Raw genomic sequence first — 144179 nt, forward strand, 5'->3', positions numbered from 1 at the left:
CATTTGTATATACCCCCCCTCCTGCCCCCTACTTGAAGGATTTGGAGGAAACACTTTTGGGGTTTTCACTGAAGGTCTTATTTCTTCTCTCTGGATCACGTATCTCCATGAGTTGAGTGCATGTGAGGGAGAGTTTGTGTGGGGCAAACAAGATCTGGGGGCTTGGGTGTGGTGCATCCTGGGATAGAGGGGTTGGCTCAGCCAATCAGAGACTTCGTGCTAGTGTATCGGCCAAGTCGGAGACGTTTCTCGGCTCCGAGCCCATCAGTTACGAATGTAGGCGAGATGGATCGCATACATCTATCGTTATGGTAAGTATATATTTAAAATTTATACTAATTACTGCTGAGAATTGCTTCATACTGCAAAGGAGATGGCTCGGAACCAAGAAATTCATGAGTTCCATGCTGAAACATAGGGTTGTAAGCATAGATGTCTCAGTGCTTGTAAGTAGAAGAACATCAATTACTTCTTGGCATGAGTTTATTAAGACAAACATGTTGCCACTCCTGCCTTAATATTCAAACATTTGATAGGTTGACTCCTCCCTCACTGAAGGATAGTATTAATATATCAAAATTAACATGGCATGGTATTTTATTTCAATGATAACAACTGATCATTGTCATTTTAGAGGGGTTTAAACATTCAAGGTTTAATCCTTCTAAAAAACAATGATCATTTCCCTTTGGAATGAGAAACCATATCAAAATTATCATGATATGGTTTCCTATTCCAAATATAAAAAGAGATGTCTATTTTTTTACAGGATTTAAACTTTCAGAGTTTAATCACACTGATAGCATACAGAGAAGATACAAAACTGAAGAGAGAACTTTAATTTTTAATAATATTAATTTTGTCTTGAATTAAAAGTCCAAGCTGATTTAATTTACAAGGTTAGCAATTAACCTGTCCTTTAGTCTGTTTATGTTTTCAGTTACCCAGGACCCAAGTGGCTCATCACAATTTCCATTTACTTGAACCAAATACAGCCCATTTTTCCCTCAAGTTTGTCACAGTTTACTTATCAGTTTGTATGGTAACTGCACAAAAAGTCATATTAGTAATTTTTACTTATATTTTGATAAGATACTATAGAGTTGAATAAATATGAAACTTGACTGACCAAGCTCTCAGAAAGACTAAGTAGTAATAGCACATCATCACAAATGCTGAAGCCCTAACTATAACTTGAACCTTCCCAACCCCTATGGACATTCTCATCTTTCTCATTACGTAGGTTCATAGGTAAGTACTAGGCTAGCTGCACTTGTAGGCTATTTTAAGCCTATCCAATTTCCCTTTTTTGCTCTTGGAATAACCTATCCCATTTAGTTATACAATGGCCTAATCCATTCCATGTTCAATAATTATATATTACCACTAATGAAAACAAATGCAGTCATACCATAGATAATTTCTGGGGACCCATGCATGAGATAAAGCATTTAGGAGATGCATCTGTCCATTTTCCGTACAGGGGGCAGTCTGAGATAAATGTTCTTTTTCCTATCCATGGATCTAAGTTGCCCTTGAAAGTGGGCATTGATGAGCTTTATTTTATATGGATGGATAGTCTGCTCCATAACTATCCTCTGTGAAGTATACCTGTCCCTTCAAACTGTTCTGTTGATGTTGCAGAAGAGGTTTAGATCCCTAGACCAAGTATTTCAGATAACATTTAACTTGCTGATGTGCAGTAAATCCATCACTAATGGGTCAGAGGATGCCTTGTATGCCAGACACAGGTCACCTTTTAGCAGTCTCTAGGTTACTGAGCATAGTGACAGGGCTTTGAATTGGTCCGTATAGATCATGTCATTTAGGCCTTGTATACTTTTAGTAAGGTATCTCTGTGGGAATTCCAGTTGTTGCATGTGTCCGACCAGATACATGCCAAAGGGGGCATTATATTCAAGGATTAGCAAATGAGGTTTGAGTAAAGGGGGAACAATATAATATCTAGATCTAGACACAATCTCTTTATTTATAAGCTGTGCAATATAGTCAGAAATGTATACAACAATATAAATATGTTGGTCAAAGGATAGGTCACTGTCCAAATAAGTTCCCAAATCATGAACAACTGGGTTAACTCTTAGGGGTATATTGTCAATATGTATATTCCACATTACAGTATTTTATAATATTAATATGACATTAATGTTAATATTAATAATATAAATAATACATAATAATAATATAAATGTGAATAATATTAATTTATATTATATTGTATTATTAATATTACAGTGTAGCCAAAGCTCTAAAATTAGGTTTCATGGTTTAAAGGCATGGTGACAATGGATAACCTTGCCAAGTTCCATTCAGTATTTCACAGGGAAGGGTCATTGGTTTGTTACATCGTACCCTCACTAAATAGTACTGAAATAAAACTTTCACACGATTAATAATTATAAGGAAAACCCCATAATCTAGAATTATAAGGAAAAAGAGTCACATCTTATTCTAGCAAATGTTTTTCCATTGTCTAAAGACAAGAGAACCCACTGGCCTATAACACTTTTCACAGAAGATAGGACATAGGTTCATAGGTTCATAGGTAGGTACTAGGCTATTGGCCCTGCGGCCTATATAAGTCTAGCCAAAAAGGTTCCCTGGCTTTTGCAACCCAAGAAAATTATTTTCCTGTGCCCCTGTCAAGCAGTGCCACAGAAGTGATCCCTGGGGTGAATTTTCTATTTCCCATCCAGTCGTCAAGATTTTTTTCTTAAAGAGGGCCAACGAGGAGCTTTGCTTGACATTAATGGGTAGTTTGTTCCAGAGTATGGGAAGTCTCTGGGACAGGAATCTATCCCTCCAGCATGTTCTGTTTATTGTGATGACAAGGTTTAGGTCCCTGGGGTGTGTGGTTGTGAGAGATTGGGATTTCTTTAAGTGTAGCATGTCCAACAGCTCTGGGTTTGACATAGCTTTGTATGTTAGGCAGAGATCGCCTCTGAGTAGGAGTAGAGCTGGAGTTTTTTGAGATGGTCTGTGTATGGCATCTGTTTGAGGCCAGTAATCCTCTTAGTGAAGTATTTCTGTGGCATTTCCAATTGTTGTAGGTGTCTTGTGAGACATGCCAAACAGGGCATTGTACTCTATAATGGGTCTGATGAGGGATGAGTAGAGAGGAACAATGACCTCCTTTTTTCTGGAGGAGAACCCTTTTGTGATGAGGTGTGTCACATAGAAGGATTTTCTGACTACTGTGGCAATCATCAAAGGAGATAATACTGTCCACCTGTGTCCCGAGGTCTCTTATCAGTGTTTAGTGAGCTACCACCTATGTGGTAGTTCAGGGGTACCGAGTTTTTCCCAAAGGGGATGACAATGTACTTCTTGGCATTGAGCTTGTGGCCATGACTTTGACACCAAGCATCTGTCTCTGTGAGGCCCTTTTGTAGAATGTCTGCATCATTAGAAGATTTTGTTATGGCTCCCAGTTTGCAGTCATCTGTGAACTTTGTTAGCCAATGACCTTCTGTGTTGGCCTGGACTTCAGAGAAGTAGATGCCAAACAGGAGAAGACCCAGGACCAAACCCTGTGGTACTCCACTCGTCACTGGTCTGAAGTCAGACTTGGAGTCGGCTACTTTTACTGTGTGGGTTCTGTCAATGAGCCAGTTGGCCACCCATCTTGTGACATATGGATTTATGCCCAGTTTAGTGAGTTTATCTATAATTCCAGAGTGAGGGATGGCATTGAAAGCTTTGGCGAGGTCAAGATAGCCTGTGTGCACTACCTTGCCCTCGTCTACAGTTCTAGTGACTGCTTCAAAGAAGTCAGTCAGGTTTAGTAGACATGATGTACCTTTTACAAACCCAAACTGAGTTGGGTCCAGGGTTTGGAGGTTACCTATGTCTTTGTTTTATAAGCTCCAAGATGATAAGTTCCGTGGCCTTGCAGACCAGGCTTGTCAGGCTAATGGGACAGTAGTTTCCGGGGTCCATGGTGGCACCCCCTTTGTGGAGTGAGATAGCCATTGCTGTGCACCATTCAGTAGGCACATAGCCTGAGATGAGGTTATGATTGAACATGGTTCTTAGGTGGGGTGCCAGTTCGTTCTGTAGTTTGTGCAGTACGCAGCCTGGGATGTTGTCTGGTCCCATGGATGCTGTGTTCTTGGCTTTGGAGAGTGCGGTATTTACTTGTACATCTGTTAATGTACTGTCTATCTAAAGAATGTTACAGCCACCAAGATTACTTAGCTATATAAAAACACTGTGGTAAAAATAAACATGCAGCACTTCAGTCAACACTGACCACACATAACTATCTGCCTCAGACAGCTAATGGCACCATCATGAAACAACAGTACCTATCCACTGGCTCTATGCAATCATCCACATGGTAGAAGCACTGGCACTCATGTCCTTGAAAGAAGTCAAAGAAATCATGCTCAAACCCAAGTGAAAAACTGAGAGCAGTGACCAAGCTGAATGTGTACCATAAATGCATGTGTAATGGCCATTTCTTCTAATTTGCTTCTGTCCTTACCTCACTATAGATGGGATGGCTCATTCTATTTGTTTGACTTTGACCACTAGGAAATAGTGAAAGATTTCCTTATTTGGCTTTTCAAAATAATCCATTTCCTTCCACTCTCCTAAAAATATGCTAGTTGATCAGTCATGTTAAAATTGCCCATACTGCACCTATAGGCTGGCTCGTGGCTTAAAGAAGAAAACGTATGCAAGGATCAGTTCAATTACTCAGTCAACAAATAAATTAAATAGATAAAAGAAATATGAGAAATAATTGCAAAATGAGAAATCTAGTATCTGGTAGCAGCAGAGCAAAGGACATCAGACTACATAAATACTTGAAAACCAAAATTTATTTTACAAATACATAGTCTAAGGCACAAATAAATTACAAAACATAGATGACTGGTAAAATTGTTATAAGGAAACTGAGAAATGATCTGTCAGTTGTCAAAATTATGCATCCCTACAGCAGCTCAATTGTAGTACACTGGACAATGAGGAAAAAAACATCCAGTCCTTACCAGAAGCTTACCTAAATATCGGAGACCTCCCAAACACAAACACAAGCACAATTCACATAATACATTCTCTGCAGAACATAGTACGCATAATATATCACACACCAGTGTCTCACCAGTCAAGCCCCTAAGGCATAATACAAAAATAAACATCTGAGTCATAGGTGACTCAGTTGTGAGACACACAGATGTCCCTCTTACCATGTTGAATAAGGAAAACGTCACTGTCAGCTGTCAGGATCCAGTACATCTCACATGTACTCAAGTCTTTCAGCAACAGGCACTGTTATGATTCCATCATAGTCCATGTTGGTGTGAATGACTTGAGACATACCTCAATGGACTATATGAAGAGACATGACTGAGCTCTCCGATTAAGTGTCTCAGGTAGGTATTTCCCTAGCCTTAAGCAACATTTTACCTTCGCATAGGATGATACCTCAATACAAACAAAAAATGATTGACTTCAACAATTGGCTTAGTTTTTGTTGTCATTGAAAGGAGATCCACTTATCTGTCAACCTGGGATGACATGGTCGACAGAACTCAATGCTTTGCCAGAGATGGTTTTCATCTGTCACTGCTGGGATTTCAGTTACTGACTAAGGCTCTTGCCACACCCCCCATAGTGCCTTTTTTTGGTAATGTCAGAAGAAGAAAATTCCCGATGCAAAAATACTCTTTAAAAACAATCTCAAGGTTATGCTGCTAAACGTTAGAAGTCTAGACCAGAAACTGCACTCACTGGAAGCAGTCTTCACCTTGGAAGATGCTGTCATTTGTGAAGTCACTGAGACCTGGTTTAGGGCTGCAGACAGCACCCCAGCTATACCAGGTTACATTTCCTTCCACACGTTCAGACCACAAACTGAAGGCGTGACAACTAAAGGATGTGGTGTATCAATTATCTTTAAAGATAAATACACCTTTAGACTAGTTAAATAGCATGATCCCTTTGAATTACTTCAGGTGCAACTGACTGTTGAAAAGACACCTCTTCAGGTCATTGCCAGATATAGGATCCCCTCCATGAATCTGGACATCCATGCAGCCTATTTGGATCTACCTGAGTCAGTCAAGATACAACCAAACACCCTGGTTTTGGATGAATTTAATTACCCATCCATTGACTGGGTAAATTGTACGTGTTCTAACTCACTTGCCCAAAGATTCCTGGACTTCATTAACTCCAGTGCCCTGGCCCAGTTCATTGACACACCGACAAGGCGCTCAAACATCTTGGATCTGGTACTCACCAACATGGGGCACTGCTGTACCACCCCCAGTGTGTGGCCATCCCTGGTGAGATCTGACCAGAAATCAGTCTTGCTAAAAGTAACTACAACATAAGACACCCCCCCCTTAGCAACAGCTAGACAAAAAATCCTCTCTAAGGCCAATTACAACCTCTATGTGACAGCATAAATAGCTTCATAGCCCCTCCCGCAACAATGGAACAGACATCTATGCTTTATATGAGCAACTATACAATTGTATTGATTCTGCCGTACCTGATAGAACCAAAGCAAGATCTTCAAGGAAAAAACAAACCTGCCTGATGGACAACTGCCAATAGTCTATACAACAGGGGAAAGAAATTGCTGTCTAAGACTAGGGAGGAATGGTCTCAAAACTGGAAACACTCCCTTCTCAACTTAAACAAGCAAATAAGCCTACTAGTGAAGTCCTCCAAAGCTAACTACAAATCCAAATTAGCTTCTCTAACTCTAAGGATAACAACAAGGTGTTCTTTAGTTATGTCTGTACCCTCAAAGGTAATAAGGCCCAGATGTGTGCTGAACCCGTAGTTAATGGTACTACATATACAGAACCTGTGGATATAGCAAACCTGCTGGCTGACAGGTTCAGTGAAAACTTCACTCCCCTGTCACCACCACGTATACCCCGAAGCATCCCTAACACCTGGCCCCACCTAGCATCTCCGAGGAGCAAGTCTTAAACACCCTCTCCAAGGCCAAAAACACAGTTTCTATGGGACCAGACAACATCTTGGGCTGTGTTCTGCATGGATTAAAACAGGAATTAGCATCACCACTGGGCATGCTTTTCAATCACAGCCTAAGAACTGGCTTCATCTCAGCAGAATAGAAAACAGCTACAGTCATCCGTTTGCACAAAAGGGGTGCACCCATGGACCCCGGAAACTATAGACCCACTAGCCTGACCAGCCTTATCTGCAATGCCATGGAATGAATCATCATGGACCTTATTAACAAAGATACAGGAAATCTCCAAACAATCAACCCCACCCAGTTTGGCTTTGTCAAGGGGAGATCAATCCTGTTAAACTTGGTGGACTTCTTTGAGATAGTCACTGAAGCCCTAGATGAGTGCAAATCTGTGCAACAGCCTATCTAGACTTAGCCAAGGCCTTTGAAACATTCCCCACTCAGGAACAATTGATAAAATCACCCATCCAGGTATTAACCCACATACTGTCAGGTAGGTTGCAAACTGGCTCACTCATGAGACACAGTGAGTTAAAAAATTGGGAACTACAGCTGAATGGAAAGCTCCACAAGCAAAAAAGAAAGGAAAGAAAAATACATAAAACAAAAGAGCATTCCAAATAATTTAAAGTAACTTGAAATATAACGGAGCATGAAATGTTTTCAAGTAAAATGCAAAGGTTTCCAGCTAAAGTTCTTTCTCCGTGTGAATTGTCTGCATTGAGAAAGAGATTCTGTGTGAAACCTTTGCATTTCATCTGAATATATTTTATGGTTTTATTGTATTTCAAGTGACTTGGAGTAGGTTGGAGTGTGGTGTATGTTGTTGTTGTTGTCTTTCGGCTTTTCCCGTTTAGGGGTTGCCACAGCAGAACTCCGGTCTGCTAATGATTGGCAGTAGATTTTCACGAACGCCGAGGTGCCAGCTCGATGTTCAACCTTCAACGAAGGCATGCCCATTTACGCATGTCTTCTGAACGCCCACCCAACCGCGGGGGTGTGGTGTATATGGGATGTAATGTTCAGATAAGATGAGAATTGCCTTCCTTCAACTAATCAAATTTGGTCCAAGCTGCGATGGGGTATCCAAACTTCATATAGCCTTATGGCCAGAGAGTTAGTCAAGAATTTTGTTTCACAGTTAATTAATATGATTGGTCTGTAAGAAGATATCTTGACAGGGTCTTTGCTAGGTTTCAAGCACAAATTAACAGTGGCAGTATGTCATTATATACAAATATGAATAACTTTTCAGGAAAATGAACATCTTTATCTACCCTGTCTCTGTGGCAAGATAGATAATCTGTAAAGGTTAAGTGTCTTCTTGAGTGCCGGACATTATTTGCTGCTTTGATTTCTTATATCACAATAGGAAATTCTAGGAATTGTTCTCTTGTATCAAGTTACTTCAAACCATCTAAGTGTAAATATGTCATTAAGGCCTCTGAGTTTATGTGGGTTTGAGGAAGAGAACATAGTTTTTGGAAACTATGTGAGAAACTTTGTGCTGCTTCCTGAGATGATTAATCAACACTCCTGGCATTGGTTCTTTAATAAAAGGTATGCCATGGGAGGAGCCAAAGGAGGTTAAGGGAGGAGTCAGTGTAAAAGTTAAAAACCTGCTTGTGATTTCTCCATATTCATCTACCTGCACTTCACATACTGCATTATCTGCACTGCAGATTCATCTAACGTGGCATGTCTTTGGATCAACAGAGCTACCAAAGCCTCCTGAGATGCTAAAGCCTCCTCATTACCAACCCATGTGTGAATGTGTTGAATTTCTTGCACTGTTTCTGTAACTTGCACTTAACATACTCTGTCATTTGCCTGACAGCCACTATGCTTCCCACACTAGTCTCCATTTAACTGAAATTCAGTCTAAATCTGGTGTGTAAGGATTAGACACTGTGACATGCACCAGTGAAATAACTGCATCTTGAACCTTTGCATCACCTCATTAATATAGAGTCCTCAGCATACCATGCACCCTCAGTATGAAAGTAGTGCAGAGCTATAACTGACTGAGTATTAAACCAGCTAAGGTACAGAAAAAGCTATGTAAAGACCTATGCAATAGACAACTTACAGAGTTACCACATCCCAACAAAAGGAAATGGAAAAATAATTAAAGAATATACAAAACATATAATGGAATAAGTATGCATATGTGGGAAGGCAATTTTATAAAAGTATGACAGAGTGAGAAACAAAATGCTTTGTTTTGTAAAATTTCTTGCACTGAAGGATTAAAGACCTCTATCACCCTCCTATAATATTCCAAAGCATACCTGACACCAGCCCTCTGCCTAGTATTTCTAGAGAACAGCTCACCTCTGCCCTCGCTAAGGCCAAAAACCCGGACTCAGTGGTACCAGATAATATCCTAGGTTGTTTACAAAACAATCTAAAGTAAGGCCTAGTAGACCCAGTTGGTGTTCTCTTTAGTCATACCTTGAGAAATTGCTATGTTCCTGAAGAATGGAGAGCAGCAACAGTAATCCCCCTGCACGAACAGGGGCCATTAACTGACCCTGGGAACTACAGATCCATAAGTCTAACCAGTCTCATCTGTAAAGCCATGGAAAGAATGATGATGGACCTTAACAACAAGGACATAGGCAACCTCCAACTGCTGGATCCAACCCAGGTTGGCTTTGTTATGGGTAGATCATGCTTATTAAACCTGGTAGACTTCTTTGAGAATATCATCAAAGCCATGGACAAAGTTAAGACAGTGCACACAGCCTATCTGCACCTTGACACAATCCCCCACTCTGGCATCATTAAGAAACTCTCCTAGATAGGGATTAACCTTTATGTTACTAGATAGGTAGCCAATTAGCTCACTGGCAGAACACACTCTGTCAAAATTGGTGACATCACCTCCACCAGGGATCTGTGCTGGACCCCTTACTGTTTGGAATCTATTTCTCAGAAGTCCAGACCAAAGTAGAAGGCCTTTGGCTCACCATGTTCACTGATGATTGCAAACTGAGAGCAACGAGAAAAAAACTATGGGCACTCATAAAATCGTCTAAGGCCAGCTTCGAGAGAAAAATTGCACAGGACACTAAGGATAATCACAAGGCTTTCTTTAGTTATGTTAGGAACCTGGGTGGGAATTCCCAGATATGCTCAGAATTAGTCCAAAATGACAAAAAATACACAGACCCCACAGACATTGCCAACATCCGAGCTGACAGGTTCAGCGCAAACTCCCCCCCCCCTCCCCACCAAAAGGGCAAATATCTATCCCAGCAGAGTGCTGCCCCCTGACATCTCAGATGCTCAGGTAAGAGCTGCCCTCTCCAAAGCAAAAAACACAGCATCAATGGGACCAGACGGTGTCCCGGGCTGTGTCCTACATGAACTCCAAGAAGAGCTAAACCCAAACATAAAACTACTGTTCAATCTCAACCTTACTACAGGATATGTACCCAAAGAGTGGCGTACAGCAACAGTGGTCCCTCTCCACAAAGGTGGTGCCTCAACTGATCCTGGAAACTATCGCCCCATAAGCCTGACTAGCTTGGTCTGCAAAGCTATGGAAAGGATCATCATGGACCTCATAAATAAAGATATTGGGGACCTACAGACACTGGATCCTACCCAGTTTGGCTTTGTTAAGGGCAGATCCTGCCTCTTAAACCTGGTCGATTTCTTTGAAACAGTCACCAAGGCCATTGACGAGGGGAAGGTGGTCCACACAGCCTACCTGGACCTCGCAAAAGCCTTCGATACAATACCCCACTCAGGAATTATAGATAAGCTCACCAGCTTAAATATAAACCCCTATGTCACTAGATGGGTTGCAAACTGGCTCAAGGACAGAACAGACATGGTTAGAATTGCTGGAGCCATGTCAGACTCCAAACCAGTTACAAGTGGCATCCCACAAGGCTCAGTCCTGGGACCTCTCTTGTTCGGTATATATTTCTCGGAGGTACAGGCCAACACGGAAGGACTGTGGCTGACCAAGTTCACAGATGACTGCAAACAAGGCACCATAATCGATTGTCCAGCTGATACAAGCATCCTACAAAAGGGCCTCATAGAAACAGACAACTGGTGCCAGAGCCATGGCCTCAAGCTAAACGCCAAAAAGTGTATAGTCATCCCTTTTGGCAAAAACAAAGTGCCCACATAGGTGGTAATCCATTAAGTACGGAAGAAGTAATTAGGGACCTGGGGACCAAAGTTGATAGCAATCTCTCATTTGAAAACCACATGGCCAAAGTGGTTAGAAAAACACTTTATATAGCCCACCTAATCATGAAGAGATTCACATCTAGATCAGGGGAGGTCATCGTGCCTCTTTACCCATCCCTCATCAGGCCCATAATTGAGTACAATGCCCCTTTTGGGATGTACCTTACCAGACACCTGCAGCAAATGGAAAGACCCCAAAAGTACTTCACCAAGAGGATCAAAGGGCTCAAACAGATGCCATATGCTGCCCGGTTAAAGAAACTCCTGCTCTACTCAGTGGCATATCGCCTGCTCAGAGGCGATCTGTGCCTGACGTATAAAGCCATGTCCAACCCGGAATTAATGGACATGCTGCACCTCAGAAAATCCAAATCCCATCGAGCAATGCGCTCGAGAGACTTGAACCTCAGCACTGAAATAAATAGGACATGCTGGAGGGACAGATTCATAACCCAGAGGCTCCCTTCACTCTGGAATAAAATCCCAGTTCAGGTTAGGCAGAGTCCCTCATTGACTCTCTTCAAGAGGAATCTTGATGAGTGGATGGGAGATCGTAGGTTTACCCCGGGTATCACTTCTGTGTCACTGTTAGACAGAGGCACAGTATACTAACCTCGAAAAAGGCATAGCAAAATTAATTTAAAATGGGTGGTGAAAGCCAAACACACTCTGGCTAGGCTTATAAATGCCCTAGGGCAGATAGCCTAGTATGAACCTATGAACCTATGACTGAGTCCCCCAATGATGTCAACATATTACAAGAAGGGCTAACACAAATAAATGATTAGTGCCAAAGCCATGGTCTAAAACTAAATGCAAAAAAAAGCATTATTATTCCCTTTGGCAAAACAGAATTCCCTGCAAATTACAATATTGACAGCACCCTCTTGAGTTCCAACCCAGTGGTTCAAGACTTGGAAACACAGGTTGATAGAAATCTGAACTTTGACCACCAAGTTTTCACAGTGGTAAGGAATGCCTTCTAGGTAGCTGACCTCATAAGCACGGGCATAGCATCCAGGTCAAGGGATGTTATAACTCCACTGTACTCGACCCTCATCAGACCACTAATAGAGTATAATGCACCCTTTTGCATGTACCTCACCAGACACCTGCAGCAGCTGGAGAGACCTCAGAGGTTTCTCACTATGGAAATACAGGGACTCCAAACCATGACCTATGTAGACAGGCTGAAAGCCCTGTCATTTTACTGTGTATCTTATAGGCTGCTGAGAGGTGAATTGTGCCTGGTTTATATGGCAATCTCCAACCCCACCCTAATGGAAATGCTGCACATCCGCAAGTCAAATGGCACAAGAGTCACTCATTCTATGGATGTCAACCTAGCTTATGATATTAACAGAACATGCTGGAGAGACAAATATGTCTCCCGAAGACTGACGGTTCTCTGGAATAGACTTCCTATTCATGTAAAACAGAGGTCCTCACTGAGCCTAATCAAACACAACCTAGATAACTGGATGAGAGACTGCAAATTCACCCCTGGGGTGGCACCCATGTCCCTCATGGACAGGAATAGACTGCACTGATCACAGACCTGCTCTGTTCATAAATTCATTCTGTGAACTACCCAAAAAGCACAAATGGGGATACTTGGGATTAACACGGCTAGGCTTGAAAAGGCTTGAGGGTTGGTAGCCTATGAACCGCCTATGAACCTATGAACCTATTACCTGTGGCTTTGTTACCCAAGCCTACAGTGCAAAATATTTAATTTATCTTATTTATTACATAGCACAATCCCCTCTCACATGCATGCATGCATGTATGCATTCACACACACAGACACACAGACACACACATCATATATCTATGTCTATATCTATCTACATATATATATATATAGATATATATATATATATATATATATATATATATATATATATATATATATATGTGTGTGTATATATATTTACATGGGAGCAAAACATTTCATCAATGTGTCTTTTTATCAATGACTGTTTTGCTGATCGAACATATTACTAGCTTTTTCACTATAACATTGTGGTATGAAGCAGATTAGAGAATATGCCCTTTCTCCATTCTAGCATGATCTTGGAGTTGGTATATTTAATTATTAGGGGTGTGGGGGGCATTGGGTGTTTGCATCACAACAAGAAAAGATATATTTTAGTTTTATATTTTTTGATGATTGGAGATTCAACCATGTGTGGTTGATGATTTTCAGTTTTATGCTGTGCATTTTTTAGGAACGATTATACTTTCAAATACTTGCATATGTATATATATATATATATATATATATATATATATATATATATATATATATATATATATATATATATATATATATATATATATATATATATATATGTGTGTGTGTGTGTGTGTGTATCAGTGTGTGTGTGTGTGTGTGTAGAAGCCATTAATGATGTCCATCTGGGAACACTGGACCAGTAATTTCTGGTGTCCTGCAGTCATCAAAGGCCACCTGAAAATGGTATAGCTGTTGTTAAGTCTTATCAAAGAGTAGTGGCATTTTATTTCAGTTAAACAGACTAGATTTAACATCACACTTATGTCAGTGTAAAATGTTATGAGTGCTACACTTAAGTTTCCCCTCAGAAGACTATGTGTAGTGCATTGTATTAGGGAATGCTCAAGGCAATTACATTAACATTTAGATCAGAGATTCATGATTCATTTGGTGAGATGTTTCTGAATATTTTTAAGCCTGTGACATATTTTTGTAAATAAGTACAAAGCTATGACTTGTAGTCAGTAAATAGATGCATAAACCATTTAAACTATTTAGTCAATAACAATGGACAAAATATCAGTCATATGGTCTCAGCAGCTGTACACATAATGGAATGAGTATTAATTCTAGAGCTGTTATTTAAAACAGCACCCCAATCTAAGTATTCCATTAATTGTACAAGAAGATGACAGACTGGAATTTCCAAAATGCACAAATGGGTACATTAATGTTTATATACAAATTTGTACTTGTAGTCCAAGAGAAGATAGTATCGTGAGCCATATCGAAATAGGCTGACAATTAAATAGTGTTTTATAGGTTGCTAATGATGCTGTTACTGTTTCTCCCTTGGTAGAAGAGGTAAACTTTTGTAATTCCAACTACCCCTACATTTGTGTGCAAGTAAGTATGTCCTGCAATGAACTGGCATCCCATCCTGAATGCACTTCTTGCCTTATGCTTGTTACTTGCTGTGATATGCTTCATCTCTGTATGACTCTGAACTGGATGGCAAGACTACTGGGAATGCATGGATATGTCAAAATAATTAGGCATCAGATTTTGCAGGCACTTAATGATCCATAATGGACAGTGAGCTACTTTGTGACAAAAGGTCATATCTGAAGCATCTAAATAAAACAATAAAGCAAGTCCAACAACTTGCAACATAAAACATGTAGCACACACTGCAAAAACATTATTTGCCTCTCAACAAAAGAGCTTTCCTCCATACCCATGATCTCTAAATATGCTATCACTGAGTTAAAAGGTAAACAAAAATATAACTACTTCATGTTTGTTCATGTTGCATGATCTCAGACAAGAATAATACTACGTACAATAAAAAAGAGTTCAAACTACTGAGAGATTGACAACATAACTAGACAAATACACTGAAATAATAATCTGTTAACAAACCATTGCAATATCTTCTTTCACCTTTAATTTCAGACAGTTAGAAAATATTAATGTTTGAATATCTTGTATGACATAATTGACATCTGGCAGTAAGTGCAAAGGTTAAGGTTGTATGCTATAGTTCTGGTAGTGCAAGGTTTGATTCCAACAGCCCTTGTTTGCTTACTGTGTAACCTTGTGTTAGTTACCTCCAGGCCACCTCTGAAAAGGGACTATGCATCCAGTTAATAAATAGGATTAATATTATAATTATATGTACACGGAGGGTGATATAAGACTAATATTAAGGGGTAGGGTTTTAGTCATAAGAATAACTGCAGCCATTAGATAAAATCTGGCCAAAAGTAATCAGGGCATTGTCAGTTAAACAGGTTTTAAATCATCAAAGCTGTTTTTATATTGTATTTTTTTCTGTCTTCACCCATGTCTGTTATGAGAGCCTTCAGGAAATCTTCTGGCTTCTGGCTGGGCTAATGTGTAAATCATAAATATGGAATTAGAAAGCACAGGGCATAGGCTGATGCTAATGCCTTCATGGAATATGTGACATCTGCTGAAAGTATTACATGGCTTCAAACATTCTGCAATATGAGCTATCATTACAGCCCTTGAGAGATTTCTCTATAGCGTGCTAGAGTGCTACATACATAAATAAATCATGGGCATGAATGCGTATGAGAGTTCTCAGTAGATATGCTAACATAACCTTGAGAGGGATCAGATGGCTTCTTGCTGGAACAGTATGTAATCTGTGAATGTGCATGTCACAGATTCTGATACAGCCTTAACTATGATTTGTGTGTGTCTTGTCAGTATTCCGCATGGCTTCCTAAAATCCATAGCAACGATTCAGCCTTGAATCTTGCTGACATCTTATGATTATAGAGTGCTCTAAATTTATTTGAGCTGCAGTCAGAACCACAAATGATTTGGCTGGTATCTTACTGGACTGCTTCTTGTATGCAGATGTCAGGAAGTGGAAGAGGAAAGCAATCTTCCTCACAGTGGGTAGCAAATGGCTTTTTTTTCTATGTGGCTTTCAAACATTTATAGAATGGTATGTATTTGAATCCATGACAACTTGATCAGTAGCATGCAGCACTGGTCAAATTAAATAACGTGTTGAAACAGAAGGGAACTGTGATGACAACTGAAATAAAATGGTTGCAGTGTTTGTATATGGTATGCATTTTTAACAAAGCTATTGCCTTTTAAGACTAATGTATAGTGTTGCCCTTTTAAGATTGTACATACTTCAAAATGCATTGCAATTTTTAAGTTGTAGGGAGTTAGTAAAAGATGCGTGAAGTGTAAACAGCATTTTTTTGTGTTTCAATGTTTTTCATAATAAAAGTTACCTGATTTTCGAAACTAATGTTGTATCCAGACATTTCTAACATGACCAGTGAATATTACTGAGTGACCACTGGTGCTTGCTCTGAAAGGAACAGTCATTAGAACCTGTCGTTTCTAACATGACCAGTGAATATTACTGAGTGACCACTGGTGCTTGCTCTGAAAGGAACAGTCATTAGAACCTGACATTTCTAACATGACCAGTGAATATTACTGAGTGACCACTGGTGCTTGTTCTGAAAGGAACAGTCATTAGAACCTGACATTTCTAACATGACCAGTGAATATTACTGAGTGACCACTGGTGCTTGCTCTGAAAGGAACAGTCATTAGAACCTGACATTTCTAACATGACCAGTGAATATTACTGAGTGACCACTGGTGCTTGCTCTGAAAGGAACAGTCATTAGAACCTGATATTTCTAACATGACCAGTGAATATTACTGAGTGACCACTGGTGCTTGCTCTGAAAGGAACAGTCATTAGAACCTGACATTTCTAACATGACCAGTGAATATTACTGAGTGACCACTGGTGCTTGCTCTGAAAGGAACAGTCATTAGAACCTGACATTTCTAACATGACCAGTGAATATTACTGAGTGACCACTGGTGCTTGCTCTGAAAGGAACAATCATTAGAACCTGACATTTCTAACATGACCAGTGAATATTACTGAGTGACCACTGGTGCTTGCTCTGAAAGGAACAGTCATTAGAACCTGACATTTCTAATATGACCAGTGAATATTACTGAGTGACCACTGGTGCGTACTCTGAAAGGAACAGTCATTAGAACCTGACATTTCTAACATGACCAGTGAATATTACTGAGTGACCACTGGTGCTTGCTCTGAAAGGAACAGTCATTAGAACCTGACATTTCTAACATGACCAGTGAATATTACTGAGTGACCACTGGTACTTGCTCTGAAAGGAACAGTCATTAGAACCTGACATTTCTAACATGACCAGTGAATATTACTGAGTGACCACTGGTGCTTGCTCTGAAAGGAACAGTCATTAGAACCTGACATTTCTAACATGACCAGTGAATATTACTGAGTGACCACTGGTGCTTGCTCTGAAAGGAACAGTCATTAGAACCTGACATTTCTAACATGACCAGTGAATATTACTGAGTGACCACTGGTGCTTGCTCTGAAAGGAACAGTCATTAAAGAATGTCATATATATGTAAGAGTAAATATATAAGAGTTTCAGTCTGCATTATTCCATGTATTCCTTCTGCACATCTAGATTATAAATGCATTAGGAAACTATTTTTGTGTAAAGGGATGAAGACAGTGCTACCATTTTTCCATAATATGTGATATATGGCAGAAGTACAGTACAGCAAATATGTGAATGAGCACATACATACTGAATTTCCTGTTTGCACTTATTTTTAAAATCGTTTTTTTCTCAAAACTTGCATTTGATCTGTCTCTGGCCTAGCACTCAAGTGTGGGGTCATTTACTGCACTGTTATAACTTGTTGATACTTGTGAACCTCTGCTATCTCTGAAAAAAACAAAAAATCTTGCTTTTTTCCCACTTTTCTGAGATTTAAAAAAGTTCAGTTACAGGCTTGCTGTTCTGAACTGTTTGTAAGTTTCTTGGAGGCCATTTTTTGCTTGGGCTAAAGGGAATTCTCTCTGTTCATCAGTGGCAGTGATAAACATTGAGCAGCCTGCCTGCCCCTGTGGGAGTGGTTACTGCCTTGAAACTGTAGTTTTATTGGCCATTTTGGGTCAATTCCTAACTCCTTGATCTTCCTCTCTTAAATCCCTCTTTTGCGCGGTTTTGCGTGTTTTTGTGCATAGCGCAACAACGGGCAGCGCCGCCTAATTGGGTTTAAACTATTCCTGGCTCCACAAAGTCTGCTCTTCACTTTTTCCCTTAGAACTGCTCTATCTCTCAATTTAAACACCATATTCTCATTCTAAGGCCCTTCACTGGTCCAAATAAGTAATCTTACAAGTTAGCACTATTAAACCATAAGCACTACTTACTCTTATACTCTCTACGATTACCTTGTCCCCTATTGGTCTGTCTTAATTCACTTTCCCTATATTACTCTAGCATGCCCAAAGGTCAGTCAATGGTTTCCTCTTCAGTCCAGCTGGTGAATCTGGGAATTTTGAGGCAATGTTACAACTGTCTCATGTACACAGATAACCCTCTCCTCCTCCAAACAGGTTCAAATATATGTGAGAGATGCAACCATATAGCCAAACTGGAGGCTGAGCTCTCTCATCTCAAAACTGGTGAAACCAGTCAGGAGGAGAAGGTAACCTCACACAACACAATTCCAGTATCACATAGTCCCACCACATCAGCGAACCAAACACATAAATACACAAAAACATACTCGGAGGCTCTAAATAAAAATCTACCTAAGCGACAGAGACCTCCAAAGCAGACATCCAAGCAAACGCTACCCCAAAACAAAACACGCACAACACATAGCCCACAAAGTCAGTGTGCCAAGCAGCCACAGCCCTTAAGGCTGAATAACACACCTGATACTCTTGTAATAGGTGACTCTATTGTCAGACACACTGACGTCCCGCTCACCAGGCTGAATAAAGAGAAGGTCACAGTGAGCTGCCTGTTGGGTGCTAGGATCTGCCACATAACGCAAGCACTCAGGTCACTCCAAAGCAAATACAAATATGACTCAGTCATTGTACATGCTGGTGTGAATGACCTGAGACGTACCTCCCTGGACTACATGAAAAGAGACATAGAGGAGCTCTCTGATCATGTAGCCCAGGCCGGTATGACCCTGACCTTGAGCAGCATCTTACCCTCACCTAGAATGATGCCACAGTACAAAGACAAAATGATCGATTTTAACAATTGGCTAAAATTTTGGTGTCATTCTAAGGGGATCCAGTGTCTGTCAGCCTGGGATGACATGCTCGACAAGCCATGTTGCTTCGCTAGGGACGGCTTGCACCTGTCACCACTGGGCTTTCGGATATTGGCAAAGGCTCTTGCCACCCCCATAGTGCCTTTTTTAGGCAAGGCTCAAAAGTCAAACCCACCTCCATAGACAGCACAAGAAACAAGAAACTAAGGGTGATGCTGCTAAACGCCAGAAGTCTTAACCTCAAGATGCTCGCACTCGAAGCTCTCCTCGGTATGGAGAACATCGATATCTGTGCAGTGACAGAAACCTGGTTCAAGGCTCCAGAGAGCATCCCAGCACTACCAGGTTATACCTAATATCATGCTTTTCGGCCCCAAAACCTGGACCGAACCACAAAAGGAGGGGGTGTGTCCATATTTATCAAGGATATCCACACCTCCAGGTTAGTGGCATTGCACGAAGTATCAGAGACCATCCATGTGCAACTAACAGTGGGCAAGACTGCTTTTCAGTTTATAGCATCCTACAGACCACCCTCTCAAAGTCAGGAATCCCACTCGGCTTTCCTGAAAACATTGGAGAACATGAAGATCTCTCCGAACACCATTATATTGGGCAACTTCAACTACCCAAACATAGACTGGGAGCACTACTCAAGCCCCAGCACCTTAGCCCAAAGGTTCCTGGAAATTATAAACTCAAATGCTATGGAACAACTAGTCACCACTCCCACAAGAGGGGATAACATACTAGACCTGATCATTACCAACATGGGGACTCTATGCTCCACACCTGAAGTATATCCCTCATTGGTAAGATCAGACCATAAATTAATTTCACTGGATGTCCACATCCCGACCCCACCCCCAGCCCAGAAAACCACAGTGAAAAACTTCCCAAAAGCAAACTTCTCACTTCTCAAAACCGAAGTGGAATCCTTCAAGGCCCCAGGGCCAGTGGATACTACGGCCCAAACTGCAGAATCCTATATAAACACATTCTACGGACATCTCCAGGAATGCATGGATCATGCAATCCCAAACAAAACCAAAACCCAAACATCCAAAGGCAGACATCCAGTCTGGTGGACCCCAGCCATAGATAAACTGTACAACAGAAGGAGGAAGATACTACATGATAGAGCAACATCCCTAATAGGGAAGGCATCCCAGATCAGTACTAGCAAAAATTACGATCCCTCATAAAATCCTCCAAGGCCAGCTTCGAGCGAAAAATTGCTCAGGACACTAAAGACAATCATAAGGCTTTTTTCAGTTATGTTAGGAACCTGGGATGCAACTCCCAGACTTGTTCTGAGTTGATTCTAAACGACAAAAAATACACTGAACCCATAGACTTCGCCAATATCCTGGCAGACAGGTTCAGTGCAAACTTCTCCACCCCTCCCCCCCAAAAAAAGAGCAAGTATCTATCCCGGCAGAGGGCTGCCTCCCAAACATCTCTGATGCTCAGGTGAAGGCTGCCCTCTCCAAAGCAAAAAACATTGCTTCCATGGGACCAGATGGCGTCCCGGGTTGTGTCCTACATGAACTCCAAGAAGAACTAATCCCTCAAATAAAACAGCTGTACAATCTCAGCCTCACTACAAGATATGTGCCCACAGAATGGCGTACAGCAACAGTGGTCCCACTCCACAAAGGTGGAGCCTCCACGGACCCTGGAAACTATCGCCCCATAAGCCTGACTAGCTTAGTCTGCAAGGCTATGGAGAGGATCATCATGGAGCTCATAAACAAAGACATTGGGGACCTACAGACACTAGATCCTACCCAGTTCGGCTTCGTCAAGGGCAGATCCTGACTTTTGAACCTGGTTGACTTCTTCGAAACAGTCACCAAAGCCATAGATGAAGGGAAGGTAGTCCACACAGCCTATCTGGACCTAACAAAGGCATTTGACACAATACCCCACTCGGGCATCATAGATAAGCTATCCAGCCTAAATATAAACCACTATGTCACAAGATGGGTCACAAACTGTCTCAAAGACAGAACCCACAGAGTGAGAGTTGCTGGAGCCATGTCAGACTCGAAACTGGTAACAAGTGGCATCCCACAAGGTTCTGTCCTGGGACCGCTCTTGTTCGGTATATACTTTTCAGAGGTACAGGCCAACGTGGGAGGACTATGGCTCACCAAGTTTGCAGATGACTGCAAACTAGGCACCATAATCAACTCTCCAGCTGACACAAACATCCTTTTTAAAAGAGGTCTCACAGGGACGGATAACTGGTGCCAGAGCCATGGTCTAAAGCTAAATGCCAAAAAGTGTATAGTCATACCCTTTGGCAAAAACGATGTGCCCACAAATTACCACATAGGCGGTAACCCATTAAGTGCAGAGAAAGTAATTAGGGATCTGGGGACCCAAGTTGAGAGCAATCTCTCCTTTGACAACCACATTGCCAAAGTGGTTAGAAAGACCTTTTACATAGCCCACCTCATCATGAAAGGATTCACATCTAGATGAAGAGAGGTAATCGTGCCCCTTTATTCATCCCTCATCAGGCCCATCATAGAATACAATGCCCCTTTTGGGATGTACCTTACCCGACACCTGCAGCAATTAGAAAGACCCCAAAAGTACCTCACCAAGAGGATCAAGGGACTCAAACAGATGCCATATGCTGCTCGATTAAAAAAACTCCAGCTCTACTCAGTTGCATACCGCCTACTTCGGGGCGATCTATGCCTGACATATAAAGCTATGTCCAATCCAGAATTAATGGACATGCTCTACCTCAGTAAATCTAAATCCCTTAGAGCCACACGCTTGAGGGACTTGAACCTCATCACTGAAATAAGTAGAACTTGCTGGAGGGACAGATTCATAACCCAGAGGCTCCCTTCACTCTGGAACAGAATTCCAATTCATGTTAGGCAGAGCACCTCACTGAATCTCTTCAAGAAGAATCTTGATGAGTGGATGGGGGATCGTAGGTTTGTCCCGGGGATTACTTCCGTGTCACTATTAGACAGAGGCACAGCAAACTAAACCTTAAAAAGGGCACGGTATACTCAAATCAATGGGTGGCGTAAGCCAAACAAAATCGGGCTAGGCTTATAATTGCCCCAGGGCAGATAGCCTAGTATGAACCTATGAACCTATGAACCTATGAACACACACACACACACACACACACACACACACACACACACACATGTGCGTGCACACACACATGCGTGCACCCACACACACTCACGCACACACACACACACACAAACATGCACACACACATGCACGTATGTGCACACACACACACACACACACACACACACACACACACAGACGCACGCGCGCACACACACGTACACACACTCTACTGAGAAGCACACTACAGAAAGGACTGTGTATGAGTATTAATGAGTGCAAAACTGCTCAGGGTAAGCATAAACACAGAAACAGTCCCACTGGATAATGTACGGAAAGGTCTGCTCCTATAGATGACTTTCTGAGCTAATCCAATGAACAAAGCAAATCACAACATTCAACTACAAAGGTAGGAATATTTTATGGAAATATGAATGCAGCCGTAACAAAATATATGTTAAAGGCATTAACAAAACAGAAAAAAATAGAGTGAAAAAATTAACACCGTTCAAAACAGCCACAAGAATTTAATAACATATAATAATGTTGTTTTACTATTAAATGCAAATGATTGTTCCAACATCCCCTTCCTTTTATTTGTTATATGGGAATTTGGTCTCCTACTCCTTAACCTCCAGATTTTGTTAATAGTTTATTTCCAACAATTTTTCATCCTCAGTTGTAATTCACTGTTAATGACTCTTAGACTGTACAGTTGCTAGGTTTTATTATTATTGTAGAATGTAGAATTTTTTTACTGTAGAATGCTGCATAAAGCTGTATGACTTCTTTGCTTTGTAAATGTATATGCTAATATGTTTGTCATTGTTACGGGAGCTTTTCTCCCCGGGCCTCCATTGAAAATGGGCTGTTTTTAGGCCCAGTGGACTTCCCTGGTCATCAAACTGAAATAAATAAATAAATAGTGTCTCTGGACATGAGGAACACTGTCTGATTAAGTGACTTGCTTAGTTATATATTTGGCAAACGGCAGCTTAGGGAATAAAACTCTGTATTGCAGGAAGCAACTTGTTAACAGCTCATAGCTTTAATTCTTTGCACCGACTGCCAGATATTACCACTATTGCAGATGTGAAGCATTGGGAAACCAGTGTGAGGATAAAACTGCAGCAGTGTTTCAATTCTCTGTTTAAAGTAATACCGTACAGCATTGTTACATCTTTGATGACTGTATCACTGACTTATTGTTGTACTAGAGAAACTCTCTGTATTGCAGTTGGATTCTTCCTTCTTTCTGTAGTCCTACAGACACCACCTGATGGCAGTGGATGCATGTAGCAAAGGAACAAACACGCCTCAACAAGCTGCTATTAAAATGCCAGTGAAACTCTATCCTCAGGTTGTACCAAACAGCTACAATCCTAGACAAGGCAGATCAGGCACAGCAAACACATCCAGCCAGTGGTTTCATGCATCTTACACACGTGAGAGCCATGTGTAATTGTACCTCACAAGAAGACAGTACGTGGTATGGAAGCAGGATATGTGCATTGGAGAGAGAAAGTTGATCAATGCTTACATTTAAGTGGAGCAAAGATTACAGTGCGTGTATTTTTCTAACCCTGATATAGCAGTACTACATATGCTTAGTTAAATTAAGTAGTTGCTGGAATTATTTTGCTGGAATATTTCCAGAAATACGTTAATAACATTTAATTTACAATCCATTTACCATGGCAGATTCTCAGTAAGTAATGAATGAGGCATTGAATGCCACCCTGGCTGTTTGGTGTTCAAATCTGCTTTTGATGTGGTAGGAGAAATATATTTACATATATATGTATGTATATATATATATATATATATATATATATATATATATATATATATACATATACAGTTTTTTATATATATATACATTTTGATTCGGTATTTTTTTAAATGAAATCATATGGCATCACTATATAAGTGATAAAACCATCAAGTAGACAAATAATAATTGTCTATCTTTCTTTCTTTCTCTTCATGTTAAACAGGATAGAGCACTGATCTCATTGGACCATCTCCAGGCTCAAATAACTTGGAAATAACAGTGAACATTTTATATAAAATTGTAGTTCTTGTGCATTAAAATGCAAAACAGAATTCCTGCATTTGTTATCTTTAAATTAGATTTCTTTTATTAACTAAAAAGTACTTTGGAAGCTAATAGCAAGGAGAACATTTCTCTGGACTAAAAAAATGTACACCAGTGAAATCTCATTAGTAGCATTTAGCCTGGCTAGCTTGTTTGCCTGCTACAGGGTTCATCAGGAGACAGATGTAACCATAAGGTCTTGGAAATGAGTACACAACAGGAACAGAGGGGGGCACTGATTCCAACACAATCATTAAGATGGTCCCAAACAGAATTAAGGAGGTAAGAAAAGAAATAGAAAACTTAATTTTAAAACAGACAACCATGAGTTATATACTGAATCTTAAATTGTACCATATTTAACGACGTAAGTATTAGTGACTAAAACATGACACAACTGATGACTTAATAAAGTTTATAAATAATTTGTGAGAGAAAGGAGTATGGAATAGTACGTGGGACTTCATTTTCTTTTCAACACAATTTTTTTATGGGTAAATAAATCACTTTTTAGACACGGCATATGTTTATTAGTGCATAATGGGGACATAAAACCTTTATAGTTAAAAATCTAGGCAGAACTTAGCTGGATAGTTTTGCAGTTTTTCAGCATAGACCATATGACAGCATTGTTCTCCAGTGCTTACCAGAAATTGTACATGTACTGGAAACACATTTGCAAGCTTCAGTCCAAGAATGTAGAAGAGCCATGAAGTAGTATAATTAATGTTCTAGGGATATGTTTGGTTAATAATTGGCAAATATAATTTCTTTTAAATTCTGAGGATTAAAATATATTTCCAAGAAATGAATTGGGGTGAGTTGTCTTCAGAACCTGTGCTGAGAAGTATATTACTTAACATAAATGAAAAATGTGTGAGTGTGTGTGTTTGCATGCTCATGTGCTCATCATTTAGACATATGCACCTGAGCACAATATAGAAGATACACATACACACACACACTCACACACACACACACACACACACACACACACACACACACACACACACACACACACACACACACACACACACACACACAATGCAACACAAACACACACAGGGAACTACAAGTCTTTATTAAAAGTCTTACCAGATATATGTTTTTTTCTGTTTATATCTTCTCTGTTTCAAATTTGCTTGATTTATTATTGATAGTTGCACTTTTATAAAAAAATGTATATTTTACCAGTTATTTGATGTAACGTGTTTAAGCAGTGCTCAACATTGGTCCATTTACCTTAAGTGGATCTGTTCGAGTTCACAATATGTATAGAACCTATGTGCTGGTGTGTATCTCTGTTTTGAACAATAGCTAATGCAGAAGATAGTATCTTCTCCAATAGAAGTACCCAGGAGAGTGCTAGCACATTAAACTGACCTCCATATAAAATAATTACTGGAGAATGTGCCTTTTCCTGACTAGGCCTGACATTGTACAACAGGCTCCCACCTGAATTAAGGGGCCTAGAATCTCTCACTCAGCTCAAAAAGGCCTTCTCTGAACACTTGCACAAGGAAATTGAGAGCAAGTGCTTTAGGAACAGTGATTAACCTCGCCATTTACTATACTACATCTAGCAAGAAAGTAAATGCAAAATGTTAAATTCTGACAGCATGCTTCCTCCAGCATGACCTACTTGTTATCATAAATGTCATATTTGTTTCTTAAAATGTTGAAATTCAAAATGGACTGAATGTATACACTGCAAATATTATAAGCAAACTTTGGTTTTACTGTTAACTCTATCTCTTCAATGTTTCCCTGTACTTAAGACTCTGTAGCAAGCATAAGGATGTACAACAAATATGTCTAAAAACATTTGATTTTGCATTTGCTCTTATGTATTGTATGCTTCTAGATTATTCATGTTGTTTTGCTTTTCCTTCTGTACTTTTGGGCTGTGGCTGAAAATGGTCTTTGGAGAAGCCCATCTACCCAACTACTAAATAGTAAATAAATAAATAATGTGCATCTTTATTTTAAAACATATTGACTCTTACTGTTATCCATGTAGGATCTGACATTTCATGTGGCAACATTTCCTATTTTTCATTATAACTGTTGTAATTCAGAGTTCACATTTTTGCATTTCATAATTCCTATGCATGATTCATGGGTTTTATGCAATATTTCTTCATGCAGCTAAGTAGGAATGATAACTCTGTCACCATTAAACATCAATCCTTGTAAACATGAAATCTCATCACAATTTAGGAAGTATAGTCTGATGATTAAATATACTAATTTACAATAATATGGTCACACATTCGTAAGTCCATCTAGTAATAATTGCATTTCTTTGTCTTCTGTCATACTAATTTTCAGCTATTCCTTCTCAGAGCATATAGGCAATTGTGAAGTACTCCACAAAGCTTCCAGAGCTTTCTTTAGTAAATCTTTAGACTTTTACAAGTATGCGCGACTCAGGTTATCATCTGAATGCATTAACTTATCTGATTTATAATGAACTTATGGATCATGCTCTTACAAATTGCATAACTTTTGCTGAAGTCTTGCTGGATCTTTGCAGAAAGATTTCTTAAATATGTCTTTAGTAGCTTATGAAATGATACCAGAGTGATAATTCTACCATAGGTAAAGTCATGAACCATTTGACAGCCAAGAACTATGCTAAGATGCCTTTCTCTGTTTGAGCATAGCATTTCTGAGCATCAGTAAAAGCCCTTGAGTCATGTGACATTAGTCTACCTTCTTGCAGTAGTATTGCTAGAAACCTTTGTTGGCTACCATCTACTTTAGGTGCAGTTGGCTGGAATAACACAACACAGAATTTCAAAGGAAGTGCCTCATTGACTAAACTTTTTTGGCATACTGAAACATCTTCTTTATTTTGTTGATCAAAACTAAGACAAACTAAGATCTAGTAACTTCCTAACTGATATTGTTATATCTGACAAATATTGAGAGATCATGCCCAGATATAATATTTCCATTTAATTTACAAGACTCTTTGTCTTAATCTGTATAACAGATTTATAAATTGTAATCCATGATCTTGTATAGTTGCCCCAAATTAGAATACCGTCATTTATATCAGTCATATCTTCCAACACTTCAGCAATTTAAGATAAAGATCTTTAAAGTATATCTAGGGAATTCCAAAAGATGATTGTTAAAATCTCTATCAACCCAGTCTTGAATATACAAACCTTTGGGCTAATTTTTACAACCTAATTTGCCAACAAAACCTTAATATTTCTTGAGGATTGGTATATACACGGTGCAGGGTTTAAATCTCACCTTTGAGGGAACTTAGCTAGGTGTAAAATGGTCACAAGGACAGCTAGCCTAGTACTTGCTTATGAACTTATAAGGAATACTTGTAACAACATCTTTGATTGTTTGAAATGGATTATGTTCCCTTTTGATCCATTTAAGTTTTGCAGCTCTATATGTATATTTTTTAAACATGTTTATTAAATCATCACATTTTACATAACAACATAAGTTTACTTAATGTACAGTGTCCATTACTATCATCATGCAATATGCATATCTTTTCATTTTAATAATTTTTATTCACCTTTAATATTACATAGATTGCTCATTTCCTGACCCCACCCCCATTAAACTTCACTTCTTCACCTCCTGAGTATTATTCTACATGTATTGCTTCCATAAATTCCATTTATTTTTATATGTATTTTGAGTTTGCCCTACTTCATACGTTTGCTATTCAGTTCATCCATTCACTTAGTTTAGCTTGCTTAGCAATGATTCCTGCAGATTCCATGTGCTTCAATCCCTGATCATTTCTGCTTTAGAGTGAAAGGGGGTATCTTCTTAGCCCATATGTAACTAGTACTGTATCAGGTGAAGTTTGAATACAATGCTCTGTTGTTAGACAGTCTAGACTTGTAAACAAATCAGAATAACTCTTCAACTTATTAATTACTTGAGCAACACAATCAGTACTTTCAGCAACACAACAAGTAATCTGGGCATTGTAGCTCTTACGTCTCAGTAAAGTAGTCATACAGTATTACTATATTATTATTATATTGTTATATTTGCTTACTCTTTAAACAATTTCTTTCACAACCACTCTGCTGGGTGAAACATGCATGCTGGCATTGCTTTTAGCTTAATTAAACTCCATGAAGCAATTACAGAGCATTAGAACAGACCAGGATCTATCATTCACTATTGCAAATAATAAACTAAAAATATTAGCAAAGACTAGCTACCTGGCAGTGTGAACCTAGGCTCTAGATTACTGTCACTGTTGAAGTGACACCCTGACTCCATGTGAAAAAAAATGGGGATGGGGGAAAAAGGGTTGTGGTTGTTTGGATGGATCAGCACAATTTAGAACAACTTAGAAGATATGCAGGTAAATATAAATGAAAAGAACAAAATAAGCAATTCATTTATGATCCAAAAAATGTTTTATAGAGAACTGGGAAACAAAGAAAAAGGAACAGAAGCACCACCAAAAAAAAAAAAAAAACTAAAAAAAAAAAAAAACAAAACAAAAAAAATGAGACATTGACACATTTTGGAGAAATATCTATGAAGACCATGTGGAACATAACAAAGATGCTGCATGAACAGAAGAAGTAAAAAAAAAAAAAAAAAACAATAAGAAGTTCACATATACAGGACATGAAATGGGATTAAGTAATACCCAGAGAAGTTGAAAACCTCAGGCCCAGATGCAGTACCTAACTTCTGGCTAAAGGTAGTAATTTTGTTACACTAAGATTTAGCCCTGAGTAAGAACTACTTGTATGCACACCCCAAATACACACCAACCTGGTTAACAAAAGGAAAAATTATAATCTTCCTAAAGAGTGAAACTCCAAACTATCCAGTAACTATAGACCAATAACTTGTCTTCAGACAATGTATAATAAAACATAAACTATACACTGGAATTGATGCTAACAGAGGTTCTAGTCATTTAGAAGAAAACTCAATCATGGCAATAGAACAAAAGGGTAATGAAAGAAAATCATATGGAACAAAGGACCATTTGTTGCTAAATAAAGTCATAATGGAGAATTGTAAAAAGGGGGAAGAATGCAAGCATGGCATGGATAGATTACAAAAAGGCATTGGACACCATCCCACATTCATTGACAAAGAAGTGCTTACAGATGTATAAGATACACCCTACATTGATTGATTACATTGCAGTCACCATAAAACAGTGGCAAAACACTTTGCAGCTAAGCCATGATAAAGGACAAATTACTATCCCAGGGATAAAAATCCAAAGAGGGATATTCCAGGGTGACTCTTTGTCACCACTGCTCTTTTGCCTTGTCCTTAACCCATTCAGTTGTCTATTAACAGATTAGGTTATGGCTGCAACTTGACTCCCAGACAACAGCAAAGTGTAAAGACGTATCTTCTTTTTGTGGATGATTTAAAATTGTATAGCTTATAAATTATATGAGGAACTAAAAGCCCAGCTGGAAGTGTTTAACACTTTTGCAGATGATATAAGAATGTTATCTGGTCTTGATAAATGTGCAAAAGCAACATTTAAAGCAGGAAAGCTACAGCACCAAGAAAATATCAGTTTGAGACAGAAATGTGATATAAAGGAACTTGAGCAGGAAGGACTTTATAAATATTTGGGAACCGATGAAGGATCGACAATAAAACATAAACAAATGTGAAGAAAACTCAGTAAAAAATATTTTAATAGATTAAAATTATACTGAAAATAGCCTTGGCATCTAGGAACAAAGTTCAGGCTATACTTTTTTGCTCTGATATATATATATTTGTTCTTCTTCTTCTAACTTCCAGTTTTAGGGGTGATAGACTGGACCCAAAATGTATTGGATCAGGTGGACAGGAAAACAAGAAAAATGCTTCATGCTTATCAAATGATATATAAAAATCTGTATAGCAAGATTATATATCCCTCATTCTGAAGGAGATATGGGCCTCCTCGAAAAGAATTACATGTATGAATCTGTAGTCATAGGACTGCACACATATCTCCTGACCTCATCAGATTCATAGTGAAAGTTTTGAAATATGAAGAGAACAAATCTATGATGACTTCCCTGTTTAGTTTAGCAGAAGCATATCGGTGACAGCAGGAATGGAAGCCAAACAAGTAAGTAGAGAAAAATCAGGCACAGAGTAAATGTGCCAAAAAACAAAATAAAGAATGTAAGGAGAAGGCTCAGACAAGAAGACAAGAAATGTGGAAAAGGCATAGATATGGTTGCAAGTACAGAAAAGATGTCAATCAAGATCTGATGCAGGAATGGTTAAGGAGAGGTGAATTTAAACCAAAAGATGAAAGGTTAATACTAGTTGCCTAGGACAGTGGACTACATATACGTTGGTTTGCAAAGTCCATTGAACATGTGGGAGAAACAGACAAATGCAGGTTCTGTGAAACAGAACTGAAAACATCACACATGTTGTTGCTGGGTGGGATACACTAATGGCAGAGGATCTGTATACTGAAAGGCATAATAATGTGCCAAGGCTGTTGCACTGGGGATCATGCAAACATTACAATATTAAAGCAGCTGAGAAGCATTGGAAAAATGAGCTACAAAGCATTATAGAGAATGATAAAGTTTATATCACGAGTTCAACTCTTACTAACAGTTCAAAAAACAGATGTGAGAAAACCCCATTTAGTGGTCCATAAAAATAACACAAAAGTAGCGTTGATTACTGAAATTGGTACGCCCAGTGACTACAGTGTCTTACGTAAAGAGAGACTCAGTCATAAAACACCAGGATCTGCAGGAAGAAATGAGGGCAATGTAGAAGAAAGGTACCCAGACAGTCCCAATAGTAGTAGGAGCCATGGGTCTCATAAAAATAATTTACAGCCTTATTTAGATATCCTACCAATACATGCGACTTTGGATGAAATGCAGAAAGAGTCAGTTCTGGGCACATTGTTGGTGCTCTGAAGATCACTTTTGGCTAACATCAAAGACTGAAACAATATTAATTTCATGAACATTAATCATACTTTGACTTAGGAATGGGGCCCATTACCATCATGGTATTAGAAACCCAAAAAACTTGGAGAAATTAAAAAAGGGGTCTTATATTATTATATTGTGATATTTGCTTAACCTTTAAAAAAAATCTTTTTCAACCATTCTGCTGGGTGGAACATGTATGCTGGCATTGTTTTTAACATAATTAAATTGTCTGGGGGTAAAAAGAAAACATTTTGTGATTATTTGTAAGACAATAAGATAACTTGCTGACCTCTATGAATATGTGTACTGCAAGGAAGACTGTAATAAACTAAAAAAAAAGTTAACTGCCTTTCAAAAGAAAATACATAAAAATAAACTAACAATATTGGGGCAGTATGAAATTAAAACTGTATATAAAAGTTGTTTAAGAGATACATATCTTTTCAGTGTGGGGTAAATGTGTCAATTAAAATGTGCAAATGCCATTCCCCTGCATTTGATACAGTGGAAGAACACTGTCTTGCTTCTTTCTTGATTGTACAAGTATGTGTTGCATTGCAGAGTCTTTGGCTTGGAATTTGCTACACTAGGACACATGATGATTTCCTTATTTGGACTTCGGCTCACTAAATCATACCATTCCCCCATGGAAATTTAACTGCTAAAGCAGGAAATGTATCTTCTGAATCCATACTAAAGCTACAGGAAATCCTGTCTGGTGAGTTATAAACAGAAAAACTGTCAATTCTTGTGTGTTAACAGTTGCAGCTGGAAAATTCATTGGGATAGAGCATCTTCCTGTAAGAACATTGAATATTTCTATTTTGGACTTCAAGGACAGAAACAGAGAGGACACAGTTTTTCTTTAGCCAGAAGCAGATAGATTTCAATATAAATGTTAGATAGCTTTTTTTCTGACCATTAACTATCCCTGCAAATGTGTTCTTTTTAATATCTGGTGCAAACCTTTCTCTGTTAGCATAACTGCTTGGAAAAGAACAAAATAAATGCTTTAACATTTCTTTTGAGTAAAACATTTACTATTTCACTTTAAATGCTTATTTATTAGTAAGGGAGTATGCATTCTACCCATAGATCAAACTGTATGGCATTTGCCCTGGGAATGGTGATTCTTTTGAGTTAATTGCATTTGCTCTGTAAGTTCTGACTAGCTGGCAGTAGTATACCTTAAATCTTGGAAAGGAAGGGGTCATTGTTATATAGTTGTCATTTTCCCCATGCTGAGCCATTGTGTCCGTATGCTTGTACATGTGTGTCTATGTTTGTGTGTGTGTGTGTGTGTGTGTGTGTGTGTGTGTGTGTGTGTGCTTGCATGCATGCATGCTTATATGCGTTTGTATGTGAAAAATAGCTCTGTTCAAATTACAATTATTGTTGGTAACATTTTACTGAAAGGCACTGGGCTGGATCTGAGTTGGGTGAAATTCTGGGGAACCAGTAATTATAATTTTGATCTGTGCCTGGGCAGGGTCAAGTTTATTTGGGTGTTTCAAGATTTGCCCATTACCAAAGGCAATAGTTTGTATTTTCCATATACTCCTTACACCAATCACCCTTTGTACCTTAACTGGAGGAAGTCAAACCCAGTAGTGCTGGTTCCTCTGAACATTTAAACATTGATAGCAACAGTGCAGGCATTATCACTCATAGGACCTGTCTGTTGCATACATTATCATAGGGTATTTTAAAATGTGCAAGCTCTCTTTGCGTCTGTTTCACAAACTTTGCCTAGTAGGTGCTTCTATTTTATCAGATTTACAGCTTTGGACATTCACTTTATTTCTCATGCTGAATGTACTGATTTGTAAATTATAATTGTATATTAATCATTTTACTCGTACCCAGTATTTCATAACCATTGCAACCCAGTATATTTGGTTGCCCAAGATATTTTTCCATGGATACCACCAGCAAAACGTCACTGTGTCATTTCAGCACTTACCCTCACAGTCAATCAAAATTTGACCCACAGTCTTCATTTTATGCCAGGATTTGTCAAAGGGATGCATAGAGGAATGCACATATTACTAAGCAGATTCTGTGATATAGATTTAATTTCAGACAATATAACTTAACTCAAGTTGTTATTACTCTGTGTTTCATTTTGTTTACAACAGCATCTACTGATTCATGAATCCCAGGATTTCTACTGAAAAATAAATACCTTATATATGGTAAATCTTTGTTTTTTCTTTACTGCAATAAAACTGAAACTTGCTGCTCTGAATAAATAATGCGATTATGTCCTTGTATTTAAGATTTAATGTTAAATACTTTCCTCATCTGCAACATGAAGGAGCATTGCACATCTTTTCTGTCTTTTTTACAATTCTAATGCAATGTTCAGATGCTTGAATCCAGAATTTCCACCTCTCTGATAAACTTCCAGGGAGCATCCAGGTTGTTGGTGGCTGTAGTGAAGACATTTTGAGAGAAAGAACAAATGCAGGCAACAGATTATTAGTTCTACAGAATGAGAGTGAAACTAGTAAAAGAAAAAAAACTTTTTTGTGAATTCAAAATATGTAAAGGAAATCATGACATTAGTCCTTTTAATGTTTATAATGGAAACATGTGGAAACATACCTGGAAGTATTATTTTTATATTAAAAAGCGAAAAAATGAGATTGTCCTGCTACTGTATGCAGATATATCAAGATCACATGGTGAGGGCATCCGTAAGAAGAATTTATAGCCTGCAGAAAATAGATTTGAAAGATGTAACAATCAGTACAGCATGAAAATGCAGCAGTTTGGTGCTAAAGCAACTTTAATTCTGATTTCATGTGCTCTTTATATCTGACAACACATAGTGTATGTACACTGCAAACCATATACATGGTTACGGTGAACAAGTGAAGAGGCATTAGACATGATGTATATTCAATATGAACCTTTACAGAACCATTCTGATGAAGGTATCACTTACCACTGAGACCCAGCTATTGGTGTCTTCTCTTAAAGCACAGCTATTGTTGTCAGCGTTTTGTGTTACCATGTGACTACTATATTCTGAAAGTGAATATTTTAATTACACCTTTCTGTCATTCCTCAGCCATTTATACTCTGTCAGAAAAAGCAGAATCAAATTAATTTCCTAAAACTGGATTACATCAGAGATAAGATATGTATGTTCAAGGGTTCATATGTGTGAGCTTACAGTCTGATGGCCATTCAGAAGCTTAAGTGTCATTATACTGTGTTTGAATAATTTCCTGTCATCCTTCTAATCATCTAAGGAAGTCTTTATGTGTAAACAGAGAGTGCTGTTTAAGCTGACTAGGACACCGTTCCAAAGTAATGCAAGTCTTTGTGAATTATAACTATTTATGGACTTTGTGTTACTTGTTACCGTTTAAAAAAACAAGGGCAGACACTCTCTTACTTCTGCTGTATGCCATACAATCTTCTTCTTCTTCTTCTTTCGGCTTTTCCCGGTTAGGGGTCGCCACAGCGGATCACCTGTCTGCTCATGATTGGCAGTGGAGTTTTACAGTGTCGAGTTGCCAGCCCGGCGCCCAACCTTCCACAGAAATCACACACACACACACACACACACACACACACACACACACACACACACACACACACACACACACACACACACACATACACACACACATGCACTCACACCTAGGGCCAATTTAGAGTGTCCAATTCACCTACAGCATGTCTTTGGGATGTGGGAGGAAACAGGAGCACGCCATACAGTATGAGCTATAAAAACAGATTCACAAGTAAGGAATCATTACTAACTCTATAGGCCAAACATAGCACCATCTTAAAAAATCTATTGAAAAGTCAACTAAGTCAACTCTATATCACTGCAAAGCTATACATTTTTTAATAATATTGCACCTGTTGAGTCTGCAAATTTGCTGAGTGTGATATGAACAAAGTACTACTACTGTACACTTTAGGTCTATCTAATGAATTAAACAGAAGTAACACAGCTACCTTAGACCTGTTACTAATTCATTTTAATGTCAAGCAAATAGTTTCCTAATATTTTTGAGTTATTGATGACAAATTATAGATTAAGGTGAATTTCAGGTCCAACTTTGTTAATTGCTGAAATTAAAGATTGCCCCGTAGTACTGGGAATTGGGTTTCTTCCTGCCAAAGTGGAAGATAGAACATTCACAGATTTTTAAAGGATAAGAGGTTCTATTGTTCCAGGATATAGGGCTGTTGAAACAGTTCTGACATCTTACAAATCAGATCATTTGTATCTTACTGCCACTGGCTAATATTATAGCAATAACCCACGCCTGGGTGTGGGTAATGCTAAATTTACCCACGGTTGGCGTGGTTTGGTCCCGATGGTGAAGCCCGAGGGACCAAACAAAGCTAACCGTGGGTAAATTTAGCATTACCCACACCCAGGCGTGGGTTATTGCTATTATACCATGACATTATTTAAGAAAAGAAACTATTACTTTTCTTAAATAATGGCATAGTATAATGCCTGTTTACTGCCCTTCCGCAGATGTCTGGCATCTGAGGCAGTTCTGATGTACTGCGCGCCTGCGCAGTACATCAGAGCTGTGGGCAAAAGCAACGGAGAAAGCAAGATCTCCGTTGTTTTTTTTTTAGTGTTTCGCTATGTTAAATGAGTTTAACATAGCGAGACAGTTTTAAAATAAGCAACGGACATCTCCGTTGCTTATTTTAAAACTGTCTCGCTATGTTAAACTCATTTAACATAGCGAAACACTAAAAAAAGCAACAGAGATCTTGCTTTCTCCATTGCTTTTTTTTAAAACACTGCCTCGCTATGTTAAGTGGGTTTAACATAGCGAGACAGCTTTAAAATAAGCAACGGAGATCTCCGTTGCTTATTTTAAAGCTGTCTCGCTATGTTAAACCCATTTAACATAGCGAGACAGTGTTTTAAAAAAACGAGTTTACTAATGGAAAAAAGTCCGGGCGACCGGACCTTTTTCCATTAGTATAACTCGATTTACAATGGACACGCTGGCCAATCAGCGTGCACGTTTTGGGGGGATCATGGTATAATATATAGTAAAGCACATACCAGTAGGAAGGGGACTTAACAATGATGACAGTTGTACTCCAGTTGTAATACATACTACATAAGAAGGGGGTCCATAATCCGTCACTCTCTGTGTTCCACCCCTTGTTCAGTCTTGAACCCATGGTATAATATGACAATACTTTGCTACCCATCAAATCAATATGAGAAACAGTCCAAAGCAATTCTGGTTAGAGATGCAGCACCTGTTATATCCTAATAGGTGAAAGCATGGAGTCCCTTTCTCCTCTTGAGTTCTTTAGAGATTGTTAAACATTTCAAGTCTCCATTTGAACAATGCAATACCTATAAATAACCTCACCACATCCACCACTGCCATTAACTTTTGCACTAAAACATGTGCCTGCTACACTCTTCAAACTGCACAAGTTAGCCTCATCAAAAAACTTCTGATGAAGCTTAATCCTTTTCCTTAATTTATTGCTGCATTCTTGAAAAATTAAAATCTCATTACATAAAGGTGGTCCGTCAGCTACAGTCAATAATTGTCATAACTATAGCCCTTCCATGTTCTCCTTCTAAAATACTGGTAAAATTTGTGCTTGCCTGGGTTAACATTGTGCCTCTAACACCTTACTGTCCAAATCGGAACATGGTTTTCATTCTAGAAATGAAATTAGCACAACTGTCCTTGATATAACAGAATAGATACATGATGTGTTTAACTGTTGCAATACTGTCAGGAATTTCTTCTTTGCATGCTAAGGTATTTGATATCATCACCAGCCAGATCCTTCTAAGTGGGCTGTCAACCACTGGACTGCCTACAGATACTACCCAGAAGATAGGCTTCAGGCAGTCAGATTGGCTAATGCCACCTCACTTCATCTACCAGTCTTGCGAGGTATTTTAAGGGGACCTCTTGCTTGATCCATCTCTAGTTTCCATCATTGTGAATAACATATGGAAAAGTTGTGGTGCTGCATGGTTAATTCAGTACATTGATGACATAGTACTTCTCTGTTCAGTCCCTACAATGTCAGTCTGATAGTCTCAGATGAAGCAGAGCTTTAATTCAGTTCAACCCTCATTCTTAAACTATGATCTCTGTTTAAACATCCTCAGATCAAATATTCATGCTATTTGGATATAACCTGGGCTCTTTTTCTCCAGTTGTGGACTTATTTACCATCTTTGTGGATTGCCCATCTGTTCATATTTTGAAATTTTCAAAGTTTCTCGGGGGTCATCTTGATGAATCGATGTCATGTCCTGTGCTGTATTTCTGGGCACTAGACCCTTGGGAGACAAGAACTGGAGTGTATTAGTTTGTTGTATTTATTTTTCCATACAGCTGTAAGCATGCATACACATATAGCACATAACATATGCATTTTGTCAGGGTCACAGTCAATTGAACAATGGCTATTACAGTCAACACTGGCCCATACATCATGCGTAAAACCTATTTATGGTTCAGACAGGAGCAATTAGTCTAACATCAATTGCATTGATCATCATGGCTGGATTAATGCTTCCAAAACTGATACTGCAGTGCAGCATAAGGGGGGGGGGGCTGCACTCCTGAACATGCCATCCTTTGAATTAGATGTTAAACCGATACCCCAACTGTCTGAGTTAGGGGTTGTTCAGGTGGATGTAAAAGATCCCATGGCCCTTATCAAAAAAGAGTAGGAGGAGTTCCCAGGTGCTCAGACCAAATTTACCCCAGTCAGTAGGAATACCTCCTCTGCTCTCTGGTCTCCCCTGAAATAGGGGTCTCTGGCCAACTGGGACTAACCTGGCCTACAAAGCATAAAATATCATGGTAATCTAATATCATCACGTCTCCTCTCCTTTGGGAAGACAATAACAATTCTCTTCTGAGGTAGTATATTTGATATACTTACACATTAACACATACTTTTAATTTTGAAACATGCAGTATTAAAAACACTTGACATTACTGCATAAAGATTTACATTTTAAAGCAAAAGAGAACATATTGAGACTATTACTGGTTCCCTATGTAAATGTCAGTCCCTGAAATAATGCTAAGTGGCAACATGCCAAAAACAAAATATAAAAAATGCATGCCTCCCCACAACCCTGAATTTATGTAAACTAACTCTGAGGTTGCCATACCTTGGAGAAAAGGGAATATTCTGAGAAATGGCCATCTTGGACATAGTAAAAAAGAAGTAGCCACAAAACAGATAAACCAAAGAATGGCAGGAGGAACCAAACTAGAAAATTCACCAGTTGGACTGGTGAATTTTCTAGTTTAGTTCCTACCTGCCATTCTTTGGTTTATCTTGGACATAGTATCTGTAAGACTATGTTTTTGGCCATTCAGTTTCAATGATTCAGGACTCACTCTAGCAGGTCCCAACATTTCAAATGGTTACCTTTCTACTACTTATTTTACTACTTTCCTGTTAGCAGTCATTTGTTACTTACTAGTTTTGGAACCATCACAGATCTTGGTAGTTGACTGGAATTATTAACTCTTGTCTTCTGGAAGTAACTCTGTAAAATGTGGATGTGAGGTGCTTGTCATTTGTGGCAAGTCACTGTTAGTTAAAATGTTTCTTTCAAGTAATGTTGTTTTGCGCAATATGTCACCTGAGGTTAATTAATCTCTTTTGAGTGGATTATGACTAGTCTAGTCATTGGGCCCTGAAGGTAATGGTTTAGAGTTTCTGACTTTTTTGGAGTTGCCTCATTATAGCATCTGCTACTCTGGTTGACATATGTACTCAGCTTAGATGTCTCAGAAATGGCATTGATGTGACTTCAGTTTCTCCTTGACACATATCCATCATAGGTATGGGTCACATAATGCCTTGGTTCTGCAGAATTGGCAGTACACATTCTAGCTGTACATCTATACCCCCCATCAAACTTAAGACAGACAGTCTTATCTTGATTCAAAACAAGCACAAACTGAATGCATTTTTTCATATTTATATGTGTATTTAGCCTTTGGACATTCTATTTGCTAGTCTTCTATGGCATAGACTTGGGCAACAATCTTGTCTCTGACTTTAAGAAGGTAGTTTATGTCTCCCTGCCCAACATTAGTTGTGCTGGACTTATCCTAGTTGCACTATGCGATATTACTCTGTAGGACATGAGAGCTTGGTGCAGATCAGGCTGATTAAGGATTTCCTAGCTGTTGCACTGATTTTGCTGTAACATAATTTGATTGCAGATAATGAGGACTTGTCAATGTATGGGCAAACTCATATTCCTTCACAAATTGTTGAAACTCCATTGGCATTAATTGAATTCACTTGTCAGTAATATGTTTGATAGGACTCCTCCAATCTAGAGAACACTGTCTGATTATGGTAGGGCAGTTGCTTCACCCATAACTTTGTGCTACCAGTAGCTATTTTTACCATTGTGTTCACAAAACTCTCTGTAGTTCTTTGTCATGTCTGTTTTGGCAACATAATCAGAATAAGGGAGTTTCTCCTTTGAGTAGGTGATATAGACATAGTATGCTTTGTTATATCAGCATCATTGTGTGACCACTACACAGATGTTTATGTCCTGTCTGGGTATTTTGTCAAACCTTGATGCCCTTCACGGATTTGTGTCAAAAAGTCTCCTTTTTACAAAGTTGGAACTACAATCTGATCCTGGTTCAACAAGAGACCGTCAGCAAGTGAGCTCTCACAACAAAACGTTTGCACAATAAAGCTGTTGCAGTACAATAACTGCTGACATCTATAGTGGTTTAGATGGTGTAGTGACATCACAATAAGAGCATGCTGCTGTAGACATTGCCTTGGACTTAACCTTTTTGAAAGCATTCTCCGTGGGCATCGCCCCATCCCATGCTGCATCTTTCTTTAGCAGTTCTCTTTGAGGACAAAGCATCACCGACACCATCACTATCATCATCATCATCATCAACCCTCCTTTTTCTTGTTTCTACATGGATTCAAGGTATCCTGCCAACTGTTTCAACATCTCTCAATTCAGTGCCTCTCTTTTATGTTCTTCAACAGTCATACCTAACAGTAACATGTCTTCTCTCACACAATCCATCCATTTCTTACCTGGATGTCCTTGTCTACTCTTGCGCTTTTCCTGTTTCTCCTAAATCTTCTTTACTAATTTGTCTTCTGCTTTCCTGCACATGCTGACTAAATCAATGTGATCTGTTCTCCTTGTCCTTCTATACAACTAAAGTGACTTCAGCGTGTGCGGTGGAATCCTTATTTCTTTCTCTGTTGTACAATGTGCATCCTACTATCTATCTCCTGATGTAGACTGAGATGTCTTGTTCTAATTCTGATGGGCATGGTAGGCAAGGCACAGTTCTCTCCTTAAGAGCCTATATGACAAGGAGTACAGGAATATGCATTTCAACCTATCATTATAGCTAAGATTTCTGAGGTTAGAGGTAATTCTAATTAGGAACCCCAGAGTTTTTTTTTACTTTGTTTTGATATGTCTAGTAGGTTACATGCCAAAGGGGGAATTATATTCTATAAAGAGTTTAACCAAAGCAATGTATAGGGGAACAATAACTTCCTTGGTTTCAGAAGAAATGCCTTTGGTGATTACTTGTGAAACACAGAAGGATTTTTCTAACTACAGTTACTACATGATGATCAAATGAAAAAGAGCAATTGACCCATGTGCCCAATTCCGTGATGTGTCACTAGATAATGGATTATCATTGACAAAATAGGCTGTAGGAATTTACAGTTAAATGAAGGAGATGACATTGCATTTTTTGAAATTTAGTTTGTGATCTTTTTCAATACATTAGGAATTTACTTGTGTTAATTCCTTTTGAAGGGTATTTGTGTCATCTGTTTATTTGTCAGCTACTCTCAGCTTACACTCATCAACAAACATTATTAACCAGAAATCTTTGTTGTTAGTTTTAAGGTCAGAGAAATAAATACCATACAGAAGGGACCCAACATAGAGTCTGGAAGATGCCACTGGTCACCTTTATTTGAATGAAGACATGAGTTCTGTCCTTGAGCCCATTTGCAATCCATCTTACCACAATAAGGAGTAATATTTAAGGCCTTTAGCTTATTTACAATTCTATGCAGGAGGGTCAGCTTGAAGGAGATTGGAGACTGTAAAGTGGTGACAGGGGAAATTGTAGTTAGGCAGCATAGGATGGTGATCTGTAGGATGACATTGATGATCAAGAAAAGGAGAGGAGTGTGAGGGCAGTGCCAAGGATCAAATAGTGGAAGTTGACAAAGGGTGATTGTGAGGTGGAGTTCAGGGAACAGATAAGACAGGCACTGGGTGGCAGTGAAGAGTTACCGAATAGCTGGGTAACTATAGCAGAGCTGGTAAGGGAGACAGCTAGAAGAGGAAGGAGGACAAAGAGACCTGGTGGTGGAACGAGGAAGTACAAGACAGTATACAGAGAAAGAGTTTGGCAAAGAAGAAGTGGGATTGTCAGAGAGATGAAGAAAGTTTTCAACAGTATAAGGAGATGAGGTGCATGGCAAAGAGAGAGGTAGCAAAGGCTAAGGATAAGGCATATGAAGGGTTGTATGAAAGGTTGGACACTAAGGAGGAAGAAAAGGACCCATACTGATTGGCTAGACAGAGGGACTGAGCTGGGAAAGATGTGCAGCAGGTAAGGGTGATAAAGGATAATGAGGGAAACATACTCACAAGTGAGGAGAGTGTGTTGAGCAGATGGAAAGAGTACTTTGAGGGGTTGATGAATGAGAGGGAGAGAAGGTTGGATGATGTGGGGATAGTGAATCAGGAAGTGCAGCGGATTACAAGGAGGAAGTAAGGACCACTATGAAGAGGATGAATGGTTCAGATGACATACTGTGGAAGCATGGAGGTGTTTAGGAGAGATGGCAGTGGATTTTTTAACCAGATTGTTTAATGAAATCTTGGAAAGTGACAGGGTGCCTAAGGAGTGGAGAAGAAGTGTTTTGGTATGGATTTTTAAGAATAAGGGTGATGTGCAGAGCTGTAGTAACTACAGAGGGGTAAAACTGATCAGTCACAGCATGAAGTTATGGGAAAGAGTAGTGGAAGCTAGATTAAAAGGGGAGGTGGTGATTAGTGAGCAGCAGTATGGTTTTATGCCAGGAAAGAGCACTACAGATGCAATGTTTTCTCTGAGGGTGTTGATGGAGAAGTATAGAGAAGGTCAGAAAGAGTTGCATTGTGTCTTTGTGGACTTAGAGAAAGCATATGACAGGGTGCCTAGAGAGGAGTTGTGGTATAGTATGCAGAAGTCGAGAGTGGTAGAGAAGTATGAAAGAGTGTTACAGGGTATGTATGAGGGTAGTGTGACAGTGGTGAGATTTGCAGTAGGAGTGATAGATGCATTTAAGGTGAAGGTGGGATTGCATCAAGGTCCTTTCTTATTTGCAATGGTGATGGACAGGTAGACAGACGGGATCAGACAGGAGTCCCTGTGGACTATGACGTCTGCCGATGACATTGTGATCTGTAGTAAGAGTAGGGAACAGGTTGAGGAGACCCTGGAGAGGTGGAGATATGCTCTAGAGAGGAGAGGAATGAAGGCCAGCAGGACCAAGACTGAATACATGTGTGTGAATGATAGGGAGGCTAGAGGAATGGAGAGAATGCAGAGAGTAGAGTTGACGAAGGTGAATGAGTTTAAATACTTGGGATCAACAGTTCAGAGTAATGGTGAGTGCAGAAGGGAGGTGAAGAAGAGAGTGCAGGCAGGGTAGAGTGGGTGGAGAAGATTGTCAGGAGTGATTTGTGACAGAGAGGTACCAGTAAGGGTGAAAGGGAAGGCCTACAAGAGGGTAGTGAGACCAGCTATGTTATATGGATTGGAGATGGTGGCATTGACAAAAAGGCAGGAGTCAGAGCTGGAGGTGGCAGAGTTAAAGATGTTAAGATTTGCACTGGGTGTGATGAGGATGGACAGGATTAGGAATTAGTATATTAGAGGGTCAGCTCAGTTTGGATGGGAGACAAAGCCAGAGAGGGGAGATTACATTGGTTTGGACATGTTCTGAGGAGGGATGCTGGGTATATTGGGAAAATGATGCTAAGAATGGAGCTGCCAGGTAAGAGGAAAAGAGGGAAGGCCTAAGATAAGGTGTATGGATGTGGTGAGAGAGGACATACAGAGCATGATGCAGAGGACAGGAAGAAATGGAAACAGATGATCCGCTGTGGTGATCCCTAATGGGAACAGCTGAAAGAAGAAGAAGAAAAAGCTTATTTACAATTCTGTCATTTTGGTATCAAATGCCTTGGTCAGATCCAAGTATGCGTCATAGATAACATGACCTTATCCACTGCTTGTATGACATTTTCAAATAAGCCAGCAAAATTAAGTAGTAATGACCTGCCCTTAACAAAACCAAACTGCTGTGGATCAAGCCTGATAAAATGTATAATATCATGATTACTGAGGTCAGTGATGATGCAGCCCATGGCTTTACAAAAAAGATTTGTAAGGCTAATGAGTCTGTAGTTTCCAGGTGCAATGGTGGGGCATCCCTTATAGAGGAGCATTACCACCACAGTTCACCAGGATTTAGGGACATGGCCTGTAGACAAGCTTATGTTGAGCAGCCTAAGGAGAGGATCAGCAAATGTTTGCGTGATATTTTTTATCAGACAACCAGGCATATTGTCAGGATCCATGCAAGAGGTGTCTTTGCTCTTGGAGAGTGCGTTAAGGAGATGATCCTTTGAGGTGGCATGGGGTAGTGACTCAGGAATGTTTGGAGTCGGGCTGATTTTTTCAGGGGAGAAGCTGTCAGTAAACATGCTTGCTAGTATGTTAGCAATATTTTTTTGGTGTAAGAGGCACAGTTGTGCAAAGGTTCGGTGCAGTGATCTGAACTATTCATTTTGTTTTTTAATGTATCTAAAGACGGGCTTACAATTATCCTTAACTTCAGAAGCTTAAGTCATTAGATGCTTTTCTTGTCCTAATAACTGTCTTCAGTTTCTCTGTAATTATTTTTTTTTTAATATTCTCTTCATATTGTTGGGTTCTGCCCTTGAAAGGTAATTTAAGCATTTTTTTCCTTATGTTGTACAGTTTGTTAATAACTACTTACCACCAGGGTTGTTTCCTATTTTAATTACCACTGTATTTAGTCCTGGTGAGAACTGTTCTGTTGATGCATTCATCTAAATGAGCATATATATCCTTGGCAAGTGTGGTTACATATTCTGGGTCCATTACTGGGCTTACCTTTTATTTATTTTTTTATTTTTATTTTACATTTGTTGACCGGGCTAGTCCAGCTGGATACATATCCATTTTCAGCAGAGGCCCGGGGAGAAAAGCTCCTTGAGAGTACAAAACAATGTATGACGTTAATCAAATAAAAACAGTAAATAAATTCACAGTTTAAGAAATAGAAGTACTATATACAATTTAGCTATTTTATGCAAAAAGAACATATTGAAATAAATAGTTGGGTAAAAAATAAGTAAATAAGTACAGTACAGGAACATGCTAGAAAGAGGTGTGTTAACATAAGATACTAGAGTGACAAAGAGAGATATTAAGATATAAGAGATAGTCCAAATTAGTTGAAAGACAAGTTAAGCTTCTGGAATCCAGTATGCAGGTAGATTATGCAGACATTAAGATTTAGAAATTTAGTGAGAAGACAAGAGTTGTTAGTCTGGGTTAAGACAGGTGCATAGCCAATGTGTTTTAAGGTAGGATTTAAGTCTGATTTTGAATTGTGTAAGTGATGGTAGTGAGGTTAGGTCGCTGGGAAGAGAGTTCCAGGTTTTACCAACGGTGTTAGAGAATAGAGAGTCCCCTGCCTTGTTGTTGGCTTTGTGTGTTAGTACTAGCATTTTAGTAGCTGAGCGCAGGGTATTAAGGTTACTATAGGGAGTGATAAGGTTGGTAAGAATCGGTGTGTTACTAGGCTGATACAGGATTTTATAGGCAATTATTAATTGATTAAGTAGAAGTAGGTTGGGTAACTCTGGCCAACCAAGATTTTTATAATTAATACAGTGGTGGGTCCTAAATGTAGAGCCAGTTGCAAATCTTGCAATATTGTTGTAGGAGACTACTAGTTTGTTCATATTGGTTTTTGAGAGGTTAGTATAAATAGTTAGGCATAGAGGAGGGTAGAGATTAAGTGGGTCTGGGCAATAGTAGATCTAGCTAGTGGGGTAAGAAAGGATTTGATTCTATATAGTGAGCCTAGTTTTTTGTTAACTGTTTTTATGGTATTGTTTATGTGGGCCTCAAAGTTAAGGTTATTGTCAATTAGTACCCCTAGGAGTTTTGTGTTAGAGTCAGGGGATATAATAGTTCCGTTGTTAGAAGTGACAGTAAAGTTTAGAGGTGTGTGTCTATGGGTGGGAGTAAAAAGTAGAAGTTTGTTTTTTTTAGGATTTAGGATAAGACATTGATGTTGTAGCCAATCCTCAACTGTGTTAAACACTTTTTACCTGGATGAATTTAGAGATTTCATCATAGAGTTGTAGAAGGTTATCCTTTTTGAAATTTCCCACTGAAACTCTCTCCCACTTGGACTACAGTCATGCAGCAGTCAAACTTACTGGTGCAGAGGGACCTAAGGGATCTTGATATGACAGCAATCCTAGATTCTGAGAGGCAAGTAACTATAAACTTGGCTTTGCTTAGACTAGCAAGCATGCAATGTCTGTGTGTCTAACAACGGAGTTGCCAGTGATTAGGATTTTCTAGTATCTGATTTATTCTTGTTAGATGTTTGAGTGCTTTGCTATTGGTGATATGTTCATAGGTTCATAGATTAGTACTAGGCAAACTGCCCTCATGGGTCATTTTAAGCCCAGTCAATTACCCCACGTGAGAATCAAACCCTGGACCTTGTGTCTGTAAGGCAAGCACCTTAACCATTATGCCAACCTCCCATGAAGGGGGTGTGCAGTAGGTGTGTTTGGGAGGGTTTCATTGGTGCCTACTTTTAGGAAGTCTAACAAGTTTTGGTAGTGATTTTTTGCAGCATTTGTGTAGGTCAGTTTAGTATTATCAGACTGAGGATGTTGCTTTTGTATGACTGGGAGCATGACAGTGTGAAATACACTGCATGCAACAGATTCAGAGAGGACTCCCTCCAAATTAAGTTTGTGTTTGCATCTCTTCCAGATAGAATCTGTTAGATTAAGGGAGACTTAATTTTCAATGAGCATGAGACTGTTCTTACACTGCCTTGGGATGCCAAGTGCTTGAAGGCTGGCAATAGAAGGGGAGGTAATCTGCTGTCTGTTTGTGCTATCCAGTGTTATTTATATGAACTTAGAAGTGGAGAAGGAGGGAGATTACACAGTCAAACTGGACACATAGAGAATATGTGCAGCTGGTAGCACATCAGGAGAGATTAGCAAAGTTAAGCATGAATAGGTGCACAGAAGTGAAACCTCAACCAGCCTCATGCCAGTCACTGGCAAGATGAAGGAAGAAGGGTTTTTAAGGTAATAACAAGGAAATTTCACCTGCACACAGAAACTAATATCCAATTACAATACAGTGACACTGTTTACAGCATAATTTAGCACAGCTGCTCATAGTAAATAGCAAACAGTAAAAGTACAAAATTCATGAAAAGTAGGTGTAAATTTGACCAATTACTGCTTGGCTTCACAAAAATAACAGAAATTAATGTACTCAAACTGCAAGAATCATTACTGCCTCAAGATGTCCTCCTCACAGGCCTGAAACAAGCTAAATAAAATCAGTCCAAACAGTGATTTAAAAGAAAAAAGGCAAACGGTTGAAACTTAGCAAAATTAGTAAAACTACTGCAGAGGATGAATGCAGAAAAGAACTTCCCTGATTAATTCATGGTATACAAAATGCTTAGATCCATGTAAATACCTCTCAGGAAGATACAAACATGCAGCTCACTGGAGTCCTTCTGAAAAGACAACAGGAAGGCACACCTGTTCTCAGTTAATAGCAAAACAACTATTTTGGTTCAGTGAACATCTTTTGTCAACATAGTTGTTTCCTTTGTTTATAACCTGTGAGTGAAATGTTTTTTCTATGTTGCATGGTTTCTTTGTATATGTAGTTATTTTAAACACCATTACTGCATATTGCACTAGGGACACCTATCGACTTGTTTCAGTAGCTCATCACGTTAATCCTCTAGATGTCAGAATGAAGATGATTATGGCTGCTGGTTCATATCTGCTCTCACTTGTATATACTAACAGCCATATTAAATTGAGAAATGTATTTTCTGCATAATTGTATCATACTCAACATGTTTATATCAGCTACAGTTTTTCATTGCATTTGTAACCCCCCATTGTCATCTTTCTCTTACATACATTTATTTTATTATTTTGTTTCTCTCCATTTATTTTACTACTATATGCAGCAGCATAACAATCTGCACCCATCGCAACACCAAGGTCTGATGACCCCCCCATAGGTGGCAGCAGTAGCACCACCGTCACCAGAAGCACTCAGTGCACCTGAGTCCACTTCTGGTTTATTCTCGGCTTCATTCTCCTTTTCATCTGTTCTCTATACTCTCCCTTCTAACCTTTAATCTGGTCAAAAATAGATAAGCACACCTCACAAATGCCCATGTAGGGCTTCCAAGTCACTTATCTTGTGATTGTACTGTGTGATATGGGTCATGGAGAGCACCATCAATGTCCATGTGTAACGGATGAGGACTGACACTACTCATTGCATATCAGCAATTAAGTACAATCACTATCCTATTCTAAGTATATTAACCTCAGCTGCCCTTGGGCATGCAAATATGCTGAGTCTTGTTGCATGACAGTCTAAATATAGGATAAAGCTTTCAACTTTACTGTGACTGTTTCATGGCACAACTTGTAAATGAAGTGCTTTGCACAGTGTAAATTGAGAGTGTTGATGGTTAAAGTCTCCCTCAGCATTGAATGCTTTTTGTGCTTTTATTCTGCCATTCTGCAAGGGTGAAACAATTACTTGCTATGTGCTTCACTGACACCAGTAGTGTGACTGGTTCAGAAGCTCAGCTTGTAAATGAAGTGCTTTATATCACGGAAGTGGAGAGGGGTAAGGCTTCAAAACCTCTCAGGGTTAAATGTTTTTTATGACCTTTATTCTGTCAGTCTGTAAGTATACAACAATCATCTGCTATATGCTTCCCTGACACCTTTAGTATGACTGCTTCCATAGCTCAACTAATAAATGAAGTGTTTTTTACAGGGTAAGAGGAGAGGGATGAGGGTTTAAGTCCTATTTTTATTATATACAGGCACAACACTGTTTCAGTAAGGTTGTTGTTTTTCTGTACCCACTCATTATGAGTACTTTACCTTTTTTATCTTTATTTACTTGAAACGTACATCTGCATGATTCATAACCCATTGTTCATTGTCTTCCAAATCCCTGATTAAGTCATCACCTTCATTTGCAGTCTTGTCTGTTATAGGTTTGCTTCTGTGGCCCTAATACCACCTTTACCCTCCTGCTTTAATTATATTTCCCTTACTATCTTCCACATGTATCTTCTCTGGATATATATATATATATATATATATATATATATATATATATATATATATGTATATATATATATATATATATATATATATATACATATACACATCCTTGTGTTATGTAAAAAAATAGGTCAGCAAAAAAATCTCATGACCATCTGGGGGTGGCCACACATCTTCTTTCTCTTGTTACAGCTGTGTGTTCATGTTTGCTCTAATTACCCATGAAGCTTGTGCTTGACAGAGGGGCACTACTGTTGCTTGTACTTTTTAGTGATGACACCATGATCCTACAAGATCTTCCTGCACATTCCTACTGCGGCCGTAATGAGGTTCTGCAAAGATCTGCTTATGGGGCCCACTTGCCTGGCCCAAGTTCATTGTTAAGGAACATCAGTACTCATGAAGCATGCACAATAAATAGAGGAGGCTGGATCACAATAGCAGACACGATTTTGCTTCTGAATCTCTGGGACAGTGAGCATAAAATTGTATATGCCAAAAATTTTATTTCAATGCCCTTTGACATAATGCAGACTATCAGGGCAGGATATTATAAATACATATTGGAATTTATATAGAGTCTGGAAATAAAAGATACTGTCTGCAAAAATATGATTTGATTGTTATGCATCTGCTGAAAAGAAAGATGATTTTTTGTCCAGAGTATGCAGATTTTTCTGAATATGCATAAGCAGGACTTGTAGTATATGACTGGTGGTTGCCACCTTCCTGGTAGTAACAAACCCAAACCAATTAGAATGTGTAACAAATAGTAAAGTTTATAACATGTAATTGTTTACATATTTTCCAGAATTTTTTTATTTATAGTTTAGTAATGCACTTGGTAGATAGTTTATGCACATTTATGATTATTGCCTGGTTTTGCAATCAAAGTAATTTTTGTAGAAGTGAGGAATGGATCTATGCGAGAGTTATCAGAAGCCAATTGTTTAATGTTAGTAAACGTGCAATCAGAATTTTGACAAGGTTCTATAACATTCTAAGGCAAAGTATGTCAGGGTCTGGGACATTTTGATTTGGTAATGAGGTTATTATATTTTGGAGAATCTCTGAATTACCTAGGTGGTGGAATATAATCAATGTGACCACCCTGTGAAATAAATTCCTTTGCTCCTTCCTTTACTTTCTTTATAAACAGCTACAATTTCTCTCACTGTTAAATTATTGTCATATAACCTATATCTATTCTTAAGCAATGTTTTCATATTATGTCTAATTTCTTATAATTATTAAAACTGTATTTGTTTTTTTTTTTTTTGTATTTTTTTAAAGACTCTAAAATTATTATTCTTCAAATGTCTTGTAATACTTTGGAGCTTTTCTTCCTGGGTCTACATTGAAAATGGGCTCCTATCCAGTCAGACTTTCCAGGTAATCAAATGTTAATAAATAAAATAAATAAATGTGGTCTTTTATATGAAGAAAAAAAAAATCAGACTTGCTCTTAATGTCTTTATAATAATTTTAAAAATAATCTGAAATCTCTTGTGAATTTCTTGCTCCCATTTTGATGTACTGAATAAAATTATTCTGTAAACCTTTTGATAACTATTCTGACCCCCCCTTCAGTAAATTAATATAGTTTCCTTCTTTAAATCAGGATTGAATATTAGTATTGTACATGTAAAAGAGACTTAATGTTGTCATGTTTTTTATTACTGGAGTGCATTTATCCATGATTAAATAACATGAGATTCTCTTGTAGTGTCAAGATGTTTGTTTATATGGTCTGTCTGGATCCATTGCTTCAACCTTAACCTATACACCATTTGTAGAATGATGCTTGCTATGTAAACATAGCCCAGTTATTAAAAAAAGTGTGGCTGATGATTAAGAGCCCCAAATTCTAATAACTTTACCTTATTTCTGAATTGCATTTATTTAATATCTTAATGTTGATACTGGGGCTGTCTAAAAGATTTAGTGAATAAAAGCATTGTCAGATATAAACTTAGGATATATATATATTCATTCCTATTTCTAGATAGTTGTTCAGAAATGATGAAAAAAACAATGAATTAATCAAGTTTAGTATGGTTATTTCTTCTCACATCTAAATGAATGGGTTAGTCCACTTGACAAAGGGTATTTAGGTTTCCACAGATCAAACATATTATTTGTCTTAAAATCAAAATTTGCTTTCACTTCCCTTAGATCGATGAGTATCTAAATGCACATTAAAGTTACCTCCAAGAATTATTGGTTAGAAGAGAATTTGCATATTATTATAAAATAAACAAAACACTGTTATATCCTGCAAAACAAACTTAAATAGATACTATAGTAAAGATTAAACTTTTCTGTTTCACATTTATTAGCATAACTCTGTTTCACATTTAATAACATAGTTTGTTTCACATTTAGTAATATAATTCTTCATTGCTGACCTTGTGACTATCTTAGACACTGAATATCATGCTTATGGAAGTTAGAGCAACACAACAGGCTTATTGCTTATTGAAATAACTGTAACATATTTAAAACCACAGTATGAAGAAAACAAACATTTCTGTTGGAACAGAATTAACCTCCTGAAAGCAAGTAATAAGAATATCAATGTTTTGCAAATACATTAACAAGTTTCTCCTTTTTAAACTGTGGTTTAGGCTATTATATATTCATGGAACTCCGCAAGAAGAAGGATCCTACCCCATTACCCTTCTATAAGGAAAACAGAGAATTCAAAGCTGCAACAAAATTACTGTAAATAAAACAAAAGGCATAAAAAATAGACAAAAAGTCGAATCAAACATTCATCCTGCACTATCTAGGATTTCACCAAGAAGTGGTGCAGACTGCACCTTATGAGAGTAGACTTAAAGGCCGCAGTTCTGCCTTATCTTCTTTAACAGAAACTAATGAAAGAGAGAACTTCTGGCATATAACCTGAAGTATAGCCAGGAACTGAAACCTTCTAGTTTCCCACTTTTGTCACAGGTGTTTGCAGATGGGGGCAAGAGCAATTGGGAAGTCTTGAAAAAATACTGCAAGTTAAAAAATAGTTCTATGTTGCTTTGAAGCAATTTGAAATACAAAGTTCCTTAAATGAAAAGTACAAAAAATAAGGCTAATTGGTTTATTTTGTCCAGGACATGGTGACACCAGTCTATGAACAAAGTCTGGTTTAATATTAGCAACTGACATTTGTTACCTTAGACAATACCAGCACTATCTTAGAAACTATTACTATGAGTGCTTGTGAATTGTTTAAGTATTATGGAACTCCTCAGGTGAGTTTTCTTACCCAAAATTAAAGTTAAGCTATTTTATCTCCCAGTTTATTGAATAGCTGTGCTAAAGTTTTATCTCCCGAGACAAATGGGAGTTATCATTTTGTAGCTCCTGCAAAGTCCACTCCACCACCTCTTGTTTGTTAAATAACCCCAGAATCTGAGAGTGCTATTTAGCAGATGCTGCTTTCAAATACTCTACTCCTGATTAATTTTCTGCAACTTGCTTACTATCACAGTTAAAGAATCTAGCTTTTCTATACTTGCAAGAGCCAAGCAAAAGCTTTAGATAGCAAACAACAGATAGATGCAATGATTGCAAAGCACTTGAGCATACCACTGTGTCAGCATTAGATACCCTAACCTTATCATGACAAGACCTATATTTGCTCATAGCTCATCAATTACTGGGACTTTATTAGTGGTGCTAGCCTTGTGATGAATACTTAACTGACTACTAACAGTATCTGCTGCTGGGCCCTAGTTGGAACAGAAGATGGCTTCTTGGGGATTTGGCAGTGTCTATGAATAAATTTGTTGCACTGCTGTAGCTGTGCTTCTGTAGCTGGAAATTGCCTCTGTGCATCTGTCACAGTCCTTACCTTCCTGGTGCCCTGTAATGTTTTTCTGCCATACTTTCTACCTGTCTTCTCTCGTGGTTATTTCCTAACAACGTTTGGATGCTTACCTTTTGATGTGGCACGTTAGCCTCATGTAGCAACCAGCTACACCACACTTATTAAGTTTTATCTGCTATTCTACTGAAATCCTATACCACTTCTCCTTTCTCACTGGATATTTTTGTAGATTTACATTTTGCTTGCATTGCCAAGTAGAACATCAGATTTGTTATTGATATTTATTCTTTTATTTGTATAGACCATTGTTCTGCAGGCTCCCTTGTAAAATGTCAGCACAGGAAATGCTGACTGCCAAAAAGCAATAAAAAAGGCCAAAACGACAGGAGAAATGTGAATCTTGAAAATAGCTCTTCTCCTTAAAACTTCTTTGTGTATGTGTGTGTGTGTGTGTGTGTGTGTGTGTGTGTGTGTGTGTGGGTGGGTGGGGAGGGGGGGGTTGCGAGCTCCCACACCTCCAAACTTATATATACAAACACTGAGATTGGCATACTTCAGAAAAAAGGGAATAGTCTGAGAAATGCATCTGGGATTTAGTCTCTGAATTTTGGGACTGTTGGTCCCCACATTTTAAATGGTTACCATTGTGGCACTGTCATATTATACAGTTGACATTCTAGACTGCCGCTCTTGCATTTGTTTATATCAGAAATAGTGTTATATACTAAAGATCAAAATACAACTGTCACTGTGCATTGTACATATAAATGTATTAAACTGTTGCTTACAAAACTACTGTTGCCACATATTTTTGCCTTAATATTTTTTCATTATACTAGTATCATCTTTATAGTCTATGTGCATCCTCGTTTCTGTGTTTGCAGATATGATGTTGATATTGTTACTTTTTTCTGAACCTTGTATATCTGAAACTTTTCCTATTGAATCTCTCCCTGTAAATGGTGTCTGTCCTTTTGGTTCAAACAAAGAAAGCTTAGTTAAATAAACAAACAATAACTAAATGATACATTTTGTTTGGTTTTAATGAGTGACTTATATGCAGTAGCTTGTTCATTTGATTAGGGAAGAAAATAAAAAACAATTTTAAGCTCTGTGATAACTTTCTTTTCAAGGTACACATCTGAGGTCCAAACACAGCTTGAAGCATACACACAGTTTTTATTATGCAAAAATTTGGAGAGCGTGCACAGACATTTTAAATATGAATTCAGTTAGATTAGAATATTGAAAGGGCTGTGGCAGGCTTAATTCATTAAAGAATAAACAAATAATTTAATTAAAAGTAAATGGTATTAAACAGTAAAAATGTATAGCAAAATTATTTGCCTTTTTAAAGGCACCAGCTTGAATATTTAATTTAAATGATGGCAGTATTTCTTTCTGTTTTATTAAAACTTTGCCAAAGGGTGTCAAAACATAATAACATTCAAAACTGTCTCCAGCCTAAGGCAAATGACTCAATAGTTCATGCATGTAAACACATAAATAATACATAGCACATTTCACTTTTAAAACTGGTATCTAGGAATTCTGGCATAGAACTTTATAGTTCTGCTCCTGCCTTATATTAACTATTACAATGTATTATGGTTAGAAAATAGAGCACAGAACAAAAACTTGTTGTGATATGTAGTCAAGTCCCATGTTATCATAACAAGCAAATTCTAGAAATATCCTAATAAACAAACAAACGCAAAAAAAAAACCCACTACAGAATGAGAAGTCATGACATGTCTAAATCCTCAAGCATTGCTCACTTGTAAATTTAAATACAGATTTACACGTGGTTCTTAATTGAACAACATTCATATAATTTCTCCTCTTGAGCATGTATTGCAAGACAATTATACATTAGAATTTAATAACATATACTTCTCATTATCAGACTAACCCCACACAAATCTAATAATGGGAACAATTTTCCAAGTACCAAACTCAATGCGAAGTACTGCACTTGATGGAAATTGCATCTGAGAAATACTAGAAAAATAGAGGGCTGCAGACTGCAGGTCTGGATCTACATGCGGCTGTCTGACATTTCTTCATCGCTCCCTGGTGGTGACAAGGCAGAAATGCAGGAAGGGATAGACTGACACAAAAAAGTACAATCAAAAACCTTGATTCCTGTACCACGTATACTGACATTGAGATTGTGGTATCACTGAGAATTCTTCTTACTCTGAGGTGCAGTGCTCTTCGAATCAGTATATACATATATAGGTAGCATGGGTTTGGGGGTTTACCTCCTGCAAAAACATTTTAAAAGTCTTTGAGTGACTTTCAGTTTTTACCGTTTGATATAGGAATCACGGTTTCATAATCATATTCTTGATTTATCCTTAATTACATTTCTGTCAGGCAGCCATCTCTGGCAATTTAAACATTTGGCTAAATTTACAATCAGCATTTTAAAACATATCAGTATTGTAAACACTGTAATCTGTGCATTGACTGTTAACATCAGTGTATAATATTTGTGTTATTTAAAAAAAAAAAATTCACACAATCCTATTCAGTTATAACATTTCTTAATCATGAGGCTTTACCCACTGAACTATGAAAATGCTTGGATACTGAAGGAAATTAAGAAATACATATTTTTTTCTTATCTTTGGGTTGCTGATCTCTCTCCTAAAAGAACCTTGTGACAGATGCACTATTCAGTTACTAAATACCTTCATGACAGATGCAATTCAAAATTCATTCTTGGAACACCTACATCAAGGGGTTAGGTTTGGCATAATGGTTAAACTCATTACATCTGAGTAACGCCTCCAGGTGCATCTGCAGTTAACTCCTACTGATGCCTCTAGGCATCAAACATTGCTTGTTCACATTTGCATCAATAATTCCAAAACCATACTATGTGTAAGGTTTTAAAAGATTCCATCTTAAACCTTACACAATGGCAAACTCAACTGGATTAATATTTGACCTGTGTCTAGTACAGGTAAATAAATAATCAACTGTTGTTTTTATGATATTAACTTATACAAATATAATTGTCACAGTTTTCTAAATATCTCAGCAACCAAATAACACAGACAGAACTCCTTAGCCTCACATGAAAGCTCTCAGCTAGATGAATAAAATGCTGCTGACAGTATGTGTGTAACTTGAATGGTTGCTGAGATATTAAGCTGTTTACAAAAAATTCAAATGTAATAGTTACTGTGTTTACTGCGACATATAAAATTCAGTTTAAGGCCTAGAACCCAAAGAATATTACCACTATTAAAAGAGTTTGTGCTGAAGAGTTTGCCTTTTACACTTCTTTCATAACCTCTGGTTCCAGAGATATGGACATTTATTTGAAGTGTGAGGACATAATTTGATTCTGTCAAAAGGCTTAAGCTCCGTCCATTGAAAGTTATAGTGCAAACTTCCTGAGCTCCATTGGAGTAAATGAGTTAAGGTCTTCTCCTCATAAATGCAAGGTACAAAGTTTGATTCTGACCTCAGGTTATTGACTAGGTTTAAAAAAGGGCTCTATAAAGTAGTTAGCCTAGTATCAGTCTATGAACATGAACTCATACTTTACATCACTGCAGTGGTAGTTGTACAGAGAACTGGATTACTTAACCATGAAATGATGAAAAAATGCATATAAAAGAGATCTAGAATGTGACTTAAAAATAAAGTGCTACAACTTCTTTGAAGAGAGCTAGGTCAAACACCATACAGACATCTGACTATAACAAGCAAGAGTGCTACATAGCAACAACGCTTATTAGCTGAGAAAGGGTGGAGGATGTTCAGATATGTTTGCCTGGAGAATATACTATTTCCATGATGTTACATGAGATGAACCGATTGTTGTATGGACGAATGAACCATGAAGAGCCATTCATTAGTAACTAAATGACAAAGTGCATAACGGAGAAGAACCAGTCCATACAAACATCACTGCAGAGGAAGTCCCTACGTATCAGGTGCACAGACATAGAAAACAGTGTTGGTCCCAATTTCATCCTACCCTCTATGGTACTTATTGGATTTCAGAGCACATTTCCAAAATACTTTTAAGATGAGATAAACTTTTGCCTTTTAAAATTGCTATTAACCTTTTTAGGTCACACAATTAAGTTTCTACTTACACATTCTCTAGTTTTCTTTATCAAACAGTAATTTTATGCTTGGAAAAAGATCAGTTTCATATTCATACTTTAACTTAATTAGTTATTTTCTTTCATATCCACATCCAGAACTAAGACTCATCTTTCATGCATATAACATCATAACAGAAATACAGTCACTCAGCAAAGCATTTTCTTGGGATGAAGAAGGCACATCTACAAAATAGCAGTGGAATCCCATTTAAACACTTATTTTTACTTACATAAACATATCCACAGTTTAGTTCATGTTAACATACTTTATACATTTGCAGTTCTTCGGTATTGACATTTTCTTGGCAGTTAATTCTTGAGACATTTAAGATACTTTCAAATAGGACTGGCCATTTTAAAGTTCCTTTTGTCAGGCATTCTTGTTCAAGGATTGTTACAGTTCAGCAAAGCAAAAAAGCAACATCTTACTTTGATGGTCTACCTCAAAGAACATGGGAAACACAAGTGGCCCCTATTACAGAGCTGGTATCCCTTATTGCACTTTTATATAGTGGACATGTCCAGTCCAGTTAAAACCACATTTTGATTTTTCTCAGCTGCTTACTTACCTTAAGAACATGCAAATATTCCTGCCAAATTACATAAGAATGCATTATTGAATATTTTCTGAAACTATATTACTATACTTCAGGTCAGTACAAATAATCATATCTCGTTTAACTGACACTCGATTATTTGAACCATAAACATCAAAAACCTTGTGAGGTCACTAGCCACATAAGTGGCACTCCCAAGGTTGCAAAACCCAAAAAAATATTTTTTTGCAGGGTGGCAGGCCCCCTTAGACCCCACAGCATAGGGGCAAGCCCTCACCTCCAAAGTGTGTGTGTGTGTGTATGTGTGTGTGTGTGTGTGTGTGTGTGTGTGTGTGTGTGTGTGTGTGTGTGTGTGTGTGTGTGTACTATGAGACTGCACAAATTCAAAGAGGAAAAAAATGAGAAAAACACAAAACTTTCTCATTTTTTTCAAAGTCAAGCAGCCACAACAGGACACCTGAGATGTTTTAAGTTTGATCTTCTAAGCACCACTCAATTGTCCAATGAAAATAGAATGGCTCTGTTATCTTTCTGCCCTGCTCTATTTCTGACTCTCTTCATGTCTAAAGGTTTAATACACATTACATTATTATAATTGTTGTCACAGAGAAATAAAAATAGGTTTTCTTCCCTTCTGTATTTGTGTATGTGGTATCTGCCTGAAATTGCACAAAGGTTGTTTTTTCCTAATATGTATGCATTTTGTATCCCTTAGTGTACTTTTCATATATATTCTACGTGTATTAACTAACTATACTTTGCAGTCCTGTCAGCCTACAACGATATACCTAAGTCAATAGTTCTTATACCTAGAATGTTCAAACACAGTTCAGTGTGCTGCTTTTATAAAGTGTCTGAGTGACTGAATGCTATCTCTCACTATTGTGTTATGAACAGTAGCCATCAATAATACAACCTATGTGACTGCTTCTCTGCATTTGGGTCATCTAATATTCTTTCTATGTGTAGCTTCTACACTTTCAGGGATTTATAGCCAACATCGTCTGATAATCAGAGGACCATCACCTTTTGAAACCACTTTTCTTTGTTCTGATTCTCAGATTGTGTGCATTTACGAATGACATTGTGACAATAACAGTGTTATCCACCAGTTTGACTGATTTACTGCAAGTCGACATTCTGCCACTCATTTCATTTGCCAGCCTATTACTTAATAAAAATGTACTTAAGCATTAAAAGAGCAAGAACTGGTGTCGATGTCTGGCTAATATTATTGTTGTCTGACAGCTGCTTACTTAACGGAGTGAAAGCAACATTAGTTAGAAATTAGTTGATGCAATCTACGAGTCCAAGAACTTTAATGCTTCCTGCACTCTGACTAGTAAGGAATCGTACATAGATTAGGATGCCTTTACTGAGCCTACTTTGAAGTTCCACCTTCATGCACAACAGATCAGCATCAAGGCAAACAGAATTGCAGGACACTTACTATAATGATTCTGGTGTTTAGCAGCAGGATTTGTCTCACTTTAGAATATGTTCCTCTTTTATGCTATCCTCCAATTAAGGTGTGGTAATTAAGCGACAAAAGGTTCAAAGGGGATGATCAAAGGATATCACATGTTTTAATCCATTATCCAATGACAGTAGATCACTGTAATACAGGCAGGTGAGAAGATATGTACTGTTGATGTATAAGGCATCAAAAATGCCTTTCTGTTCTGCTGTACTGACCTAGAAAACTGTACCACTTTGTTGAATGTTAGAAGTGCTAGATGTAATTTGGTTAGAGGGAGGCATAATAACATGTTGAGGATAATTTAATTTTGTGGGACAGCTGTGTCCCTGTGGAATCACGTCCTGGTTCTGTTAAAAACTTGGACTTTAGATATCTTTAAAATTCATTTATGTACATTTTTTCAAAACTAAATTTAACTGATATTTGGTAATGATTAGTCATTTCATAGTCTACTGGCTCCATGTGCATTATTATGTGTGTGTATATATATATATATATATATATATATATATATATATATATATATATATCTATATATATATATCTATATATATATATATATATATATATATATATATATATATATATATATATATATATATATATACAATGTAGCACTGGCCACATGTGATGCTCTGCTTGAAGGTGACTGAGATGTTATCCTGGCAGATGTATTGCAATACATCTGCAATACATCCTGACAGATGTATTGCAGATGTTGGGGGGCAGGCTTACTAGTGGACTTATGGCAAACAATAACTGATGCTTAGTGATGGCATTGAATAGGAGGTTCCTGCTGATCATAATGATGTGCTGTGAGACATGGCTGCATGGGTCAGGACACCAATGTTCATGCGACAAATGCTCATCACACTTATCCAAATTATGCATTAAGCAATGAAAAAAATTGGCACAGGGGCTGCTGAGAACTGTGATTCAGAAGCAGTGATATCTGGACCGGGAAATAATAAGGCACTGAAAAGTAAGCAACTCACAAAAGGTCAAGTATAATTCTCCAAGGAGATACATTGAATGGCAAATAGCTTAACAGGTGGGCAGATTCAATATAATAGACTGGTCAGTAGCTAGTTAGCTTGGTCAACAGATACTGAAAGAGAGAAAGAGACAGACATACAGATGGACAGAAGGAAGCATATATTCATGCACACACATATACATAGTTATATAGATAAATAGTTGCTTGCTAGATACTTCTACTAACATGGTGTTACATATATAAAATATTAAGATAGTATTATTTTTTTGAATAAGTAGATAATTAGCTAGCTTGAAAGAGAAACCAAAAGACTGTTTACCTGATGCAAAATATAAAGACATAGATGCTAGTTTGTTGGGTAAGTCACAGCTCTCAGCATCTCAACACCACATCAGGGACAAACCCAAAAAAGTTCATGAACAAAGGCCTCGAATTCAGAGACAGTTTATAAATATTAGTACCACTTGTTTAGAAAGATGACAGAGCAAGAGTGTACAAATTAACATGCATTTTCTGAAGAAAAATAAGTCAGTAAGTGTAATGAATGTCATACTTTGCTGATTCTAATCCATTATTTTTTTATCAAAGTCTTAATGATTTTAGGAGGGGCAGAGGAACATCATGAATCAAAATCAGGAATGCCCAGTTAAGAGATATGGGTTAAGTAGACAGAGAAATAAAAAGACTGATACATAGACAGACAGATAGACAAAAAGATCATTGTTTGTTAGTGCAAAACATATGCTGTATATTAATATATCTTCACTTGTTTCTCTGTCGCTATCCTACTGATGCCTGTCATTTTAGCACAGAAATCTATAAGACTATATCTGAACCCAAATGGATCCTTCTAAATCTTCCCTCCTTGAAGAATACTCACCTTCTAGTAGCAGTTGCTTACCTTTGTCCTCCAACCTCTCTCAACAAGTTTAAATCCTTTATTCTTACTATTACCTCAGCTCCCAACAACTATAAAAATATTGCTATTCTAGGTGATTTTAACCTAAACTGCTTAGGTCCCCTGAGAAATGCCATTGCTGAATTCGTAGTACATATCAGTCTTATGCAGTTAGTCAATAACGCCGCTCATTCTAATTCCTGAACCAATAACCACTTCCCCCTGGATCTGCTAATCACTAACAATCCTCACATCATATCCTATACATCTGTTCTTCCATCCTAATTCAGAAACCACTTCCCAGTAGCCTTCCAAGACATATACCAGTCAATAAAACTGCCCCCAACAAACTAGTTACCTTCAGACCCAGATCCACAATCAGTGCAAACAACCTAATTAAAAAAAAATAGCAACATCACTGTATCACCTTAGAAAAGGCCAAATGGCTATGCATAAAACAGAGATCTAACCTACTGTTAAGATTCCAACTCTACAAACTACTGCAACTCCACACATTTGCTTCCCTTGAAGGTTGACTTCATGGAAAAAAAAAACTCCTCATACAACCTGAGACACTACTCACAAGCCACACCAACCCTCATTATCCCTAGAACCAAATTCCACAGGACTACACATGCTTTCTCCTCCCAGGCACCTACTCTTTGGCAAGCTCTCCCCATCTACCAAAAGGAAATAATTTATTCCAAATTCAGAATTCAATTTGAAAAGCACTTCATCCAATCCACATTTCTTAACAAATAGGTATTTCAGAGTCAAAATTGTCTCAGCCTTATCACCTTTGGCACCATTTACCAGCGGATTGCCCCAGAGATCCCACACTCACTCATTGTGTTTTCAGTTTTTATTAACAAAATACATCCTAGTCTCAGAAACCCTCCTATCAGTCTTTATGGAGATGGCATGGTTATTCCTTGATCCAGTCCCTCACATTCAACTATTCAAACCCAGTTTTAGTCTTACCTCTACTACCTTAATGATTGGCTAAACAACCATAAGCGAATTCTAAACCCCTCAGAAATAAAAAGTATGATATTTGGAACCTCACAAAAACTGGAAAAAAACCCGTAAAATCTCAACATCACAAATCTCAATGGTTCCCCAACAGAAACAACCACCTCCTTTAGAGTGAATTATAAAATTACCTACAAGAAGATCTAACATCCTTGACCTGGCTCTTAACACCTGAGCCTCAACTGTACTACATCCCACATTTTCTGATCTCTGGCTAAATATGACCACAAATTGGTTATCTTTTCTGTCAGGCCAGGTTGTAGTACCCCATCAACAAATGAGACCATCTGTGAGATTTCTCCAGGGTAAACCTACTTCAGCTTGTAGAAGACATATGAAAAATTCCCAAGAATCCCTTACAAGTAGACCTAACTGAAAGACCTGCTGCTTTCACATCCAACTTTTACCAGCATCTAAACAGCTACATAGAAGACAATACCCATTTGCCCCAACTAGAATGGTAAATTCAGGACTAAATCTGTCTGGTAGAACCCCCATATAAATAAATTGTATAACATAGAAGGAAAACAATGAAAGGTTGCAAGGCATTCCTGCCCCCTTCCACATCAAGACCACACTGAAACATGGCAGCAAGGAACTTAAGAGCACTGTTATATAAAGCAGAATATGAACTTAAGGTTGACACAGATACCAAAGGACTCTGCATATCTTTCCATAATTATGTCAGCCAATTAAAGACTAATTTCCAGCAATGCACCAAGCTCATTCATAATAGGTTCATAGGTTCACAGATTAGTACTAAACTAATTGCCCTTGTGAGCCTTTTTAAGCTTAGCCAATTATCTCTTGTGAGACTCAAACCCTGCACCTTGTGTTTGCAAGGCAAACACCTTAACCATTACTATCACACACTCTGATCCCAATGATATAGCCAAAGTATTAGCAGACAATCTTAATGCTAATTTTACCCCACTTACCCACATTGTTGCACTCACTATCCCAGAACATTTAGTTCCCCTGAAATCACCTTATAACAAGTCTTAGAATCCCTGTCGAAGGGTAAAAATAATACTTTCATATGACCAGACAGCATACAAGGTTGAATTCACATCAGTACCAGGTATGTACTATCTGAGCCTTTACTTAAACTGCTTACAGGGTCTGTCCCTGATGAACAGAGAACAGCCACTGTGACTCCTCTACACAGGGTTGGACCCCCTACAGACCCAGGTAATTATAGAGCCAACAGCCTCCCCTTCATAGCAGAACTCATTTATGCAGACAGAGGCATCTTAACTGAACTAAATCCCATGCAGGATGGTTTTGTGAAGGGCAGATTCTGTCTCCTGAACCCAACAAGCTTCTTTGAAAAGGTTACAGAAGCTGTGGACAGTGGTCACTCTATGCACAATGCTTATCTTGACTTTTCCAAGGCTTTTGATACTATTTATCACACTAGAATCATTAAAAATTTAGACAACTTTAATGTAAACCTCTATGTTGTCTGCTGGATTGCAACCTGGCTATTCAACATATCCTAGGTTGTGAAAGTTGCTGGTACAATCTATGAATGCAAGCTTGTAATGAGTCAGGTGCCACAGCTACCCTGTTGGGAAACTATTTTGCAGGTATACAAGCTAATAGCCCTGATGTTTTAGCCATGAAAGACCTAGTTCTATCCAACCTCCTATTTTTTCAGAAAACTGGTGGATCTACAAACACCCACCCTAAGGATCTAAATCTACACTAACAAAATACACTCTCCAGAGGGAAATGTTCCTAACTGAACATATTCCGAGCCTATGGAATAAGTCACACTGCACGTCAGTCAAAGTACTACTTTGGCTATTTTTGAGGCTATTCTTGATCACTGGATGGTTAAACACATACTTACACCAGGGTTATCATATATACCTGCTCAATTTTGGAGGTGAGCACTATTAAGTGCTTGAAATGGGTGCACAACTTTTAAGCTTGTCTGCTTAAAGGTGTATATATAGTTAAACATCTAATGAGCCTCATAATCACTTGTGTAGTATATTCCTATGTTTTCAAGTTGTGGTTGACCAAGTTTGCTCATGACTGCATGCTGGGAACTGCCATCTCCAGCTAGGAGTGGAATATGCACATAGCTGGTGTACTAAAAAGAGTCTAATGTTAAATGCAAATAAAGTGCAGCTTATCAGCATTTAACAAAAAAAAAAAAAAAAACTGCCCCCACTTCATATGATATAAATTGTACTCCTCTTCATACAGAGATGGTCATAAAAAAAACTCAGTACTTATGTAGACAAATAAATGTAATACAATCACAATGTTTCCATCATAGTCAGGGAATTCTTTTATCTGGCCCAGATAATTACCAAAGGAATGTCTCCAAGTGCCAAAGAAGTAATTTGCGTCTGTATTCTTCCCTTATCAGACCCATTATTAAATACAGTGCCCCTTTGGTATGTATAAATCTAAGTATATCACTCAAGTGTAAAGGCCCCAAAGATTTCTAACCAAGAAGATGTTGAGCAGCATTCTTCCATCACTAAGAGTGATGTCTAAGTTCAAAGACAGAACAAAATTGATTATAATGACTGGCTTGCTAAATGCTGGCATTCAAGAGGGTACCATTGTAAGTCTGCCTGTAATGAGATGGCCAACAGATGTTCCTGCTTCACTGGAGATGGTCTTCACATCTCATCAAATGGCTTTCATGGCCTGACTAGAGCTTTTGACATCTATAACATCCTTTGTAGACAATGTTCAACTCATGAGCATACCCACCTAGCAAATTTTAATTCACATTATATTACAGCTGCTCTGCTCAATGCTAGGAGCTTAAACAACACAGTTTCTGAGCTACAGGCTTACCTCACCATTAAAGACATTCATATTTGTGAAGTTACTGAATTTTTGGTTTCAGAGAATTAAGAGCACTGACTCCCTACCAGGGTTGTTGTTGTTGTGTCTTTCGGCTTTTCCCCATTAGGGGTCGCCACAGCGGGATTCCGGTCCGCTAATGATTGGCAGTTGATTTTTATGTGCTGAGTTGCCAGCCCTAACGCACAACCTTCAACGAAGGTACACCCATTCACGTATGTCTCCACAGAAGATGTTCTAGCTGAGAATCGAACGGGACAACATCTTGCTGTGAGGTGACAATGCTACCGCAGCACCAACACTGCAGATTGACTCCCTACCAGGGTACTATGCACAAAATGCTTTCAGGACCACTAAGAAATGTGGGGGTATAGCCTATTTATTAGGAAGCTACTGTCTTACATTAAATCTTGCATGATACCAGTCTAAAACTTACAGAGGTCTTAATGTATCTTAACAAAACCACCTACCACATTATTGACAACTGCAAGCACCTTCTGTATCATCATCAGTTCACAATGAGTGTCCAAATCAACTCAGAAAGCTAACCATTTAAGCAAATACCCTTATTATGGGCAACTAACTACTAATCAATCAAATAGTTAATCTATACAAATATCATTAAATACACCCAGTGATTCCTTAATTTTGTAAAAAAAACAACCCAGTGCAGTCTGTCTTCAGTGCCACTACATGTGCAAACCTCCATGATCTTGGCCTAGGTGCTCTTCCTTCTCCTCCTGTATCCACCTCATGTTACCACCTTACTGCTTAAATCAGATGACACAGCTGTAACATTTATCCTTAAATACAATTTCCCTCATCCATCAAAAATGTACTGCATTTTGGGATTATTCTAAAGTTAATGTATTGCTATGTACCAATTATCCTGAACAACCACAAGTGTTGCATCCTGCCAAACAAACAGATTCATGATTCCTCTTTCTTTCTGCAGACTCCTTAAAGGTTTACACCCTCATGAATAAAGTGTATTGGAGAGGCTGTTTCCATCCCCAACAAGAATTGTGATAAATTCAGAAATAAGCCTGTATGGTAGAACTCCCATATGTATCAGTCCTAAAAAAAAAATAGATGGTCATGAATCTGAAAAAGTCTCCTCTCCCGCATCATGGAAGTCACCTAAAAGCATTAACAAGACCCTTAGATGTACAATCAGTGATTGCAGTCAGTTATGAACTTAAAAACAGCACTAATAACAAGGATAACCACAAAGCTTTATTCAACTACATTAGGAAACTCAAAAAGAATACCCAGTGATGCCCTGAACTTGTTTCCAGTGTCATATTTCACTCTGACCTGTGAACCATTGTTAATATCCTTCTAACAAATGTAGTCCCAACCTCACGCTGCCCACACATGCCCATGCTCAAAAATTTCTCTTCTTACTTCCTTCTGCAATCATCCTAGTTCAAGACACATTGCACCTTCAGAACTAAAACACTAGTGTCGTGGGTCCTGACAGTATTCCTGGATGTGGGTTTGTTTGTGTCAGGTACCACACAACCACTCTATCTAAATCTCTTTATCATTAATGTCCACACACAGGCTGGAGAAGTACCAGAGTTGTACCTGTCCACAAAGGTGGTCCCATGGCAGACCCTGGTAAGTAAAGGCCAGTAAGTCTAATTAACATTATCAATAAACCATGGAGCATATTGCTGAACTAACTAAAAATGACACAGACAGTCTCTAAACTCTTGATCCTAATTAATTTGTATTTTTTAAAAGCAGTTCATGTCAGGTCAGCCTAGCAGATTTCTTTAATAATGTCAGGGAAGGCTTAGACGAAGACAAGATTGCACACACTGACTACTTTGACCTTCCCAAGGACTTTGACACCATTCCTCACCCTCACATTGTCCACTGAATAGCAAATTGGCTTACTGACAAAACTCACATTGTTAAGGCAAGGGGGCTGCAGATATGTCACTAGTGGTATGCCACACTACACAGTCTTGGACCTCTCCCCTTATTTGGCATTTACTTCTCACAGGTCAATTTGGACATCTGAGGTCACTGGCTAACCAAGTTTGCAAATGACAGCAAATGGGGAACATCTGCCAATTTCCCACATGACACCCATATTTTCCAGTAGGACCTGTATTAGACCAACCCCTGAAATATTAGCCATGGGCTCACCCTACATGCCAAAAATGAGCATAGTTAACTTCAGTAAAATTTCTGTTAGTCCTGTTATTACATTGTTGGCATGTACTTCAACACACTGTTATTAGAGCCCTAGGTTACTACATGGACAGTGAGGTCTGAAAACCCTTCTGACTACCATGTTTCACTTGTACAGCTCTTATCTGTCAGTCAGTACTGTCATTTAGGTCAAACAATGTTCTTTTCTTTCTGTTCTCCTTCCTTATTAGACTCATCACCAAATGCATGCCCCCTTTAGAACATACCTACTTAAGCCCCTTGTACAAACCGAAAGGCCCCAGAGATTCCTAACTAAAACAAAATCACTTATTTAAACCACTTAAGCTAATTCAGAAGTGTAAAATCCCTCTCTCTGTATTCAGCCTCATCCAGGCACTTGAGATGTGACCTTTGCTTAGCATTTCATAGAAGAACAGACCCTGTGTTTTTTGGCTCTGTTTAGCTTTATAAAACAAAGAGTTTAAAAAACACTGATTCAAAAGACAACCACAAAGCATTCTATAGCTATGTCAAGAATCTCAATGGCAACACTCAGATCTGCTCTGAGTTTCAGCACAATGGCACTAAATATACAGAACCAACAGATATTGCCAACATCCTGGCAGATAGGTTCAGTGCTAACTTTACCCCCCTCTCACCCGCTAGAGGGCTCATCTCTGTACTAGAAGAATGCAAAGTTCCTGTAATCATGGCTGCACAGGTAAAAAATACACTCTCCAAAGCCAAGAACACAGCATCCATGGGACCTGACAACATCCCAGCCTGCATTCTACATGAACTACAGAGTGAACTGGCACCCCAACTAAGTACCATGTTCAATCATAGCCTCACCTCAGGCTTTGTGCCCACTGAATGGCACACAGCAACTGTTATCCCACTCCACAAAGGGGGAGCCACCACAGACCCCGGGAACTACCACCCCATTAGCCTGACGAGCCTGGTCTGCAAGGCCATGGAATGAATCATCATGGAACTTATAAACAAAGACTTTGGTAATCGCCAAACACTGGACCCACCCAGTTCGGGTTTGTAAAAGGCAGATCATGTCTCCTAAACCTGATAGACTTCTTTGAAGCAGTCACCAAAGCCATAGATGAGGGTAAGGTGGTTCACACAGCCTATCTAGATCTTGCCAAGGCTTTTGACAACATCCCCCACTCTGGAATTATAGATAAACTCACAAAACTAGGTATAAATCCCTATGTCATAAGATGAGTTGCCAACTGGCTCACTGACAGAACCCATACTGTGAAAGTAGCAGACTCCAAATCCAATTTCAGACCAGTGACTAGTGGAGTACCTCAGGGTTCAGTCCTGGGTCCAATCCTGTTTGGTATCTACTTCTCTGAAGTACAGGCTATCACATAATATCTTTGGCTAACGAAGTTTGCAGATGACTGCAAACTAGGAGCAATAATCAAAACTCCTAACAATGTGGACATCCTACAAAAGGGCCTCACTGAGACAGATGCCTGGTGTCAAGCCATGGCCACAAGCTCAATGCCAAAAAGTGCATTGTCATCCCCTTTGGTAAAAACTCTGTACCCATGAACTACCACATAGGTGGTAGTAAACTTAACACCGAAAGTGTGATAAGAGACCTTGGGACACGGGTGGACAGTAGTCTCTCCTTTGATAATCACATCGCCACAGTAGTCAGGAAATCCTTCTACGTGGCACACTTCATCACAAAAGGTTTCTCATCCAGGAAAAAAGAGGTCATTTGTCACTCATTAGACCCATTATAGAGTACAATGCCCCTTTTGGTATGTACCTCACAAGACATCTACAACAACTGGAAAGACCACAGAAATACCTCACAAAGAGGATTACTAGCCTCAAACAGATGCCCTATGCAGACCGTCTCAAAAATCTCCAGATTTACTCCATCACATATCGCCTACTCAGAGGTGATCTCTGCCTAACATACAAAGCTATGTCAAACCCAGAGCTGTTGGACATGCTCCACTTAAAGAAATCCCAATTCCTTCGAGCTACATGCTCTAGGGACATAAACCTTGTCACCACAATAAACAGAACATGCTGGAGGGATAGATTCCTGTCCCAGAGACTTTCCATACTCTGGAACAAACTACCTGTCTATATCAAACAAAGCTCCTCATTAGCACTGTTCAAGAAAAATCTTGATGATTGGATGAGAAATAGGAAATTCACCCTGGGGATCACTTCTGTGGCTCTACTCGGCAGTGGCACAGGAAAATAATTGTCTTGGGTGGCGAAAGCCAGGGTACTTTCTTGGCTAGGCTTATATAGGCCTTAGGGCCAATAGCCTAGTACCTCCCTAAGAACCTATGAACACCCAATCCAAGCATCAAAATGCAAAGCCTTCACTTTAAGATCACTGATAGGTTTCTTACCTAAAGCCTTCTCTATCAGTGAAATAGACTTCCTCTGCACATTAAGCAAACCACCGCTCTGACTACTTTCAAAGACATCCCTGATGATTGAATGGGTAACTGCAAATTCATGCCTGGTGGTAATATTGCAAATTACCTTCTGTCCCTCCAGAGCACCCTAATCTACTGCTCTCACTATAAAGGTATTGGGGCTAAGTTGCTCAATGGATCTCCAGGCATAATTTTTATATTAATCTAAGCACCTTGGAATCTGTGCACTATCCATACTAAATCTCTGTTTGGGCTGTTTATTACAGTTATAAACAATGTACTGTAAAACTGTAAACTATCGGATCCCTATCAGATGATAGAAACTTCATATGATTGAAACTCATTTGACTGAGACCATAAGAGTAAATTTTCAAAACACTGAAAAATCACTTGACTAAAATCCACAATACTGAAATCTTACAATGGTAAATTTCAATATACTGAATTGTAAAGTGGATGATATAAAACCAAAATAGGTGAGGTGCCACACCCACCATTGTGGGGGCTGTGCCCCCCACACCTCCCCTAACTATATATACTAACTCCAGGATTGCACTACAGTGGTGAAAAGGGAATACACCCAGACCATTGGGGGGGGGGGGTGTAGCCCTGCATCTATTCTGGTTTTATATTGTCCACTTTACAATTCGGTATGTTGAAATTTAGCATTGTAAGATTTCAGTATTATGGGTTTAAGTCAAGTGATTTTTCAGTATTTTGAAATTTCACTCTTATGGTCTCAGTCAAATGGGATTCAGTCAAATGAAATTTCTAAAATGAAAAAAACTCCAAAGGTACGAAATAGTCCACTAAGTAATCCAATGCACCCAGGAAACATAGCCAGCCACTGACAAACCAAATTCACAACTTTATTCAGCCAAAATAAAACAAAACATTACTTACTCAAATTAAATTTCTATCATCTGATAGGGATCCAAACCATCATATTATGCTCAAATGTATACTTTTTCATTAATGTACTTGATACAAAAGGAGATATTACCATCACAGCTAGCTGGAATTTTGTAAATAATTATATGTCATTGGAGAATATTGAAATGATTTATATAAGATGCTTATGTTACAAATGTATTAGAAATCTATGTTGTGTATATCAAACTGCTCTGTACAGATGTTTGTGTTGAAAAGGTATGCTGTGTTTAAAATGTATCCACAGTGTGTCCTACTGGAAGAGAACAGAAATGTACATGCACTATTGTAATTGTTTAAATGTATATATTTTAACAGTGGAAACTGGGATACAGGAGGTTAACTTCAGTCTAGAAACTTTAAAAAAGAATCTGAAATTAAATTACTTTATAGGACACAACAAAGAGGCTACCTTTCAAGTTTTCAACACAGCTAGAAACACAGAGTCTGTGCAAGGATGTTTTCTGTATTGCTCTTGCAGTGAACTAATTGCTACTTTTGAAGCATGAAGGAATACTATTGCTTTATGAATTCTAGCATCTGCTGAAGATCTGAGGAAACACCCCTGTCTGTATATTTATACAGGTAGGTGCTAAATCCTGTCAACTTCTAGAAATGGGGATTTTGGCCTAGGAACTAGAAGCCAGATGACCAGAAATTATGTCATTCTACAAGCTATCCCAGTATTAATATTTTAAATATTAATTTGAGACATTTCTTAGTGAGACAGAGCATTCTGCATTCTGTCTTGGACCTGACAACAGCAGCAAGAAAAAAAAAAAACATTCACCACATCTGCCTTGCTCTAATAGTAAGTTTCTAGGGAACAGTATAATTCTCTTAGATGCAGTCAGGAATATAGTAAAGCTTAGTTTAGATGTTTTGCTTTATTTGTGTGAGCCTGGACTGCAATGCTATTTTTAAATATTTCCTGTGGTTTTGAACTCCAATGCCGCTGTGAATATATATTGAGTATTGTATTGTTCTTTTATTATTTATTATTAAATATATTTAAAATTTCATTGTGGCTAATCTGTTTAGAGATATTTAAGTTTTGAGAGTACTTGCATATTTATTTGGTGACATTGTGTGGGCCACTCCTAATAGCCTTCCTCTTGCTCAAACTACCATTTGTATTAATATTAATATTACACAGTAAGATTGGACACCCTTTGTTAAGGGCCTTAAAGTAGCTGATACGGGGTACTGGTGGCAGTGGTAACTACCTTATAGTCTGGGCAGAAGGGGCATAGCTAGTAAACCTGTTCCAGCCTTTCCCAGGTATGTGTGTGTGTGTGTGTGTGTGTGTGTGTGTGTGTGTGTGTGTGTGTGTGTGTGTCTCTGTGTGTGTGTAAAACAAATTTCCAAGAGTATGTGTGTGTCAGCTACTTGGGCAGAGACATGAAGCACTGGCTGGATAGAGAGAGTGTTGGAGGACTTGGCTTGGAACCCTAGCCTGGAGAAAGAGGGAGAAACCAGCCCTGGACTGACTGTGGTCTCTGTGTGCTCTTAAAGGAAATTGCACTTGATGCAGGGAGCTGAATCTGGAAATACTGTGTATGTATTTGTCATCTTCTCAGTGAACATCCCCCACTGTTCCCAGTGGTGAGGATTGAGGCTCCTTGATTCCTAGTCCAGTGGAGGGTCATCACAGAACTAATCAGTGACATTTAAGTTAGTGTTTTCTCAATACTGTACTGATAATTGATATATCACTTTATGTAATATTAATGTTAATTATGTTAAATGAATAATTCCTCAAAAATAAACTAATTATTGAACGGTCACCTTATGTAATACCAGTACTAATTAGTGTTAAACCATTTCTTCAATGTATGTGTTATTTTGTACAGTCACCACCTTTCTGCATGAGTCATGGCTGAAAAAGGTCTTTGGACTAGCCGCTATCCCAGTAAGTCATTTTATAATAAATAAATAAACTGATAAATGAATAGCTAAATACAAAAATTATGGAAGCATTTTGAATATATGTTTTCATGATTAAACTAGAAGTTAATGCATTGTTTGAGAAAAGTGCACCCTGAAAGGATTAAATGTTAAGCAGAACACCATGGTGTTATGGCTTAACAACAGAAATACAACCTAAACGGCTACTTCAGGGTGTCTGTGATTGTTTATGCATTAACATTTAAGACATTAAAATAAATTCATGTGGCACATTCTGATAATTTTATATACTTGATCTATTATAATAACTGGTTACATGCCTTCATGGGCACCCGCAGGATTTTTTGCAGGGGGTGCAAACCCCAAGGCCAGCGCTCCAGGGTATATCTATTTATGTGTGGATAACCAATAATTCCTGCTGTATTCCATGCTGTAAAACAAAAACTGATGGTGTCTCTGTGGATTTACAGTGTTATGAAATAAGACCTCAAGGGAACTGTAATACTGAACTTTTCATGTAAAAATTGTAAAGTTTTTGGGTAACTATAATTTTTAAAAACAAAAAACTGAACATACTGTACTGTTGTAAGTTTAGGCCTATGACTCTTATGCCCAATATCTGTTTCTGCACATACAGTTTCTGGGATCTATGTCTGCTCCACAAACACAGCAATGGCAGCACCTTTCTTGGTACCTAGTTAACAATTTAATAAAGTTGTGATCAGATCATTGATGTCCACCCCTAGCAGTAGAGCCAGATCAAGATCTAATGGGGCCCTAAGCAGAGTAATAGATCAGGGTACCACAGAGCAGCCCCCCCATCTGCAACCCCTTACCCCCCAAGCAGCCCCCTCCTCAGTCATTCCAGTACTCCATCACTTGGCTATTTCTCTCCAGTTAGCATAAACACTGTTCAAACCTGTCAGTGTGCATACTGCTTTTTTATTTACTTCTACAATCTTCTTTCTTCTTCTTTCTGCTTTTTTCAGTTAGGGGTTGCCACAGTGGATCATCTGTCCGCTCATGATTGAAATAAAATAACACAAACCTTGACAGCCATTTGCTAAACAAACAATACAGTCTCACAATGAAAACAGATTTAGCACAAACAATACATCTCTCTGCCCTTGAAACTCACATTCATTGAAATGATTAAAACACACATTCAAAGAAAATCCATTTAAGGATTAAGTTAAGGAGTAGGTTTACCTTTGGACTATTTTCAAACCATAGGCTCCTTGCACACATTTTAGGGCCATGCATACATGTATGTGTTCTTTGATTCATCTTCCTGGTTGTATTAAATTATATTCCTTATATAATACAGCACCACGTTTAGAATGTGTTTTAAATTTGTAGTTTTAAACATTCTTTCAGTAAGCAGTAAAACCAAATGTATGAACCAGTAATGACAAAACTACCCATTTCAGAAAATTTCAACCGTGAAAGGCCACTCAGACATCTGACATTACAATACGCCAGTATCAGTCAATAAGCACAATCTCTGCAGATGTAAAACTCATCTCAATAATTCTACATTAAAGAGAATTGTAACTAATGAAGAGGTTGCTACTGGCAAATATCTTTACATTTCAGTGTTTCATCTACAAATTCCACGTCAGCTGCCATTGAAGAATTAAATTGCTGATGGTACATTAAAAAAATGGTAAGCTGGTAATATTGCAATAGGGAATGACTGACAAACTGATAAGTTCATAGTTAATAGGCATCTTATACAAAAGAGAGTACACTCAGGAGTGCAGAACCCATATCCCCCTTAAAATGCACCAAATAATCTGCAATTGAAAGGGCACTACAATACCAGCATTCCATCTGCATGGTGTAGTAGTAATCCACAGCCTTCTGCACCAAAGACAATTATGCTACTAGCACTGCTTTCAAATTCTGCAGTGCAAACAGTGACTACCATTTGCTAAACAAAACAGTTTGTTGCACATTGAAAACAGGCAGCATGAGCAACAGTAAACTTCTCTTCCCTTGAAACTCACAATTCCATGAAAATGCACTGAAACTCATAATCCCTTGAAAATGCACTGAAACTCACAATTCCCCTGAAAGTATTCTGAAACTCAAAGTCACAATTCTGTCAGGAGTCTGGTAGTTGGTATAGCGGATTCAGGTTCTTGTCTCCACTGAAGCTCACAATTCCTTCAACAGTCTGGTAGTTAGAGTAGAGGATTCGGGCTTTTGTTTCCACTGAAGCTCACAGTTCCTACTGCAATCTGGTAGTTAGTGTAGAGGTTTCAGCCTCTTGTCTCCTGTAACCAAGTTTCAGGATCAAACTTGATCAAGTTAATTGACTAGCACCCCCCCAGGAATTACATACCATACTTCTATACCTCTCAACCTCTTAACATAAGAAATGTGGACAAAACCTAAAATAGCAGGGGAACAAAGGCCCAAAAATAGGGACAGATTTTAAATATTGCTCTTAGAGACTTAGAAATTTCTAGAATAACAGGATTTGTGTTAGCATGCATTTTCTGCAAGATGTGAAGACTGAAACTCATATAGATGTCATTAAGTAGCGACTTTGATCCTTTGTTAATTGGCAGAAAACCATACATTTTATGATAAACAGACCAAATCTATGAGGCGAAATCTGGACAGTTGAGGGATATTTTAAAAACATACACAACCACACACACACACACCTACCTTCTCTCACACAGCACAGCACAGCAACACACACACACACACACACACACACACACACACACACACACACACACACACACACACACACACATACACATGCACACGCACACATGTGCACACGTGCACACATGCACACACGCACACGCACAAACACACTTTCTCATACAGAGACAAAACAGCTAATTTAAATTACATACATTCACATACACATACATATGTACATAAACACTTTTTCTGTCATTCAGAAATGAACAGAACTGCTAGTTTAAATTACACACACACACACACACACACACACACACACACACACATACACACACACACACACACACACACACACACACACACACACACACACACATATATACACACTTACCTTATCTTCTCTCTTATTGGAACAGCTATTTTAAATTCAGCTCACAAGTGTGGAATGACTTTACATCCACAGTAGCATGTGTGCATGCATAAGTTGGATATACTATGTCACCAGAGTGTTATTTGCTGAAACAGTGGATTTTTTTCAAAATGGGGAGCTTGGAGTTCTTTAGTTTAAATAACGGAAGTACCAAATAGTAACATTGCAAAAATTTTTTTTGAAGTCAAAATCTGGGGGGGGGGGGGTGCAAGTGCAATCCCTTGCACGTGCCTATGGGCAATCATATCAGTAACACAGTCTGGGTCTGGAAAATATAAATTTTGATGAAGTCTCAAACAGACAGTCATAGCTAGCCTTAATACCAATTCTCAAGGGCCTGCTAGAGTTTCGTAAATCACAGTTTAGCAAAACTAGTAGTCTCTATTAATGTTTCTTTGAAATGCAAGAAAAATTACTTGTGGACAGGTATGAACCCACAAATTGCCAGTATGTGAAACTCCAAACCCCTTCTGGATAGGCTATATTATCTTACCTATTTGTTTTAGAGTCCATACAGTTGAGTAAACTTTTTAGAATGGCAGTTCCATTAAACTGAAACTTAGCAGTTTGTTAACCTCCCAATAATCAGTTTCACTGAAATATGTATGAATAAAAGTAAGATAAGAGCAACACTTGTTGTTCCAATAGAAAGTAATGAAACAAGTCTGTAGTTGGCCATTCTCTACTATTGTCACCAGTTTTCTAACATCTGAGTCTACATAAACCAGTACAGCATGAATGCGACACTATTCTTTGTAAGAAGTTCAAGCAGATGCACTGCTTAAGGTTTGCACAGCCTTGCCTCTGTAGTAGTTTTATACATGTGCAAATAAGCAAAATATTTGACATATTTGTTATTTGATGGCTCTATCAGCATGTGACCTATTATCTTAATGGAATTGCTGAGGGATAGGCTTGGGAAAATACCTTCTCAGCCTCAATAGCATGTCAGTTAAGCACGGCACAAGCCAAACTAAAACTTTGGCGGTTGTAAAATATTCAAAGAATATGTTACCAAATTGCTCACATGTTCTTATTGTGCCTTCATATTTTGACCTTTGATTTTTGATCAGAGCTGAAATAAACTGCTCGAAGCTGAGTTGGCATTAAACTCAGAACTTAATATTTCACTCTACGTGGAGATAAGACATACATGCAAGCTGTATCCAGTGGCATCATTAGTTTCTTGGGAAGCTGATCTTTGTCACCATGTGTTGCACCTAATGGGCCTTTCAATTTTTTTTTTGTTTTAAATGTGGCATTGACCAAATGAAACATCTTTTTATCTTAAGAAACTTCATACATTGATAAATACCCTATATGGCTAATATTGAATGCCATTGCTTTAGAAAGTGAAAGTGACTCATACCATTGTTGCATATCCAGAAAATCTGGCAACCATTTCAGTTACTCGTAGATATCTGTTTCTGTAGCACACACCTAAACCTGCACCTGTGGAATGTGGTAGTAAATAACTATACTTCAACAGCCCAATTATTGCCTTGTGAACTGGATTGTCTTGTTACAGTTCACACAGTACCAGCTCTTGGTTTCTATTCCAGGCAGTGAAAGCTGATCCCCCTGAGCTGCTGCAGCTGTCAGCAAACTGCTTAGAACGGCACCTGCATTTAGCACACGTGATTTTACTAGGGTAGTAAAGACAAGCACTGTTTCATCTGTTTCCGAAAATCCAAGAGTGTGTTTATAGAAATCTGCAACAACTTCTCAGGCAATAATCTTTAGAGACATGAAGTCTAAAAACAGGGAACATGAGGAAGTGAGAACAAGAGAAGATTTATCATGGACTGAAGACCTAAATATAGGATGTGGAACTGAAGACAGAAATAATGACGATGGAGATTGAGTGATATTAGTGCTGGTAGATAGTGGGTGCTAAGGAGGGAGGGGAGAAGTAGTTACCAAGATTAAAAGGGGTAAAACATCTGCTGAGGTTGACTAATTAATTTCAACTATCCCTCATTTTATACTGTTGAGCTTTTCTCATCAAGTCATCTCTGTACCTGAAACTTTGCCTCACCAGAACCGAGTCAGTTAAAAACGAAATACTAATAATGATAATAAATGTGATGAAAGAGAATATGGAAACAGCCTTCTGTGCTGGCAATAATATGAATGATAAGATAAAAGAATATCTCTGGAAATAGAGAGTGTGAGATAATGTATTGCTATATATGAGACTGATGTTTTAAATGAAGCATTAATGTGAATAGGGATATCAGATGGCTTGATTAACACTGTGGGAAAATGGGAGTACTTGGAGATGGACTATAGAGCACTGCAGCAAGGGGTAGGCAATGTGCACACCAAGAAAGGTAGAGGTTAGAGCGAAATCTAATATCCCTTGAACATTGGAAGATGTGACTAAGTAATCATTTGGCTAGTGAAGAGCTTGATGTTGTCTTCTTGTAATTGTTAACAGGACATATTTGTCATGTTATGCACCTTGTTAGCAGAAACAGCAGTGATAGCAGATCCCAGCAGTGAAAGGCATTATGATTTAATCTGAGAAGGATGACTGCTTTCTCCAGAAGTATAAAATGATTTCTACATGCACCCTGCACTACCAACTGCAGTATGCCATTAAAAAAATGAAATAAAGCAATGCAAAATTATATTATGTAATGCATAAATGCTATTCATACAGATTTGTCATAACTGTCTAGTCAATTCTTTGTTTTAAAAAACTTAAAAGCAGTCAAATTATATCTCAAAAACTGATGTTTTGCAAAACTTGCTAAGTAAGCAGAACTGCCATACAGAGAAGATGTTGGAAGCACCAGTAATTCATATCTCTTCTACTCTGACATGTGACTGCATTTACAAATGTTGCATACTGTGTATACATCCAGCCTGCACTTGTGTCATAACCTGGCAGCTGTCACACACTGCGGGAAATGTTCCTGAAATTCTTTTTATGCATAGTCCATAGGGAATATAGAGAAAATAGACATCTGTAGGATTGGTGCTTTCAGTAAAATTAAACATCCTTTGTATTTGGATAGATGATTGCAGCAAATCACTTCCTATCATCCATCAAAACTTGTAGCCTTTATGCTGTTTTGTTTCCAGTTTTTGTTGGCTTTTACTTTAGTTTTGTTTTTTGGTTGAATAAAGACAGATTTGTTGAGCTATGCCTAAATCTTGCATATCATGAACTACTGCTAAGCTATATTTTTTTTTTTTTTGGTGTTCTGCCTATCAGGTCATATACTGCCAGATCTGTGAGCATCAACAAACAGAGAACAGATTTATTGTCAGTAAACAAATGCTTGTGAACAAGGCTCTGCTAAATGTACCATTAAAGTATGGTGATTAAAGTATTACTAAAGCATGTTGCTTTTACTGTCCTACCTTCAAACCACTTTATTTAACAGATCTATTTAGTGCTGTATATAATAAATATATTATTCCCACTGTAATTGTGGCCTTCTGTTTATAGAAGGCTACCACTCAAAATACTTGCTGTTATGACTGAGTTTTATGTACATTTTACACAGTAAAATTGGAGGGGAAATACTATGCAGCTCATGCAATCCAGTTCCTTCTGGAATTTTTGTACTTTTTATATGGAAAATCCTGCGGGCAAATCCTCTATAATATGTTGTTTTTTTTTTTTTTGTAATAGGCAAACTGTTAAATTGCTCTTCAACTTGCACTGTATGAATATTTACTATTCTACCTGCCTGCAGTTAATATTCAAGACCATTCAGTTTAGGTTTACTGGAGTTATATTTAAATGTAGCCTTTTAACTCATTGCCTTGGAAGGGCTTACTAATGTATGTAACTAGCAATATCATTATTACTAGGTGTTTCATCTGTGTTTACTATGTTTTCCTGTTAAATGATCCTGCTAGAAGGGCTTTTAGTCCTGTTGCAGACACTGTAGTTTGGTTTATCTACTGGTATGGCAATTATAACCACAGTATTTTTGTTTCGTTTAGGTTAGGTATCTACCTCACAATATGGTAACATCTTCACATTGTTCACTATGTTAGTATGTGCTCAGGAAATGTTTCTTTGAAGGATGCTATTTCTTCTAAAAATAAATGCAAAGGAAGCAGCCCTTTGTGTTCCATTAGAACAGAAAGTAAAGATCTTACCTTGGTGGTAGCTCAGCCATCATTCTGTTAGTTCCATATAACTCACCTTATAATGTAGTTTACGGGTTTGACTCTAACATTTATAACTTAAGACCTGCCGTCTACATTTTCTGGGGGAATCTTCTGGAACCTGCTGCATCTTAAATAGTAACACGTATTTACTTTCTTATCATTAGAAGGCTGAGACAATCCTTTACTTTACTCTTCCCCCAAGCCATCTGTATTGATTTGCCATTTGGAAAATATGCTGTGTTGGAGCGTCTTCTAATATGCAAGGATCCCACAACTAGTTGTAGTCACGCTTTTAAAGTACCTGGTTCTCCCAAGGCCACAGTCTTAGGAACCCCTGGAAAGATGAATACAAAGTTGATTGTTCTTAGTGGATAAACACCCCTCCAGATTCACTATCCTTCAGAGCAGGACTAGCTTAGTCCTGCACAGAAGCAGCCATTTAGGAGCAGGAAGGCAGCGCACCATGCATATCAATGAAAGTGTGCTGCCTGAGCTCCTAAATGGACATGGAGCTTGTACGAGTACAGGGGGCATGTCTGAGAGCACAGCTCTCAGCATATACATGCCCCTGCAATCAAGAACAGCAGTTTAGGAATAAGAATGAGCGAGACTGCTCATAGGTGTTCGCATACCCCCAACAACATCCCCCAAGTTTACAAGAGCAATAGTTAAAAACATTAAGTATAAAGAAGGGTTTTTTTTATGAAACAGATTAAATTTACCTGTAGGTGCATTGGTTTGCCCATCGCTTAGCTACGGGTAATGCAGCTTAACTGGTACAAGAGGATAAAAAGCAAGATATATGCAAATGAAGCAGTGCAGCAATAGTGTAGTGGGAAGAGCATTTGCCTTAGAAGCAGTCATTCCCAGATAGAGTCCCACTCCAGTGCATTCCATTTTCCATGTCAAATCACTTTATGATCATTTTTTGTTGCATAACCTACTAAGTAACATATATTTATGAACTGGAGTATTACATTAAATGCAGATGTGAGGTGTCATTGTCCTAATGTTGTAAAGTCCACAGATAATCACAAGTGCCCCATACAGTATATGTAAACAGGAATCAGGGATACAAATGGAAGGTAAAATGTGTAATGAATGATAAATCCATACAGGTTCCAAATCCACCATCTTCCAAAGAACCATTTGACATTACTGTCTGAATTAGTGTGGTGGTAAGCAGGAGTGAGCAATAGTAAGCAAGAGTAAACATATTTAAGGAGTAGTAAGCGAGTTTAAGCCCATTTGTGTGGGGTAAGCAATGCACACACAGGTTAAGCAATATTGAAGCTAACTCTCTGTAAGCATATTTAACCGAAGGTTAGCATTGCTTACCCTTGTGCAAACCCGCACAAACCCACTTACAATAGCTTAAAAGTGCCTTAATCACTCTGTACGCAACAGCCGCTGTCCTGGCCAGAAACTAAATAAACAACCTTTGCAGGGCTTGAGCCCAAGACCCTGTACACTACAGCCACAGTAGTTAACCACTAAGCCAGCACAGCAGTACGTAAGATTGAGGTATCACAAAACAGATCCTCACTATAGGAAAATCAAACTGAACATGTGAAAAGAATCTATATACAGTTTTATGTTGTGTAACCTACTACATAACATAAATATGTGAACTGGAGTACTGCAGTAAGCCCAGATGTAAGGTGTCATTGTAATAAAGTGTTGAAATCCCCTAATAAACACAAGGACCCCATACAGTGTACGTACACATGAATCATGGATACCAAACACATATATAACATGTAATGAATAATAAATCAATGCCAAAAAGCAAATATAATGCAAATTAAATATTAAGCAACGCTAAGCATTGCACAGCCCAGCTTAGTAGGTGTAAGCAATGTGTAGGCCAGCTAACTCAGTCTGCCCATTGGTATACCCCTTTAAGCAATGCCAACCTCAGGTAAGCAGGTTTCCCCATAGCTTAGCATTTTCAAAACCATGCAATCACGGCAAAGTGTGGGAAACTGTCACTATTTAAACCCAACAGGTGGGAATACATCTCATAAATGGTTGCAGCTTCCTCCTGTAGGCACTATGTCTGGAATGGGAGAGGGTGTGCACTTTCGGGCACAGCGCTGGGGCATCCAGGATTCCAGAGTCATGGCAGGACTCCCTGTGAAAGACCATGACCAGAGACTGCTGCATGGTCAGTACCAGGGTTCCCAATACAAAGTGGAAACCTGGGACCATTTCACCCATGATCTCACCAGTGCCACTGGCATACCTCAAACTGGTGAGCAGGTCAAGCATCACTATGCTGACCTGAAGTGGAGAAAGGGGGGTCTCTTGGATCAGTGGATGAAAGAGGCTAGGAGGACAGGGGATGTCCCAGCCATGTGTAAGTATCAGTCCACTACCTGTTTAATAATTGCCAGCTCATGTATATTATGGATAGATATGGCTAAATATTCCTCTTATGTCCTTCACAGTGGCAGATGAGTGAGCTGCGAACCAGGAAGCCCATGCCTGTAGACTGCAGCGGTTGCGATGCAAGGCAGGTTAGTAATACTCTTGCATGTACTGTCATAGGAAATAAATCTAAATATAGTAGTAAGTTAATTGCCTGTATAAAACCTGTATTGTTTAAGGGATGTACTGCATACACCAGAGAATATGGTAGGAAGAGTCTTATATAGGTTGTATGTAAATAAAAGCATAATAGCCTGACAATAAAGGTCTAACTGCTGGACTGGATGTGTTTACTCTGGTATCATATGGTAATGTAGAGTTGCAATCACTTAATAGTACTGTTGTATTAAGCGCTGTTACCCACACTGCGCTAAATAAATAAAATGTGTAGGAATGTCTGTATATGACTGTTGTAATCCCAAGAGGTCATATAGTACAACTGAGAGAGACTTAGACAGAAAACAGTGGAAAGACAGACAACAAAATCCAAATAGCTCACTCAACTGTGATGTGAACTGTTGTTTTTTTTTTTTGCACGCACAGCCATGGTTCGAATCCTGGGAGTGGTAGTAGGCTGTATGCAGAATCATACCCAAGTGTATAGATATGTCCAGAATGTCCAGTAAATCGGCCCATATCTGCTGCCTGTCACCCTGTCCCTCTGGCAAATCAGTGGGATGATTCCAGATGTTTAGGCAGCAAACAAGACATACAACTGATTGTCAGACATCTATAAAGAAACTCCAGCTCTACTCAGTGGCATACCACCTGCTCAGAGGCGATCTGTGCCTGACGTATAAAGCCATGTCCAACCCGGAATTAATGGACATGCTGCACCTCAGAAAATCCAAATCCCATCAAGCTACGCGCTCGAGAGACTTGAACCTTAGCACTGAAATAAATAGGACATGCTGGAGGGACAGATTCATAACCCAGAGGCTCCCTTCACTCTGGAATAAAATCCCAGTCCAGGTTAGGCAGAGTCCCTCATTGACTTTCTTCAAAAGGAATCTTGATGAGTGGATGGGAGATTGTAAATTTACTCCGGGTATCACTTCTGTGTCACTGTTAGACAGATGCACAGTATACTAACCTCGAAAAAGGGCATAGCAAAATTCATTTTAAAATGGGTGGCGAAAGCCAAACACACTCTGGCTAGGCTTGTAAATCCCTAGGGCAGATAGCCTAGTATGAACCTATGAACCTATAAGAACAAACCTGTCACTCTAGCAACTCCCCAAAATGTTATGAGAGTAATTAGCCAAGTATGTCCCATCTCCACCCCCATCAAACCTGTCACTCTAGCAACTCCCCAAAATGTTATGAGAGTAATTAGCCAAGTATGTCCCATCTCCACCCCCATATTGTCAAGCTGTGACCAGAGTGTGTACAATAACAGAGTGAGACTGATGTGCATAACACTAATGTGGAATCTGGTAATTTGTGTGGCAACATTCAGGTAGTGCTAACAAACATTGCTCCCACAGGTCTGTCAGATATGAGCACTGTGCCTAGAAATACAAGCTTGATATCCTGTACTGGTATTGTTTACTCTGGTATTGTATAGCATTTTTAGTGTTGCAGTTGCTCTGAATAATAAGGTATTACTCATCACTGTCACTCACACTGTACTACATAATACAACTGTCAAGGAAATCCTGCATAAGAGTGTTGTAATTACAAGGTCAGAAAACCACAGGAAAATTATAGACAGAAATCAGACAAGAGACACACATCAATATCTATATAGCACACTCAACTGTGATTGACAGTGTTTTATTTTTAGCAGGAACAGTCATGGTTCAAATCCTGGGAGTGGTAGCAAGCTGTATGCAAAACCATACCCCACAAGTTTACATAATTGTCCAGAATGTCCAGTTAATCAGCCCATATCTGTCGGCTGTTACCCTGACCCCTGGCGTATCAGTGTGCTAATTTCTGACATGTAGGCAGCATTTCATGTCATATAACTGACTGTCAGTCCTGTACATATTTGGAAAATGTCAGTGAAAACAAACCTGCCATTGTACAATTCACTAAATGTTTAAGAGGGCAGTAGTCGAAATATGTCCCGGTTCACCTGCTTGTGGTGAAGACATGCCCAGAGTGTGTACAATAAGGGATGGACAGGTATCTGGGAATATGTGTAGAAACAGTTAGGTAGTGTTAACAAACAATACCTCCACAGGTATACCAGGTAAGAGGTGTATACTGCAGGTAAAACTCAGTTCATGTATATAGCTGTCGATATCCATACCACTGTCCAAACTAAGGTGATAGGGTAGTATACTAATACCTGTAAGGTACATATCACAGCACTGACTAGGAAAGTAATGCGAACTACAGGAATATACTAGTTTTTAATTGACATCTTCCTCTCTCCCCCCACCATATCTGCAACAATAAACTAAATACACAACTCAGTTGGTATATGCTGCATTAAATCTACTGTTGGGACATATGTCCTATTATTTGATAATTATTTAAATTTGTTTCTATGCATGTGCCATGTTGAAATACTCCCGCATTGGTGGCATGCTGCCATCGATATACCTGCATGCTGTTGTAATGACCACTGTAGTTCCATATATGCATGTGTTCTGTTTGCTATGCAACTGTTCCATATCTGGTGTTTGGGTTATGGGAATATCTATGCAAGCTGTTATACCTAATCCTGGAATGTGTCGACTATTACTAACACACATATGTTGATAAGATTTAAACATCATAGCACGTATGGGAAGGGCCGGTCCTGGTGGACCCACCTGTCCCACCTCAGCTGGCTGTGGCACTGGGCACCAGCACATCTGGGGCCCAACCCGGGACCTCCTCGTCCATTGGTCCTGCACCACCTTTGGGTGGAACTGCCTGAGAGGGTGGGGCTCACCCCCCCTGGGAGCGGGCGCAGACAGGAACCTGTCATTAGTCGCCAGGCCTGGGTCATGGTGCATAACGAGCTCTGCAGAGTTCGGAGATCTGCTATGCCAGCTTGAGGGCCATGTATTGCAATGAGAGGGTCGGCCTGGCCCTCCTACTCAGCCCCCAGCACAGCCAGCTTCAGGGCTGTGAAGGTGCAGTGGTGACTGCCCATGGGTGGGGACCTCAGTCCCACTGTTTCCACTAGAGGGCTCATGGGCTTCCGATTTCTAAACACCCCTCCCCATCAAGGTGTTAACCCCCCACATGTCTCATATACTGCTCCTGTATGCGTCTTGTTTGTCTTGTCTGTTAACCTACCCAACCTACTTCCCCAAATATACCTACTATCCCTCCCCAACATCCCACTCTCAAATGAAAAAAAAGGGCAATCTGTTCCCACAAAAAATCTCACCTCGTACATAGCTGTCCATTTTGCACATGTCCACTAGACACATGTAATATGGTCTAACTGGCTTAACAACATATTATTGTTGTCCTCACCCCTCTCACAGGGTTATGAGTGTCCAAATCTATCTCCAAATTCAGTGTAGATGCCCAGCTATTGCTACAGAAGAAATGGGCAGCTATGGACCTTCCCTACACCCTTCCTGCACATCCCTAGCTATTTTGCCTACTGTCTTTCCCTGTTTGTGCCCCTTTTTCACCACTTTCCTATTAACCCTTTTTCATTTCTTTTAAAGAAATTAGTACGGGGGTAAGTGAGAGTAAGCACTTTTAAGCAGCTGTAAGCAGGTTTAAGCCTGTTTGCATTGGGGTAAGCAATGCCTACACAGGTTAAGCAATTGAGAAGCTAAATCAGTATAAGAAACTGTAACCGGAAGTTAGCATTACTTTACCTCCCCGCAAACCCACGCAAACCCGGTTACAACTGCTTAAAAGTGCCTTAATCATTCTGTATCCAATGGCCCTTGTTCTGCCCAGCAACAAAATAAACAGCCTCTGCAAGGCTCGAACCCAGGACCCTGCACACCATAGCCAAAGTGATTTACCATTAAGCCATGTCAGATATACATAACCCTGATGTTTTCACAAATATATTATCCAGCACAGTCATTCAACAGTACAGGAAATGTATTTAAACATGTAGATGCATGTGTGCATGTGTGTGTGTGTGTATGTGTGTGTGTGTGTGTGTGTGTGTGTGTGTGTGTGTGTGTGTGTGTGTGTGTGTGTGTGTGTGTGTGTGTGTGTGTGTGTGTGTGTGTGTGTGTGTGTGTGTGTAGATATATATATATATATATATATATATATATATATAACTAGATATATAAATATCTATCTATCTATATATATATATATATATATATATATATATAAATATATACATATATATATATATATATATATATATATATATATATATATTCACATATATGCATACATATATATATATATATATATATATATATATATATATATATATTATATATATATATATATATATATATATAGAGATAGAGAGAGAGAGAGAGAGAGAGCAATATATATGTATATATATGTAAGTATATATATATATATATATATATATATATATATATATATATATATATATATATATACATATATAAATATGTCTATTTAGATATATAGCTATAGGTATAAAAGAGAACATAATAAATACATATATGACCGCAGGCACCGTTAATGGGGGTGAGGGGACCCAAGCTAAATACGTCTTGTATGTATTGATATTACCCCCCCAGCCAAACAGGTCTGCCCTGCAATACAATACCAACTGTTGCAAGTCTCATAACCAGGACCCGACACAACATGGGCACAAGACGTTAACAGTAATCCATCCCACCTGTATGATTTCAGGCAGGTATCAATAACATATCATGCAGTACAGTCTGGCTACCATAGGGAATGTACAATGTGGAAGCAATAAACATTCCTAAGATACATATGCACACACACATATATGCAGATACATTTTATATATATATACTGTAATAGTACAAAAATAAAACTTTCTCATGTATGCAAACCTGTGTGTGGTGTTATATCCTTTGACCTTAATGTGAGTATATGTTTCGGGCAGCAATTGTTTTTTGTATGAGTGACTCATACACTGTCCATTGATAAGGTGGCAACTGTAGGAATACTGGCTGCTCCATATGGTATGCACCCTCTAAATATGTATCTTTCTATACATATCTCTGTGTGTGTATATGTGTAGTTATATATATATATGTAACTACACATATACACACACAGAGATAAGTAAAGAAAGATACATATTTAGAGGGTGCACACCATATGGAGCAGCCAGTATTCCTACAGTTGCTACCTTATCAATGGACAGTGTATGAGCCACTCATACAAAAAACAATTGCTGCCCGAAACATATACTCACATTGAGGTCAAAGGATATAACACCACACACAGGTTTGCATACATGAGCAAGTTTTATTTGTGTACTATTACAGTTGTATATGCCATGTCATATAGCTGTTTAGACTTTGAAATACATACAAACATATTAATGCAACTCTCAACCAGATCATTTAATACAGTAATCCGAAAGCATAACATAAGTTGCTGTCCAGGCCAAGGCCTTCAAGTAGTACAATAGTAAAGACAGACTGGGCCACAGGATAACAATCAATCAACACTAAGTAATGCAGATGTATAGTCTGGCAGCATCTAACTGCACTCTGTATGCAATCCCTAGGAGAAAAAGACTTCAGTTGACACAATCGGATGTATCTGTTATATAACAAGGCATAACTGAAACCATCACAATCACACTGACAAACAGAACAGTCTGTATGGCAGGAAGCAGTAGGCCAGTATTTTCCCAAGGTGAAATGTATTGTAATGTACATCCATATACCTTAAGGCAGCTTACTCCTGATATCCCTCACATTTTGTAACAGCCTACGTTATTTATGGTGCATCCTCCCCCATAGACTGACTAATACCACTGTTACATACACTGACCTCTGGACTGCAGAAGGGCACAAATGTATTGTGCTGATGAAGCCCACATATATATGGACCCTACCCCACAATATGTGTGGGAGCCACAACAGCAGTAGAATTATGGTAAGAATGGTAGCATGACATAATCACAGGCCACTACATAACAACCCCTGACTGCATGTCATATGGACAAAGCCTGGTATGTAGGTGGAGGAAAGAGGCCGAAACACAGACCCATATGTGAAACAGTGTTGTCATACACTAAGTAAGTTGCTGGTTTTACAGAATAGTTTGAAACATACCCTTAGTCAGGAATATGAAGTCAGAAACACAAATGGATGTAGCCATGTACTGATAGCACTCAGCACACACACACACTGCCAGTGATATACCTGACACAAGACCTGTGTTGTGGACAGAAAAAACATAATAGGCACACCTCTGGCCATCAAGTGGATAGGCCCACAGTTGAGAGCTATGCAGACAGACTGCATTCCATATTAAACTAGTATGTACACACAAACCCACTAAGACTGGTGCTACACAATGCATACAACAACACTACTCACACACTGTCTGTAGTTCTGGAACCTCATACAAATATGTAGCTGGCCTGCGTCTGCAAGTTCTCTTGTAAGAGGTATTGCTACATGCTGTCTGTCACATTGCTGCTCACACACAGGAAGGATGTCTACCATACAGGAAAGGTAAAGGGGCCATGCCCACATGATGTAAGGATTTGTAGTAGTGGGGTGCCATGACAGTGGTAATTGGAAGTACTACACAGCATGCTGCATGCAGGTAGCAAGTGGAGGACACTGTCACTTACAAAAGCCATGCTGCAATCTTTATTCCAAGCAGCTCAATCCATTTACTGGAGAGAGAGAGAGAGAGAGAGAGAAAACTGAAACTGAAACAAACAGACAAACAAACCTAGAAAGAAATCAGGCTAAAGCCAAAGCAAAGAAGATAAAAACTATTCAGAACAGACCTCATTCCCACAACAGGTATGTGAAGTGCATATGCATGCAATTAACTGTAGTACTTGGTCCATAATAGTGGGATAGATGATGTGGAATGATTTATATGTGCCATCAGGTGTTGTTGTAATGATGTTCAGCTGAACAACTGCTATGGAGAATGGAGTCTGTCCCTGTGGGTAGTGGTCCATACCCATCAACTGTGCAGAGCAGCACTGAATGACAAGATGTAAGCCATCATAGTGTGTGTTGTCTAATGGAAAGCATGTATATTACGGTGGCCAATAGCTGGTGGTGGAAGTAATGCCATAATGATGGACATGTGGGTTCCAGAGCCCACCACTTGCAGGATACTCAGGTTAACATGTAATGAAGCATGCTGAAGTGCCATAGGTGTGTAATAGGCTTACCTGCAATCTGGCCCTATAAATACCCCCCTAATGTTAGGCTGTGTCCATATGTGGCACCTGTTTGTGTTGTAGCAAGGCAGAACAGTGCAGCTGTGCAGGAAGGAGAATTAGCAACTGTGGACCTGATGTCTGAATGTACCCCATATATATATATATATATATATATATATATAGGTATCTATCTATATATATATATGTGTGTGTGTGTGTGTGTGTGTGTGTGTGTGTGTGTGTGTGTGTGTGTATGTCTACAGATATACAGACACCTATATGTATACACACACACATATATATATATATATATATATATATATATATATATATATGTATGTATGTATATATACATATATATATGTGTGTATATATATATATATATATATATATATATATATATATATATATGTATATATATATATATATATACACACATATATACATTATAAAAGATATATATATATATATATATATATGTGTGTGTGTGTGTGTGTGTGTGTGTGTATGTCTACATATATACAAACACACACACATATGTATATAAATGCATGTCCCCTATATTTCCATCACAGTGCTGCATGCTATGTGTGAGGGAACATCACACATAGCAATGCACACAGATATGTACAGCTGTAAGTGTGTGCAACATGGATGGTTATGTCACATGTGTACCCCTTGTGGGACCACATTGCCCTTGTCTGTGAAGTTGGGAATGGGAATCTGTGGAAGGATAGCAGGTATATTTGTGGAGGTGGTTTGGGTTGGTAGATATAGAGGACAGCCTACAGGGGTGGTATATGACACATGTGGTGGGTAAACACCCTGGATGGTGGGTGTGGTCTGTGATGTGGAAGCTCCATGAGCCCCCATATGAAAACAATGGGAACAAGGCCCCTACCAATTGCTAGTCAAAACATCAACTTCACTGCCCTGAAGGTGCCTGGCCTGGATTCTGAGCAGGAGGAGCATGTGGACCCTGTGATTGCGTACTGACGGCCTCAAGGTTCTGTAGCACATCCTGCAAGTCTCTGTGGAGCCCCCTATGCAATAGACCCAGGACCTGGCCTTGGGTGATAAGATCATGTCTGTGTGTGCCCCCATGGGGGGAACACAATCCCCTGAGGTGCTTCCACCTGAAGGTAGTGCTGGACCAGTAGATGAGGAGGCCCCAGGGTGGGTCCCACATGTGATGTGGCCTGGTAACATGGCCAGATGAGGTTAGAGCTGTGGTTCTGCTGGTAACAATTCCCTAAACATGCTATTGTGTCACTGTTATAGAACATATGTGGGTAGTAATAGTCCACAGAATCCCGGAACATGTCCAACAGCATGCATAGATATCCCCAATCACACATAACGACAGATTTGCACAATCACATAGCAAGCAGACCACATGCATATATGGAACCATAGTGGCCCTGGCAATGGCATGCAGGTAAAATAATCCATAATAGGCCAGCAATGATAGTGTCCCCACAGGGAACATGGCTACAAACAAATAGCACAAAGCATGGTACAATACGATATATGTCCCAATGGTAGGTTAGCTGTAGCCATACCTACTGAGTTGTGTGAATAGTTTGTTGTCACAGATATGGTGGGGGGGAGGGACAGAGATGTGTATTAAGAACTATGGTAACCTTGCTGTATGAGTTGCTCAGACCTGTTTCCATTTTTATGTCTTTAGACAAGATGTCCCATGGCTGGTTACCAGTGTATTCAATGGAAGAAAATTAGGTTATTCTTAACCACCTGATACAGCACTACCAGGTGCTCTTCAGCAGGACAGCCCATGAGCATCAAGAGAGAACCGCCCTGTGGAACGATCTAGTCCACAGCGTCAGTGATGTCAGCTTGCATAATTGCAGTTATGAGCAGGTCCGGCATCATTGTAGCGACCTGCTTCGCAATGACCGTTGGCATGCTGCTGCAGTCCAGGGGGATCACCTCACAATGGGGGGGGGGGTCATGCCATCCATCTCCCCTGACATGTGTTGAGGAGCTCCTTGCCAGTCTCATGGCACCTGCCACCCACACACACAACAACTGGCAGAGACCATAGTGGAGGTGGGTGTTACCCACACACTGGCTGAGGAGCATGCAGGTAAGGCCACAGTGCACATAGTAGACCACTGTTGCATATGCATCCACATCTGTACAGATAGATCATGCATATGTGAGATGTCATATATATATTCTGTTGCTGTGTAGTATTAATAAACAGATGTGAATAAGCTGTAGTATTGTGGACTTGTACTGTTGATGTACTATAATGCTGCACCCACCCTGTAGCAATGCAACAGCTGTGGCCACTGACATCACATCTCTCACACACTTATGTAGGTCCCTGTGGAATACCACCAATTTAGCAGCCTGTAGCTGGTGAGTAGGGTTTATGTTCATGTTTGCCAATACACCGGTCATGTAATGGCTATGGTATATTCCAAGCACACATCTAACACACTTACGCATAATGCATGCCATACATGTTCACGTATTGATGCTGTTAACTGCACTGCATCACAGTGGTGACCATGATGAGGTATCTGAAGGGTATGTCAGACACCTGCAAGATAACTAACATCCTGTCATTGAAAAATGTGTCCACAGGGATGAACACAGTGGTGGGACACATGGCCTACAGTAGGGACATGTGTGAAACATCACCCTTATACAGTGCTACAACAGTGTATATACCAGTATTACAATGGCAACTGTTACAGATCTACACTATGCATATCATAATACTGTGGTCCACAACCCTTAACACCTGCAATGTGGTCCCAACATGAGCACTGAATATGTAATAAGGAATCGTAGGTTAGGGCAGCAAATATGGGGAATACATGCCTTCACAAACACATTCCAGAGAAAATATAGTGGAGGCAGCTGTTGAGGTACTGCCTGCATGCATTTGTCATGGAAATGTACCTTTCAGCAAGTACATGTCCCCAATGTCACACCGTGTATTGGTCTGCTGTCCAAGACATTTGGCCATCAAATGTGCACACTTATCTGCAACAGAGGCTGACATGGCTTGCACACATCTTACATGACATGGTGTGGGCCCCATACCCAACAGCTAGCACCCATGAGCTGAACATGTAGCCATACCTCACCATTGCATATGCCATGGCAAACAGTGCAGACAGTCATGTATGTGGCAAAGATGTATGGGACAGGAATTATGAAGGAAATAAAGAGATGGCCACCCAAGACAAATGATGTCACATGTAGCAAACTGGTCATGTGGGTTGCTGACTAACATGCCACAACACTGAGGGGGTAGCAGGAATGTCCATCAAGTACTGGCTGTGCGGTACCCATGTCAGCAATTACCTGAACTCTGCAAGCGTGTGGCCTATGTGTTAGGGTAATTAGATGTGACAGTTGTACCACAGGAAACATCAGCCAGGCCTCTCTACAGGTAGTGTATGCATAACAGAAGAGGTCCCCAACAGTCATGCATTGCAATGTGTACTGGTGTACCATGATCATGTTGGAAACCTACATACATTATCATGTAAGATACAGGTGCTGCACAACCAATGCCTCCCCCACCTCAGGCCCACCATCCCCATTTGTACTGTGCCGGTGCCAGTGTATATCTGTATGTTTGCCAGTCATTAGCTGGGACTAGGCTGTTACACGTTGTGTTCAGTGTTTGGGACACTGCAAGCTGACACACATGTGTAGGCCATAGATGTCAAGCATCTCCAGAAAGGCTGAAGGTGGGGTGGGTGTGTCATCATGACACACCAGTGCACTGCAGCTGGGATCCTAAGGATGCTACGAATGGCTGTTTCTGCACACAGTCAGGTTCAGGAACTGTGGCAGACGTAACCCTGACTCCACAGCAATAGGGATGGCAGTGTGTGAATTCCAAGGGATGTGCACATGAGTTGACCTTGCAATCATGCAGAGTTGGGGGACTTGTGTAAACAGACTGACCATATACTGGCAAATGCAAATGGCCCATGCTAGTATACCATTGCCAGGAATAGTGACTGCTGTAGTACACATAACAATAGGTGCAACAAACCATCATGATAAGGGCATGCACACATATGCACCCACAAAGTGTATGCATCACAGTCAGCATCTGCACACCTAACACTTTTGTTAGACACTGCATGTGAATGTACAGGACATATGTCACATATCAGTCCCATGTAATGTTAATATATGTGGTGATGTGGTCCCATGGCATACCAAGGAAGAGTGTGTCATATCAATAAGGGTGTGTACACTCCCCATAGCCACAGTAAGGTTTGACGGTTGTCAGGGTAATTGTATCATATTGGTCATAAATACACCGCTGATGTTGAGATCTGTAAACCAGACATCAGGCATTCACAAATTACATCTGTCCACATATCATCCCAGGTATGTGTCAGACAAACACACAGGGGCTGTGAGCATTAGAGCAGACATAACTGACACAGTAATACACATTCAGCAATGGTTTGTACACCTGTGAGGTATGGTGCACAGTACATGGCAGGGTGCAGAACAGATGCACAGCAATACTGTGTACATGGGTGCAGTGTTGTCCAGGGGAAAGGGCATCACCTACTAACACAGCCCATGCATCACACACATGTATACTGTTGCTAGCATGGATTGACTATAGCTGCACTGCATGCTTTTGAGTACCATATGTTATGCATGTTGACAAATGGGTAATGGGAGGACTGTGTGTACTATATATATATATATATATATATATATATATATATATATGCAACCTCACCTGTAGTTGTGTGTGTGTGTGTGTGTGTGTGGGGGTAATTTTGTCTGTAAGTGCAATCTGGTGGAGTGGAAGGGTGGAGGGGGGTTGATGCATGTAGGATGTGTGTGTGCATCTGTGTGTGTTTGTGTGGGTGCCCATGTATGCACATGTGTGATTGTGGGGTTGTTCATATGACACTACTTCCCTTTGGAATCATGCAGTACATGGACATGGACTGACCCATGAGACAGCAGGAATACTTGTTTGATATGTAATCACAGGACAGCTGATAGTATAACAAGGTCTGTAGCATGGAACATGCATGGGAGGGAAACTATACACCAGGTATACCCTTAAAATTGCAATCAGCAGAAAGGTGAATGACTACCCATGTATGCAGCACTACAGATGCATTGGGGAATTACTAGACAACACCAGGGAATGTATCCATATATTACTGTTATCCACATGAAAAGTTGATTGAGCAGCAGATCTGGCATGTACTGAGCAATAGTTACGTATGACACTCCAGTGCATGACATTATGGAGTGAAAGTAGTAGCCCCTAACATATGGGGGCCATGCTCACAATGTCCGGACATACCCAGGGTGAACACTGGATGACAGCAGTGAGGCCTTGTAAAACCTATTCCACTCAAGTCAATAAGGTAATGGAGTAACAGGTCTTGTGTTGTGATCACTTGTCTAGGCATTTAGAGGAATGATATGTTAATGAGTGGTTTTAATGACTGTATGTTACCAAGAGTGATACAGGATGGGGAACTTATGTGAATAAATGTGGGCCTGTCTGTAAACTCAGGGATAGGGAGGTATTATGGTGGAATTTCAGTGTGTGTGTGTGTGTGTGTGTGTGTGTGTGTGTGTGTGTGTGTGTGTGTGTGTGCGTGCGTGTGTGTGTGTGTGATGTGTGTGTGTGTGTTTGTGTGTGTGTGTATGTATATGTGTGTACTGTTATTCAATACCGTACAGGTCTTAAAAGTGCATTTCTTGTTTTCCCCCACAGGTGGTGAGGTGGGTCAGGGTCCCTCTTGCATGCAATCTGATGTTGTTGTCCATACAGACACCAAAGATGATGATAGGACTGTTGAGACACAGGCAGGGTTGTCAGAGGCCAAAAATGCACCATCGTTTGACATCCCTCTGTTAGCCACCCCAACCCCGCACTCAGTTACAGTGCCCCATCACCAGTGGCCATAGCAGAGGGACAGATGGCAGTTGGTGGCAGTGCTCAGGAGAATGTGGTATCTATGCCTACTGTGTCTTGTCACAGCAGGGATAGCCGGCTCTCCGGCAGGGGACCACATAGGCAGATGTACCGGGGTGCTCATGGGAGGGCCGCCGGTCATCTTGCCCTAAGCAAAATTGCCACAACTGGTGCCACCAGGCACATGTTTCAGACTATCATTGGGGTACAGGCACATATGGAACTGTACACCAGACAGGGCCTGAGGCTGCAGAGGGCTGCTCTCTTATTTGTAAGTGACAAATTCCATGAACTTGCAGGTGCCCTCCATGATTATACCAAGGTCATGGATAGACAGTTCGGTGAGATGGTGGGCCTCATCGACTGTGGATTGTCCATGCTCAAACATGTGGTGGGAGTGGGACGATGGCCATGTAGTGTAGGCCAGCAACACCAACAGCTGGCGGTCGATGTGGATGTGCTAGGACACCGAGGTGCTCCCATAGTGGCAGTACTAACCACAACACTGCAGGGGGGGTGCTGTCCACACCACACCACAGCAAGCCACATGCACATGGCCCTGGCCAGTCCCAGGAAGGCCCTGGATTCAGCGGACATCTGTCATCATCAGGGGAGAGTAGCACTTCGAGGCCTGTACCTGGATGTGCCCATGGACCCCGTGGCAGGCACAATCTGCATGTCCATGGCCAGAGACGGTGAACTGCACACCCTGCCAGGTATGCACTGCAGCTGTCCAAGAAACACCTGTATAGGGCAGCCACATGGCAGAACTGTGTGCCTACATACCCACACACTATACAAACACAGGCTTAATAAAGGCTTGCCCAAGATTCACAAACAGGTGCATCCTATACCCCTTAGGCCTATAGTATCAGGCAATAATTGGGTAACTGCCACCATTTCGACAGCTCTTGAAAAATATCTTAGGCCTGTAGTGGACTCGGTTCCAACTCTGTTAAAAGATACCTATGATTTATTAAGCAGCCTTAAGGATGTAACACTCAACACTGGGACAGATGAATTTCTACTGATAACTTTGGATGTAAAAAATCTTTTTACGTCCATCCCCAATGACTTGGGTTTGGAAGCAATTAGAGAACTACTTGTAAGAGATACCAGCTTCTCCTCTGATAAAATTATACTAATTTGTCAGCTCTTGGATTTAGTGCTTAACAATAACATCTTTATGTTTGACAGCATGACGTATTTGCAGACATGGGGTGTAGCTATGGGCACCCCATGCAAACGTATCTTAATCTAGTAGTTCTAAATTGGGAAAAAGAGCATTTGTTCACTAATCCTGCTTTTGACAAAGTTAAGTTCTACAAACGTTTTGTAGATGATGTTCTCTTAATTTGGCAAGGTACCCTAGAGGAATTTACATGTTTCTTACACCATCTAGAAACTACCACTAGTTACTTGAAATTCACAGTGGAAGCATCCATGAAACAAGTAGATTTCCTGGATGTTACCTTGGCACTTACTGAGAAAGGAAAAATTAGGTCTTCTATCTTTAGGAAACCTACTTGGACCAATACACTACTCCAATATATATATATATATATATATATATATATATGTGTGTGTGTGTTTACCATATGTCCAGAACATGGAGTTTAGTCCTACCTCAGCACCAATATTCTCAACCTCTTAGTGCAAGGGAATGTCATGCATGTATTGCAGGTATATATGTAGACTGTTGCTACTGTAACAGGAGTTGTCTTAACAGACATGTTGTGTGTGGGAGGTCACATCTGCTTTTGATATGTACGCCATCAGTTACTGACAGACATCCTAAGGATATCATAGTACAGTACCACTGATAGCACAGTAATGATCCTGTGGACTACAGCAGATATATGACCAATATGTGGACAATCTTGCACTCTGTGGTCAGTCCAGAGGTGTACACAGATCCCCTTCATGTGAGATGTGGACCAAGCCTGACAATGTGGATGTTAACAGCCATGTACATGGGTATATTACTTAAATACTGGACTACATATTCCCACACAGATTTTGCATTTACACACACCTGTCTGTCCTGACACAATACCTGGTGGTGCAGAGGTCACATGGCCACATACTACCCAGTAGTTAGTGACATATATCCGTACAGAATCCCACTGCTTTGTCAGAAATACACAACAGTTATGGTGGCCTGGCAGCAGTATGCCTTGCAAATATCTGGACATAACAGCACACTGGGTAATTACACTAAGCTGCTAGGCATGTAACAAAGCACTGTGCAAACTACAGGCAGACTGCCACAACACTGGATTACATGTTGTATGGGGGAATACACATGTACCTCCAAATATAGCAGGCTCTACAGGCATGTCACCACACAGAGGAACAGATACCTGTGAGAAAGTGCATACCCACAACCAATGTGAACACAGCCACATATAGTACACAAGCTTAATATGACACTATATGGACTGTCTGATAACCACCATCCTCATATGTGCCACTGACACACTAACCCTACATAAACTGGGTCATGACACAGTGTGGTCCAATGCCTGTCTGTGGTATGGGGCACATGTGTGTTTGGCCCTACGGACACGTGAGCCGATAGGGCACCATACACTGGAGCAGCATGTAACATCAGATAGAATAGGACCAAGAACAATGCCATCTACCACAGTCTGTGCACAGGCCAAGGTATGTGTTCGCAATACACATACTGTCAACAATCACCATAAGTACATAGACCCCAGTACTGTACACACAACCACAGAATGCCCAGGTTATGCCCTCAGAAATAACCCCTACTATACACAACATGTCTAGCAGTCTGATATCTGACTGGCTTGTTATCAGGTATGATGTCAATAAATAATGGTGTACAGAACATATGCACCTCTTACTGCATGACATATGTACAAAGGCTGACAGAATTGTGACTGGAGCCACAAACACTGGGTCAATATTGGCATGTTGCTGTGATACCCTCATACATTTACTGTCATAACAGGGTTTGTTGTGACATATGTCCTATGAGGGATATGAAGTCAGTAACTCTCATGCCTGTCATGATGTACTGACTGCAATCCTCAGACTATGCTTCTGCAGTTCTAAGAGAGGTGATCTGTGACTAACACAAGAGACATAAGACTCCAAATGCTGCCTAGTCTGCAGATAACCCCACAGGTGGGAGTTTCCTTAAACACATAACACTGTCATGACAGGTATTAAATCATGTAGACCAGCCATATCCGCACACACCCTGTTAAACCAACATAACTCCAAATGCAGAAAAGCAACACTTACATTCTGTAGTCATGTCTGGCACATCCCCATCCTGTTTGTTGGCCTGTCTCCACAGTGTATGTTGTTAGAGGTAAATCCCAATACCATCTGTGATGCTGTCTACCAAACACCAACATGAGGTCCTGAACACAGTGAATGAAAAGCCCCAAACCCCACATAATGTTCCTAGATATTGGAGTGTGTTTCCATGCAATTGGCTATGGGAATGTGTCAGAAAAATATGTATTAATGTGTGTATTAGTAATATGCTTAGTGCATTTAGAGCTTGAAAAGGGTTAACACATTTATTTTATTTCATACTGCATAAATCTGTACAAACTGCAGATGCTTTCTGACCTTGTATTGTTAGCTAAAATCTTGCTTGTGCCTTGGAAATTTACTGAGAAGCAGATGATTCCTGCTTATGTTAGGAAAATAATGAATAGAACAATACTACTTGTATGAAACTTAGACAAGGAGTTCCGCTTGTGCTGTGAGAAAATACACAGCTGTAGAAGCTATAGATAATTAGGATAAAGCCTGCTTGAAAATATGAACTGCAATCAGCATTTGCTTGTATCTGAGTTAGAAAAGTACCTTGAAATGTAACACTGTACAATAGAAGCCTGTAAACGGATTTGTGCCCACCAAGGCCAGGTTGTTTTTCTCAAAACGTTTCTCACAAATCTAGTCATGTCAGCAGAAAATCTGAGTAACATTTGCTGTAGAACAATACTGAAAGTTGTGTTTGATTACATCAGCCATAGAAGCCCATGTCTTGTAAAACAGTATAAGAATCGCATGTTTCCTCTTAGTAGTTAGACAAATCCTTGTATTTGCATGTTTTTGTCTCCTTGCAGCAAGTTATTAAATGTGCCTTAACTGAACCTTACGTGTATTGGTCTTTGAAGTTTTTTCCTTTGACAGATTGGTCCTTCGGACCAGAAACCCTCACTTTGCCTTGGATTAGACAGGCCAGGTGGCTTGAAACTGTACGGGGAAGAAACCACATCGGTTCTTCTTAGTCGAAAAGCCCTCCGACTGAATTGTCGTACAAAAGAGGCCAGACACTTTCTGATCTGCAACTGAAGGACGGGTTTACTCGAACCAGGTGATCAATCATGAAGGCTCAGGTAAGGTGAATCTACCTTTTTTTCTGTTTTAGATCAGGGACTAGATTTGTATTTATTTTGTTAAGGCTTTGTTTATACAAGTCAGGGACAAAAAGATTACTGTCTTGTCGTAGATCAGGGAAACAGAGCAGGTAGGCAGTCATTCTGAAGAGACTATAACAAAATCCGTGGTGCCACTTTAAAAAATAAGGAGTTACATAACGATTAAAAGGGTAGAACAAAATGGGTAATAATTGTACAAAAATATCCCAAAATCTGCTGTTAACCAAAGACGCGAAATACATGCAGTCACAGCATGCTGATAATATTAAATACTACTCAAAATGGGTTAATAAGTATGAATTTGATGGTAAATTAGAAAAATCCTCACTTGTCAAACTTGTCAAACAGCTTAAAACTGATTCTAAAGGTCGGGTAAAAAAGCAACATCAATTAGGAATTCCTCAGGCACACAGGTGGATTGCGGAAGTAAACTGAAGGGAACAAAAGAATAATAATTCAAAAGCAATGTTTTTAGATAAGGAAGATAATAACTTAGTAATAGCATCAGCCCCTCCGCCTCCCTTACCAGAATATGAAGCAAGTGAACAAGTTAGTCCACCCCCACAATATCCTGCTGTCACTGTAAGTAGAGACACTACAAAAGCAAAACCGTTTATTAGAGATCCCATTGAGACCAAGTTTTGAACAAGGGCAGGTAACTCAAAAGGGGACATTGAGTTATATCAAATGGGTAGGAATTCATGATCTATGAGTGAAGAAGAAATATGCCCACTCATAGAAGTGCCTAATCCTCAGGCAGGACAAGAAGGTCAGGACCCAACTATTCTAGTGTATAGACCCTGGACTCCGGAAGACATCTGGAAAGCCACTGAGGGAATTCCCCATCCAAAAGTTAATTTTAGAAAGTTTTTAGAAGATTTGCAAGGAATGAGGCTAAGTTATAATTTAAACAGAGAAGAGGTAGAAAAAGTAGTCAGACAAATTGTGGGACCAGATTGGCACATGATTAGTGGTGACTGGAATCCCTGCGATGCTGCGCTCAGGCCCCTCCCACATAGCAGCGCAGAATTAGACAACAGAGTGAAAGGTCTTACAGACCGAATCTCTGAGAAATGGAAGTCTAGGGCAGACTGGACTTGCATTAATCAATGCATCCAACAAGAAGGCGAGACTGTTGACAGATATTATGCCAGACTGTTAGAATGTTTTAATAACCATTATGGAATGCAGGTTCCTGAAGATCAGACAAGATTCCCCATATGAGCAGCAGTTAAAGAATGCATTTTTGAAAGGCAGTATTGCACCCATAAGCAGCTTTATTACAAAGCACATGGTAGATCATCATACAAGCAGGTTACAGTTATTACTTGAATATGCTAGGCATGCCGAAAGGCATTTTAATAGCAAAAAGAAAAAGAAAGCCCAAGTATTTTCTGTAGAAGATGGAGCAGAAGTTTATGTAGTACAGTCCAGGAAAAAGGGCAAGAGAAATGCCCAGGGAAACAAACAATCTGATCAGCGATCAGAGGACTTTGAAGGGCGAAAGAAAAGGGGTGAATGTTTTAAATGCGGTAAAAAGGTACACTTGGCAAGGGATTGCAAGAAAAACAAGAAGGCAACCACTGAAGACAAGGAGGGTGAGGACTGACTAAATGATAGTCAGGAATCACTAGAAGGGGATAGCAGAGAAAGGACAAATGAGAATGTGATAGAGGGAGTAGAGGATGTGACAGAAGAAATAGAGGAAGTGCAGGAAGTCACGGATAGTGAATAAAATGAAATATTGGATTTGGCTTTATTGAGCTTAGAGCTCTATTTAGCAGACACGAAACCAGAAGTTACACTCCTGGTAGAAGGGAGGGAAGTCAGATTCTTGTGTGACTCAGGGGCATCACGGACCCTGATACATCCCTCCAAACTGCCAGAGAACTCAGAGTCACCTGATTACATATTAGTGAAAGCAGCTAATGGACAGCTGTATCGGGAGCCCCTGTCCCATAATATTGTGATAACTGATCCTGTTTCAGGATTGACCCAGAAAAGCAAAATTGTTGTTTCTGCAAAATGCCCAGTAAACCTCTTGGGCAGAGACCTTATGCAGCTATTTGGTATAGCAGTAGTTCCGACTATGCAGGGTATGGAAGCACAGCGACAAATTGATACCTTTGCAGTGCAAACAGAGGGTAAAATGTTTTATTGGTACAGCCAGGACTTGGTTACGACTGGTCCAGGGGCAGTGACTGAAGAGTTGATGAATGTAGCCATCAGCAAGTTCCCCTCCCTTGACATTGATAAACAACATTTGTTGTACTGTACTCTGTATTATTGTAACACACCAGGACCTGATAAGGAATATGAGCAAGAATTGTTTAGAAATTGTGCAAACAGATTGATATTATGTAATCTGTACTGGGACACAGAAGGGAACACTGTAGTCAGCTGTTCATTGCCCCAGGAGTTCTTTGCACTTTATAAATCTAATCGATTACCACGTTAGCTTAACTAAGGACAAGAATGTGAAATGGGTAGACCTAGGAGAAAAAGTCACAAGATGGGAGAAACAGACAGAGTTAGAACTGTCAGAACAGGGAATACAAATGCAGAAGTTGAATTGGATAACTCAGACCCACCCAGCTGTACACTTGCAGTCTAGCAAGGGCAGCTGATTAGCACTCCTATTGAAGGAGGAAGAGAATGCCTTACAGAATATACCAGAAATTCTTTGGTCAACAGGAAAGTCAGATGTAGGACGTATTCGTACAGCGGGACCAGTTACTATTATGCCATAGTCAGCATTTAGACCACAAAAAAGACAGTATCCCTTAAGAAAAGATGCAGAGGTAGGAATCAAACTTATTATAGCAGCTTTACTTAAGGAAGGGGTGCTGGTGGAATCTCCTGATTCACCATGTAATGCACCCTTATTTCCTGTTAAGAAAGTGAATGGAGAGTGGCGTATGGTCCAAGATTTACAAGCTGTAAATGATGCAGTAATACCAAGGGCACCTACGATGCCAGGCCCACACACCCTGTTAAATGATTTAAAACCTCAACAGAAATATTTTTCTGTGGTAGATATCAGCAATGCATTCTTCTCGATACCGATACACCCTGACAGCCAGTATTGGTTTGAATTCACATTTCAGGGGAAAAGGTATACATATACGCGACTACCACAGGATATTGTGAAAGTCCAACAATATTCTCACAAGAAATGGCAAGCAACTTGGCGGGATTTACCTCACCAAGAGGTAGCCAGATTTTACTTTATGTTGATGATATCCTGCTGGCGGCCCCCACCCAGCAAGATTGTAAAGGAGATACCATAGCGCAATTACAATTTTTGGCCACTGAAGGACATAAAGCAAACAAAAATAAACTGCAGCTTTGGAAAAAAACAAGTTAAATACCTAGGATATGTAATATCCAAGGAGGTTAGGACATTAGATGAGGACAGAAAAGTAGCAATTTTGCAAGCACCAAAACCCACTACCAAGAAGGAAAGTATGTCCTTCCTGGGTATGACTAATTTTTGTCGGAGTTGGATTCCAAACTATGCCTTGGAATCTGCACCGTTGACTAACTTGAGTTATAAAAAGCCTATGGCAGCACAGGATTTGTTGCAATGGACACCAGAAGCAGAATTTGCTTTCTGCAAACTGAAACAGTTAATAGCGTCCTCAATAGTTTTGGGATTACCAAACTATCATAAATGTTTTTTCCAAACTGTAGATTGTAAGCAAGGTTATATGACATCAGTGTTAATACAGCAGCATGGGGACAAGCAATGCCCTATTGCTTATTATTCATCACAACTGGACCAAGTGGCACGGTCTTTACCTCACTGTGTACAAGCAGTAGTTGCAGCTGCAATGGCAGTACAGGTTACGGCCTCAGTAGTTTTGTTCCACCCTCTCACATTGAGAGTGTCTCATGCAGTTGCGATTATTTTACTGCAAGAGAAGGTAGCATATCTTTCCCCTGCTAGGCATCTTTCCTGTATGACTATATTGTTGAGCCAACCTCATATGACAATTGAACAATGTACGACTTTGAACCCTTCTACCTTGCTCCCAACCCCTGTAGATGGCACACCACACAGCTGCCTGCAGGTGATTGAGCAAAAGACACTGCCTAGAAAAGACCTTACAGATGTTCCCTTGGATGATGCCGAGGTGACATACTATGTGGATGGCTCATGCAAAAGGGGTCCTGCAGGACAGAACCTAGTGGGATATGCAGTAGTTTTGGATATTGACATTACAGAAGCGAAATCTTTACCACACAATTTATCTGCACAGGCAGCAGAATTGATTGCCTTGACACAGGCATGTACCTTAGCAAAGGGTAAATGTGTGAACATTTTTACTGACAGCCAGTACGCTTTTTCTACTGTACATGTTTTTGCGCAACAGTGGAAAAATCGAGGAATGATAACATCTACTGGCAAACCAATCAATCATGCACAGTTTATTTTAGATCTTTTAGAATCTATTCAGTTACCTCGGAAAGTAGCTATTTGTAAATGCACAGCTCATACCAAGCAGCAGGACAGGATTTCAAAAGGTAATGTGAGAGCTGATACAGCTGCAAAGCAGGCAGCTTCAGAAGTATTTCTTTTGAATGAGGAATTACAACCCTCTGAGATATTAGACTTAGAAATATTAAAGACAATGCAGACACTTACTATGCAAGTTGAAAAACAAAGATGGGTAAAACGAGGAGCAATTCTCAAAAAGGGGCTGTACATCTCTAAAGAAGGGAAACCGATATTGCTGTCTAATTTGTTTAGATATGCAGCTTTGTTGAGCCATGGGCAGTGTCATGTCTCAACAAGGGGGATGGTACAGCTGGTAAACCAAGTGTTCACGACATATGGATTCTTAAATTACTCTAAAAAATTCTGCTCGATGTGCCATGTTGTAATAAACATCATGCACAAGGGGCATTAAAGCCCAAGCAAGGGAGTTTCCCTACACCACCGTATCCATTTCATACTATCTGTATGGATTTTATAGAGTTGAATAAATGTGAAAATAAGAAGTATTGTCTTGTCATTGTTGATATGTTTTCCAGATGGGTGGAACCCTTTCCGACTAAAAATCCAGATGCTGTAACTGTGGCCAAAGTTCTTGTTAAAGAAATCATCCCTATATTCGGCATTCCGAAAAGGATCTACAGTGACAATGGCACACACTTCGTAAACCAGACCATACAACAGTTAAGTAAACATTTTGGCATTTCTTTAAAAAATCATTGTGCATATCACCCACAGTCTGCAGGGTTAGTAGAGAGGCATAATGGGATTTTAAAGAATAAGCTAAGGAAGTGAATAGTAGAAACACAGAGAAATTGGGTGTACTGTCTGCCCTTGGCACTGTTGAGCATGAGAACTGTTCCGAACGCAAAAGGATTGACTCCTTTTGAAAAATTATTTGGAAGGGCTTATTATATACCTCAGTAGAAATCTCTCATGCCCGCAGACCAGGAAGCTGACAGTACACTAGCTGAGTATATGCGAAACTTGTTAAATTCTAAACATTTGTTGCAGTCGAATTCTGTTTCAGATAAATAACGGACTAGACCGTCAGAAGTGGCAGTGTCCCCTGGTACCTGGATTTGAGTGAAGACAGTAAAGAAAAAGAACTGGGCGTCACCAAAGTGGGAAGGTCCATATCAAGTGCTTCTGTCGACACCCACTGCAGTCAAAATTGCAGAGCGCGCCTCCTGGATCCACCTGACACACTGTAAATTAGTCAAAAACTTTGAACTGGACAAAAATCTTGTCACATGCCAAGAGTAAAAATGATAGAGTCCAGAAGAAACAGGAATGCAGAACAACCCTTTCCTCAGAAGTATTGCATAATCATCCTGTTAACTGTACTAGTAACAATAATCTTTTTGTTGTGGCCTTTCCTTTTCCCAGCCACACAGACTGAACTGAATAAATCTGAAGCATTACTCATAGACTGGCATCCAAACTTTAACACTTACCAGGCAATTAAATATGTGTATGCTGAGACTTTCAATGTTTTGAATTGCTGGATTTGCACAGCTTTGCCGACAGCATATGGGGGGTTATTAATGACTACAGTCCCCCTGGGGGGTCAATGAGACCTGGGAGAACTTGATTTATGATACCTCAACCATTACGTAACAAGATAAAATAGCATTGCACTTGTCTGTTCCACAAAAGGGAACTGTGTGTTTTTATAAAAATGATACTGTTCAGGTGGGTTGGAGCAATTGCAATGTGACTGTTCCTTATAAATGTTACACTAAAGGTAACAATGTAGATCTTTATTGTAATACAAACTACGATTCATTTCTTGGATTGATGCACAAAACACTTGAAGTAAAACATAATTCTGTTCTTTATAAAACAACTGTCTATAATTGATAGAAAAATGTTTCATGCAGGGCGAGTGTATATTCATAGCAAGGTTACTACAAAAGTAGAGGACTGTTATTGTGTGTGTGGCAGAAAGGCATACAAATGGTTACCTGAGAATTGGTCCGGCAGTTGTTTTTTGGGTTAGCTGGTTCCGGCCATACGACACACTGCAGTTTTGCCTCGAGGAAAAATTCGAAATGCCCGAGAGGTCATCAAGAAACCTGTAAATCCAGTGGGACAAATCAATGCGCGTTGGGAAGACCATCATTCCATAGGCAAAGGACTGACACATATGGACTTGAGTGATAACGTTATATCGTGGGCATGCATATTACCGGCATATGGAGCAGTGAAATTGATCTGGGAGCTGAGAAAACTGTCGAAACTTCTCGAAGTAATGAGCAACCCAACTTTTGCCGCTCTCGAATTGGTGACTGATGAACTGAATGCTATGAGAACTGTAGTACTTCAAAACCGCATGGCTCTCGACTTCACCCTAGTGGCGAGAGGTGGTACTTGCACTTTAATCCAGGAAGAATGCTGTTCGTATATTCCTGACCATAAACACGAGATAGAAAATCATCTTGAGGTAATTCAGCAAGTGTCGGCCATGACCAAACCAGGCCCAAACCCACAGATGGACTTTTTCCAGAAATGGTTTGGGGGGGTGGGGTATCATCCTAATTAACATCCTGATTGCCATTTGTGTAGGAATGCTCCTATTGGGAGTATGTGTTTGTTGTGGTATCCCCTGCATGAAAAGACTGATTAAAGACATTATGGACATGTCAGTTTCTGAAACCTTATATCAAAGTACTGAGTTTGAAGAACTGTTAAAAGATTGAAAATGCTTTCATAAGTTTAAACTGAATGACTCTCTTAACTGCAAATACTGAGTGGGAAGAGGTTAGGAGAAGAAAACAAACTGTTTATGCTTATTTTGAAAGTAAAATAAAAGTATTGATAGGGGGGAAATGTCAGAAAAATATGTATTAATGTGTGTATTAGTAATATGCTTAGTGCATTTAGAGCTTGAAAAGGGTTAACACATTTATTCTATTTCATACTGCATAAATCTGTACAAACTGCAGATGCTTTCTGACCTTGTATTGTTAGCTAAAATCTTGCTTGTGCCTTGGAAATTTACTGAGAAGCAGATGATTCCTGCTTATGTTAGGAAAATAATGAATAGAACAATACTACTTGTATGAAACTTAGACAAGGAGTTCCGCTTGTGCTGTGAGAAAATACACAGCTGTAGAAGCTACAGATAATTAGGACAAAGCCTGCTTGAAAATATGAACTGCAATCAGCATTTGCTTGTATCTGAGTTAGAAAAGTACCTTGAAATGTAACACTGTACAATAGAAGCCTGTAAACGGATTAGTGCCCACCAAGGCCAGGTTGTTTTTCTCAAAAAGTTTCTCACAAATCTAGTCATGTCAGCAGAAAATCTGAGTAACATCTGCTGTAGAACAATACTGAAAGTTGTGTTTGATTATGTCAGCCATAGAATGCCATGTCTTGTAAAACAGTATAAGAATAACATGTTTCCTGTTAGTAGTTAGACAAATCCTTGTATTTGCATGTTTTTGTCTCCTTGCAGCAAGTTATTAAATGTGCCTTAACTGAACCTTATGTGTATTGGTCTTTGAAGTTTTTTTCCTTTGACAGAATGTTGCCACAGCTGTTCCACATGCAATCAGCTAGAGGGGAACTGCAATTCATGCAGAGTTCATCAGCTGATCATGAGTATCACTTACAAAAGAGAAGCTGCTGCCTAAGCAAAGCAGGTGTACTTCTCCACATCCACCATAGAGGCAGTGAGAGAGACATACAGAGACAAAGTAAGTCAGGGAGGGGGTGGGAGAGTAAAACCTAAGCATGTTTGTGTCACACACTACCAGTACAGGGTTTCAACCCCCTGACTGACTATGTATTTCTATCACATGGCTATGCAGTTATTGCATGTGCCTTATAGCTTACATGCTGTGAAGCTGTCCAAAGATATATCTGATGGTGAATGTCATTTGTAACAGTGATATAAGAGCAATAAGGTAGGTGTAGTACATGTGCCTGTCCACATGAACAGGTGTCAATGCCAACACAGTCACACTCTCTCAAGGACTCACACACATTAACACAGTTGGCAGGGTCAGGAATAGACTTCCTAACTATCTAGTGTTTCACAATACATTAATACGCAGGTATCACATGTACCACAGGGGTTATGAGGATGATATATGGGCAAAGGGTATATGAAGATGTCTGACATGAGACGACATGCTTTGGTAGACCAATGGGAGTTGTAGTGAGTGTGAATGGAGTTGAAATCATTATACTCCACACACACAGACACAGGGTGCCAGTACTGACATGCATGGGTGCATTGCTTCACATGTGTGCAGAGGTTGACTGTGCCAGAAGGCTGTACAAGGCTAGGTGAAGGGTATACCTTGGCATCAGGCCACATGACAATGGTCTGCAGTGTGGCTTAGGGGTGTAGTGTCTGGATTGGCCCACACAGGTGGGTATTGTATTCACCATCCAGTCATCTGGGTTATTATTCTGGGTGGCCAGTGCTGTGCAATGCTTGCCATGTATGTGTTCTATAGTCCATGACATGGGTGGTGTCTGGGATGTGCACACATCCCACATGCATGTTCTATGACATGTGGAACTGTACCTGGGGTGTCTTGGCCAAGTTGTGTACACAGATTTTTATCATCAGATGTGCCAGTCCTGGCCTCATGTGGTGGGAACTGACAATGGACACCAGGTTGACCCTGCACCTACATTGACAGCATGATACAGGTATTCCCTGGTGTCAGTGGCATCTGTCCATACATGGCATGTGTTTAAGGCATGGTATGTCCTTTGTGGGTCACATTTGATGGCACTGCAGTTGTTGCAGGCGTCCAGTGGGGAACATAGTGAAGGTGCACTGTCTGCAATGATGTGCCTATTGTAGTGATGGGACATTGTGTCATGCCCTATGTAGTCCACTGCAATCACACCATGGTTACTATCTGTGGGCAATATGCAGGGAACTACCAACAAAGCAGTTGTTGCCTAGCCGAGTGTGTTTGTATATGTGACATGGGTTGAGAGTGTTCTCTGGGTAATACAAGGGTTGCCTAATTTGTTCGCCAGGCCTTGATGTCACATGTAGGGGTATGGATTGGCAACCCCAGCCTCTCTGCTGTTTGACATCTGTTATCCTTGTTAGGTGAACATTGTGACATATAATAGGCCCACCATATAAGAAATTTGCAAAACCCACTTCTCAGTGAGTCCATTTGTTACACACTCATGGCCACCTACATACAAGATACGAATGACAAACACAGACACACACCAAATCTCACTGTTGCCATGCCTGGGATTGGAACTCCTACTTAACTAGTACATCACACTACAGCATTACACCATTATTGTGTACTTCAAAGTGAATGACATCAGCAGGTTTGCCAAAGAAGGGCACTGGAGTTTGTAGTGACTGTGAATGGCCTCAAAAGCATTGCTCCCTGCCCAGACAAACAAACATCCACACTTGCCATGTCTGGGAATAGAACCCCTACCTAACTATTTTATCACACAACAACATTATGCAGTTATAGCACATGCCATGGATATTACTGGGCTACCCTTTCCCCAAAGGTGTATTTCAAAGTGAATGACATCAGCAGGCTTGCCAAAAAAGGGCACTGGAGGTTGTAGTGACTGTGAATGGCCTCAAAAGCATTGTTCCCTACAAAGACAAACTGACACATGCACCTGCCATGTCTGGGAATAGAACTCCTACCTAACTAGTTTATCACACTACAGCATTACGCAGTTATAGGACATGCCATGGAGATTACTTGGCTACTCCTTCCCCAAAGGTGTATTTCAAAGTGAATGACATCAACAGACTTCAGAAAGAAGGGCACTGGAGGTTGTAGTGACTGTGAATGGGCACTGGAGGTTGTAGTGACTGTGAATGGCCTCAAAAGCATTGCTCCCTACACAGACAAACTCACACAAACACACACACAAATACACACACTTGCCATGTCTGGGAATAGAACTCCTACCTAACTAGTTTATCACACTACAGCATTATGCAGTTATAGGATGCACCATGGAGATTACTGGGCTACACCTTCCCCAAAGGTGTATTTCAAAGGGAATGACATCAGCAGGCTTGCCAAAGAAGGGCACTGGAGGTTGTAGTGACTGTGAATGGCCTCAAAAGCATTGCTCCCTACCCAGAGAAACTAACACATACACAAACATCCACACTTGCCATGTCTGAGAATAGAATTCCTACCTAACTAGCTTATCACACTACAACATTACACAGTTATAGGACACGCCACAGAGATTATCGGGTTAACCCTTCCCCAAAGGTGTATTTCAAAGTTAATGACATCAGCAGACTTGCCAAAGAAGGGCACTGAAGGTTGTAGTGACTGTGAATGGCCTCAAAAGCATTGCTCCCTACACAGACAAACTAACACACACCAACATCCATACTTGCCATGTTTGGGAATAGAACTCCTACCTAACTAGTTTATCACACTACATTACACAGTTATAGGAAGCGCTATGGAAATTACTGGGTTACTCCTTCCCCAAAGGTGTATTTCAAAGTGAATGACATCAGCAGGCATGCCAAAGTAGGTCATTTGAAATTGTAGTGAGTGTGCCTAGCCTAAAAAGCATTGATCCCTACACAGACAAACACACACACACACACACACACACACACACACACACACACACACACACACACACACACACACACACACACACACACACACACACACAGTTGCCACGTCTGGGATTAGAGCTCATACCTAACTAGTACATCATACTACAGCATTGCACAGTTATAGGATGCACCACTGAGATTAATGGGCTATTACATCCCCAAATGTGTACTTCAAGGTGAAGACGTCAACAGGCTTTCCATAGTAGGGCAATGGGGAGGGCAGTGTGTGTGTGTGTCATGGGCCATAACCCATTCATCTAGAGGCAGACACACCACACTCAGGTACACACAGATTTATATTCCACAGGTACATGTATGCAACTGTTAGATGCCTACTGACTTGTACAGTTGTTGCACAGTTAGCACTAATACCACAGAGTCTATAATGCTGAGGGATTCCAGAAGCAAATGTCTACAGTGAGTGACATTTACACATCATGTGGTTGTAGCCAATTGACTGTGTGCTGGGTGGGGCAGGCCTCATGATGGAAGGCTCTTTGTCACTGTCATTCTCTTTCACACATCTATGTATGTGTACTTTTGGCATATTACAGTGTGTTGTCCTTGGATGTATGTGTGTATTCCTATCCAATGTGTGTGCAAAACATGACTGGTACATACTGAGGTGTGTATGCACTAACATCTGCAATTGTCAGATATGTATGGTCCACTGTTGTTGCCAGACATGTGCTTCATTTCTTTAAGTGTGTGAGCATGTCCAATATGACCTTTCAGAATTTAGTTGTCTGACATTGCCTTCATTTCTGTAAGTGTGGGAGCATGCCCAGTATGACCTTCTGTATTGAATGTGCAAATCCATTCCAGGTAGATTGTACTCCAGTGCAGACGTTTGTGTTCTACACCAACAGCTAGCAAACTGTTTCTGCAGGATATCTGTAGATCAGTTGACAATATGGAGTCAAAATGGGCAAAGGATAGCAGGTTACTCTAGGTAATTGTGTCTGTGCTGCTTCTGCTACATGGTGCTGGTGTTAGCAGAGATATTCAGACATGTGTACTGCTATACACTGTGATGTTTTATGTCATCAAGTACTGTCAGGTAGATATATTTGCTTGCAGTGATGTCCTGGGGAACACAGGGTGAATGCAGCTGTGTCCAGTATTGTGGTCAAATGCCTACATATTCTTGCACACTCATGCCATTCTGGAGGGGGAGCTACAGACACTTGCTGCTGGGTCTGTGTAACTGGTTCAGCACCTTGGTTTAGTGATGGCAGAGGATCCCATAGTTGTATATCCATTGAAGTGACAGTATGGCCTTATCTTGCTGTGGCAATACCTGACAGCTGTACAGATTCACACAGGTTACCTCTGAGGTAGGGGTCATAATTCAGGACATTACCCCTACACATTGTGGTTTACGAGTAGGTTTGTAGCCACACAATTTTGTGTTTGCAGCCAGGGATAGTATGTGCACATGGCTGTGTTTCAGACTTCACACACTCCATGCTGTCCATGCTCCCACCCCCCATTATTCTTTCCTCTTCCAAACATTATGCAAACATTCTCTGTTACTTTCCCTATAGTTATCTCTTCATCATAGCAGTATATTGATGTTGGTCTACAGTTCATGCAGTAGGACATGGTGGACATGTTACTGTGGTTTGTCCACATGGCCTTACATATGGGTTCTGTGGACTGTGTTATGCTGTTATTTGGGAGTCTGTGACATAACATACATTGGCAGGAAGGGTGGGACACAGGCCTTTGGCAGAGGACTGTAGGCCATTTGGTAGCGATGCAGGCCAGCTGTAGCAGACCATTGCATTCTGTCAGTCCTACAGTCCCAGACCGCAATACAGTATATTCCCTTAGGGTGACAGGATAGGTGTGCTATGTGTTCTTGACAATACTTTCTGTCACTATTGATTCAGTGGTGTGGATGCTGGCAGGGTGCTGCTTACAGCTAGGACACACCTGCATGGGACACCTGCTCTGCATGCTGCAGTCTTTTGCTATTGCCATACACAGCTGGGGGTCATATTGTACTCATTACCAACAGCAGGGATAAGACCAAAGAGGTACCTGTGGGTGGTGGTTGGGTGAGCTGGGTGCATGTGTGCTATGGACACTACTGACATCTGACTCACAGGTATGCATGGGACATTACAATTATACTTGCTTGTGCAGGGACATCAGCTGTTTCTCAATACATCATTCCTATGACCTTTGTGGTCTGCCAGTGTTTGGCCAGACGACATTGGTATTCCCTACTACAAGCCCAGATAATATGCTGCAAATCTGTATGTACAATTCCAAGGGTGTGTCCATTTGACAGTTACATATCATACACTGTCTGTCTGGGGTACTTCCCCCTGTGTACTGCTTGTATATCTGGCCATACAGTCATGCCATGTCCATCTTTCAGATGGTGACACATATTACTTCCAAACATTTACAATGGCTTACTGCTAAAATGTGTTATACTGGGAAGCATTGTGTTTGGCATTGCACTTGTGAGGACTTGGCCCTGTCATCGGTAGTACTGGACAATAGCCACCACGACAAACCTCACCATGCATACATACATACTGACCACTCTCACACAATATACAACACACACCAACCTAACACATGCAGACCTGCATATTGTGCACATGCTACAATCTATTCTGCTACCTTGGCCAGCTCAGGTAATCTGTGCTCCACTGTTATTATACCTACACACACATGTTACTACATTTCTACATAGGCTTGGGGGGATACACCTGTGTGTTACTATGTGTCTACGTAGGACTGGGGGGCACGCCTGACTGTTACTACATTTCTGCATAGGATTGGGGGGGCACACCTGTGTGTGTTACTACGTTTCTACATAGGAATGGGGGGCACACCTGACTGTTACTACATTTATACATAGGATTGGGGGGGGCACACCTGTGTGTCACTGCATGTCTACATAGGAATGGGGGGCACACCTGACTGTTACTACATTTCTACATAGGATTTGGGGGGTACACCTGACTGTTACTACATTTCTACATCGGATTGGAGGGCACACCTGACTGTTACTACATTTCTACATAGGATTGGGGGGACACACCTGTGTGTTACTATGTGTCTACGTAGGAATGGGGGGCACACCTGACTGTTACTACATTTCTACATAGGATTTGGGGGGCACACCTGACTGTTACTACATTTCTACATCAGATTGGGGGGGAGCACACCTGACTGTTCCTACATTTCTACATAGGATTGAGGGGGCACACCTGACTGTTACTACATTTCTACATAGGATTGGGGGCATACCTGCCACTTGTACACATTTGCTATGACTGTACTGGTATGTCAGGTGCTCCATTTCATTCTGTATTCTAACCTATCATGCTGACTAGAAGCATATCAGTGTACTACAAGTCTTAGGTTTGACTGACCTACATTTCCGTTTCTGACTTCTTACCCTTCAGAACTAACATCCCACTGCCTGACCTGTTGTAGTCTGTCTGTATAGGCCTGGGGGGTACCCATAGCCATCAATCACAGGCCTTAGCACAGCCTTTGTTTGTATTTGTCTGCACATGTCCTGCTGGCTGAGACTGTTGTTGGGTATGTGAGCCTCCTTTCATGTGTGTCATATGGACACACATGTGGCCCAGCACATTTCCTGCAGTGGGTTTTGTCACCATGTGTAGTACTGGCTACTATGGTGACACAAGTATTTGTTACAGATCTCATGCTGCCACTGTAAGTGTCTACTATCTGCTGGCATCCCATTCAGCCACCCGATTCCCTTGCATGCTCACATCCATACCATACATACAAGTAACAACACATACTACTCCATTCAGCAATTGGTAGGAAGAGTGACTAACCTTGTGGCTGTGCCAGTATTGAGGATGGTGCTGGAGGGCTGCCTATGTTGGATGCACATAGTACACTCCCTATACATGTTTGAGCACAGGTAGTGTCATGTTTGGCATCCCTTTTACTGTATGTGCGAGTCAGAGAGAGGTGTCATTCCCTGGGTCCCTACTGTGTCAGTGTATGTGCTATGCATTGCCTCTTTGCCAAGACCAGGGCATACTAGGCATGCCTCCTTCTGCCTACTGGGACAGGCTCAAGTTGTTCCTCCTCTGAGTCACTCTATGCCTGTGCAGGCCTTGGCAATGGTGGGGGGCTGTGTGGCCCTGCCCCATGCTGTTCCTGCTGCAGCTGTTTCCGCAGGATAATATTGTGTAGCATGGCACATACGATGACAATTTGAGTACATGTAGCTGGTGAGTATGGCAAGGCTCCACCGGATGTGCCCAGGCACCGGAACCATGACTTGAGCATCCCAAACACAAGCCCTATTATAATTCTGGTTTGTGCGTGTGCCTCATTAAAGAGTTCTTGTTCGGGTGTGTGTGCATTTCTGATGGGTGTCATCAGCCATGGCGCCAGTGTGTAACCAAGCATCCCCCACTAGTTGACCATATGGGATGCCCCCATTGGCAAATCTCTGGTACAGCTGCATCAGATACAAGATGTGAGAGTCATGATAGCTTCCAGGGCAGCCAGCTCACACATTCATTATAATGCCCTGGGCATCTCACATGACCTGGCAGTTGATGGAGGGGAAGCCCTTGCGGTTGATGTAGACCCTACCTTGCTAACTGGGTGGTGCTTTGATGTGTATGTGCTTGCAGTCTATAGCACCCAATACCTCAGGGTATTCTGCTATTTGGTGGAAGAGATGCATATTGCTGGCCAATGCCTCACCGGTGTTAGGAAAATATACGTGCTCACCGGCATGTGCTGACATGGCATTCAGGAACTGGTGGAGTACCCTGGATGCTGATGCCTGTGAGATCCCCATGATATTCCCAATTGGCCTTTGGAAGGTACCTGTGGCTAGTATTCTTAGGCCTACACATAAATTGGTATTCACTAGGATGGGTTCCCCTCTGTTCTGTGTCTCAGGCGTGGCCAGCACAGTGCAAGAATTTGCTGTAGGAGGTCCCTGTCCATCCTATAACGCTCCACTATCTCCACCTCATGTAGCCCCTGGTACGTTACCCTGGGTCTGTACACTCTTCTCCGTCTCCTCACTGTGGGTTGGTTGACAGCATTCTCATCCTCATCACCCTCAGCCTCTTCCACGTGTTGATGTATGATAGCTGCTGCAACCCCTAACATTTTGTTGTTTTTGTTTGTTAAAATTTCCCCGCTTGTATACACCGGCGGTGTAGAGTATGTGGGAAAAACCAGAGTGAAAGGTGTTTGCATAGTTTATAGTAGTGTTTTGGGCTGGACTGGGCTGCTGCCTGTGTAATTGGCTGATTCTGATACATTTCACTTGCCAGCTATCCTAGTTCTCCTTGATTACCTTCCTACTGCTGTTTTCCCTTCCCATTGCCTTCCTGTTTAAGCCCAGGGGCGTGCCGCACAAATAAGGTTGCCAGCCATCTCATTGTCAGCGGGACACTCACGGGTTGAGCTGCCTCATCCCATTGTCCACTGTGCAAAGTAGTGGGACTTGAAAAGTCCCGATTTTCAATCGCACTGAACTGCCGTGGAAAAAACACAAATTACTTCTGGCTTTTCCACGGCAATTCAGTTACATCATCAACCTGTATCTGCAGGCAAAGCTGCTGCCTGTTAAATCTGGGTGCTTTAGTTCATGCAGCAATTGGCTGCAATTCATGAAAGGGGAGGGGATTGCGGCAAGAAAAGCCCTGCAAAGATCACGGTTGTAGGAGCGCTTTGTTTTAAGCGCTTCTACATCCACAAAAAAAAAAAAACGAGATTTTTTTTGCTAACAAGCCATCCATCCATCCATCCATCCATCCATCCATCCATCCATCCATCCATCCATCCATCCATCCATTTATCCAGCCAGCCAGCCACCCATTCATTCATGCAGCCAGCCATCCATTCATTCATGCAGCCAGCCAGCCATTCATGCAGCCAGCCATCCATCCAGCCATCCCTCCAACCATCCATCCATTCATACAGCAAGCCAGCCATCCATTCAGGTAGCCAGCCATCCATTCATTCATGCAGCCAGCCATCCATTCATTCATGCAGCCATCCATCTATTCATGCAGCCAGCCATCCATCCAGCCATCCATCCATTCATGCAGCCAGCCAGTTATCCATTCATTCATGCAGCCAGCCATCCATTCATGCAGCCATCCAGCCATCCAGCCATTCATGCAGCTAGCTATCAATCCATTCATTCATGTAGCCAGCCATCCATTCATTCATACAGCCAGCCAGCCATTCATTCATGCAGCCAGCCATCCATTCATGCAGCCAGCCATCCATTCATGCAGCCAGCCATCCATCCAGCCATCCATCCATTCATGCAGCCAGCCATCCATTCATGCAGCCAGCCATCCATCCAGCAAGGCATCCATTCATTCAGCCATCCATCCATCAAGCCATCCATCCAGACATTCATCCATCCAGCTGCTACTCCCACCGACCAACTAGCCACACCAGCCAGCCAGTCATCTAGCCACTCCAGCAGCCAGCCAGCTAGCCACTCCAGCAGCCAGCCAACCATCCACTCCAGCAGCCAGCAAGCCAGCTAGCTAGCCACTCTAGCAGCTATCTGTTGTACCCACAACAGCATCTCCTTCACCGATCCTGTGGTGATGTCATGGTAGAGGATGTGGCTAGTGTCATACTGGCCACACCCCCATGCCCCACTTTGGCCCGCTTAAAAGGTGGCTACCTTACGCACAAACCCAGTGCTGAAATGTGCATGGAGCTGCTATTTCCTAGTTTACTTTTTTCTTTAAAACATGGTGCACGGCATGCACACCCACTTAGGCAATGTAAAGAGTGCTAGGCAGTCTCAGACACACCCCCTTGATTAGCTCTGCTACGCTAAGGGCAAACCCAAGCCACCAGGCTCCAATATGCTTACAATATGCCTGATAACCCCCCCATGATGTCAGCTAACTCTTAGGCTTGAACCATGCTATTCCTGCACTTACACTGTTGGGTGCTGGCTAGCATTGCGGGCAAATCTGGGATTCAGTATCATTCCCCTCATTTGCATAGGATTGCCTTCTAATGCATAGTTACAAGTCCCACACTGAGCCTTCCCCCTTAGCAACCACTATTCACTGGCCATGTTGTCTTATTCCTGCCATTGAGTATAATGGAAAAATAGTGATTTTGGTTATAATGCTTATTTCAGGTTATTTTTTATATTTTCAGCCTGATCTCATTTGCCAGCCACTGCCCTAAGCTTAAACAGCCAAAAACGACTAAAAAAAAATAAAAGTTTTTTTTTTTATTTTTGCAACTGTTTTCCATGCCAATGGCCATAAATTTGGCCATTGGCATGGTTTCCATATAATATACACACTTTATTTGGGGCTGTCATGGCTCTGTTTTGTAGATTGCAGAAATGTACTTTTTTACTACCCAAGTACATTTCTGCACACTACACTAGTCCTGCATGGCTGTCTGACAGCTTTCTGGATCACAAATTCACCTCATTTGCATGTTTTTCACATGCAAATGGGGTAATTTGCATACAGGAGCTGTGTTCATGCAGGAATAGTGCAGGAACACTTGTGCATGTCCCTGCAGCTTATTCCTGGATCGCACGGTGGCCATATTGCTCCAGGAGCTCTTGCACTGTTCCTGCACACTGTGCAGGGCTTCCTGAATCTGAGAGACAGTGTTACCCTGATTCATGCCATTTTGCTTCCCTCACTATTGCTTTTCTTCCACCCTTCCCACATTCTCACCCATGCCCATTTAATTTTCTCTATACTTAGACATAGACTCACCTGTTCAACATCTCACATCCTAAACTCTGATTCTCCTTCATCTGACTCCCACTCACCTGTTAATTGTATTCCCTGTACCCATTATACCTCTTCATATTTGCATCACACTTTCATATCTGTCCCACTCACCTGTCAATCTCTCTCTCCAAATGCTAAACTCACCTATATAGACTCCTACAGTTAAACTTTCTATTTCTCTCCATAGCCTACACTCTGCCTCTATTCTTCCAAACTGCCCCTAATGCAACTTCTCATTTTCCTGACAGTTATCAATGCTTGCTTCCTTCTCCCTCTGAATTTCCTACCCATAATTCTATTTCAGTGTCTCCTCCAGACTACATCAGTATATTCCAGACAACTGGTACTCAAATCTCAGAATAAAATTCAACCCATAATCAGCACACAGTAAGATCTTCATACTGACAGCAATTTACACAATCATTGAATTGTAGTACCATTCAAAACCCACTTAAATCATAAAAGTAAAAAAGCTTTGGGTCAACTAAAATGGTGCCAATTCATTTAAACCAGCCCTGAACCTCTTCTGCATGAGAGCCTCTTTTCTGTTCCCATAGCTCATCATTATCCAGAGAGCCTCGTCTCTGTTCCCATAGCCCATCATTATCCAGGGAGCCTCTTCTCTGTTCCATAACCCATCATTATCCAGAGAGTCTTTTCGTGTTCCTATAGCTCATCATTATCCAGAAAGCCTTGTCTCTGTTCCCATAGTTCATCATCATCCAGAGAGCCTCTTCTCTGTTCCCATAGCTCATCATTATCCAGAGAGCCTCTTCTCTGTTCCCAAAGCTCATCATTATTCAGAGAGCCTCTTCTCCCTTCCCATATCTCATCATTATCCAGAGAGCATCTTCTCTGTTCCAATAGCTCATCATTATCCAGGGAGCCTCTTCTCTGTTCCAATAGCTCATCATTATCCAGGGAGCCTCTTCTCCCTTCCCATATCTCATCATTATCCAAAGAGCGTCTTCTCTGTTCCAATAGCTCATCATTATCCAGGGAGCCTCTTCTCTGTTCTCATAGCTCATCATTATCCAGGGAGCCTCGCCTCTGTTCCCATAGCTCATCATTATCCAGAGAGCGTCTTCTCTGTTCCCATAGCCCATCATTATCCAGAGAGCCTCTTCTCTGTTCCCAAAGCTCATCATTATCCAGAGAGCCTCTTCTCCCTTCCCATATCTCATCATTATCCAGAGAGCGTCTTCTCTGTTCCCATAGCCCATCATTATCCAGAGAGCCTTTTCTCTGTTCCCATAGCTCATCATTATCCAGGGAGCCTCTTCTCTGTTCCCATAGCCCATCATTATCCATCTGCTTGATTAATACAGGAAGCATAAGCAAAATGTTACAACAGCTAAATACCTTTCTTCAGATCCACTCTTCAGACATAGATGCCATGTCTCAACAGGGGGGATGGTACAGTTAGTGAATTGGGTGTTCGCGACCTATGGGTTTTCAAACTACACTAAAAAATTTTGCCTGTCATGTCACACTTGTAATAAACATCATGCACAAGGGGCATTAAAGCCCAAGCAAGGGAGTTTCCCTACACCACCGTATCTGTTTCATACCATCTGTATGGATTTCATAGAACTGAACAAATGTGAAAACAAAAAGTACTGCCTTGTCATTGTGGATATGTTCTCCAAATGGGTGGAGGCCTTTCCGACTAGTAAACCAGATGCAGCCACTGTTGCAAAGACCCGAGTTAAAGAGATTATTCCTAGATTTGGCATACCGGAAAGGATCTACAGTGACAATGGTACACATTTTGTTAACCAAACTATACAACAGCTAAGTCAGTATTTTGGGATTTCTTTAAAACATCACTGTGCATATCACCCTCAATCTGCAGGGTTGGTAGAAAGGCACAATGGAGTTTTAAAGAATAAGCTTAAGAAGCGTATAGCAGAAACACAGAAGAATTGGGTGTACTGTTTGCCCCTGGCACTGTTGAGCATGAGAACTGTTCCAAATGCAAAAGGATTGACACCTTTCGAAAAGATTTTCGGAAGAGCTTATTACATACCTCAGTGGAAACCTCTCATGCCTGCAGACCAGGAAGTAGATTGGACACTTGCAGATTACTTGAGGAATATGCTAAATAACAAACATCTTTTACAGTTTAATTCTGTTTCAGGTAAAGACCAAACTAACACCTCCGAAGTAGCAGTAGCCCCAGGCACTTGGATCTGGGTGAAGACAATAAAAAAGAAGAATTGGACAACACCAAAGTGGGAAGGTCCATATCAAGTACTGCTGAGCATGCCAACAGCAGTCAAGATTGCGGAACGTTCATCTTGGATTCATTTGACACACTGTAAACTAGTCAAAAACTTTGAACTTGATAAAACTCTTGCTAACACACAGCAGCAATAAAAATGACGACAAGACCTAGAGACACTAGGAATACTGAACGATTTCAGCAGTATATTCAGCAGTGTTGCATAATCATCTTAATAACTGCATTAGTGACAATATTCTTTTTGCTGTGGCTTTTGCTGTGGCCTTTCTTTTCTTCAGCCACACCAGATAGACTGAATAAACGTGATTCAACATTCATAGACTGGCATCCGAACTTTAACACTTACCAAGCAATCAAATATGTGTATGCTGAGACTTTTAATATTTCAAATTGTTGGATTTGCACAGCTATACCAACAGCATACGGGGGATTACTGCATTAGTAACAATATTCTTTTTGCTGTGGCTTTTGCTGTGGCCTTTCTTTTCTTCAGCCACACCAGATAGACTGAATAAATGTGATTCAACATTCATAGACTGGCATCCGAACTTTAACACTTACCAAGCAATCAAATATGTGTATGCTGAGACTTTTAATATTTCAAATTGTTGGATTTGCACAGCTATACCAACAGCATACGGGGGATTATTGATGGCTGCTGTCCCCCTAGGGGTCAATGAGACCTGGGAAAACTTGATTTTTGAGACTACACCTGTGAAATATAGAGACAAAATTGCATTATTTCTGCCTGTTACACAAACAGGAATTGTATGCTTTTTTAAGAATGACACTATTCAAGTAGGTTGGAGTAGATGTAATGTGACCGTTTCTTATAAATGTTATATTAAACCTAAAAATGCTAAAAATACAGAAACAATTTGTGATGCAGATTATGACTCATACTTTGAGTCCTTACATAAAACTGTCAGTGATATACAACATAATCCTGTTCTTTTAAAGCAACTGTCTATTATAGATAAGAAAATGTTTCATGCAGGGAAGGTGTATATCAATACTAAGGTAGAAAACTGTTTTTTCATATGTGGGAAAAAGGCAAACAAATGGTTGCCTGAGAATTGGTCCGGCAGTTGTTTTTTGGGTTACCTGGTCCCGGCCATACGACACACTACAGCTTTGCCTCATGGGAGAATTCAAAACGTCAGAGATGTCACGAAGAAACCTGAAAATCCAATCAAGAAACCTGAGAATCCAGTGGGACAGATCGTAGCAGGCCGGAGGAACCATAACTATGTAAAATACAAAAGTAAACTAGCACACATGGACTTGAGTGACACTATCATATCCTGGGCTGGTATAGCCCCTGCATATGGTGCAGTTAAATCAATTTGGGAACTAAGAAAGCTATTCAAACTTCTCGAGGTCATGAGCAATGCAACTTTTTCTGCTCTTGAATTAATGACTGATGAACTGAATGCAATGAGAACTGTGGTGCTTCAAAACCGCATGGCTCTTGACTTCACCCTAGCGGCAAGAGGTGGTACGTGCACTTTAATCAAAGATGAGTGCTGTTCATTCATTCCTGACAATAAGCACGAAATTAATGACCATTTGGAAGTGATCCAACAAGTGTCAGACATGACCAGGCCAGGCCCAAACCCACTGACGGACTTTTTCCAGAATTTGTTTGGGGGGTGGGGTTCCATCCTAATGAACATCCTAATTGCCATTTGTGTGGGATTACTATTGTTAGGAGCATGCATTTGCTGTGGAATTCCCTGCATAAAAAAATAATCAAAGATTTTATAGACATGTCAGCTTCTGAGACTTTGTAGCAAAGTACTGAAATTGAAGAACTGTTGAAAAAGGAAACACTTTCATAAGTTTAAACTGAATGACTCTCTTAACTGCAAATCCTCAAAGGAAGAGGTTAGGAGAAGAAAACAAACTGTTTATGCTTCTGAAATAGAATAAAAAGTATTAACAGGGGGGAAATGTTAGAAAAATATGTATTAACATATGTGTGCAATGCTTATTCTAATAAGGGAAGATTAACACGTTTTTATTCTATATGCAGCATTAGTTTTATTTGAGACTGAAAATGTGCTTTTCTGAAATTGTGCTTTCTGACACTGCAAGATGCACTCTGACCTAGTTTGCTAGCACAGCAAAATGCATGTTTATGCCTTGGAAATGTACTGGAAAGCAGGTGATTTTCTGCTAGGTCAGGAAATTGAAAGGAGAATAATAATAATTTCTGTAGATCCATTCATTATAGACAATAAGCTCTGTTCGTGTTGATGAAAAAGTGCACAAGCTGCAAGATAGTTAGATATAATGAACAATAAACTGCTTCAGAAATCTATACTTCCATTGTGCTTAAATTAGCCATAGTACCTAGACTTGTAACATCACATAGCAAGAAAGTTATAATTGACCAGTGGTCATCAAGGCCATCCTGTTTACTGAAAAATCTTTTTCAAGCTTTGAAGAGTCAGCTAGAAATATGAGAAATATCTGTAAAATAACAAAATTATGAACTGGTGATCTGCTACGTCAGTCGTAGTGGGCAATGTCTTGAAAGACAGGTATAATAACTGTGACACTTCCTGATTTAGTCAGACAAACTCTGTAATTGCATTTTTTGTCTCCTTGCGCAAGAATAAAGTTACCTGAACTGAACCTTATGCTTTTGGTCTTTTTAAAGTATTTTTCTCTAACAGATGCCATAACTAAACACTGAAAAACACCATGCTGTCCACAAGTTCTCAAGACAACAACAAGTAGCTAGCATATTTACAAACTGTCTTTTTCAATAGCAAACATTTAGTTCCCATTATAACAAGGCTACTAAAGCCCAGACCTAACAGCTGGTTTACATATGTGGAGAAAATGCTATTTAAACTCAGGGGTCAGGTGTGAAGAGAATGGATGCAGTCCCACAATTCATAAACCCGTAATAGATTCATCCTGCTTTGGTATGTTAGTAAAAGGCTGCATTCACTAGATTAAAATAGGTCACGATATCTAAGCCAAAGCACTTCTAGAAGTAAGCCAACTTTATGAAGGGCCAGGAAAGATCTCTACGGCAGGAAACTCCTACTCAGTTAGAATTAGCAATGGCCCTCTTAACTCCATTGTCTTTCTTAAAAGAATTTTCAGCATTAGCCCAAACACTTCCTCAGCATTACAGTAACCCCCTCACCCCCATTATTTCTCCTTTTTCATCACCCCTTTTAACTTCTGGTACATAAAGAAAAAGGAAATACAGATGTCACTTGAAGGAGTGTACCAATTGGTTTGAACAGAATAAATTAATGGTTGCTCAAACTTTGCAAACAATATATCATGACCCATTTACAACATATGAATAATATTTCACTGTGTCAGTATATTGTACCCTCCAGGTGGAAAAAGGCAATAGTTAAACCTCTACTTGTAGTTCGTAAGTCTAATTCCCTTTCTAACTTTAGGCCACATATCTTGTCTGCATTTATGAAATGTCTATAGCCATCTATCCTGCTTTACCTGAAAGTGTGGTCTACTATCCACATACCCAGCAGGAGGGATGTCAGCCTTATAAAAATGGAGAACAGAAAACTTACCAGCTTTGTTTTCATATAACATATAAAAAAAGTTATGATTTTTTCAGCTGCTCTTTTCCTTTTAATGCATTTCTGGCAACTAGCATCAACAACAAAGCAACACCCTGGTTTAAGGGTTACCTCTCAGATAGATATTCCTCTGTCAAAACTGGTTAATCTACATCTGATCCCCCCCTCTGCAATTCAAGGTGTTTCTTAAAACAACATCCTGGATCTTCTACTGTTCATAAACAGACTACCCTGTGACATTTCCAAACTGGCAATAATAATCTCTGCAGATAATATGGAAATCTGCAGATTCAGCCCCTTAGCTGCATCATTAAAAAGCAACTTGGACAAGATCTCAAACAACTCTCAGCCTTATTAGAAAATATGCAACACATCCTTAACCCTCAAGAAAATGAAAGTTATGGTTTTCAGCACACAGTAAAAACTCTTATCAATCCCTGATTAATTGATACGGTAGACAAAATTCAGAACTTCTTAAGATTACCAGAGTCTTTCAATACCTCAGAGTTTGGCTCAACTATAATCTTACTCTCCATACAAAAAAAAGAAGAGAAAAGCTTGCTTACTGAACCAAAAAGGTATCTGATTTCCTCTGATCAGAAGGAAGAGCTGTAACAAGGTAAGATATAATGTAACATAAGTTTACTATGATAGCAGCTGCATTTAGTAAAGAGCCAAGAAAACCATTAGGAAGGCTAATGTATTGGTGTCATTCAAAGGGGTTCCAGTGTCTGTCAGCCTGGGATGACATGCTTGACAAGCCACGTTGCTTTGCTAGGGACGGCTTGCACCTGTCACCCCTGGGCTTTCGAATACTGGCTAAGGCTCTTGCCACCCCCATAGTGCCTTTTTTAGGCAAGGCTCAAAAGACAAACCCACCTCCATAGACAACACAAGGAAAAAGAAACTAAGGGTAATGCTGCTCAATGCCAGAAGTCTAAACCTCAAGATGCATGCACTTGAGGCTCTCCTCAGTATGGAGAATATCGATATCTGTGCAGTAACAGAAACCTGGTTCAATGCTCCTGAGAGCATCCCAGCACTACCAGGTTATACCTCATACCATGCTTTTTGGCCCCAAAACTCGGACCGAACCACAAAAGGAGGGGGAGTATCCATATTCATCAAAGATACCCACACCTCCAGGTTAGTGGCACTGCATGAAGCATCGGAGACCATCCATGTGCAACTAACAGTGGGCAAAACTGCCTTTCAGTTTGTAGCCTGCTACAGACTACCCTCCCAAACTCAGGAACCCCACTCAGCTTTCCTGAGAACACTGGAGAATATGAAGGTCTCTCCAAACACCATTATATTGGGTGACTTCAACTACCCAAACATAGACTGGGAGCACTACTCAAGCCCCAACACCCTTGCCCAATGGTTCCTAGAATTTATAAACTCAAATGCTATGGAACAACTGGTCACCCCTCCCACAAGAGGGGAAAACATATTGGACCTGATCATCACCAACATGGGGACTCTATGTTCCATATCAGAGGTATACCCCTCATTGGTAAGATCTGACCATAAATTAATCTCACTGGACATCCATATCCCATCCCCACTCCCAGCCAAGGAAACCACGGTGAAGAACTTCTCAAAAGCAAACTTCACACTTCTCAAAACCGAGGTGGAATCTTTCAAAGCCCCCGGGCCAGTGGAAAATACGGCCCAAACAGCAGAATCCTTTACAAACGCATTCTATGGACACCTACAAGAATGCATGGATCGTGCTATCCCAAATAAAGCCAAGACTCACTCCTCCAAAGGCAGGAGACCTGTCTGGTGGACCCCAGCCATAAATAAGCTATACAACAGAAGGAGGAAGCTACTACATGATAGAGCAAAATCCCAAAAAGGGAAGGCATCTCTGATCAGTACTAGCAAGAAACTACGATCCCTCATAAAATCATCTAAGGCCAGCTTCGAAAGAAAAACTGCACAAGATGCTAAAGATAATCACAAGGCCTTTTTTAGTTATGTCAGAAACCTGGGTGGCAACTCCCAGATATGCTCTGAGTTAGTGCAAAATGACAAAAAATACACTGAACCCACAGACATTGTCAACATCCTGGCAGACAGTTTCAGTGCAAACTCCCCCCCTTCCCCCCCAAAAGAGCAAATGTCCATCCCAACAGAGTGTAGCCTCCCTGACATCACAGATGCACAGGTGAGAGCTGCCCTCTCCAAAGCAAAGAACACAGCATCAATGGGACCTGACGGTGTCCTGGGCTGCGTCTTACATGAGCTCCAAGAAGAACTGAACCCTCACATAAAGTCACTGTTCAATCTCAGCCTTATTACAGGATATGTACCCAAGGAATGGCGTATAGCAACAGTGGTCCCACTCCACAAAGGTGGTGCCACAACGGACCCCAGAAACTATCGCCCTATAAGCTTGACTAGCCTGTTCTGCAAAGCTATGGAGCGTATCATCATGGAACTCATAAACAAAGACATTGGGAACCCCCAAACACTGGATCCTACCCAATTCGGTTTTGTTAAGGGCAGATCTTGACTCTTGAACCTGGTCGACTTCTTTGAAAGAGTCACCAAGGCCATAGACGAAGGGAAGGTAGTCCACACAGCCTACCTGGACCTCGCAAAAGCCTTCGACACAATACCCCACTCGGGCATCATAAATAAGCTCACCAGCTTAAATATCAACCCCTATGTCACAAGATGGGTTGCAAACTGGCTCAGGGATAAAACCCACATGGTCAGAATTGCAGGTGCCATGTCAGACTCTAAACTAGTTATAAGTGGTGTCCCAAAATGCTCAGTCCTGGGACCTCTCTTGTTCAGTATATATTTCTCTGAGGTACAGGCTAACATGGGAGGACTATGGCTGACCAAGTTTGCAGATGACTGCAAACTGGGTGTCATAATTGACTCACCAACTGACTCAAGCATCCCCGAAAAGGGTCTCACAGAGACGGATAACTGGTGCCAGAGCCATGGCCTAAAGCTAAATGCCAAAAAGTGCATAGTCATCCCCTTTGGGAAAAACAAAGTGCCCACAAATTACCACATAGGTGGTAATCCATTAAGTACGGAAGAAGTAATTAGGGATTTGGGGACCCAAGTAGATAGCAATCTCTCCTTTGGCAATCATGTTGCCAAAGTGGTTAGAAAGACCTTCTATATAGCCCACCTTATCACAAAAGGGTTCACATCTAGATCAAGAGAGGTCATTGTGCCCCTCTACTCATCACTCATCAGGCCCATAATTGAATACAATGCCCCATTTGGGATGTACCTTACCTGACACCTGCAGCAACTGGAAAGACCCCAGAAGTACCTCACCAAGAGGATCAAGGGACTCAAACAGATGCCCTATGCAGTTAGGCTAAAGAAACTCCAGCTCTACTCAGTTGCTTACTGCCTACTCAGAGGTGATCTGTTACTGATGTATAAAGCCATGTCCAACCCAGAATTAATGGACATGCTCCACCTCAGGAAATCCAAATCCCTTAGAGCTACATGCTCCAGGGACATAAACCTCAGCACAGAAATAAATAGGACATGCTGGAGGGACAGATTCGTATCCCAGAGGCTCCCCTCACTCTGGAACAAAACCCAATCCATGTTAGGCAGAGCCCCTCAATGACCCTCTTCAAGAGAAATCTTGATCAGTGCATGGGAGATCGTAGGTTTACCCCTGGGATCTCTTCTGTGTCCCTACTAGACAGAGGCACAGTAAACTAACCTTAAACGGGCTATCTTATGTGACTTACTATACAGATGTACAGTCAACTAATCTAAAAGGGTGGCGAAAGCCAAATACACTCTGGCTAGGCTTATAAATGCTCTAGGGCAGATAGCCTAGTATCAACCTATAAACCTATGAACCTATGAACCTATGAAGACGCCACAGAAAAAAAATACCCACTGGGTACAAAACTAGTAAGAAACAAAAAGGAACCACATCCAAGGCTCTAGGCAGAGGTTTTTAACCAAATGCATCCAAATTCACCAACTAAGTGCTTTCACCATTACAAATGGCTTCTTCAGAGTGAGTGAAAAGCATCCATACCATACATTAAATACTCAAACAATCATTCACTCATCCAATAAAAAACATCATTAAACAATTATACAATGATTGCAAAGGTTTAAACAACTGAATGTGTCCACGCACAATAGAAAAAAAAAATATATATATACATTCCCTAACACAAAAATGGTTAGAAAAGCATCCTATATTATAATAACGTCTCTCAAAAATCCACTTAGGAAATACATTTAAATAAAATACTACTAAAAAAACGTATTTAAAATATTTATGTTGAAGTTGATAAACAACTTAATAAAACAAGTGTGTGGAAAATACCTAATGTTTGCCTATTAATACTAAATTCTATTGGCCCTATCCTTCAAAACAGGCTTTAAGGAGATGTGTTCATTCAGGCCTGGTGGAGTGGTAGCATCCAATATTATTTGCCATTTGTATTCCAATAAGTCCACCCTCAACATGACATCACCATCTCTTTCAAGACATCCCACTCTATCAATCACAAAGAAAATACATTTCTTGAAGTCCATACAGTGTGTACTATGCATATACAATGCATTGTGTGTATCATGATTTTTAATGGCCCTCAGATGTTCTGCAATCCTGTCCTTTAACCTACGGACAGTTTTGTCCACTTTAAAGTTTATAACTACAGTGCCTTTGATATAAAAGAATCCCACCATGACTTATTGTCAAAAGGTTTTTCATTTGTACCTAATTGTAGAATAAATATGGTGGATGTATACACTAATGTTAAAATGTTTGCTAGACAGCTTAATCTTGCCCTTTATTTCAAGGACAACCCTAGGGTTGTTTGTCACCAAAATAATGATGGGTGTTTAAAAAGGAAAAGTGTTTTTATACCCCCATGCAACAAGGATGCGGCTATATTTGAAAAATTATGTTTGAAGGGAATTAAGAATATAATTAACACCAAATGGGGGGCAAATTATGTTTTTAATTTGTCTACACAAGAGAAGGATGTCTTGTTTGAGTTAGCAGAAAACAAAGATTTGAAAATTATGAAACCCGATAAGGGTGGTGGTGTGGTAATTATGTCCAAATTTGATTATATAGCTAAAATGCAGGAAATATTGGACAACCACACCACTTATCAAAGGATTTATACCAATGAGTTGCATATAGCATACCGTAAAAGTGACTTATTCTTACTTGATGCTTTATTCCAAGGAGTACTTACTGAGACAGAATTAAATTTTTTAAATGTGGAACACCCAGTGACACCTGTTATTTTTGGTATCCCGAAAATACACAAAGGCACTAGGGATCCCCCTTTTATAGCTATACTTTCATCCCAGGGTTCTAAGACTGAACCCTTAGCTGCCTTTGTGGATGAAGGGATTCAGAAGGTTGTGGCTGGGGTTCCACATATTTTGAAAGATTCTTGGAATTGCCTCCATAGACTTGACAAAATATCAGGTCAAGGTACAGAATGGTCCTTCCTAACAATAGATGTCATCAATTTATTTACAGTAATTCCACAAGAAGTGGGGGTTGAATACTTTAGCCAAAGTTTGGTAAAAAGTGGCAAATTAGATGCTGTTAAAATAAATATGATGACATCAAGTATGGAAATGGTGTTGAAGAGCAATTTTGTGACATTTGAAGGTGAAATGTTTCAGCAAATTTCAGGTGTGGCAATGGGGGAAAATGTGCCCCTGGATTTGCCATCCTAGTTCTTCTATATTGGGAAGAAGTGTATGTATTTGGATCACCGTATAAAGACAGAATGGCTCTTTATAACAGATTTCTAGATGATATACTAATTTTGTGGAAGGGAAGTGAGGATGATGCCAAGTCTTTTGTAAAATGCCTAAACAGTACTACCACTTTTTTCAAATTTACTAGTAAATGGAACAACAACGAGATAGAATTTTTTGGACATTAAACTGACTAAATCAGGAAATATTCTACATTGTAATATTTTTAGGAAGAAGTCCCACAGTAATTCCCTGTTACATTACAACAGTTGCCACCCTCAACATCAAAAAAGAGGAATAGTAAAGGGCCAGATGGTAAGACTTTCTAGACTAGTGAGTGATGATGACATTTGTAATAAGGAAGTGTATACCTTAATTGGCTTCTTTCTAGACAGGGGATACCCATTAAAGTTGCTGCTAAAAATTAGAAATGAAGTTTTGGGAAAAAGGAGGAGTAGATACCAACCCATTTTAAGGGGCAACAATATAGAAATGGTGGAGAAAGATAACACCCTTGAAGGTAAGGCACTAATTTTGAAATGCAATTGTCAAATGTCTGGTGTTGTTGAAGTGGTGAACACAATATGGGACACAATATTTAATGAAACTCTGAGGAATGATTTAGGAAGTTTCCCCAAAATAATATACTCAAGGGGGAAGAACATCAAAGAAATTTTGGAAGGAAATAGAATTACATACAAGTGTTCCAGGATGCATAAGTGTGGAACTTGCAATTTTTGTAGGTTCATTAATGAAGGACCTTATGTAGTGGTGACAAATTATTCTAAGACCATTGGGTGCCCTGGTAGGTGCAGTTGCAACACACAGAATTTGGTATACATTGCCACCTGTGTTAGTTGTAATGCATTCTATGTGGGCAAAACTGTCCGTAGGTTAAAGGACAGGATTGCAGAACATCTGAGGGCCATTAAAAATCATGATACACACACTGCATTGTATATGTATGGACTTCAAGAAATTTATTTTCTTTGTGATTGATAGAGTGGGATGTCTTGAAAGAGGTGATGATGTCAGGTTGAGGGTGGAATTATTGGAATGCAAATGGCAAATAATATTGGATGCTACCACTCCACCAGGCCTGAATGAACACATCTCCTTAAAGCCTGTTTTGAAGGATAGGGCCAATAGAATTTAGTATTAATAAGCAAACATTAGGTATTTTCCACACACTTGTTTTATTAAGTTGTTTATCAACTTCAACATAAATATTTTAAATACTTTTTTTTTAGTATTTTATTTAAATGTATTTCCTAAGTGGATTTTTGAGAGATGTTATTGTAATATATCATAGACAGGATGCTTTTCTAACCATTTTTGTGTTAGGGAATATATATATATTTTTTTCTATTGGGCGTGGACACATTCAGTTGTTTAAACCTTTGCAATCATTGTATAATTGTTTAATGATGTTTTTTATTGAATGATTGTTTGAGTATTTAATGTATGGTATGGATGCTTTTCACTCACTCTGAAGAGGCCATTTGTAATGGTGAAAGTGCTTAGTTGGTGAACTTGGATGCATTTGGATTAAAAATTTCTGCCTAGAGCCATGGATGTGGTTCCTTTTTGTTTCAAACCATTAGGAAGCACAAAAATGTGAGTGTGAACTTAAACCAAAATAACTGCAAATCATTCTTTAACTATGTCAGGAAGTTAAGAACTAACACCCAACAATGTCCAGAGCTAGTCCAGAACAAGACTGCAAACTCTTACCCAAAGGAAATAACTAATGTTGAAGCTTACAAATTTAGTTTAAATTTTACTCCACCCATAGCTATAGCTATTCCATAGATTACACAATCATTACCATTCCTTTCTCTGACTATGGAACAAGTTCTTTGAGCTCTCTCAAAAGTTAAGAGCACCTTATCAATGGATCCTGATAATATACCAAGTTGCCTGATTATTAGTGCCACTTATGCCCTATCTGAACCTCTACCTAACCTCTTTGATCTAAAACTCTCAACTGGTTACATTCCCGAAGCCTGGAAAATAGTCATTTGTAAATTTATGGAACTAATTATCTAGACCTCATTAATCTGAACATTGAAAATCTCTTAACCATGAACTCTCATCAATTCAGCATTGTTAAAGGAAAGTCCTGTCTCTTTAACCTCATTCATTTCTTTAAAAAAAGCTGTATAGCAGTTATGCAGTACATATATCATATATGGAACTGACCAAGGCTTTTGACACTATTTCCCATCAGGAATTACTGACAGACTTGTAAATCTGAATATGAAGCCATGTTATGTGGTAGAAAGTGTGACGCCCGTGCCCTGGCCCAGCAATCAAGGAGCCTCAATCCTCACCACTAACACCAGAGAGGGTGTCTCATATGAGAGGAAAGGATAACAAATACACACAGTAAAGTACAATTTCCATTAAGTGCACACAGAGATCACAGTCAGTCTGGGGCTGGTTGGTCCCCAATAAGACTCCCCACTGGCACAGCTATAGGGTCCAGATCTCAGCCTAGCTGGCTTGCTAACCTCCAGTACCCTCTCTGTCCAACCAGTGCTTCATGTTCCTGTCCAAGTAGCTGACACACACACACACACACACACACACACACACACACACATGCACATACTTTGAGATAAGTATTTAAACAACTTCACAGACACTCCGGGGAAAGGCTGACACAGATTCTCCAGATGTGCCCCTTTACCCAGACTATATGGTAGTAACTACTGCCACCACCAGCTAATAATTATCAGCTACCCAAATGTCCTTAAAAGGGTGTCCAATTATTACTGTGCAATATTATTATCCAATTGGTAGTATAGCCCAGGGCCAAAGCTATAGGAGTGGCTTAGACAGTAAACTCTATAAATATGCAATGCACTCTAGTGCTAAATTTATCTCTACATAAACCAGCCACAGGTAAAAAGTTTTTTTAAAATATTTAATAATAAATAATTAAAACAAAAGACAATACTACTACACCACAGTGCCATTAAAAGAGTTCAGAGATCACACAGAAACATAAAATAATTCCGTAGTACAGTTCTGACATAACAGAAAAACACTTAGTCTAATCTTTATAGTCCTAGATATTTTTACAAGTAAACATACTTCTAAAGTAACTTACTTACATAGAGCAAGGCAGTGCTGAGTTAGATGTCCAACATCAAAATGCTTAATAATCTCTGGTTCTCACTGTCTAAATTGAAACTGCAGTTCTGATAGAACATTACATCATTTGTTTACACTTTCCTGGTTCCCAGGCTGACAGAAACTGCCTTTACATTCTTTCACACTTAGAACAATAAAGGACATTCCATATGTAAATTCTGGTCATTAACTTTAGCCTTAAAACAATAGGCAGGATGCTTTCATGTAGCCCGGCCAGAGCTGAATTGTAAACTTCAAAGGCAATCATGAATTAATTTTAATTTCAAAGGACCAACAACAAATGCTTGACTTAGTTTTCTTTACAGCAGATGGCAATGTTGCTACAATCTTGAAGTTTAACATTTTTACAGTGTTTTCTTTAATTTAAGAAACAAGCCTGTATTTTACATTTATATTTACAAATGCCAGAATTATGTATCAAATTCTATTTGACTAGGCTGGTAGCCTTCACCCTTCTCTACCAGTCTTCACATCTCTCCCCACTTGGAGAACTCAAGCTAGTTTTTCAAGTGACCCTTGAGAAATGCTGCTTGAGAGGGTTAGGTCTACCTGAGTGTACCTCACCCAATTCCCTGTCTTGAGAGCCCATCTGCATTGGCATTGCTAATCCCACTGCTGTGCTGCACTGACATATCATATGCTTGCAACCCCAGGCTCTATCTTAGCAACTTGGCATTTTGCTGGCTGGCTCTGTTTAACCATATTAGGGGGTTGTGATCTGTCACTACAGTGAATTTTCCTCCATACAGATAAGGCTGAAGTTTCTGCAGTGCCCGCACTATGGCTAGCCATTCCTTTTCTACAGCTACATAGCATTCCTCCCTGGGTTGGAGCCTACGACTGAGATCAACCACTGGGTGCTCTTCCCCCTCTGAAGAAATCTGGCTAAGTACAGCCCCCATCCCATGGTTCGAAGCATCCACTTGCACAACAGATTCTTTGCTGTAATCTGGACTGGCTAACACATGGGGTCCTCCCAAAGCTTCTTTAAGCTTCTGGAATGCCTACTCACATGCTGGGGTCCACACTACCTTATCTGGCCTGTTTCTCCTTGTCAGGTTGGTGAGGGGAGCCGCTATAGTACTATAATTGGGGACAAACTTTCTGTAGTACCCTGCTGTCCCTAAGATTGGCCTCACCTGCTTTTTAGTAACAGGTGCAGGCCATGCCTGAACAGCTTCCATTTTGGCAGGTTCTGGCCTTATCTTACCACTCCCGACTCTATGTCCCCAGTATGAGACCTCTGCCATTTGCTCAGCTTAATGGTCAACCCTGCCCTCTGTAGCCTGTCCAGTACCTTCCTGACATGTTGAAGGTGCTCTGGCCAGGAGTGGCTGTAGATGGCAATATCATCTGGATAAGCAAGGGTAAACTCTTCTGCTTTTGCTAGGATACTATCTACCAGCCTCTGGAAAGTTGCAGGGGCATTCTTCATCCCAAAAGGCATCTTTGTGAACTCGTACAAGCCAAAAGGAGTCACAAAGGCTGACTTCTCTCTAGCACTGGGAGTCAAGGGCACCTGCCAGTAACCCTTGGTAAGATCAATGGTTGTAAGATACTTAGCCCCACCAAGCTGCTCTTGGGCCTCATCTGTCCTAGGCATGGGGTAGGCATCTAACTCTGTGTGACTATTTAATTTCCTGTAATCCACATAGAACCTGGTGCTGCCATCCTTCTTTGGCACCAACACCACTGGGGAGGCCCATGGACTGTTGGACTCTTGAATCACCCCTAGTTCCAACATCTCCTGTACCTCTTCCCTCAGGATCTGTCTGACTCTCTCGGGCACCCTATAAGGGGCCTACCTGATAGGCCTTTGGGGTCCTGTATCCACCTGGTGCTGCAGCAGGTGGGTGCACCCTGGTTTCCCAGTGAACATGTCCCCACATTCCTGCAACACTGCTTAGATTTCTTGAACCTGGGTAGGAGATAGCTGCTGGGACATTACTACCCCTTCCACTGAGGTGTTAGCCCGAGCCTCACTGAGGAGATCATTCCTAGATCCCACTCAAACTCCTCCTGCAATCTACTGCAAATGCTCAGCACAAGGGTCTCCCTATCATGGTAAGGTTTCATCATGTTAACATGGTACAGTTTGTGCCCCTGCCATCTGCCTAGCAGTTCCACCATGTAGTTAGCATCACCTACCTTTCTTACCACCTTGTAGGGCCCCTCCCAAGCTGCTCGCAGTTTGTTGTGTCTGACAGGAATGAGAACCATTACCTGCTGCCCTACAGCATACTCTCTAGCTCGAGCATTCCTATCATACCACACCTTTTTCTGTTGTTGGGCTTCTGCCAGGTTCTCCTGGGCCAAGCCCATGAGTTCCCTGAGCCTTGTCCTGAGATTTAGGACGTATGCTACAACAGACTCCTTGTGAGACTTGCACTCACCTTCCCACTCATCTTTAATTAAATCTAGAGGTACCCTTACCCTATGCCCATACAGCAACTCAAAGGGTGAAAAACTTGTGGATTCCTGGGGAAACCTCTCTTTAAGCAAACAGCATATGGGGAAAATATTTATCCCACTCCCTCTTAAACCGATCTGCAAATGCCCATAGCATGGACTTGATTGTAGAGTTTAACCTCTTAACAAGACCATTAGTCTGGGGATGGTAGGGGGTGGTCTTCATGTGCTTCACCCCACAGGACTTCTACAGACAAGCCAGCAGGTCTGACATGAAATCGGCACCTCTGTCAGGCAGTGTTTTTTTGGGGAAACCCACCCTGCTGAAAATCTCTAACAAAGCATTTGCCACCTTCTCTGCCTCAATGGAGGACAAAGCCACTGCCTCTGGGTATCATGTAGCATAATTCACTACCACTAAGATATACTTTTTCCCTGTGGAACTTGGGGTACTCAGAGGACCCACAATATCCATAGCTACCCCCTGAAATGGCTCTTCAATCACAGCAAAGGCATCAAAGGAGCTCTCAACTTGTTTCCTGCCTTGCCTACCTTTTGGCAATTCTCACAGGTACTGCAGTACCCTGTTACATCTCTGGAAATTCCAGGCCAATAGAAGTTTTGCATAATATGCCTCTTTCTACGTTTTATTCCCATATGACCTGCAAAGGGAATATCATGGGCTATGGCTAGAAGTGTCAGATGGTAGGCAGGCACTACCAACTGCTGTACTCTCTCATCTTCTAGTCCTCCCTCAGAGTTCACTCTCTGTATAGTAACCCTTTGTCCCAGTAGTCCCCCTTCACTTGAGAATCAGGTGCCTTCCAAGCTACCTGCCTCAGGCCTTGCAATGTAGGGTGTGAGAGCTGACCCTGTCTCAACTCTCTCCTTGTAACCCTTCCCAGCTCCCCTTCCACAAGAAGTCTGGCATCCTCTGACAGTGGTGCCTCACTGTCAGCCTTGGTACTACTACTCACCTCTACCTTTGCAGTCACTCTGTCCAAGGGACCATCAGTACCCACAAGCAGCTGTGGCTCACCTTCAGTCTCACTGCTACAGCGTAGCTCACTCCCTGAAGTAACCACCTCACCAGTCCTGGCTGCAAGTATGCAGTATTTCCGGGTCTCCCCCAGGCTACCAGACCCACATACTTGTCTCCTAGCCTGACCACGTGTAACTGCATAAGTACATGGTACTGCCTCATCAAAATAATTTCCTATCAGGACATCTGCAGGATGGTAGTTTAGTACACTGTTATCTCAAGATAACCTACTATTGGCATTTTGTCTTTCCCACTTACTGGCTCCCTCACCTTTGGTTCCCCACCTTGCCTCTGTGGACACCTGTATGCCACATGGCCCCACTGGTTGCATTCAAAACATTTAACCCTAGCTCCTGCACTTGTACATGGAATAGTGGCTACCCCTGCTACTGGCAGATTCTGTTGGGGCAGTCTGTGCTGTCCACCATGGGTTCCTATAGACCCATGAGCAGTACTGGGGATGCCCTTCCTGTGCAGGGCTGCCCTGCTGGCCAGGTATAGGTCTCCCTTCTTCCCCAGCTCATCTGAAGTAGCACATTTTCTATCAGCTAACCAGATTCTCGTGTCCTCAGGCAAAGTGCTAAGGGCTTGTTCCCTCACCAAAAGGTCTGCCAGCCCTTTGAAAGCGGACATGCGCTCACCCAGCTATGAAAATAAGTGCTCAGTTCAGCAATATATTCACACACTTTCATCTGCCTTGCGTCTATGCTCATGAAACCTTTTCCTATACATTTCAGGTTTTTGCTTAAAACATTCTAAAAGACATTTTTTACAGCAGCATAATCAAAACAGACAGAATCATTCATTTTTGATAAAAAAGTTACAGCTTTCCCATGAAGTAAGGGGGTCAGGAACCGTACCCAGAGCCTTTGGTCAACACTATACTGTTTGCATACCCTCTCAAACATATGAATAAAACTGTCAAAATTATCTCCCTCTTTAAATTGTGGAAGAACTTTACTAACCTGTTGTGCTTCTGTGGTCCAGTTACTCCCTTCCCCATTACCTCCATGAGTCTGGCAAAGAGTCAGCATTTCCCTCTCATGCCTCCTCTGACACTCCTTTTCTTTGGCTTCCATCTCCAAATGCCTGGCCTCCAACTCAAGTCTCCTTTGCTCCAGCTGGATTTTTAAATCCACTGCAGAAAGGTTGAGCTGTCCATTCTACGTGGATATTGTATCTCCACTACCAGCCTGATTGTCCTTCACAGAAAGGTTGAGATGTCCATTCTCTGAGGATATTGTATCTCCACTGCCAGTCTGATTGTCCTCCAGGACGCTGTTTTCTGATGCAGCTGTAACCAAGGCTGCAATCAGGTCTGCCTTAATCAGGTTTCCATGCACCAGTCCACTAGCCTGGCACATCTCCACCAGCTGGCTCCTTGTCAGCTTTCCATACTCCTCTGCTGACATGCTGCCTGCTCCCCCTGACTAACTAAGCTAACAAAATAAATGAAACAATTCTGATCTGAACTCTGAGTATTCACTGCATGGCTAATTTAGAGCACAAAGCACCTTCAGAGATCACTGTACATAAGCTATAGGATTCACTCTACCCACACCACTACAAGCCAATTAGTATTTGCCAACTAATTAATATGTGATGTGGATATCCCACCACTGCCAAATGCATGTGATGCCTGCACCCTGGCCCAGCAATAAAGGAGTCTCAATCCTCACCATTAACACCAGAGAGGGCATCTCATATGAGAGGAAAGGATAAAAAATATACACATTTAAAGTACAATTTCCCTGAAGTGCACACAGAGATCACAGTCAGTCTGGGGCTGGTTGCTCACTTGCTCCCCCAGGTCCCCAATAAGACTCCCCACTGACACAGCTATAGGGTCCAGATATCAGCCTAGCTGGCAAGCTAACCTCCGGTACCCTCTCTGTCCAACCAGTGCTTCATAAAGGCTGACATCGATTCTCCAGTTGTGCCCCTTTACCTAGACCTAACGGTAGTAATTATGGCCACCACCAGTTAATGATTATCAGTTACCCAAAGGCCCTTAAAAGGGTGTCCAATTATTACTGTGCAATATTATTATCCAATTGGTAGTATAGCCCAGGGCTAAAGATATAGGAGTGGCTTAGACAGTAAACTCTATAAATATGCAATGCACTCTAGAGCTAAATTTATCTCTACGTAAACCAGCCACAGGTAAAAGGTTTTTAAAATATTTAATAATAAATAATTAAAACACAAGACAACATTACTACACCACAATGCTATTCAAGAGTTCAGAGATCACGCAGAAACTTAAAATAATTATGTAGTACAGTTCTGACATAACAGAAAAACACTTGGTCTAATCTTTATAGTCCTTGCTATTTTTACAAGAAAACATACTTCTAAAGTAACTTACTTACATAGAGCAAGGCATTGCTGAGTTAGATGTTCAACATCAAAATGCTTAATAATCTCTGGTTCGCACTGTTTAAATTGAAACTGCAGTTCTGATGGAACATTACATCATTTGTTTACACTTTCCAGGTTCCCAGGCTGACAGAAGCTGCCTTTACATTCTTTTACATTTAGGGCAATAAAGAACATTCCACATGTAAATTCTGGTCATTAACTTTAACCTTAAAACAATAGGCAGGATGCTTTCATGTAGCCCGGCCAGAGCCGAATTGTGAACTTTAAATACAGTCATAAATTCATTTTAATTTCAAAGGACCAACAACAAATGCTTGACTTAGCTTTCCTTACAGCAGATGGCAATGTTGCTACAATCTTGAAATTCAACATTTTACAGTGTTTTCTTTTATTTAAGAAACAAGCCTGTATTTTACATTTATATTTACAAATTCCAGAATTATGTATCAAATTCTATTTGACTAGGCTGGCAGCCTTCACCCTTCTCTACCAGTCTTCACAGAAAGCTAAATGGTTGTCTAACAGAACCCATGTGGTCAGAGTGAATGCAAAAAAGTTGCCAGTAATCTTCTACTGGACTCAGTGTTGTGTCCTTCTAATTGTATCTATTTTCTTGGCCTTCAGGTCCACATTCTTGCTGTATAGTTTGCAAAGTTTGCAGACAACTATACATTGGGTGTTATTTTTTATCTTTGGGTGACTCATAAATGCTCCAACATTGTTTAGAACATGTTCACAACTGGTGCAAAGGCAACAGGCTCAAATTAAATGTGAAAAAGTGTAACATAATTAATTTTGGTATGCAAAGCATTTGCACATACCATATAGGTGACACAACCCTACAATCAGATGCTGTCACATGATATCTAGGCACTTTTGTTGATAATTCCTTATTGTTTGATCATCATGTCTCCATAGTAGTTAAGAAAGCCTTTTATCTGGCTTATCTAATTTCCGAAGGCATCTCCACTAAGTCCAAAGAAGTCTCCATTCTCCTTTACTCATATCTCATCAAACCTATTATTAAATATAATGCACCTTTTGACATGTATTTGTCTAAATGTATTACTGAGAGAGACTTCAGAGATTCATATAGACTTATGTATAACTGAAAATAGCAAAGAATGGAAAATATAAATGAGAATTACGGAAAATATATGGTGGGAAGGAAAAAGTAAGTATAGGACTAAAAGTAGGAAAAGTAGAGAAGTATATAGTAGGACAAGTCCAGTGATACATCTGGAAGTGTATAAACCAATACAAGAGATAGATATGAATCAGAGAAGAAATGCTACTTTGTATCAGAACCATTATATGTGGATAGCCTCTCAGTTGGCAGAATGCTTTCATCTAGGACTGTTTATCTGAAATCACAGCTGTGTGTCTGGATAAAGATTGCATTTGTTGAGGGTCTGAGCAGATTAATTTAATTGAGAGTTGCTTTGTGAATATTCAATGGCTGTGGCAGTGTTGGAGTTCGAATATTAAATGAGGGTTATGTGAAAGCAAAGCCCACATGTGAGGTATGGGAGAGGAATCTGCCTGCGTAAATAGTTTAAAGAAGGCATTTATGTCTTGCAGATAAAGAGGTGAGTACAAAGCTAGGGACAGAGAGCATTTAGAATGTTAAATGCACTTAAAGGTATATTGGACAGGATTTTTGTCAACAGTTGTTGTTGGACAAATATAACGTAATAGAAAGATCGGTGGGATGTGGCCCCACATGACTGCATTTTGAAATACTGATAGTGTCATAGTGCATCCACAATTTACATGTAGTGGGCTAACACTGAGGAATGTAGTACTGGAAAAATACATTTTGACAAGACTCTCAATTAACATTTTTTTTTACTCCAAACCAGTATTCTTGTCTTATGCAGACAGATAATTCTTTCTCTGTTATGGCATTTATGATTACTGATGCATATATGTGTGTGTGTGTGTGTGTGTGTGTGTGTGTGTGTGTGTGTGTGTGTGTGTGTGTGTGTGTGTGTGTGTGTGTGTGTGTGTGTGTGTGTATGTATATATATATATATATATATATATATATATATATATATATATATATATATATATCTATGGATCCCTATCACATGGTCGACAGGCCATATGAATGACTTTCATTTGGTCGACAGTTCATTTGGTCGACAAGCTTCACCCCCCACACCCCCCAATGTGGGGGGGCTGTGCTCCCCCCCCCCTAACTATATATATCAACTCCAGGGTTGCACAACATTGGGGAGGGGGGCAAATCTGCCTGTCGACCAAATGAATTGTCGACCAAATGAAAGTCGATCAAATGGCTTGTCGACCATCTCAGGTAGACCCATATATATATATATATATATATATATATATATATATATCTCAAATGTTAGTTTAAATAACTTCTTGTGCTCCAAGCACATTGGTATTATGGGTACATAGTATACCACAGCAAAAATGAATATACTGTGCATGCTGTTCTGGTACAAGTACTGTAAGCTAACATTCCAGACATCCCCACTTACATAATAAGATGCACACACGTGCACATTTGCATACAAGTACAGATCGATAAAGTTTTTTAAATTAGGACAGGCTTACACTGGAGAAAGTTACTTAGACTGAGTGCAGCTCTTTGGAATCTGGCCCTTAGTTACTTGAATTTGTTGACATAGCCACTCACTTATTACTGCAATTCATAGAGATAAGTGTAACTCAGCATAATTTGCTTAAAAATATGTTAATGAGCCTGATTTTATGTGACTAAATTTAATATCCCCATGTTTAGTTGAGATCACTTGAGTTAGGTAGAAAGTGTTTTGGGAAAGTGTGAAGTTTATTATGAAAAATAGAAATAGCAAAATTGCTATAAATTATTAGAAAATAGTATATATTGACTTTATAGAACAGTTATTAATAGGTGAATTTTGTTTTTCATTGATATGAATATCAGATACCGTTGATTCATGTTAATACTGGTGACATGAGTGTCATGTATAAAAGGGAATTTATGACAGTAGTATTGGAAATGTATGGGAATGTACTACTACTGATGGTAATATGAAATGTAAATGTTTGCAATAGTTTTTTTTCATTTATAGATTATGCTATGCAGAATAATAGGACATAATTTGAAATGAGGAAAGCCTGATGTACAGCATTTTCATCAATGTATTGTGTTGTCATTATACATGCTGCTTTACTTTGTCATTTGTGACTGTCACTCATGAATGAATGGTAGGGGAAGGAGTTCAACTTTGTTATCAATGGCATAAGATGACAGTGTACACAGATCATGGACTGGTTTGTGTTGAAAGCAGACATGCTTTCATTGCTGTGTTGTTTGACTTATGAATGGATCAAGCTTCACTTTATTACTTTTGCATGTTGTTTTAGGCAAATGTGTGATGCAGCAGCAGGGATTCAGACACAGAAAATATCATTTTAGCCATGAGGAGAACCACTTCCTCATGGCAGCCATTAGGAGATATGACAAACACCTTTTTGGAAAAGCGGGACCCATACAAGCTGAGAGGACAAACGCTTTTGACCAAGTGGCTATGGATATAAGTGCTGTTGATAGGAAAAAACTGAACATTAACACATTAACACAGTGCAAGAAGAGGGCCAATGATATGGTAGGATGTGCTAGAGCAAAGGCAAGACAGAATGCAATTGTCCATACCATTACTTGGGGGACCTCAAACACTTATTCATCTATTACGTGATGAATACCTCCTCTCCATATTGAGGATGACTATGAAACAGATGATGATGGTGTGGGAATAATCAGAGGCAGTGTGAATCCTGGCTATTACCCATTTCTGTATCATCAGCAGATATCTGCTCAGGAAGGTTGGTTTAATCACTGTAAAACATTTGCATATAGAAATGACTGCTCAGATAAAATACTTACAGGTAACACATGACAGTTAGTATTAACAGGTGAACCCTCCACTTATGCAGATAATAATATTGAAAAGAGTGCACTTGGTAAGTGTCTTTCACATGTAATTACACAGCATACAGTACTATATGCCAGTATCTGAGCAGTAATGCAATCAATTACTTTTTTACACTGTAAGTAGGAGAAGTGAGCAGCTCCACTGTATTAGTAAATTTACATGATATCAGCAGAGTGGCTGATGATGACAGCTTGAGAAAAGAGGCATGCAGTTACCTAGTTTACAGGCTGGATCACATACCCAACAACATGTTAATAACTCAGCAGGAAGTAACACTGGATCACAGAGTCAAGTACTCGGTGACATTCTAATAAAGGTTGTACAGTGAGAAAACCCCTGCACCTCAACACCAGTGTCTCCAGAACCACAGGAGCACTTTCTGGATGATGGCAGAATCTTAGAGGTAACTGAGTGCACTGTTACTCCTTTACAAAGGGGTGTAAGGCACAGGCATATGCCACAGTTACCTCAGGAAACACATAAAATACTGGATGCCCATGACATTGTTAAGAGCCAGTGCACTGTCACAGAGAGTCAGTTGGAAATGGTCAGAGCCCTTCGGGTGAATGTGAGGATTTCCAGCACTACACGGAAATGGTAGAGAGCAAGCATTATTCCATGGTCACATCGGTCATTGTATGGTGGCACAATAAGTATCTATGTCCACCTCCATTTGTGTACCAGTGAGGACTTACCAGTTTCAGATAAGGGTAAGTGGGCAGGATACTGTCTGAACACATGGGGGCAAATCACATCACACTGCAAGTGGAAACAGTCAGGTGAACAAACAACAGAATTCATCCAGGCCATGTCAGCATTCATCTACGCAGAACCTCTCATTCGAGATCTCGGTCTCACAGCATTGTGAAATCAGTGTCTGTAGGATCAACTGTATCAAGTGGGTCACATCATTGCAGCAAGTCACTATCCAGTTCACATGACAGCTCCTCCTCAAGACCACATGCACCTTGACCAACCTATCTTCAGGGGATGTGTATAATGCATTTGACCTTGACCTACTGTGACTCAGACTAGACATTTCAGCTACTTAACATATGATTGTAGCATTTGATTACCATACCTTTAAATACATTGAAGTCAATGTTCAACTTCAAATAAAAAAATATAACTGCAGAATACGTGTGCAAAATGTAACTTAGTATTGAGAGACTTTGCATGTGTATGCATTCCATTTCAATTATGATCATGCTTTCAATTAAAGAAAATAATCTGGAAATAAAGGTGGAGGACATAAAATGCAAATTACAATATTTAATACCATTAAGAGCCCGTCCATTGTCAAGAGTTTGAAATGAGCAATGGTAAAGCTGACAATTACACAGAACATAAATCAAAGAATACACACTATTAAGAGGATATCACACACCTGAAAAAAAGATTACATAGGTATCCTGCCATCAGTACTAGCATTGTTGCCATTTCAGCCTGAGCACTTTACAAAGGATGATTTCTAATCCTGAGGACACAACTTGATGTGTATTACACAATGAATTAATGTGATGTGTACATCCTGAAGAGAGAATGGTAAATCATTTCTAATATATCACAGTTAAAA

This window comes from Protopterus annectens, chromosome 3.part1 (genome assembly GCF_019279795.1).
Source record: "Protopterus annectens isolate FY-2018-M chromosome 3.part1, PAN1.0, whole genome shotgun sequence".
Lineage (NCBI taxonomy): Eukaryota > Metazoa > Chordata > Ceratodontiformes > Protopteridae > Protopterus > Protopterus annectens.